This window comes from Pelodiscus sinensis, chromosome 19 (assembly GCF_049634645.1).
Source record: "Pelodiscus sinensis isolate JC-2024 chromosome 19, ASM4963464v1, whole genome shotgun sequence".
Classification (NCBI taxonomy): domain Eukaryota; kingdom Metazoa; phylum Chordata; order Testudines; family Trionychidae; genus Pelodiscus; species Pelodiscus sinensis.
Window position 1 is genome coordinate 25,398,014 of NC_134729.1, and position 122,545 is coordinate 25,520,558.

The window sequence follows — 122,545 nt, forward strand, 5'->3', positions numbered from 1 at the left end:
TGCGGGCGGTTAGGCTGGCCTGCAGGGCATTCCTTCCCCACTTGCAGAACAGAGTGGTGGCGGTCATGTTTTATATCAACAAGCAGGGTGGGGCGCGTTCCTCTCCCCTGTGCCGGGAAGCCCTAGATCTATGGGAACTGTGTGTAGCCCATGGCTTTTGCCTGGAGGCCTCTCACCTCCCGGGAACCAGGAACAGGCTAGCGGACAGGCTCAGCCATTCGATCCAAGCACACGAGTAGGTGCTAAGGTGGGACATACTTCAGGGGGTCTTCCAAAGGTGGGGGTCTCCCCGCCTGGACCTGTTTGCGACACTGAGCAATGCCAAGTGCAGGGAGTACTGTTCTTACATGGGGCACGGTCTGGGTTCTCGGGGCGATGCGCTGCAGATCAGCTGGCCCAGGGGCCTACTCTATGCCTTCCCCCCCGTTCCCTCTGATCCACGACACACTCCTCAGAGTGCAGAGGATCTGGGTCCAGGCCATCCTGATAGCGCCAGTGTGGCCTCGGCAGCACTGGTTCACCACCCTGCTGGATCTGACCTTGGAGGGCCCACTCAGGCTGCCGGATTTAATCACTCAGAGCTGCGAGGCCGGGATAGCACTCCACCCGAGCCGGCCATCTCTGCACCTAGCGGCGTGGCTCCTCAGTGGCTCTCAGTGACGGAGCGAACCTGCTCCAGGGCAGTCCAGGAGGTCCTCCTAGAGAGCAGGAAGCCGTCCACTAGGGCCCTTTACGAGGCTAAATGGAAGAGGTTTACCTCATGGCTAGGGGGCAGAACACTCGCTCCAGGTGAAGGGGCGGTCCCGACTGTCTTGGAATACCTCCTCCACCTGCGGGAACAGGGTCTGGCCACAGCCTCCCTGAGGGTACACCTGGCGGCTATAGCGGCTTTTCACACCCGAGGGGGAACGGGGGGGTCAGAGGTCCATCTTTGCCAATCCCACGGTTAAAAGGTTTCTGAAGGGAATTGACAGGATGATGCCATATGAGAGACCACCGGTCCTGACTTGGGACCTTAACCTGGTCCTGACTGCCCTTATGAAGCCCCCGTTCGAGCCTCTGGCATCGTGCTCTTTGAAGCACTTGTCCTACAAGGTAGCTTTCCTCGTGCCATTACCTTGGCCAGGAGGGTGTCAGAGCTTAGGGCGCTGACTTCAGAACCGCCCTACACAGTGTTCTTTAAAGATAAGGTGAGGTTGCGTCCACACCCGGGGTTCCTGCCCAAGGTTGTCTCGCATTTCCATGTCTCCCAGGATATTTACGTACCAGTGTTTTACCCCAAGCCACACACGTCCCCCAGGGAACAGGCTTTGCACTGCCTGGATGTTAGGAGGGCGTTGGCTTTTTATATAGACAGGGCGCGAGGATTCCGCAAGTCAACTCAATTGTTTATTTCAGTGGCGGAAAGAATGAGTGGGCTGCCAGTCTCGGTGCAGCGTATATCCTCGTGGATTACTTCCTGCATTCGACTATGCTACGAGGGCGCGGGTAGGTCACCACTGCGCATAACGGCACATTCCACGAGAGCCCTGGCAATGTCGGCGGTGTTCCTTGCCCACGTGCCAATATTGGAAATCTGCAGGGCAGCGACCTCGTCATCCGTGCACGCTTTTGCGGAGCATTATGAAATTACGCAACTGGCTAGGGAGTATGCTGCCGTCGGGAGGGCAGTTCTGAGTTCTGCAGAAGGATAATGGGGTAATTAGTCATCTTCCGACCCCGCCTCCGGAGGGGGGACACTGCTAGGGACTCACCTAATCAGAATGGACATGAGCAAGCACTCGAAGAAGAAGAGGTTACTTACCTCGTAACTGTAGTTCTTCGAGATGTGTTGCTCATGTCCATTGTGCATTCCACCCACCTCCCCATGTCGGAAGCCGGCAAGAAGGAACTGAGGGGGTGGAGGGGCCAGCAGGGGTATATAAGCACCGGTATACCGGCGCCACTCCAGGGGGCTCCCTGCTGGCCCTATGGATACTGCTAAGGGAAAAAAAGCTCCGGAATCCATGCACGCGGCACACGTACTCCTGATCACAATGGACATGAGCAACACATCTCGAAGAACTACAGTTACGAGGTAAGTAACCTCTTCTTTCCAACAACTCTTCCTGGACAGCCAGTGTAAACGCTCCTCTTCCTGGCTTTGGCTTTGGCTTCTGTCCTCACCTTATCCCCCGGTGCTGAGACCCTCTGAGAACCATGCCTAGAGTTCAGATTTCGCTGCACACAGCCCAGCACAGTGAGCTAGTTGGCAGGGAGCTCTACAGCTAGAGAGCTATTTTGGAGAGCAATATTCTCAGCTTCAATGACTGCAACTATAAGGGGAAATAGCAGCGAGGCAGGATTGAGTTATGGCCCTGTGCTCGCATCCATGCTCTCGCACGTTCTAGTGTCCTGGGGAAATACACCATGTCATTATAGAAATAAAAACACAACAGCTTTTGCGGTTGTTGTGTTGCTCGTGGAAGAGGCAGAGTGTGCTCAGCGACAAACGCTTGCTGGAAAGAAACCGCTTTCTATGCTCACGTACCCAACCCCCTGTGATTGTAGAGGACTATGAAGACTGTCACAGCCCTGCCTCTGTAAAGCCCCAGAATTTAGACACCTATGTGGCTAGGCCAAAGCTGGAAACTGCCTTCTGGCTAACGGCAGGCAAATCCACGCATCTTCCTCTGCTGCTGAGACCAAAAAGCTACAATTGAAGATGGTCATGCTAATTAGAAAACCAGCCTGCTTTAGATGGGAAGTGATGGTAGCTATTTTAAAAAAAAGGATATAACAAATGGAAGAAAGGGGAAGTTGATTATAAATCAAAGTTAGGAATTGTAAAAATTAAAAAGAAATAGAGAAATCTGTGGCCAGCAGAGTTAAGGTCAAGAAGGAGGAGTTTTTAAAATGTATTCGGAACAAAAAGAAACCTGACAGTGATATTTGGTCCATTAGTAGAGGGAAATGGTAGAATAATGCAGAAATGGCAGACGTTTTAAATTAATATTTGTTCTGTAGGTGGAGGAAAACACGATAAAGTCTCCTCATATGGTGGAAACACTTTCCGTTGCACTACTGTCTCTGGGGGATGTTAAATAGCAGTTACCGATGTTGGATGTTTTTAGATCACCAGGTTTAGACAACTTGCATTCAAGAGTTTTAAAAGAGCTGGCAGAGATGCTCCCTGGACCATTAATGTTTATTTTCTGTAAGTCCTGGTACACTTGGGGATATTCCAGAAGGCTGGAAGAAAGCGAATGTTGTGCCAATGTTTAAAAAAGGTAACCAGGATGGCCTGTTTGTTTGTTTGTTTTTTTATTAATGGTAAGGCAGTAATTCATACCAGGGCCAAAATCTATGCTTCTTGCTTGAGCAGAAAGGCCACAGGGAGCTCTGCTTCGCTAACTATGGCAGAATTTGGCCCTAGAGGTGAATACTTTAAAAAAATCTACCATTAGCATCATGTGGAAACTGGGATTGTCATCATCACGTTCAACAAATTTAAAAATTCAGTCCACCCGCACTGTCTGGCAACATCAAATGTGCAGTTTGTCAGTGTGATAACAAGGCAGCTGGAGTATACTTGTGCAATGAAGTGTGTGTACCGAGTATTCTATTATTGTGAAATCTGCAAACAAGATCCAGATCTTTCTGTACAAGTATGAAAGCTGACATGCTAGCAGTGCATGCAGTCTTATAATTAGAATATCTGTTAGTCTTTTTTCGAGTGTGTTACACACACACAGCATATGTTTGAAAGGAAATTATTCTAGTACTAACAGCAGTACATACACCTGTAAAGTGTTTGCTTATATTAAAAAAATACATAATACATTTACATTCAAAAGGAGAAAATAAGCTGATTCTAACACAGTGGATTGAGAGACTACTTGGAGCTTATAGAAAGGCAGGAATGGCTATTACATTATCTCTGTGGGTTGCAATTTCCACATATTGAACTAATTATCAACATTTGCCAATTTATTCAGCACATCAACGTTCATATGGGAGATTTTGCAAAAGGAGCAGGAGTTTGCGTACAGAGCAGAACCCAAATAGATTAATACCAAAGCCCTTTATTTAGAAAGTGTTTTGAGCAAAAATTAAAGATTCAGAATGAAACAACATCCATGTCCACAAAGATCAGGTTTTCTCTGCCAACATTCATAAGAAACCACTTTCCTTGGATGTGCAAGTTGTTTTAGCTAGTCTCTTGAAAATTACCTACTTAGCCCTTAATTAGTTTCCAAATGAAAACTTGCAACAATTCTGTTTTTCCGAGTGGAAACTTGCAACAATTCTGTTTCTTTTTTAATTTGTCATCTTTTACCAAATCCAAAAATTACCTGATATTAAAAAAGCACAGACTACTGCCAGTAACATCAGCAGTGCTTTTGGAGAAGCAACAGTTGATTAATCATTTATTTTGTCCTCTATGTTGCAGCTGAACTTTTGATAGATTGATTTATAGCAACTCTTTTTTAAAGTTCTGGCTAACAGCTAAGGTCTCTAAGGAACTGCGTGAGCTGAAGGAAAGACGGGGTTGAAGAAGTAATGTAGTGTCCAGAGCTCAAGTGCAATTATAACTTTGCTTTAAAGAAAAATTTATCCCTAGCTATTCCAGCACTCTTCCCACCTTCCTCCACATGCACAGTGTCGCGATAATCACAGGTCCGATGATGCATACCCAAGGGGGGAAGGACAGAACCAGGTGGACCGTTTTATCAAATAAAAAATATTTGACAGTGATGAATTTATAGTATTTATTCTAAGATTTTTAATAGACCGTGTTAATAATAAATTTACAGTATTTATTATATTTATTCTACGATTTCTAGTTAAACGTGTCAGAGATATAAGGATGGGAATGGCAAGGGGAATAGTTTCTATTCTAACAATATCCAGCAACACTAATTAAATAACAGTGATAACTACAAACTCTATGTACTACCCAAAACAACTACAACACTAAGCTTACACAACAAGAAAAAATCAAATCATACATACCAACTTACACAGCACACGGAACATTTCACAGATATCGGTTCGGTTGCGAAGGCCTTGGTTACGCCCGAGAGTCGGGGGAGGTGGCTGGTCGGTTGATCAGGCCGGCAGCACTTTGAAGTATACGAAAAGGCACACGCACAGTGGTACATGTGTTGCGAAGACCTCCTAGAGCGAACTGTGCCATGGGTATTTATCCCCAAATCTGCACATCGCTTTCCCGCGCTTGCATATTACCAATGCAATGGCCCAATGGTCACCAAGTGGGGGTCTGTGTCCCAGGGGTTGGGCCGAAACTGTGCAGGTTTCATGCGACCAGGTAAGCCCCACAGTTCTCACGCCAAGGTGACGGGTGGGAGAGTCTGAGGCTATTTTCCCCTTTTCACACCTTCCCTTTTTCTAAAGGCAATCGTATGCAGGAAGGGTGCGGCCGGTTTCTCCCAAGGAGTACTGCAGCCCACTATAGCAAGAGTGGGCTGGCCAAACTTTTTTACTGAGGGGGCAGTTTCTTTTCTCTAACATACAGTTGGGAGTGATGGGATTTTTGCTGAGCAGACAAAGAAGGGTGATGAACTTTTGACACTCAGGCTAAGTCTAGACTGTTTGGGTTTTTTTGGAAGAGGAAATGCAAAAGAAGTGCTCATTTGCAAATCTCATGCTCATTTGCATATTCTCTTCCCATCCTTTTTCAGGAAGAGATTTTTGTGAAAAAAAATGCAGTGTAGACGGAGCCATTTGTCAGAAAAAACCTTTGTGCAAGATCCTGTAAACCTAATTTTTGAGGAATAAGGAATCTTGTGCAAAAGGGATTTTTTTCCGACAAATAGCCCCATCTACACAGCGTGTTTTTTTTTTGTTTTTTTTTTTTTTTTTTTTGCAAAAACCTCTTCCTCAAAAAGGATTGGAAGAGAATATGCAAATGAGAGTGTGAGATTTGCATTTCCTCTTCTGAAAAAAACAAGCAGTGTAGACGTGGCCTCAGCAAATGAGCCTTTTATCTGGCAGACAGGCCTCCGAGCCTCCCCATCCAGCCCCTGGTTCCAGATCAGGGTTCCCTATAAGCTAGGTGCTTGTGCGGCCACTCAGGAGAGATTCCAATGCTGCCCAGCTAGGTTTGAGTTTGTACTGGTGGTGCACATTTGCACATGCCTTGGTGCACATAACACAATTTTATTCTGCATATGAATGGAAAAGATTGAAGGGAGCATTGGTCTAGATCCCCTGGTCAGTGAGAGCGCCCAGGGTGGGAAAGCCAGAGATTGTTTATTCCTGGAGTTACACTCTACCAGAGTCCCAGGCTTGGTATTGGCATATCTCTGGCCTGTGTGATACTGGAAGTTAGGCCAAGGGTCTAAGGGTCTGGCCTGGCTTGGAAGTGATGACTCCTTGACACCTGAGTGCCCAGGCCTGGAGGCCCTTTAAATCAAGGGTTGGCCTTTAGTCTTCTGCTCTAAAGTCTCTCCCCCCATCTCCCATTATCGGGGGGTGTTTCACCTCGCCCTGTGCCACCAAGGGGGATCTGATGGCCATGGCCCCTGTGGCATAAATGCCTGTGCGCATGACATGGCAGGCCTCCCCTTCCTTGCATCTTGCAGAGGGGCATTCCCTGGCTGCGGTACAGACAGTGGGCTGCTCACACAGAGCTGGAAGCCATGGAGGACTTGATCCAGTAAAGCTGGGGTGAAGCAGAGTCAGGGAGGAATGTCACACGCGGTGAGCCAGAAGGGACTTTTACCACCCTCCGCTCCATGGAGCTGCCATAGAGTTTCACCCAGGCAGGCCCGCAAGCCCCTGTCTTGTGGCTGAGCTAGAGCAGCTCTTTGGAGACGGGTCTAGGTCTCAATGGAGAATTGCCCTGGCTCACACGGTCATAAGTGAACTTTTCTGACATTCCCTGTTCCTAGTCAGATGCATCCAGAGCTCTGAGAGCACCAAGAGCTGCTGGGCACTGCACGGCTCTGTGTGCTCAGAGCCAGGGTTCCAACCCAGCTGGGGACAGGTGGGTGGGGACTGTCAAAGATCTCCACAATGCTGCATATTATTTGGCAGACAAAGTGCTGTGACATCTGGCAAGGGATATAGAGTCAACCAGTTACCTGGTGAGCATCCCCTGTACCTGTACCAGGTGAGCAGTTAATTGGCAGCCTGGCAGGGCTGAGGTCTGGCCTAAAGTGCCATTGCCTGGTCTGGGACACTGACCTGGCATTCCCCAAGAAGGACAACCTTGTGTGTCATAAGAACGGCCACACAGGGTGAGACCAAAGGTCCCTCCAGCCCAGCGTCCTGTCTGCTACAGTGGCCAATGCCAGGTGCCCCGGGGGAGTGTACAGAACCGGGAATCAACAATGCTGTCACCCATTCCCAATCAGTGGCCAATAGCCATTGATGTGCCAAACCTCCATGAATTTATTTAGTTCTTTCTTGAACCCTGTTAAAGTTCTGGTCATCTTGGTGGGAGAATAGGAGAACTAGGTAAGAATCTGAGGTCCAGCAGCCCATGGAGTCAGCTCCCATTCAAGGCGGGCAGTCTGGTGGAAGTAGAGCATTTGACCATGTAATTCTAAAGTGTGCCATAATGCGCACACACACGCGGGCCGAATTATGGTTGAACAGCCAGTCATCGTTTGGCATGTCATCATTTTTGACTTTGCAATCTTAACATTCCTTTTTTATTTTTAAATGTTATTTCTTAATTTTTTTAAAACTTAACATTTGACAAATTTTGGCAAATACAAAAATGCCATCTTGTGGAACCACAGTGACCCCCTTTGAAGCTTAACCTGGTTTTTAAATCGAGTTAGGCTGATTCTGAACAAAATAAACTGACTTTTGCATATGAAAACTTTTTGGGGGGAGATTCTCTGTTTCTAGGCATTCAAGTTACTATCCCCCAGTGATTTACATACAAGCTGTGTCTGCAGTATGGGGGAACATGGTATAGCTACTGAACCACAGCCAAGCTTGTAGTGCCCCTGGTGAACTAGCCAGTCCTTAGGCCAGCTGTAAGAGTGGGCATACACTTCACTTGGATGAAATCCCCCCTCGTCCCCCCCACACTTTCTCCTGCCTGCCAACCAGATTGCGAGCAAAGTGCTCAGCTCCATCTACTGGGAGACAGGGAGCTGCTGCTCTGAAGAGAGGCCAGGGAGGGAGAGATGGACTCTGGGGAAGACCTGCATTGGCAGCAGGGTGATCTGACACTACCTGGCGGATCAAATAGGCAGAACACAGCCTGGCTGCACTGAGAGCTGCAGGCAAAAGCTGCCTCCATGTCCAAGCCTTCCTGAAGTGACATGCTCATCAGAAACCTGACCATTCCTGGGGAGAGGGCAGAGATGAGGAGACAGAGGTCATTACTGTCTTTTACTTGGAGGGTTGTGTACCATGGAAAGGCCCTCGGTAGCTCTGTGGTGAGATGAAAGGGGGGAGGGGATTAGATTAATGGTGAACTCAACAGGATTCTGTGTGTGGCCTGCAAGACGTTTTGTTTACCATTGCTCATGCATAGGTTTGCCAGATTCCTCTGATTTCTGTCCATATCGGTTTTCACACCGGTATTACTAAAACGACACATGTGAAGTGAGGTGTTTATTGACTGCACATTGGCTATGAGAGCCATGTGCTCCCTCTGCATCCAAAGTGCTGCTACTGTTCAGTTAGCAGCCACTGCAAATTCTAGCTATGCATTTGAAGTTAGCAAAACAGTCCTGTCCCGGGAGACCTTCGTGGTTACAACAATCTTGTAGGCTACTGAGATAAGGGAGGGCCACTCATGTGGCTCACTCACTAGCCTAGGTTAGGGATGTGAATGGTTAACCTATTACAGTTAACCAGTGGCCAGGGCTGGAACAGTCTCCTGCCCGCCCCTGTTGAAGTGGTCAACTGGTTAAACATAACATTTAACTACTTATCTCTTTAAATGGGATTTTACATCCTTTTGTCCATTGCTGGACAAAATGAAGTGGCAGGGAGAGAATATGGGGAGGCTTGGTGGGGAAGAAAGTCGTGGATCTGAGTAACTGATAGGTTAGGAGAGCAGAGGAGCTTGGAGTGGGCAGAGCACATTGCAAGTGCTTGAATGTTATATTAAATTCAACTTCCTGCTGGTGGGCTCCTCCCAATAGATTTCAGGGGTATTCAGTTTAACTCATGCCAGCAGGTCTGCTCCCATAAAGCGCTGGCCAGTGGCTTGCACCAGCCCCCAGCTTGCAAAATGAGAACGGGGACTATGAGCAGTGCCTGAATGGGCCCTGGCATGCCACAGCTGTACATGATGTTGTCACATGTGGCAGCTCCAGCTCCCACAGTGCTCAGTGAGCTGAGGGTGGTCGCTGTTTTTCACCCTCTAGCACACCACCCCTCCAAGCTTACCCCCCCTCCCCAGCACGTGCAATGCTGACAGGCAGAATCAAACCTGGAACCACCTTGCTCCTGCATCCCCCTTCCAGATCTCCCTGCCCCCTCCCACCCAACCACACCTCCCACCCTGCTCCTGCATCTTCCTGCCTCCTCCCTGTTGTACCAAATAGAAGCAAGCAGGATCTTATGAGGGGGATAAGGCAAAAAGCCACATTTATTGTAAAAATAATAATAAAAAATAAAGAAAAGATAGGAGCAAACAACGTTGTTTAACTACTTAACCCTTATACATATAAACATTCATTCATTCATTCATTCAGGTTCTGTGTATTTGTTATAGTTACCAGCCTGGAAGTTGCTTGTGACAGAATACTGGCCAGGTATTCTGTACACAAGTGATGGTAGTGGGGAGCGAAGTCCTGATCAGATGCGCATCTGAAGCTCCTGGTAGGCTGGCAGCAGAACCTTGGACTCTAATTCCATAGTCTTTTAGTCCAGTTCTTATAGGAATTTCTTCCCATGCCAGTCTATGAAAATTGCTGCATCATGCTGATGTCTTCAGGGTGGCTGCCAGGTGCTCATCAGTGATCTCATCGGGTGGACCTCCAGTACTTGGTTTTCTCCACTTGACACCTTTTGGTTGCACTGGCACCTGACGCCTTCTTCAGCCCTTTGTTGCTGTATTCTCAGGCTGGCACCTCTCAGAACCATTCACTCATCATCCAAGCACTCTCTCATACATTCCCTAAGTAATGTTTCCCATACAGTATTTTGTATAATAATAAAAGTTGTAGTTACAAAAGTTTCTGGGTGGTATTGCTTAAAACATTCTCTGAGTGCTGAGTAAAGTTACAATGTTTTAAAGAGAACAGGCGTCAATTATGTAACAATGCCCTTAGTCAATTACAGGGCTTGGCTCCCATAGCAGAGTTAGTGACTTGACAATGCATTGTTACAATGTATCTCTGCAATGTCAATTTCAAGCAGCCCCTTGCACAAGCTTGAGCATGCCCTGGGGCACAGAGGGGGGAAGCTATTTCTGGCTACATAGTCCTAATATTATATTCCTAATAAATTATATTTGAGGGGAAATCATTATAAATCTAAACATTTAACAATCTTAACAAATAAAATAATAATAATACTAAATCTAAACACTTTAAGTTGTGGTGAACAAATTATGGGGAGTCACTTCCATTTGGGGGAATCATTTTCAGTACATTAATATGTTATCCCTACATCCCTCCCAACCAGACCGCCCACCCTGCTCCTGCCTCCTCCCTCCCGGACCCAGCAGACCCCACTCCTATGCACCCTTCATTTTTGGCCCCACCCCAGAGCTCCACAAAATCTGCTAGCCCCGCCCCCAGGCTATGGGGTGACTGTATTCCCCGGAGGGCGGGGGGGGCAGGCCGGGGGGGGGGGGTCGCTTGCTCCTCACTCCCGAGGGATTTTCCTGGGGGCCAGTGGTCCGGCCCCTCCCCCAGGGCAGGAGCCAAAGGGCAGCTGGTTCTCGGGGGGGGGGGGGGGCACAGCCAGCAGCTGGGCGGGTCACACACAGCTCCGCCCCCAGGCCTGGTTTGGCTCCTCCCCCGGCACCGCGCAGCCTACCAGGATGCCACGCCCACGCCCAGTCTGGCCGCGCGCGCAGCGCGGCAGCTTCGCCCTGACTCGCGCGCAGAACCGGTGACGTTACCACCCCGCGCAGCCGCAGGGAGTCCCCGTCTCCCAGCGTGCTCCGGGCGCGCGGGCGGTGACGTGCACACAAAGGGGCTACGCGCAGCAAATGGCGGCCGCGGGCACCGAGGGCAGCGGCAAAATGGAGGCGGCGGCGGCGGCGGCGGCGGCCAACGGGGCGGGCAGCGCTGGGGACGGGCCCCCCAAGGGGTGAGGCGCGTCACGGGACACGGCGCGGGGGGGCAGGTCCCGTTTAATTGGCTCGTGGCTCAGCGGGCTGGGGGGGGGCCCCGTTGCGGGGGGGAAGCGGGATGTCGGAACGGGGGGGGCTGAGCGAGTCGCGACCGGGCCGCTGGGGGGAGGGAGGAAGTCGGGGCGCGGGGGGGGGAGGTCGGAGCGCTGTGGGTCCGGGGGGGGGCGGTCGGGGAGGAAGTCGGGGTGCGGTGGGGGGAGGTCGGGGAGGAAGTCGGGGCGCGGGGGGGGGAGGTCGGAGGAGAAGTCGGGGCGCTGGGGGGGGAGGTCGGGGCGCTGTGGGTCGGGGGGGGCGGTCGGGGAGGAAGTCGGGGCGCTGGAGGCCCGGGGACGGGGGAGAGGAAGTCGGGGCGCTGGGGGGGGGAGGTCGGGGCGCTGTGGGTCCGGGGGGGGCGGTCGGGGAGGAAGTCGGGGCGCTGGGGGCCCGGGGACGGGGGAGAGGAAGTCGGGGCCTTGGGGGGAGGTCGGGGCGCTGGGAGTCCGGGGGGGAGGTCGGGGAGGAAGTCGGAGCCTGGGGGGGGCGGTCGGAGAGGAAGTCGGGGCGCTGGGGGGGGGAGGTCGGGGCGCTGTGGGTCGGGGGGGCGGTCGGGGAGGAAGTCGGGGCCGTTGTGGCAGGAGGGGTGCTACAGCCTGTTGCAATAACCGGGGATGCGATGTGAGAGTATTTGGCCTGGGGTTTGTTCTTGCTCCTGGGAACTGCATGTGGCAGTGGTTCTGGGTTTTGGGCTCCCTCCCCCTCCAGTGCTCATTGCAGGTGCTTTTGCTCCCGGTCTTCCTTAGTCTGCAGGGTGGAAAAGGGGCTTGTGGCCCAGCCTTCCTCGAATTTCTTTGACTACAGCGCAAACATACACAATTTATGCCCTGGAGACTGCCTTTCTACCCTCTTGTGTGCCAGTTCCCTTTCCTCCATCCCCATTTCAAGGCTAAACTGGAAAGTCTTCATGGATTAACAAACATGCGGATAAGGGGGATCCAGTAGATATAGTATACTTGGATTTTCAGAAAGCCTTTGACAAGGTCCCTCACCAAAGGCTCTTGTGTAAATTACATGGCCATGGGATAAGAGGGAAGGTCCTTTCTTGGATTGAGAACTGGTTAAAAGACAGGAAACAAAAGGTGGGAATAAATGGTAAATTTTCAGATTGGAGAGGGGTAACTAGTGGTGTCCCCAAGGTCAGTCATGGGACCAATCCTTTTCAACTTATTCATAAATGATCTGGAGAAAGGAGTAAGCAGGGAGGTAGTAAAGTTTGCAGATGATACAAAACTGTTTAGGATAGTCAAGACAGAAGCAGATTGTGAGGGACTCCAAGAAGATCTCACCAAACTGAGTGATTGGGCAACAAAATGGCAAATGAAATTTAATGTGGATAAGTGTAAAGTGTGGGCACATTGGGGAAAAATAACCCCAACTATACGTACAGTATGATGGGGGATAATTTGGCTACGACAAATCAGGAAAGATCTTGGAGTTATCGTGGACAGTTCTCTGAAAACTTCCACGCAGTGTGCAGTGGCGGTCAAAAAGGCAAATAGGATGCTAGGAATTATTAGGAAAGGGATAGAAAATAAGACCCAGAATATCTTACTGCCCCTGTATAAAACTATGGTACACCCACATCTTGAATACTGTGTACAGATATGGTCTCCTCACCTCAAAAAAGATATTTTGGCCTTGGAAAGGGTTCAGAAAAGGGCAGCTAAAATGATTAGGGGTTAAAGTGACTGGGACTTTTCAGTTTAGAAAAGAGGAGACTGGGGGGGGGGATATGATAGAGGTCTATAAAATCATGAGTGGTGTTGAGAGGGCCAATAAAGAAAAGTTATTTATTAGTTCCCTAAATAGAAGAACTAGAGGACACCAAATGAAATTAATGGGTAGCAGGTTTAAAACTAATAAAAGAAAGTTCTTCACACAGTGTGTAGTCAACCTGTGGAACTCCTTGCCAGAGGAGGCTGTGAAGGCTAGGACTATAATAGAGTTTAAAGAGAAGCTAGATAATTTCATGGCGGTTAGGTCCATAAAAGGCTATTAGCCAGGGGATAAAATGGTGTTGTTGGCCTCTGTTTGTCAGAGGCTGGAGAGAGATGGCAGGAGACAAATCTCTTGATCATTGTCTTCGGTCCACCCTCTCTGGGGCACCTGGTGCTGACTACTGTCGGGAGACAGGATACTGGGCTAGAAGGACCTTTGGTCTGACCCAGTACAGCCGTTCTTATGGATGCAGAATAAGGCAGCCCACACAGATGTCATATTTAAATTCCAGGACCAAAAAAATCAGCATGTACCTGGCTCACACTGTTTCTTTAAAGAAAATTCAAAGGCTCTTGTTTGCCAGGCTGAAGCAATTATTCTGAGATGAGTTTCTTTCATATTGTTTTGAGCCTCTCATATTTGCAGTCTGGGACAGACTTGAATTTTTAGAACTATAAAGAAAACCCATAATCTTCATACTTAAAAAAAGAGTAAATCATACCAGAGATCAACGAGCTAGAGTGAAACAGGCACTTACAATTGTCTATCCCCATACACACAAACCCCTCTCTTTATCTCATACCCCCCCCATCAATAAAAATAAATATATAATATGTGACTCTTCGCACTCTATCCACAGCTATTTTGGCTGGCTGTCAGTCTGGCTGGCTGGCCACCCCTGGAGTAGCTTATCAAAATTCCATTGACTACTCAATTAGTTGATTAATCACAATTTAACATCTCTAGGCTGCTGTTGCTGCTCTGTTGCTATCTTTAGTGAACTCTGGTTTTATCAGCTATCATAGATATTTCAAGTTGCAGTTTATACCCCAGGCTGTAGATGTACCCTCAGTGTGAGGGGAAGAGGTGCATTTGTAATCACAGGCACTGGGATTTATATTGGCCAATGAGCCCTTACAGCTGTTAATCTGAAGTACTAGAGTTTTTGTGTGTGTACATTTGTGTGTAATGGGAAGTGAAAGGTACCTGGATAGTATTTGGAGACTGGTTGAGGAGTTGTAGTAGCAAGTTAGTTATGCTATCTAATATTGAGGATTCATGGTGTTAAATTGCAACTGATGTTCCAGCTTGTAGCCAACACAACTTTTCAATACAAAGTAGAAATACTGTGTCCAGTACGTTTTTAAAGAATATTATGTTGAGGCCAAATTGGGATCCTTATAGGTGCCTCCGCTGCCCCCTGAAGTTTTCTTTTGAGAAGTATTTTAGAGAAACACATTTGAAACAACCTAGATAGCTGTAGGAGAGAATGCAGGCAGAAGCCCAGCAGCAGAGTGGGGGGCTATCCTGTTTATTGCACTCAGTGTAGTATGTATGATTACCTGCCCTATGGGCGGGTGGCGTATATGTACATTTGGTGCAAGGAACTCCTGGCCCTTAGAGATGGTGTACAGACTTTGGAGGCTAGGGTGGCTGAACTGGAGGAGCTGAAGTAGGCAGAGAGGTACATAGGTGAGGTTTTCTGGGACACTGTAGAATTGTCCTACCTCTGGTCAGACAGCTCCTGTGCTGTTCAGGAGGATGAAAGGCTTGGAAGGAGAGCAGTCAACAGGAGCAGAGGGAAAACTTCCCATAGTTGGGACCCTCCTTCCAGATGTTGGGGTATCTTCTCACACTGAGGTTACCTCTCCTGGGGAGGGAACTCCAGTCAGTAGGCAAAGGCATTTGTTAGTAATGAGAGATTCGATCATTAGAAATGTAGATAGCTGGGTTTGCGATGACCAGGAGAACCGTGTGGTGACTTGCCTGCCCGCCTGGTGCAAAGGTTGCCGATCTCTCGAGGCATCTAGACAGACTTATGTGTAGTGCTCGGGAGGAGCCAGTGGTTGTGGTACATGTAGGTACCAATGACATAGGGAAGGATAGCAGAGATGTCCTGGAGGCCGAATTTAGGCTGCTAGGAAAGAGACTGAAATCCAGGACCTCTATGGTGGCATTCTCAGAAATGCTTCCAGTTCCATACTCAGGGCCAGATAGTCTCAATGGGTGGATGAGACAATGGTGTAGGAAGGAGGGGTTGAGTTTTATAAGGCACTCGGGAAACTTTGGTTTAGGTGGAGCCCATCCTTCCTGTATAGACTCCCCCTATCCCAAAAGTGGATCCAGACAGTTGACACTTAACATAAAAAGGTTGCAGAGGAGTTTTTAAATTAAGAAATTGGGGACAGCTAATTGGTGCAGAGGAGCATGTGGATTGGACAAAGATGTCTCCTAGAGGAGAGTCTATTGATAGATTCTCTAGGTTTTAGTCAGGAGGAGAGGATGGAAGAGGATAAAGCGTGAGCCAGATCAGACAAACATTCACATAAAAAAGAATGACACATCAGAAAAGGGCAGACAAATAAACAGTGGCAAGTTTTTAAAGTGCAAGAAGTCTAAAAAAGATGATGGGTGAACTAGAGTGCCTCATGTTAAAGGAGGATACTGATATAATAGGCATCACAGAAACCTGGTGGAGTGAGGACAATCAATGGGACACAATCATTCCTGGGTACAAAATATATTGGAAGGACAGAACAGGTCATGTGGGTGGGAGAGTGGCATTATATGTAAAAGAAAATTTAGAATCAAATGAAGTAGAAATCTTAAGTGAATCAACATGTTCCATAAAATCACTATGGATAGTAATTCCCTGCTTTAATAAGAATATAATTGTAGGGATCTTCTATTAACTACCTGACCAGGACAGGAATAGTGACTATGAAATGCTAAGGGAGATTAGAGAGGCTATCAAAATAAAGAACTCAATAATAGTGGAAGATTTCAACTATCCCCATATTGACTGGGTGCATCTAACCTCAGGGCAACATGCAGTGACAAAATTTCTTGGAGCAGCTGATACAGGTGCCCACAAAGGGAGAGGCAATTCTGAGTGGCACGCAGTATCTGGTCCAAGAGGTAACTATAACTGGACCGCTTGGAAATAGTGACCATAATATAATAACACTTAACATTCCTGTGGTGGGAAGAACACCTTAGCAGCCCAACACTGTGGCATTTAATTTAAAAAAGGAGAACTATGCAAAAATGAGGAGGTTAGTGAAACAGAAATTAAAAGGTACAGTGTCAAAAGTAAAATCCCTGCAAGCTGCATGGACACTTTTCAAAGACACCATAATAGAGGCCCAACTTAAATGTATACCCCAAATTAAAAAACATAGTAGAAGAACTGAAAAAGAGCCACCATGGCTTAACAATCATGCAAAAGAAGCAGTGAGAGAGAAAGACATCTTCTAAAAAGTGGAAGTCAAATCCTAGTGAGGGAAATAGAAAGGAGTATAAACATTGCCAAATTAAGTGTAAAAATGTAATAAGAAAAGCCAAAAAGGAGTTTGAAGAACAGCTAGTCAAAAACTCAAAAGGTAATAACAAAATGTTTAAGTACATCAGAAGCAGGAAGCCTGCTAAACAGCCAGTGGGGCCCCTGGACGATTGAGATACAAAAGAAGCACTTAAAGACGATAAAGTCATTGCGGAGAAACTAAATGAATTCTTTGCTTCAGTCTTCACAGATGAGGATGTTAGGGAGATTCCCAAACCTGACCTTTCGTTTGTAGGTGACAAATCTGAGGACTTGTCACAGATTGAAGTGTCTTTAGAGGAGGTTTTGGAATTAATTGATAAACTTAACAGTAACAAGTCACTGGGACCAGATGGCATTCATCCAAGAGTTCTGAAAACTCAAATGTGAAATTGCTGAACTATTAACTATGGTTTGTAACCTATCCTTTAAATCAGCTTCTGTACCCAGTGACTGGAAGATAGCTAACATAACACCAATATTTAAAAAGGGCTCTAGAGGCGATCCCGGCAATTACAGATCATTAAGTCTAACGTCAGTACCGGGCAAATTAGTTGAAACAGTAGTAAAGAATAAAATTGTCAGACACACAGAAGAACATAATTTGTTGGGCAAAAGTCAACATGGTTTCTGTAAAGGAAAATCATGTCTTACTGATCTATTACAGTTCTTTGAAGGGGTCAACAAACGTGGACAAGGGGGATCCAGTAGATATGGTGTATTTAGATTTCCAGAAAGCCTTTGAAAAGGTCTCTCACCAAAGGCTGTTATGTAAATTAAGTTGTCATGGGATAAGAGGGAAGATCCTTTCATGGACTGAGAACTGGTTAAAAGACAGGAAACAAAAGGTAGGAATAAATGGTAAATTTTCAGAATGGAGAAGGGTAACTAGTTGTGTTCCCCAAGGGTCAGTCCTAGGTCCAATCCTATTCAACTTATTAATAAATGATCTGGAGAAAGGGGTAAACAGTGAGGTGGCAAAGTTTGCAGATGACACTAAACTGCTCAAGGTAGTTAAGACTAAAGCAGACTGTGAAGAACTTCAAAAAGATCTCACCAAACTAAGTGACTGGGCAACAAAATGGCAAATGAAATTTAATGTGGATAAATATAAAGTAATGCACGTTGGGGGAAAAATAACCCCAACTATACATACAATCTGATGGGGGGCCAATTTAGCTACAACTAATCAGGAAAGAGATCTTGGAGTCATTGTGGATAGTTTTCTGAAGAGGTCCACACAGTGTGCAGCAGCAATCAAAAAAGCAAACAGGATGTTATGAATCATTAAAAAAGAGATAGAGAATAAGACGGAGAATATCTTATTGCCCTTATATAAATCCATGGTACGCCCACATCTTGAATATTGCATACAGATGCGGTTATCTCATCTCAAAAAAGATATACTGGCATTAGAAAAGGCTCAGAGAAGGGCAACTAAAATGATTAGGGGTTTGGAATGGGTCCCATATGAGGAGAGATTAAAGAGACTGGGACTTTTCAGCTTGGAAAAAAGGAGACTAAGGGGGGATACGATAGAGGTATATAAAATCATGACTGGTGTGGAGAAAGTAAAAAAGGAAGAATTATTTACTTGTTCTCATAAGAACTAGGGGCCACCAAATGAAATGAATGGGCAACAGGTTTAAAACAAATAAAATGAAGTTCTTCTTCACACAGCACATAGTCAGTCTGTGGAACTCCTTGCCTGAGGAGGTTGTTAAGGCCAGGACTATAACAGGGTTTAAAAGAGAACCTCCATGAATGTACAGGCAGTCCCCGGGTTACGTACAACATAGGGACTGTAGGTTTGTTCTTAAGTTGAATCTGTATGTAAGTCGGAAACTGGCGTCCAGATTCAGACACTGCTGAAACTGACCGCCAGTTCTGACTTACATACAGAATCAACTTAAGAACCCCAGGCGTCCCCAAGTCAGCTGCTGCTGAAACTGATCAGCAGCTGATTCCAGGAAGCCCGGGGCAGAGCAACTCTGCCTGGGGCTTCCTGTAGTCAGCGCTGGTCAGTTTCAGCAGAAGCTGACTTGGGGACGCCTGGGGCAGAGCAGCTGGGGTGCTACTGGACCAACCCAGCAGCACCCCATCTGCTCTGCCCCAGACGTCCTGATTCAGCCGCTGCTGAAACTGACCAGCAGCGGCTGAATCAGGACCTGGGGCAGAGCAGCTGGGGTGCTGCTGGGTTGGTCCAGTAGTGCCCACGGGCGCTGCAGGACAAATCGGCAGCGGCCCAGCTGCTCTGCCCCAGAGTCCAAAACAAAAGCCTGGTCTGCTGGGGGGGGGGAGCACACTAGCTGCGCGCCCCTCCCCCCCCCCCAGCAGACCAGGGACACGGGGAGCAGAGCCGCAGCGGCAGCGGGGTGCCGTGCCTCTGAGGCTTTGCTCTGGCAAAGCCTCAGAGGCGAGGGACCCCGCCACAGCTGCGGCTTCAGTCTGGGTGCCTGTGGTCTGCTGGGGACGGTCCCCAGCAGACCACAGGCACCCGGACTGAAGCCGCAGCCGCGGGGGGGTCCCGCGCCTCTGAGGCTTTGCCAGAGCAAAGCCTCAGAGGCGCGGGGAACCGCCGCTGCTGCCGCTTCAGTCAAAGCGGCAGCAGCGGCGGTTCCCCGCGCCTCTGAGGCTTTGCTCTGGCAAAGCCTCAGAGGCACGGGACCCCCCCGCGGCTGCGGCTTCAGTCAGGGTGCCTGTGGTCTGCTGGGGACCGTCCCCAGCAGACCACAGGCACCCAGACTGGAGCGGCAGCAGCGGCGGTGTCCCGCGCCTCTGAGGCTTTGCTCTGGCAAAGCCTCAGAGGCGCGGGACCCCCCGCGGCTGCGGCTTCAGTCCGGGTGCCTGTGGTCTGCTGGGGACCGTCCCCAGCAGACCACAGGCACCGGATCTCAAGGGGCAGCAGCAGCGGTTCCCGCGCTTCTGAGGCTTTGCTCTGGCAAAGCCTCAGAAGCGCGGGAACCCGCCCGGTGCCCCTGGTCTGCTGGAGACGGTCTCCAGCAGACCAGGGGCACCGGAGCAGCTTACGAACGGGGCTTTCTCGCCCCGACTTCCGGGGCGAGAAAGCCCCGTTCGTAAGTGCGGATCCGACGTAAGTCGGGGACTGCCTGTATCTAGTTAAGTCCATAAATGGCTATTAGCCAGTATGGGTAAAGGAATGGTGTCCCTAGCCTTTGTCTGTCAGAGGGTGACAAAAATAGCCATTTTGATGGATGGCAGGAAAGATATCTTGATCATTACCTGTTCAATTCACTCCCTCTGGGACACCTGACATTGGCCACTGTCGGCAGACAGGGTACTGAGCTGGATGGACTTTTGGTCTGACCCAGTCTGGCCTTTTTTATGTTCTAACACTTTAGTCAAGCGCAAACTCTGAGAAAATAGGCAATTCTGTATTTTAATTTCTTCTCATTTCTACAGAGCCCTTGCTTAGTTAGTTATGGAGGATAGATGGTGTGCAGCAAATGAAGAGTCCTGTGTATCTATGCCTGCAAGTGAGACATAGATCCACAGGGCTTTTCATTTGCTGCACACTGTCTACCCTCCATAGCTAAAACATTTTTCTCCATTTATAGTATCTCAACTTACTTCTATATACCAGTGCAACCAAGCAAAAGCATAAAACAGTAGTGTTACAAAATGAATTGCTTTTGTGAGCTGGATTATCTGTTGCGTCATGTATGGTCAATCATGTGAAGATGCTGAATCCAACAGAGCTCTTTTCCCAAATGGCTTGATCAGGTACATATTTAAAATTAGTTTTGAATGAGTAAAAATCATTTCCTCTTTCTGATTCTTCCAATGCCCATGAATTCTCCCAGGGTAAATACAATTTAAAGTTTCAGTATTTTTTTAAATACCATCATTGTGAAGATGTTCCTTACAGACTTTAAAATAGTAGATTGAATAGTAAACTTTTTTCCAGTTTGGAAGCTGAATCAAAAATGTGAAACAAAAATCCAGTTTGATTCAAACAAAAGCAGAGTTTTGTTTTGGTTTTTTTTTCAAGCTTTCATCAACCGAAACATTCATTTTCCATCTGCAAAAATCATCCTGTTTCAGTTTTGCTATTTTCTGGTATTTTTCACCCTTTTTAAAAATATAGAATTTGAAAATGCTGATTTGAAAGTTAGTGTTTCTATAAAGAATAAATAGTTTCAGCCAAAATATTTCAATCTGAGTTTGCCAAATAGAACCCTGTATAAAACGTTTTTGTCAGTTTCTATTTAGTGAAAATCTGCTCTACTAAGACATTGTAAATGGGTTGCAAATGTAAATGGTCTGTGGGGTAGGTCTGCTTTAACTATGTCCTACTTGAGGCAAGAAGGACATTGTCTATCATCTGGCTACATATACTTACCCAGTTTACAATCTTCAGGACCTACTGATATGAGCTGCAGCTGTTTATTACAGCTAAGTCTCCTTATTAACAAGTCATACTTTTATCATGAAACCATGACAGTTCTAGAACTCACACACAACTCTGTTGCTTGAGACCAAAATGTATATGTATGAACTGTTTCCTTATGTATCTAAAGGTATGATCAGATTTCATTTAATGCTGTAATTGCTAATATGATGTCTAAATACTTGTACATTTTTGTTTTCAGTGAAGGTGAACGATCAAGCCAAAATGAAAAAAGGAAAGAGAAAAGTGTCAAAAGAGGGGGAAATCGTTTTGAGCCATATTCCAACCCTTCTAAACGATATCGAGCTTTTATTACAAATATTCCATTTGATGTGAAGTGGCAGTCTCTCAAAGATCTGGTCAAAGAGAAAGGTAATGGATGCTTTGGGTGGCAGAGTGGTGTCTTGTCATCTTAACTGTGGTTGACTTTGTCCTAAAAAACTGTAACTCGTTAATTGATGTTCTGGATAGAATTAGTGACATGAGGTTTTTCGTTTTGTTTTTTTGCAAGGGATCAACATTAAAGCTTTTTTGGTGTTGCATGATATCTGTTCCTAGACAGCTTTCTACACAGGATCGTACCTGTGTAGGTATGTTGGCATGTGGTTAATAGTGCTTCCTCAAAGCTTGAAAGGTGCCTTTGTCTCATGGAAAATGTCAGACTTTACATCAGGATTTGTTTTGAGGTACTACAACATGCTCTGAAGTATGTCATGTTTTGGGGTAAAGTAGGTTGTCCATTTACTGCTGATTTAGTATATGTAGCTGTGTCCTAGAATCAAAATTGAATAGTCTGACTTGTGCTTAGTCAATATCTGTATTGTTGTACAATATTGAGGAGAACTTAAATGTATTTAAGAGTGACCTGCAAAGGAGGAAATATTGGCTTGTGTCTCAGCACTTGCTGTGTTTTGTAAGTAAAGGAAACTTTTTGGAAAAAGTATTCATGATGTTCTTCCCCTTTTCCATCCTCTTCTAAAACATTTTCACATTGAATTACTAATTAGTGTATTTGGGAATTCTCGTAAGGATGGATTCAGCATCCTTACCCTCTCCAAGTCTGACACATTGGAATTATTGTGTACTTCTGCCAATATTCTAAAATGCTTCCATTCAAATGTTTTTTTACTTGTTTGCTTTCACTCATTTTCCAATCATCCTGGGAATATTAATGTCAGGATCTGAATTTCTAATGCAGTATACCAGGAGATCCCCTACTCTACAATTTAAAGGTCTCAGATTCTTTTTAAAATATTTTATAAAAAGCATACAAATTTTCTCTTGTAGGTCACTTCTTAAATACATGGTAAGAGAATGAGACATAAATTGATATGTTTTGCAAATTAGTGACCAATGTTTAATTGTGGCCTAAAAATAGGGAAGGGATATTAGGTAATGTGCTCACAAGTCGTGGCCTAAATGAAAGGGAACACAAATTTCCAAAAGGTTCTTCAATGTGTATCTGGAGGCAAACTGGAATCGAATGCATGCAATTAAATATAAAGGATTGTAGGCCGTATGGAACATTCATAATTAAATGTCTTGACTTGAAATAATATTGGTACCTAATTTAACTGCCTTCCTGTATCATTGGTACATTAATTATGAATGATCCTATGTTTTAGAACTGATGTAACTTTTCTTGGATGTGCAAGAAACATTGGGTTACGGGAGTGTCTCTTGTAGATGTCTTTAAGTACTATGTTGAATTCCATTCCGAGTGTCTTGTGGTTTTTCTCCAGTTCACGTGGATGGAAAAGTCCGATGTGAGATTGTTTCCTGCCTTGCTGTTCAGCTACTCATTCCTGCAAATGCTCCTAGGGGAACAGTGAAACCTCTTCATTCTGTCTGCAGGGCTTGTCATGTTAAAAATCCAGATGTATTTGTTCTTGGTTTTTGGGACTGCTCAAAACTGTGTTTTTTAACAGTTTAGATTTGCTGTGTAGTTGGGATCTATTTTAACTAGTCATTGATTTTATCCAAATTGGTTTTCTTGTGCTGTGCCTGAACTTGCTGAATTGGAATTTCTTGATACAAGGTGTAGTAGTTCCAAGAACCAGGAATGTGATTTTGAAAATTCTGTTAGAACTCTTGGTCAGTATGTGTAAGAATTACAGGCCCAAAATTTAATGTTTTGGGAGCATGTGAAACTGCTTTGAAGATAAAGGATAAATGTAGGTGATGGATTTTACTTCTCCATCACTCTGCATGTAGAAGATTTTAAAGCTATTCACAACAATGGCATATCAGGTTGCTGAACGTAGAAGCAATTCACTTCAATCAGCTGTTTTGTGCCAGTAAGTATGGTTTAGGAGACACGAGCTTGGAGGTCTGCTCATCTCCAAATTGGTTTTCAGATGTGTACATCTGAAATCTTTAAAAAGGTGGCATATCACTCTGAAGAGTGGTGCCTTTTTGTTCAGTCATTTCAGTGTATTGTGTTGGTGAAACTTGGAATTACAGGTGTGCAGTGTCACCATTTTTAATAACTCTTAGATGTTCTTGTTTTAAACTCCCTTGTATTGGTTAATAAACCCTGTTGAGTTAAACTGATGTCAGTAGCATTGTACATTGGTAAAAAGTTTCTGCAAATGAGTGAGGCCATGTATAGCGTTTACTGAAATGGCATTTCAGTATGTATGTGAAATATAAACGTGGAAAAAATTGCATGTCAAATAGTGTACTTTCTCTTTCCTGGCCCCCTAACAAATGAAAAAGAGGTTGGAGAGCTAATGTAGTTTCCCTTTTCATCTGATATTTCAGAGCTCTTAGCAGTTCATGTTACTAGTAGGGCTATTGGTTGATCAGTCAACTGACACAATTAAAAAATCAAGATTAATTGCACTGTTAAACAATAGAACAACAATTGAAATGTGTTAAATATTGTGTCTTTCTACATTTTCAAATTACAATACAAAACAGTTCTGACATCATTTTTGCATCACAAATATTTATAAAAAAACCTTTCAGTTCAGTTTATACAAGTATTGTAATGCAGTCTCTCTTGTGAAAGTGCAAGTCAAACGTAGATTTTGTTACGTAACTGCATTAACAAAACAGTATAAAACAGTGGTGTCTACAACTCCACTGAGTCCTCCTTCTTCACATAATTGCTAAGATAAATGTTTGTTTACATTTCCAGGATATAATGCTGCCTGCTTCTTATTCAGTGTCACATGAAAGTGAGATCAGGTATTTGCATGACATTTCTGTAGCTGGCATTACAAGGTATTTACATGTCAGATACATTAAGCTTTCATGTGCCCCTTCATACTTTAGCCACTGTTCCAGAGGACATGCTACCATGCTGGTTACACACATTTTAAAAAAATCATTAAATTTATCACTGAACCCTTTTGGGGAGAATTATACATTTTCTGCTGTTGTATGCATATTTTACCATATTTCTGGATGCTGACCCAATTTGTCTTGGTGGTCATTTTAAGAACACGTTTCAATGCAAATTTCACAAAATGCAAAGAACTGGTTTGAAATTTCACATAGCTACAGCACTCTATCTAAGGCTTAATAATCTGAAGTGCATTCCAAAATCTGAGAACGACAGTGTCATGCATGCTTCCAGAAGTCTTAAACACGTAGCAGTCTGATGTGGAAACTATAGACTCCAAACCACCAAAAAGGAAAACCAGCCTTCTGCTGGGAGCATCTGACTCAGATGATGGAAAATGAACGTGTGTTTGGTCTGTACTACTTACGATCATTTTAGCACGGTGACTCCCAACCGCCGGTCCGCGGCCTGCTGCTAGTCCGCAACTCGCTGGTTGCCAGGCTGCGGCGGCTGCCAAAACTCAAATCAGCTGTTCAGAGTGGCTCCGCTCAGGCAGCCTGAGGCGGATATGGAGGAGGTAGCGTGCATGCCACACATGGCTGCTCCCCCTTCCTACATGGCTGCTTTTGCTAGTGGCAGTGCTATAGCTGAGGTGACAGCAGAAGAAGGCAGTGCCTCCCTCCTTCTTCCCTCCCTCTCAGTAATAGTGGCCAGCCGGGGCTCCATGCTCGTCTCCCTCCTCCCCCGTGGGGATGTGAGGCACGCTTGGGAAGGCAGGGGCGCAAAGGAGGAGGGAACATGTGCACTGCTAATGCCCGCTCCACCGTCTGCACGGCAGTAACAGCCACACTCCCTGGGTGGGGCAGCCTCACTCTGGGGAGTGTTGGCATGGGGGAGGGCAAAGAGCTGTTGGTGAGAGCATGGTGGGGTTATGGGGCAAAAGTGTGTTGGCATGGGCTACGGGGTTAGAGGCTAAAGAGACATGGGGCATAAGGATAGGGGTCAAATAGTGTTAGGCGCTGCAGAGCAAGGGGCTGGATTGGGTCTAGGTAACATATTTGCATAATGAATATGCAAATAAAATGTTGCCAGTCTGCCAGAAGTTTGTGAATGGGTTTGCCGGTCCCCGATGCAAAAAAGTTTGGGAACCACTAATGTAGCAGAACAAGTCATTAGCAGGGACAAATCCTCTGGAATGGTAGTTAAGCCTGAATCATAGAACACCAGTACTGAAAAGGACCTCGAGACGTCATTGAGTCCAGTCTCCTACCCTCATGTCAGAACCCAGTACTGTCTAGACTATCCCTGATGTCTATCTAATCTGCTCTTAAATATCTCCAGAGATGGAGATTCTACAACCTCCCTGGGCAATTTATTCCAGTGTTTAACCATTCTGACACTTAGGAAGTTTTTCCTAATGTCTAACCTAAACTCCCATGCTGCAATTTAAGTCCATTGCTTCTTGTCCTATCTGCAGAGGCCAAGGACAACAATTTTTCTCCCTCCTCCTTATGACATCCTTTTAGATACCTGAAAACCGCTATCCTGTCCCATCTCAGTCATCTCCTTTCCAAATTAAACAAGCCCAATTCTTTCAATCTTCCTTCATAGGTCATGTTCTCTAGACCTTTAATCATTCTTGTTGCTCTTCTTTGGATCTTCTCCAATTTCTCCACATTTCTTGAAATGTGGTGTCCAGAACTGGACACATGACTCCAATCGAGGCCTAATCAGCTCAGAGTAGAGCGGAAGAATGACTTCTCGTGTCTTGCCCACAACACTCCTGTTAATGCAGCCCAGAATCATGTTTTTTTGGGTTTTTGTTTTTTTTGTAACAGTATCAGACTGATTCATATTTAGTTTGTGGTCCACTATGACCCCTAGATCCCTTTCTGCAGTATTCCTTCCTAGATAGTCGTTTCGCATTCCGTATGTGTGAAACGGATTGTCCCTTCCTAAGTGAAGTACTTTGCATTTGTCCTTATTAAACTTCATCCTGTTTACCTCAGATCTTTTCTCCAGTTTGCCCAAATAATTTTGAATTATGACCCTGTCCTCCAAAGCAGTTGCTACCCCTCCCACCTTGGTATCATCTGCAAACTTAAGTGTACCCTCTATGCCAATATCTAAATCATTGATGAAGATATTGAACAGTATCGGTCCCAAAACAGACCCCTGCGGAATCCCACTTGTTATACCCTTCCAGCAGGATTGTGAACCATTACTAAGTACTCTGAGAACAGTTATCCAGTCAGTTATGCACCCACCTTATATTAGCCCCATCTAAATTGTATTTGCTTAATTTATTGATAAGATCATGAGACCATATCAAATGCCTTACTAAAGTCTAGGTATACCATGTAGACCTCTTCTCCCTTATCTACAAGACTCTTTATCCTATCAAAATAGGATTGGTTTGATATTTATTTACAAATCCATGCTGGCTGTTACCTGTCACCCTGTTATCTTCCAGGTGTTTGCAGATGAATGCCTTAATTACTTGCTCCATTATCTTCCCTGGCACAGAAGTTAAACTGACTGGTCTGTAGTTTCCCGGGTTGTTCTTATTTCCCTTTTTATAGATGGGCACTATATTTGCCCTTTTCCAGTCTTCTGGAATCTCTCCTATCTTCTGTGATTTTTCAAAGATGATAGCTAAAGGCTGATACCTCCTGTGTCAGCTCCTTGAGTATTCTAGGATGCACTTCATCGGACCCTGGTGGCTTGTAGACATCTAATTTTCTAAGTGATTTTAATTTGTTCTTTTATTTTTACCTTCTGAGCCTACCCCATTACCACTAGTATTCACTGTTAGGCATTCCTTCAAGACCGAAACAAAGAAGTCAATCTTCCATTTCCAAATTTTCGGTTACTTTTTCTCCTTCCACACTGAGCAATGGACCTACCCTGTCCTTAGTCTTCCTCTTGCTTCTTATATATTTATAGGAAGTCTTCTTGTTTCCCTTTGTCTGTAGCTAGTTTGAGCTTGTCTTGTGCCTTTGCCTTTCTAATCTTGCCTGTGCATACCTGTATTGTTCACTTATATTCATCCTGTGTAATTTGTCCTTGTTTCCACTTTTTATTACTCCATTTTGATTTTTAGATCATGCAAGATCTGGTTAAGCCAAGGCGGTCTTTTGACATACTTTCTATCTTTCCTACGCAGTGGAATAGCTTGCTTTTGGGCCCTTGGCAATTTTTCAAAGGAACATTACTAACTCTCTTCATTGTTTTTCCCCTTAGTCTTGTTTCCCATGGGACCTTACCTACCAGTTCTCTGAGCTTACCAAAATCTCCCTTCCTGAAAACCATTATCTGTTTTGCTGTTCTCCCTCCATTATTCTAAGGAATGGTAGAACTCTATGATTTCATGATCACTTTCACCCAAGCTGCCTTCCACTTTCAAATTCTCAACCAGCTCCTCCCTATTTAAGATCAAATCTAGAACAGCTGCCTTGCTACTGGCTTTTTCAACCTTCTGAAATAAGTTATCTCCAATGCAGTCCAAGAACTTATTGCATAGTCTGTGCCCCACTGTGTTAGTTTCCTAACAGATGTCTGGATAGTTGAAGTCCCCCATTACCACCAAATCCTGTGGTTTGGATGATTTTGTTAGTTGTTTTAAAAAAACCTCCTCCACCTCTACTACCTGGGTAAAAGGACATATGAATCTTCAGCACTTTCTTGCGACTCTGGCTATAATGGTGCTACATGAATGCCTCTTTCTTTCAAATGATTGTAAACAAGCGGGCAGCATTATTTTTACAGCCATTTAGTCAAACAAGAAGTAAGACTGAGTGGATTTTCTAGGCTCTAAGTGTTACATTGGCATTCAGATATTTTTTGTACATAATTCTACAGTTTTAAGTTCAACTTTCATAATAGATTGTACTACTGTACTTTTGTTAGGTGACTTCAAAATGCAATGTAAATATTTGTAATCAAACATGTTAAGTGAGCACTGCGCATTTGGTTTTCTATTGTTTAACAGAATGATTAACTGCTGTTGCTTGACAGTCCTAGTTACCAACTTTTATCTGTGGTGCAAACACATGCTACACATACTCACTTTTACATGAAGTATTTGATCTGATTCTACTAAAATACTTTACGTTTTCTAATACAGTTTTCTAACTTTGAGAGGAAGCAGTTGGCTAGGACCTGCAGTTGTGCGATGGAGCTGCAATATGTTAATCAGAACTTGAGACTAACTAGCTTTTAGAAGCAAACTGGCAAGAGCTGTAATTGGAACTACCCTCAAGTCATATTAAGACTATGGAAGTTGATGGTTATCATTGACTACATCTGCAGTAACTGTGGCTGCATCCTTTTATCCTAATTGCGAGAAATAATACAAATATGGAAACATTACAACCTGGATTTGTATTCAGAGGTAGAACAGCAATATAAAAAAGGACAGGTGGCTTGCTCATCTACGTGACCTGCAAAAATTTTAAATAATGACCATTTCCTGAAACTTCATTGTTTTAAATGTCTAATCCCTTTCAACTTATTATATTCCTGTTTTTCTCTTCATGATTCAGTTACTGATGTATTTTGTGCCCTGGATTTGTTAGGGTTGTAAGAGTGTAGTTGATTATCCAATTAACTGATAAGCAGAAGCTTATAGGTCAATGCTATAGACTAAACACATTCTCTCCCCCCCCCCCCCCCCCATCAGTAATGTGTTTTTTTTTTTTTTTTTTTTTTTTTTAAGCAGGCTGGCCAGCAGCCCAGCTGCGTCCTGGACCTACCCCTGCTGCAGCTCTGCATTTAAAGTGTATTAGGAGCCAAGCAGGCAGGCAGCCCAGCTCAGTTCTGGCTCATGCCAGGTCCGGGAGCTCAGACTGGCCTCCTCCCCTACCCCCCTCTCCCCCCGGACAGTCTGCTATGGGACTAATAGTCAACTAACCAATAAGAATTCATGAGGTTCATTGACTATTCAATTAACTGATATTTAACATCCCTAGTTTATGATAGGCACTCTGTGGTGCAGCTTCCAATAGTGATTAGGGTTTGTGAGCTATTGAGCTATTGTAATAGAAAAGTTAATGTAAAAAAAGTTGACAAACCCAGAGCACACAACTGAGACAAGAGTACTCAGTCAAGCTGTTAAAGCTGAATCCATGTACACAAATTGTGTGGGGGAGGGATAGCTTAGTGGTTTGAGCATTGGCTTGCTAAACCTTGGGTTGTGAGCTCAATCCTTGAAGGGCCATTTAGGGATTTGGGGCAAATCTGTCAGGGATGTTACTTGGTCCTGCTGAGAAGGTAGGGGACTGGACTTGATGACCTTTCAAGGTCCCTTCCAGTTCTGAGATAGGTATACCTCCATATTATAAGGATGTGAAAGGTTAACCCAGGGGATGGGGAACCTCAGGGATGGGGCTCAGAAGCGGCCCCCACTTGCCTGGATCTAACCTCCAGGCTCAGCATTGGGATTCTCATGCTGGCATTCCAGTCCTCCTGCCACTCATCCATCTGCAGGTCTGGAGCACACAATCTACTAGCCTGGGCTCCCGAGGCTCTAATGTGCATGAGGAATGCGGGGAGTGTCTTTCTGCTTCTTTCTTGTGTGCAGGCCCTGACTGATTTTTTTTTTCTGTGGATCAGCGGCCCTCGACCCAAAACAGATTCCCCACCCACTGGTTTAACCAATTGGCTGCAACTGGTAAGCATCTTCTGTTTAGGGTGATGTTAACTGGTTGGGGCTGGAGCACCTCTCTGTCTGCCATGGGTAGGGGGCTGCTTCAGCTCTTATGGGGCACACAGTAAACAGGGGCTGCTCTCATCTGGAGCAGTCTCTCTCCACTGTGGGCTGGGGACCGTTGGCCCTTGCCTAGATCCTGCTTAGTAGGTTAACTAGCTAAAGTTTGGGACAACCTAACTTTTAACTGATTAACCAGGATCTCTACTATACACAACTTAACCATAATTCTCATTATACTATTAAATATAAAAGTTTGGCATAGGTAGATCCAGGAATTTAAAGTACTTCAGAAAAAATAAAATGCCCTCATAACTTGAGAAATAAGTTTGCATAAGTGTTTCATCACAAACCCTAAAAAAATCAAGGAAATAACTTGAAACAGTTTCATTCAACATAATGCCAATTTTTGTGTATTGCTATCCTGAACGTATTGTGTGCTGCTTTCATACTGTATGTTTTGGTAATACAGATTCTCAGTGAATCTCTTCATGGTAAAACACGTCACCTTACTTTGTCTGATGCTCATAGCTTTTTGTGTGAAATTGGAGGGGAGCATGAAAAACTTTGAGCACCATCTGTCAACAGCTTGAGCAATGTTTGGTCTTTTCTGCTTAGTTACTATCTCAGATATGATCAAACTGATTTGCTTCTGGCTGGTAGCAAAAACTATGATGTAGATTGTGTAGGTTATGGTTTTAAAATCTCTGATTTAACTGGTCATGATATCATGATTGGTTAACAAATTTTCTGGTAAGATCTAGGCTTTCACGTCAAGTTTTCTAAACCTTTATAATCTTTGACTGGAAAATGAACCAAGTATAAGCAAAGTTCTTTTCAGGTTTGCCAAACAACCAATAGGGGTTGAAAGAATTGGATGTCAACCTTTTATAAAAGCCGTGCCTCTGGAATACATAAAGTACAACTTCTCATGTCTGCCTGCTTCAGATCATGAAATTTGGGTAATCCGTTTTAGAAGTAACACATTTCAGCTCTTATTATCCCAGACATGGGCAATATAGTATAAAAAATAATGGGTGAGATCTAGAAGAACTTGCTAGAAGACACCACAAAAGTCAAACATGTCTTAAAAGAACACTTAAAGGCTTTCTCTACAAAAGTTAAATTTTAAACTTCAGAAATCCAAGACACAAATTCAGTGCCAATGTTGGAGACTGCATTCAATCAGTAAGTAAAGTATAATATGATTAGCCCTGCTTTAATTGGAACTCATAATGCAAGCCTAACTATATGGAATTAATCACTGTAGCATATCTCTATCTTAGAAGTATGACAATCCTATTTCTGGCATCTCTTTAAAAAGAGCTTCTATGAAATACCTTAAATCAAGCCATAGTGAAATTAAGGTTGTTTTTATATTGGGACTCATGAGTCAAATATATTGGGAAATGTATAGTAGATTTCCTCAAATTTTGGAGATATAAAGAGTGGTTAAGCTTTTAAAAAGGGGAAAGGAAGTTGAAATGTTGTACAAGAACTGTACCCATTTTGCTCAGAGCAGGCTTTATGCTTAATGGTTACTTTTGAGCCACCATCTTGTGGGAAGGGCCAAATTTTGTGGAAACTTGACAGTCATGCCAATTTTTCTACAGATTTTCAAATAAATCAACACACTTGCTAATCCAATCTCTGACTTGGTCATGTTTATTTTAATACGTCCCTTCTTCTCCAAACAAAATTCAAATGTACAATGGCAGGGAGATGGAACAGATCTAAATTAGGTCTCTTGTTTCATATTTTTAATATTTTCTCCCTTCCTTTCCAAACTCTTATGTTTAAAACTTACAACAAATAAACAAATTTTGATAGTGCCCTAACTTTCATCATTTATATTTTTAAACATATCACATGCTTTTTCAGGTGACTTGATGATGATTGTCTGTTCATTCTTCTCGGAGCTAGTCTCTTTGTAGACAAAACTTGTAATTTCCTATGTGGAAGAATCTTTGCAACTTGGAAACTCATTTACAGTTAAATTCTGCCAAAAATGACAATAGCAAATACCCATGTACTCATTCTACTTATCGCAATACAGAATTTCTTCCCACGTAGTAGGGTTTTTTGTGTGTTTTGCCTTTCCTTTTTTCTCTTCACCCACTGCTTACAACGGAAAGGGAAACTTAGTTCTTGGAGCATGTAATGGTGTGCTGATGTTAGGGGTGTTAATGTTAAGTGTTTATTTAGGCAAATTTGGAACTGCTGAAGATTTCAGTTTAGTGATGTGAATGGTTGACTGGTAAGCCTCATCTTTAATGGGGGATGCTTACTGGTTCTATTTGACGACTAGGGGCTAGAGCAGCTCTCTCCCCACTGTAGGCAGCCCACCTAGCTGGAGTGGCTCCCTCACCTGCTCCCCCCCTTTAATTGGTTAACCATCCGTACATTCCATTTAACTGGTTAGCCAATTAAATGGGATTTTACATCCCTATTAAGAACTGGATTTTTTTGTCATTTTATATCAACCATAGTTTCTAATGTTGCCTGGCCCATACCATGTGACTAAGTGCAGAATCCACTTCTCATATTTCTTCTTTAATCTAGACTTGCTTTCCTGGATGTTGGGCTAGCATGTCATTTGTCACATGGTGTCCCTGTTCTGAAATTTGGCTGCTCCTATGAGGCTCAATAGGTTAAGCATAATTTGAGACAACTTTTTAAAATATGAATGAATAAAATGTACATAGAGCTCGGAGCAAAACTGGTACATAGTTTAAGGCTCTGTGTGAAAGACGTGAAATAGCCACTAGGGAAGAATTCAGAAAATCTTGCGGCTCAAAGGTCAGAACTTTCTTAAGAGGCCATTGGACTGATTACAGGGATAAATGTTAATTCAGTTTTTGTCTGTGGCTTTGTTACATTTGAGCCTACCAAGGAAATAAGCTTGTTTTTGGAGGAGTTTGTGGAGACATTTGTGTATCCATTGCAATGGATTTGATTAGTAGTGTGGCATGCAGAACAATATCGTTTCAATGGATCATTAGTGCTACTGGGAGTATAAAGGTTACTTCTGATTTCTAGTCTTTTGACTTTCGAGAAACGGATTGTCTGTCTCAGGTCATCCGAGAACTGGTTTTTTTTGTCATATCACATTTGCATACTTGTTAAAACACTGGTTGGAGTCTGGCTGCTGCTGTTTAAACGAATGGCTTTCAGAATTTCCTGGTAATGCTGAATATTTATGCCCAAAGTAAGTGGTAACTTTTTTATGGCTGTATTGGCAGGAGTACTCAAGGACTGTACAGTGTGTATACAAAGGAAGTGGAGGCTGCCCTCTCAGTACAGAGTGTAGGTCAGGGAGACATCAGCTCTTGAGTTAAGCTTCTCTTGATCTAAGTGAACTGGCTGTTTGGATCCAATGTTGGCAACTATAGTCTCCAGAAATATTACCTCTCATCTGCAGTATTCGTAATGTAGCTTAGAACCTTGGCTATAAACACACTTGTTTATAAGCTTCTACTAGGTTCATAATAGAATTTTGGAATCTGTTAACATGACATGAGGAAACTCTTTTGCTCTACTTGGCACTGGTGAGACCACAGGACTCTGAGTCCAGTTCTGGGCCCCACACTTCATAGAAGATGTGGACAGACTATACAGTCCAGAAAATAACAAAAATGATAAAAGGTTTAGAAAACCTGACCTCCAAGGAAAGGTTAAACGAACAGGCTGGAGATGTTTAGTCGTGAGATTCTTCAGGGCTCTTACAAAGAAGATGGTGATCAATTGTTCGTGTCCACTGAAATTACAATACCCAATCTGCAGCAAGGAAAATTTAGCTTAAAAGTTAAACCATTTCTAAATTCTGAAGATAGCTGAGAAGTGGAATAGGCTTTTGAGAGGTTGTGGAATCCCCCTCATTGGATAGTTTGAATAATAGGTTAGACAAATAACTGTGAGGAATGATCTAGATATACATGGCTCTGCTTCAGCAATGGGAGGCTGGACTAAATGACCTTTTTGAGGTCCCATCCATCCTTACATATCTGACATTTTCATAGAATCATTAATGGACCAGTATTAATTTTAAAACCTTGTTTTACTTGTCTATTTTGACTACTTGATCCTGTTAGTTTCTGATTTCTCCAAATAAAGGAAAGGGTGTAGTAATACATCTCTCTGGGTCTTAAGGTCTCCTTTCCAGTCATTTGTGGAAAGAAATCTCAACTCTCCATTTTAGTGTTTGAGTAGATACTTCAACATATCTGAAAAGCGATACTCCTTCAGACTTCAATTGTTCAGTGTTACCTTCCTCTGCTAAATAGCAATTCTAAACATAGCCTACAGGTCTTCTAGTTTCCGGAGTAGATCTTCGTGTAAACAGATAAAGCTGAAAATCTACATGGAAGGCCTCTCAATTTTAATGTTAATCTGAGTAGTTTTGGCTAGAAATTTGAAGTTCTGTATAAACAAGCCAGGAAAGCTAGTCTTCAGCTGTACTTCTGTATGCCATTTGCTTCAAACTCAGCAGCCATTTCGGTAGCTTGTATTTTGGACTTATACAGTTTGGTTATAGTGATAATGAATTGGCAATCCTAATCTTTGGTGGAGAAATGTAGGTTTAGTTTTCCTACAAATTAGTCTTTGCTACAGAGTCTAGATATTCACTTAATTTTTATATCCCTTAGGTGTTTAAATTTGAATAACTTCAATTATAACCTAACTTGATTATGAAAGCTGCTGCAATTTTCATTCCCAATACAAATAATTAAGTCTACCTTCCCCTTCAACTTAATTGGAAGGCTAATTATTTTCAAGAAATCACTAGCTGAGTTGCTGACAAATAGTTGGGTACAGTTTTGGTGGGGGTGTGGTGTGGGTTTTTTTAAGACAGCTCTAGCTGTCCCTTGTAGCATTCAGAATGAACTTGTAGCTGCTTAATGTCTGGAATATCAGACAGAAGGCTATGTACTATGTCAGTCTCCAATAGAAATCTGATCCTTGGAAAAATGAAAACTACTCTTGCAGATTTCCCATGGATTTGGATTGCCACAAGTGATTTGAGTATTAAAGGCTGAAGAAACTGATATTGTGGAAATAGCTTGTTTTGAGTGGAGGTTAATCAAGAACCTACTTAATTATCATTTCAAGACTTTACTGCACACCTGTAATGTCCATCTTGGTGGTTTAGAGTATATGGAGTGTTTCTGGGCTTTCTTATAAGGCAGAGGCTCCATACAAGGTTGTTGACTGTTCTAAATTCCCATTGTTTTCTTGGCTTTTCTCCCTTGGTATATGTGTCGTCTGGAATCTGATTTGTAGTTGGTGAGGTAACATACGTGGAGCTGTTAATGGACGCTGAAGGAAAGTCAAGGGTAAGTGATTGAGAGAATTTCTTCTGTGGATTTTACTACATGACTAATGTAATTGTGTGGTGGTGTGGAACCAAATGAAATCAAGAAGGTAGTGTGTATGGATAGTGGCTATGTATCTAGGTACTGCCCAAAACCCTTTGTGGGATGGGGAGGAGATGGGATGGGATGTGCAGAGAGTATCCGTATTGTACTCATTCGGCGTTGGCTGTGAGGTGAATCATGCATGGACCCATAGCAGTATCTCAAGTGGTACATTAATGTAAAACCCGTGTCTTTGAAAATGTCACTTGTAGTTGTTGAATTTTTATAAATTCAGTGTGCAAAAGCAGGTTCTGTAAACATTACACTTCTTATGCCAGTTAATAGAAGGCAAATGTCTAAACTTAAGACGTGTAGCTTTAGCAGGTGTCAAGCTACTTTCTGTGAGGTGAAGGAATGTTTTAGAAAAATCATAGTAGGAGCTCAAAAGTGTATTGAAAGGATATGGATGTAGGATAAAGGAACATGAGGATTTTGACAGGCTACAGGGGAAAGGAAATGTTAAGTGTTTGGTGTTTTCTTGGTCAACTTGGACTTAGTATTGCTTCTTACAACTTCAGAACCTAGTTTTATAATTTTGATAATGTGTAGAAGTTAGTATCTTGTGGAATCCAGGTAACACAGATTACATTGGGTAAGCTTGTATTTTGTTCTTATTATTTTTTAAGATTAAAGTTATAAACCAACTACATTTTAATGCATTTTAAATCTTTTTAAAGTTAACTTTTGTGTTACTTATTTTCCTCTCTCTTTCCCTCCTCCACTCCGTGTTACTCTTCCATGAAATCACCACATCAAGGGATGCGCGTAAGTTTATCAGTTATTACATGAATAGGAAATTTCAAACTACAAGCAAACTACTATATACTAACTCCAGTATTTATCTTTTCTTATCATAGTGTTGTTGAATTTAAGATGGAAGAAAGCATGAAGAAGGCAGCTGAGGTTCTGAACAAGCATAGTCTCAGCGGAAGACCTCTTAAAGTGAAAGAAGTAAGACTTTAAATGTGCTCTGTCCTGGTTTTTAAAGTGTTTTCTTAATCTAATTTAATGCTTGGATAATTGGAATATGAAATCACCAAAAGGGTATGATGTCATAGATAGGGATGTTAGCATGTATTTATATACACGATTAACCAATAAGTGTGGACTTATCGGTTAATTCTAACAGATATACACAACCACCCTTCCCCCCCACCCCCCTTTGCTTCCTCCCGCTGAAATCAGTTCACCAGCTAGAAGCTGGGCTTTCAAAACTTTGTTGTAGGTATATGCTTTACTAAATTTAAGTCTTCATTTGAGGTTGAGATAATAATGAACATGTGCAATTGACTAAACTTAAAGTCTAGGTGTTGAATGTGATGGTTCAGAACTGACTCACAAATAGATACCAAGTAAAAGTGCCCATTGTTGCTAGTACACTTCTGTGTTTTGACTTTACTCCTGGGGACATTCTGTGCTAAAAATAGTTTGGCATACTATTTTAAAATTTTACAAACTTTTATTTGTCAGAATACCACATAATCCAGTTTATTTTAACTCATTTTATAACTTGAAAGCTGCCTTTGAGGAAGGGGAAGGCTGGGGAGTCCAAAGAAAACTGGCTAGACTCACCTTGGGCAGATAACAGAAAGGAGCAGTGGTCTCAAGTTGCAATATGGGAGGTCTAGGTTGGATATTAGCAAAGACTCTTTCACTAGAAGGGTGGTGAAGCACTGAAATGGGTTGCCTAGGAAGGTGGTGGAAGCTACATCCTTAAAGTTATTACAGGCCTGGCTTCAGAAAGCCCTGGCTGGGATGATTTAATTGGGATTGATCCTGCTTCTAAGTATGGGGTTGAACTAGACCTGGGGTGGCCAACCCATTAAACGAAGAGAGCCGAAATAGCGGCAGAAAAAATGCGAAGAGCCTCACCAGAATTGTCCCCCCCCCCCCCCCCCCCAAAAAAAGGATGCCACCCCTTTAAAAACTGCCGGTTAGGCTTTTTGGCCACATCAGGTTCCTGTCAGCTGCCACCATCTTTGCCAGTGCCATTTTGCTGTGCCAGATGGTTCCCCTGCACACTGTGAGCACAGGGGGCTGGGGCTGTTTGTAGGGGCTCATGGGGCTGCTTCGCGAACCGCAGTTTCAGGGTGAAGAGCCGCATGCGGCTCGGCCACCCCTGGACTAGACCTCCTGAGGTCTCTTCCAACATTAATCTTCTCTGACTTCAAAATACCTATCAGCCGATAGGTCTAATAAAACACACAAACAAAAATCTCCCGAGGAGTAGGAAACACCTATGACCCACAATAAATCATGTTTCTCTGCCCTTTTGCTCTCCCTTCGCCCCCTCCCCCAACCTCAAACCCAGATGGGAGGTGGGGGAACTAGACACTCATAACCCCTCCTCCCCAATAGCCAGGCATGGGGTCCCACAGCTCAGATACCTGCAGCCACAACCCGAGAGAGACCAGTCATGTTTTCACCCTAAATTTAGACCACTCTACTTTCTGTCCAGTCTTTTTGACCATTCCAATTTAATTCTCAAGCACAGAGTATTTAGGTGCTTCCCTTAAAAGACCATTCAAAACAGGTTAACTGATATCCTGGCTTGGAAATGGTTTACTGCTGCTCACAAACTTTATGGGATCATGCCGTATAATCTTGGCCCATTCATATTTTCTAATACACTAGTGTAATGCTGCAGTTTTCAGATTACCAGTCAACACAAGGAAATATTTATTGGCATTTTAATCACTCCATAAACCAATAGGTAAATTTTGATTAAGACGTATACTCTATGCCAGTGGTTCCCAAACTTTTCAGCATCACGCCCCTGTTTTGAGAAACCCTCACTCCCACCACTACCACACATGCACATCATAGCAGCAAAACTTGTTGAGCAAAAAAAAAAAAACTGACCAGGGCCGAAAAATAAAATAGCAGCAAAACTTGGGGAGAATTAACAGGGGAGGATGGGTCGCTTCGTCTCCTCCCCTTCCCCTACCCCCGAATTTCTGCACTCCGCCCCCCACAAGTTTGGTAACCCCTGCTCTATGCAAACTAAAACATGGTCCAGAAATGAACATTAGTCCAATAAAAGATTCTCGCCTATTCTTTTTTGTCATCTCATTACATATAGTTTGTCTAGGCAGCTTAGAGACTGAACTACAGGTGGGACCTCCCTGGTCCTAACTGGTCCTGAACCATAGAGTTTGCTAGACATGGGGAGGTCAAGGCCCCCCTCGCTCTGGCTGTCGGGGGAGGGAGAATCCCCTAGACCCCGGGGGAACATCTGGGGAATGCCTGGTCTCCTGGTCCAGCAACAGAGACCTGGATTTTAGAGGTTCAGCCTGTACTCTTGACATGTGAACATGGACAAATCGTTTACTCATTTCTGCCTTAATTTCAAATATGTAAAATGGCTAATACTCATCTGAGGATCTCATGTGAACACTTAGAAGTGTTTCTTCCCTCCTTGAAGTCTGACTTAACAATATTCTCTAATAGGTAGCAAAGTAATCTATGGAGACCGTCTTTTCTATAGTTAACTTTAAAAAAAGACACAGTGCTTCAGTCACCTTTCCCTAATGTTGCCAAAACCACCTGAAACTGTACACACTATATTTGATTTTCATGCTGAACAGGCAAGCTACCTCTTAATTCAGTGTTCCAAAGAGTCATTTTATTAAATTTTCCAATGTGCTTCTGGCTTTGTATCTCACGAACAGATGTATCTATTTTTCTGGAATACTTTACAAGGAGAAGAGCTATTTCAAAACTAGTGAAAAACTGTTTACCACAAATACTAAAGCACAGTTGACTTAGTCACACTAGTGTGCATGCTTTGCAGAGTATGCATGGTTGGCATGATTAGCCATACCTTTTTATTTAGATTCCATGCAAGAAAGGAAGGTCGTTTGGAGAACATGGGATGGGGGTGGCGGGTCTGGGATGCGGAAAACCTCCTTTGAAGCTAGGAAGATGTCTGGGAAACACTGACATTGATCTGTGTCTTCCAAGGTTTGTGGGAAAAGTTGTTACTCTTGAAGACTTTTTTTTTTTTTAAAGCTAAATCTTAACCCAGATTTCAAGTTGTAAGGATTTCAGCTCTTCCAGAAACCCTAGATAGTTGTGATTATCAAACTAGTGCTTGTCTAGAAATTCCAGACTAAAGTGCCAGTTTCAAAAATACCAAGTATTATTAAAAAGCATGGAGACAAATTATCCAAATGAACCTGTTTGTTTCATATTTATTGCATTTTAATTATGTGGGTGGGTGAATCAACGGAGAAATTTGTAATTGTCAGACTTCTGTAGAGGTAGTTATATTCATTTGGGTGACCTTAACTGAGCATTTACACGCCTTTGAATGTTCTTGGTTTTTTTTTTAACTGTTCAATATTTGCTCTCTAACTTTTCCAGTCTCCTAAGCCACTTAATTCTTCTTTGCATGTACAGCATGTTATTTCTCTGGTGTATAGCTTTCTAGAACTTTACCAAGTAACCCATGTGTACACTCGCCATATCCATGTAGGATTACATCTCTCTGCTTTAAACTTGCTGCCTCAGTAATTTTGGGTTACATGTGCACTAGTTCTCTTCTTCCATATTGCATCACAAGCTTTTATCTACAGTTTGCTGTCAATGGTCTCCTGTTGAAATCTTCTAGGCCTTCCCTATGTTAATCCTCTTTTGGATTTTCTTCAGGTAGAAGCTTTCTTTGGCTTGTCAATATAAGGGCTCAGTCATGTACAACAATATTAGTGTGGCTGCTCCAGTGACTAAAACTAGTGTAGACAAGGCCTCTATTCTAGACTGAATCCTAATTTCCTGCCTTTCTGGGTCCCTGTTATCCATTTACATGGGTGCTCACTCTTTCAACTAAGTATTCTTTGCACATGTAGCTAGCTGTCAACCTGGAACATGGGTTCTTTGAGCATTATAATTTGGATCCCAAGTACCTGAGTAGGCTTTCCCTCCCTTGCTGTCTGGAATATGCTGTTTATTGCCTTACATGCTCCTTCAGATAACTTTCAATTAACCTGTTTTCAATTCAGTTTGAATTGTTTCAGGTATGATAGTGACTCCATCACACTGTTCTTTACCTATTTAATTTTTCTCAAAAAGACAAGCAGTAAAGTGGTGCCTGATACAGGCTTTTGAACTTTTTTTATGGATGACTTGATAAAGTCATGGAAGCTTTTGCCATCAACTCCCCATTTATTGCTAGGAATAAAATGTTGGCTCGGTAGTGTCCAAACTGAGGTTAGTGAGTTTTGCCATCTTACTGTGCATGTTACTCTTATTGATTTGTAGGATCCTGATGGTGAACATGCCAGAAGAGCAATGCAGAAGGCCATGGCAGCAGCAGGTGGTATGGGCATTGGCCCAGGACCAGGTGGCCCTGGAATGATCAATATACCACCCAGCATCCTCAATAATCCCAACATACCCAATGAGATTATCCATGCCTTACAGGCTGGCAGACTTGGAAGCACAGTATTCGTTGCAAATGTAAGTACAGTGTGTTGTCTGGGCAGAGGATTTGGGATTTAACTAGATTAGGTCAAATTAAGATCTGTGTGCCAGGGATCAGGCTTGATTACTTATGAGTAATCTGACTTGGTGGTGGTAATGATGGTTCCTTCTGACCTTAAAGTCTGTGAATAGTGTCTTACTCGGTAATTAGTCCTATCATCTTCAGTAGGTCTATTTGCAGAGAAAAAGTACTATGGATAGGCATTGCCTTTTATAGGGCTAGCTTCTGTAAGTGAGAGATGTAAGCTTTCGAGCTTCCATAAAGCTGCCCTTATGGCCTGGGAAACTCAATGTAGCTAAATGCAAGGAGGAACAGATTATTTACAATAAGTAGTTAACACATTTCAAGGTACCATTCAAGATGAAGTGGTCACTTAACACTTCTCCAGTCATAGGGGGGCAGAGGAAGCTGAGGGAGGGTTGTTAGTGGATTACAGGCGGTTATAATAAACCATAAAACCAATGTCTCTTCAGTCCATGATTTTTAGCATCTAGCAAATTTATGAGCTCCTGGGCTCATCTTTTGAAAGGTTGTGCAGGTTGCCTTTGATGTGGTCTAATAGGTCAGATGGAGTGCTCTTTGAAAAGGGCTCACCCATAGGTAACAAAGGTGTGTTTCTTCTTATTTTCCCATGAGAATTTATTGGCGAGCATGGAGAATGGTTTGGTTTCGCCACCCACATATTTGTTCAGATGTTTAGTTCATTTATTGGGGCCAATTCACCTTGAATGATCACTTGGAATAATCTTTTCCTCTTTGTATTTAGCTGTGACAGTAGGTACGTTTCCCAAACCAGAGGAAGAACTTAAGCTTGTCTTCAATAAAAGGTGGTTCAGTAAAAATACTACCTCATCCGTCATGTGTCTCTAATATCCTGGAATCAACAGGGCTGTAACAACCTGGCTATGTACTCAATATGAGTTGGGATGACTGTATCATGCCTCACATGAAATATGATATTCATGTGACACAGCCAGAAGTGCACATTCCACATAGTGATGTCTCAGTACAGCACCAGCACTGACGGTGGACTACTTCACTGCTAGGATAAATTTAAAAATTGTCTAGCTGTGTAAATAAACATCACTTTATTATGCATTACCTTTTGCTGTGCACTTAGTTACTGAATTTTGCTACAGTAATGAGTTAAAAGGTCTGTTGACACACATACTCATCTGTGGGTGAGTTGAGTATCTTACCTTCTCTAGCAGTAAGATACTCAACTTGCTTGTATTTAGAGCCCTACATAGATACATTTTGTATCTGCAAAATTGAGCCACAGATATTCACATCCATATCCATAGATTTGGAGGGCTCTCTACTTGTATTCACTCTGTTCTGGTTTGAAACTTTCATAGCTGACTGTCTTTGAGACACTTCCCACCTTTTTTGCAAAGATTATTGAATTTATTGTCAAATCTATAGTATCCTAGTTCAGGATGCTCTCAGTATATAATATTTGGTACTACTTGTTGAGTGAAACTTTCTGAAATGTTTCTAAGCAATATGTTTGCCTTCAGTTGGATTACAAGGTTGGCTGGAAGAAACTAAAGGAAGTGTTCAGCATGGCTGGTGTGGTGGTTCGAGCTGACATATTAGAAGACAAAGATGGCAAAAGTCGTGGGATTGGCACTGTTACTTTTGAACAGTCTATTGAAGCTGTTCAGGCTATATGTATCCTTTGAAGAAAATCTGCAATAGTGAAGCAAATACACTTAAATAACTTTTCTAGGTACTGGACAAGATTTCTAGTTCACCATGTGCCATCTGATTTCTTGTGTGAAAGAAAATGGCAGGCTATTAGAATTGGCATTAGTTAAACTCTGAAAATATAGTGCACCTCTGTGTCATTGAAATTAAGCCTCATGTCATCCTCTTGCCTCATGGTACACTGTCATATGCACTGAGGAAATGTGAAGAAAACAGGATGTAAAGGGAAAACCTGACTTGCCTATCTTAAATTGTTGATTTGAAGAATACTGTATGTTTTGCCTGGAAATACACAGCTGCCTCTTACATACACCTAATGAGTAAACCTAACCTAGATTTGCTCAACTGACTGACTTTTTAAAATCCTTTTATGGATTACCAGTGAAGGATGTCGGGGGGTGGGGAGAGAGGAGTTTGTGGCATTCCCTGTTTTGATGAAAGTCTGAATCTTTTAATACTCTCCTTCCTTTCGTACTGTGTAAACTCTGGTCCTGTCTACCTTCTGTGACATAGTCCAGCCACACAGCTGCAGGAGGATCATAGAATGCTGCTATGTTAGCCCTAGAACGTTACAGGCCCTCTTTCTTAAAAACAGAGAGGAGTACAGGTAGTCCCCGAGTTACGCGGATCCGACTTATGTCGGATCCGCAGTTATGAACGGGGATTTTCTCGCCCCGGAGGACTCGAGCGGCGGGACGCCTGGTCCCGCCGCCCGCCTCCTCCAGGGCGAAAAAAGCTGCTCCCCGTCTCCCTGGTCTGCTGCGGGAGTCAGCAGACCAGGGAGACGGGGAGCAAAGCGGCGCAGGACCCGGGCCGGACCCGCGGCGCTTCCAGCTGATCTGGAAGCGCCGCGGTCCAGCCCGGGTCCTCCGTCGCTTTGCTCCGCGTCTCCCTGGTCTGCTGGGGGGGGGGGGGAGGGGGCGCAGCTAGTGCCCCCCCCGCCCCCCCCCCCCAGCAGACCAGGGAGATGTGGAGCAAAGCCCGGGGCCTGTGGTAGAGCAGGTGGGGCGCTGCCGGTTGGTCCCGCAGCACTGCTCCTTGGCGCTACTGGACCAACCCGGCAGCACCCCAGCTGCTCAGCCCCAGGAGTCCTGATTCAGCCGCTGCTGATCAGTTTCAGCAGTGGCTGAATCAGGACGCCTGGGGCAGAGCAGCTGGGGTGCTGCTGGGTTGGTCCAGTAGCGCCGAGGAGCGGCCGCGCTACTGGACCAAGCCAGCAGCACCCGAGCTGCTCTACCCCAGGCGTCCCCAAGTTAGCCGCTGCTGAAACTGACCAGCGGCTGACTACAGGAAGCCCGAGGCAGAGTTGCTCTGCCCCAGGCTTCCTGGAATCAGCTGCTGATCAGTTTCAGCAGCAGCTGACTTGGAAGCCTGGGGTTCTTAAGTTGAATCTGTATGTAAGTCAGAACTGGTGTCCAGATTCAGCGGCTGAATCTGGATGCCAGTTCCGACTTACATACAGATTCAACTTAAGAACAAACCTACAGTCCCTATGTTGTATGCAACCTGGGGACTGCCTGTACTTCAAGTCAATTAAGAACTTCTGAATCCAATTAAGAGCTGCATGAGGTCTTTAAAAACCTCTCCTCAGGAGAGAAGTGGGGAGAGATTAGTTACTGCCAGGCTAGTGGCATTTGTTTCCTTCTGTGGCTGGAGAAAATTAATTGCCACTGAAGTAGGCAGCACAGGATTAAACCACCCTGCAGGAGGTAGCCAGTTGAGGGCCTTGACTGCTCTGACATGTGGCCATGATGCCTAAGGACGAGCTGTCATCTTCTGTAGGTAACAATGGAAGCTCTTTTAGTGACATACTATCTTACCTTTGAGAGAGTGGCTCTGTGAGGCCTGGCCCAGCACCAGTAGACTAGTATCTTTGCCCTTTTTCTATGTTCTGAGCCTCCCTAGGATGAGGCGATGGAAACTGCTACAGACTACCCCCAGTTAAAGGCCCAGGTCCTGTCAGAGTCTGGGCTGTTGACCGGTATAAGGGCCCAGAAGTTCCATGAGTGGACTTACCAGGACAGCAGTGTGCTGAGGGTCCCAGCTGTTTGACCTGATCAGTGTGAGTCGGAAGTAGCTGTACCCTGGGATACACACAGGCTAGATAAGATTATGGACATAGTGTTGGACAGAGATCCGCTGTCAGCACTGGACTTGAGCAATTTTCTATAGTGTGCAAACTTTGCCACTTCACTATTTACCCCCTTTTCCAGGTCATGTATGAATGTTTTGAATGACATTGGTCTCAGTACAGATGCTTGTGGGGAGGGCAGTATTTATCTCCTCTGTGGAAACTGAGTGAGTATTCCTACCTGTCTCTTAGCCAGTTAGTGAAACATGAGTTATCAGTTACTTATTCCTTGACTTTGCTTTAGCACTTCCCTGCCATAGGAGTGGGGTTGATAAACTGCTAGACATTTGAAATTATGTACCTGTGAACTTAAACTTGTCCTTTTTAGCAGTAAAATTTCTTTTGGACTAACATTTTGAAAAATCATCCTTAACTTAAGCCTTAGCAATGTTCAATGGGCAGCTGCTTTTTGACAGACCAATGCATGTAAAAATGGTAAGCCTGTTCATAGCCCTCTTACTGTGTAATACAATACCCAATGTGAAAACTGGTATTTCATGGCTGTGGCATTCAAGCTGTGACCCATGGAACACTCACAAGTTGAGTACCAAGCTATTGGTTAATCTGGCATGGTTTGTAGGATGAAATGAGGGCTGGGAGACTGGTTAGGCACTTAGAGCTCTTCACCACGCTGCTGCTGCTTCAACCCCAGCCCAAGCATATAGGAGACACAACCATCTGCCATATAATGGTGGAGTGGCAGCATAACTTAAACAAAGGATTAAATGAATCTGGATCTTGACCTGGCTTCATCAGTCAAACCTGGAGTAAGACTTTGTGTACTGATAAATCTTTCCCATGGATAGGATCTCTGTAGAGCACACTTGAGGACAGCTACAATTGCTTCAACACCAGGGTGGGTGAGATACGGTTAGCAGGGCAGATCTGTCCTGGCTTGCTGAGACCCGAAGGCAGACTCTGCCTGCTGTAGCCCAAGGCTGCTTGAAATGGCTGTCAGCTCCCTGTAAGCACCACATGCTTCTGGGAGGGGTGGGGAGACTTCACTGCTGCTACTGCCCCCAGGCCAATCATCGCATCAGCCTGGGAGCCAGGAGTGTGCCTTGCTGAGTGGCATGTGGAGGGAGCCTCTGGCTGTTTTGAGCATGCTTCATGGTCACTGTTGGCTACTGGCCAGGAGCCGCCTAAGGCAAGTAACTCCTGGCCAGAACCTGCTTTTAGAACCCCATCCCCTTCTGCTTTCCAACTCGCTGCCCTAGGTCACCACCCAAACCTTTCGCATTCCTCCTCCTCCAGGTAACAACTCTCGCCAGACTCTGCACCCCTTTGCCAGGTCAAAATCCACTCCTGCATCTCAATCCCCTGCCTTAAGTCACAACTTCCTCCTTCACTCAACTCACTTGTAGACCCCACAACCTCTTCTCCACCCAACCTCAGTCCCAGATCTTGCATTCCATCCATAGAAAAGAGGAAGATAGTCAAGCAAAATCTGGAGTACCCCAATCCAAATTTTTTGCCCACCTCTACTGTAACAGTAAAAATAAAATTTTTTAGTGCAAGTAAAAATAATTCTTACACCATCAGAAAGCACCTAAATGACTTGTATTCATAGTTTGTATAGCTAAACTCAGATTTCCAAGTTTTTCCTAATGCTATTTCACAAGCTGCTTTGAGGAGGCCAAAGTAACAGTCTCTGGAACTGAAGGTAGTGCTGGTGCCTAGACAAAGGATTTTCTTCTACAGTAATCCCCAAAACATAACTTCAGGAAGTGGCCATATTTATGAACTACCTATTTGGCAGTAAGTCCATAGTACATCTATGGATGATGTTTGTCAGGAATTGCCACTGTTTTCAAAATGCTTTTTCTACCATGAAAAGATGCTGCCAGAAATCTTGTGTGTATGGTTTTAACGCTATTGTTTAATTGTCAGGATGAACGAGCTTTTCCAAAGGGAGACTTCTTCCCTCCAGAACGACCTCAACAGCTTCCTCGTAAGTTTCTTCAAAATCAACATCTTGAATTTTTAGCTTGAAGGAGCTCAGTTTGCTGTACTGCAGGAATGGCTGAGGAGGCTATCGCATACAAAATGTCATAAAACTGATGTTGCTAGGTGGGCTGGGAAAGGGTACTCAAGGCACTAGGACTTGCCTACTTCTGTGGTTTGGGGATCCCTCATACGTTTTGGGACTACAGAAAATCCAGGGGGTATCTGGGAAATCCGGTGCCTCTTAAAAGAAGGATGGCTTTGTGCTTTGGACTCTCTAGCATTTAATTATCTGCAGGGATGGATCTGCAGTAAGTGCATCTCTGGGGGAAGGAAGTTGGCTGTTTCCTTACCTTGTCTGTTGAATGATCAAGGAGAGTACTCTGAAAAAGATAAGGAAAAGACAGGAAACAAAGGGTAGGAATAAATGGTAGGTTTTCAGAGTGGTGAAGTAACTAGTGGGGTCCCCCAGGAGTCTGTCCTGGGACCAATACTATTCGACTTATTTATAGGTAGTCTGGAGAAGGAGGTAAACAGTGAGATGGTAACTATCTTGAGCAGTTTAACATCTGCAAATGTTAAGACCAGAGCAGACTGTGAAGAGCTTCAAGGAGATCTCACAAAACTAAGTGACTGGGCAACAAAATGGCAAATGAAATGTTGATAAACGCAAAGTAGTGCATGTTGTGTGTGTGTGTGGGGGGGGGGGGTGGAATCCCAACTATACATACAATATGGTGGGGACTAATTTAGCTACAACTACTTTAGAGATTTTTTTGGAGTCATTGTGGATAGTTCCCTGAAAACATCCACTCAGTGTATAAAAAAGCAAATAGAATGTTAGGAATCATTAAATATGGGATAGAGAATAAGACAGAAAATATCGTATTGCCTCTATGTAAAATGATGGTATGCTCATGTCTTGAATACTGCATACAAATATGGTAACCTCTTCTACAAAAGATCTTATTGGCATTAGAAAAGGTTCAGAAAAAGGCAACAAAAATTAAGGGTTTGGAACAGGCCTCATCTGAAAAGATTAAAAAGACTTGAACTTGTCATCTTAGAAAAGAGAAGACTAAGGGGGGGATCAGACAGAGGTCTATAAAATCATGAGTGATGTGGAAAAAGTGAATAAGGAAAAGTTATTTACTTGTTCCCACAATATAAGAGCTAGGAATCACCAAATGAAATTAATAGGCAGTAGGTTTAAAACAAACAAAAGGAAATTTGTCTTCACTAAGCACATAGTCAGCCTGTGGAACTCCTTGCCAGAGGATGTGGTGAAGACTAGGACTTTAACAGGGTTCAGAAAAGCTAGATAGATTCATGGAGGTGAGGTCCATCGATGGCTATTAGCCGGGATGGATAGAAATGGTGTCCCTAGCCTCTGTTTGTCTGGAAATGGGTGACAGGAGAAGGATCACATGAGGATTACCTGTTGTGTTCCCTCCCTTTGGTGCAGCTGACATTGGCCACTGTTGGCAGACAGGATACTGGGCTAGATGGACCTTTGGTCTGACCCAGTATGGCCCTTCTTATGTTCTTATAAGGTGTGACCCATGGATCTCAAATTGAGGGGGTATTAACTTTTATATTTACTAATTATCCTTGATCATCCAAAAGTAAGTTCTTATTCTCTTTTCCATTTTGCTGTTCAGAAAATCTTCAGCTCTTGCATCAGAATTAACCGTGGAAAATACCTTGGATTTGAGGGGTGGAGAGGAATAGATAGGTAGTGTGACATCCCTATCTCTGTTTCAGATCCAGCTTGAGAGCTTTGAGAGTTCCCATTTAAGAGCTAGAAATACAAATCCACTTAAGAGCTAGAAGTGGGAATCTGAGCTCTTGGAACAAAATAGAAATTTTGTCTCAAGCAAAGCTTGCTATTTCCTCTGCCAAAAAAATAAATAACTGTTTTCTCTAGATGGGCTTGGTGGTATCGGCATGGGATTAGGACCAGGAGGTCAGCCTATTGATGCAAATCATCTAAATAAAGGCATGGGAATGCCCAACATGGGACCTGGAGGTAGGAAAATAACACCTGTGCTCTGTGCGCGCTTACTTCATTAAGTCTTTCCTGGCTTTTTGTATAACCTAGGATTGCTATCGTCCACCCAAAACATACTTCAGTGAAAGCAGATGACTAAAATAAGGGTTGTCGTCTTGATGATCTGAACTAAAGTGGTCTAATACAGTGATTCCCAAATGTTGTTTCATGTACTGCCTTAAATTCTCAATGGGTAGATGGAACATCAAGCTCACATATCAGACTATTTTAGGAACCCCGTGTCTAGTACATATCTCACATTCTGTTTCTTGTGCATTAGAAGCAAATACTATAAGGGGATAGTCTCCTATTGAGTTTAGAATGCTTTTTGATTTCAAAAATCTATTTTTGGAGTTCTGACTACTTATGCAGTACTCTCTCTTTCCATGATAATATTCTGAGGTGGGATTGTTCTTGGGGTAGGCTTTCTTTTCTTATCCCATAGGGAAGTGGCACTTCATTGAGGGTGAAATGAACTATAGTTTGTTTCTTGTGAGAACAGAACACAGGTTCCAAGTCGATGCTTGAAGGTGTTGCATTTTGAAGTTTCGTTATAGTTCCTAACTGATTTGTCTTCCTACTAGATACCAGACATCAGTAACTGGTCATTTGACTTCCAATTTTCAGACAATTTAGAATTATGGATTCTAAATTAATACTTGATTGAACATATGCTACTGTTAAATATGCAACTTGTCAATTAGTGGTTCTAACAATTCTCCCCTAAAGAGCTCTTAATTATTAGATCCACTTCACTATCTTTCTCAGTATAAGCTCTTAAACAGTACCTTGAAGCTCAAACATCAGACTGGTATGCATGTATAATTCCATCTGTAAATAAAGCTTTCTTTTTTATTTTGAGGAATGGGAATGGAAGGCATGGGCTTTGGAATGAATAAAATGGGAGGTAAGCTGTAAGCCTATGTTTCGCTCACATTTTGAATACTGTGTGCAGATGTGGTTGCCTCATCTCAAAAAAAAATATTGGCATTGGAAAAAGAACAGAAAGGGCAACAAATTATTAGACTTTTGGAATGAATGCCATATGAGGAGAGAGTAATAAAATTGGGATTTTTTATTCTTAGAAAAGGAGACTAAGGGAGCATATGATAAAAGTCTATAAAATCATGACTGGTGTAGAGAAAGTACATAAAGAACAGTTATTTACTTGCTCCATACACAAGAACTAGGGGTCACCAAAAGAAATTAGTAGGTAGCATATTTGTGGCATCTGGCATTGTATACTGTCAGGATACTGGTCTAGATGGATCTTTGGTCTGACTCAGACTGGCTGTTCTAATGTACATGCAGCTTTGAAGAGCAAACAACTAAAATTTATATAGTCTGATATTTACCTGGAAATATCTTAAGTTAGGCAAAAATAATGTAAGATGAGCATTTGTTAACTTGGAAACTGTCACTGACTACTGAGTGGCTCTTGGTTTTTAAAACCATGATAAATTGCCATGAATTGTGCTAATGGATGTTGTGGCCCTGGAGGAGTGAGATCTTCAGATGGAATATAAACCAAAATTATGAATTGAGACTCTTAGATTGCTGCTGGATATGTATAAGAATTAGGGCATGGGCTTGTGGCCATACTCCATTTTGAGACTAAAATTCAACAGTTCACTAATGAGGAATTTCTTAATTAAGGGTAGATTTAATTTTGTAAACATTCACTTTTGCCTCCACAATGCACCATTTTGGGGTGGCATTTTACGTTTGACTGCTCTTCCTAGACTTTTCCTACTCATTTACACACTAGTAATACTGATAGAATAACACATGCTGATCCAGTGTGGTGGCTTATTTGAAATGTTCTTTAATGTTTATAGTATCTCTAAGGTAAAGGTATTTATTTCAGGGATGGAGGGTCCTTTTGGTGGCATGGACAATCTGGGTCGTTTTCCATCTGGAATGAATATGGGCAGAATGAGCGGTGAGGCACTAATTCTTACATTACAGATCCCCAGTGCAGTAAATGTTATGGAACTCATTGAATTAATGTTTGGAGTCCTATTGGAGCATAGTATGCTTTAAGGCTAGCTTCAAAAGAAACACAGATTTCCTTTACACATCATAAAGACCACCTGAAAGCTTTTTGCTTGTTTTTTGCTACAGGCTGTAACAGTCCTGTTGGTGTGTGTGGTGTTTTGCTTTTGTTTTTGTTTTCGGTCCTAGGAAAACCCATAGCAAGAGTTTTCAGTTCTTCTCTTGTAGGAATGAGAGCAATGCATCTTCAACAAAGATCTCATTTTCTACTTGTTAAACGTTTAAGCAAATATGAGCACAATCAATCTTTCTCTTGCAAATTCACATTTAAAAAACTGTTTTATATTCCATAAGAACAAACAAATCTAAACTCTGAAGAGTTTATTCCTGACCACTTTCTAACACTGGTATTTAAACCCTAACTGAGGAAATCTTGTTTAGCTCTTGGGAGGGCCTGGATGGAGTATTACAGTTGTACCCTATAAAATTTGGCTTCCTCATTATGAATAGGATGACTGTTGCTCTGCTATAGGACAGAGCAGAGCTTGAGTTAGTCCTAAGTAACCCATAGATACAGGTTCTCCATACACTTTGCCAAGAGCCACTAAGTAAAGAAATATGAGAATCTGAAATTTCAGAGAGAATAAAAAACACACACCTCCTACACACATGAAGTACTGTAAATTAACATATATAACCCGCACTCGTTCAGGCAAAACCACAGGCTATGCATGTGTGTGTGGTGTGTTTAAAAAAAAAATTTTTTTTAGATAACCCGCAGACATGTATAACCCACAGGTTATATACGCTGCTTTAAGGTAATTGCACGTACCAGGATAAACTGCGGGGGGAACGTAGAGTGCAGCGCAGGCAGGCTGGCCGGCCTGCGGGAGGGGAGCCACACTCGCGCCCAGGCTTCATGCAGCTGCAGCCAGGCACAACCCATCCTCCTCTTGGCGGGGGGGACGGAGTGGTCAGCGCAGGCGAGTAAAAATAAACTGGTATACCCCTTGGACATGTATACCCCGTGGGAGGGTGGCTTGTAAAAAGTTTATAACCCGTGCGTGTTATATGCTAAATGACAGTAGGTCTGTAGCTGTGAAAAGCAGTACATAGCAAAGTCACTTTCATAGTTCACCTGCTAAAATATTACAAGAGACTCCTTCTTTTCAAGATGTCTAAGTTGTCCTGGAAATATACTAAATATTTTCTGCAGAGATGGATCGTGCAATGGGTGGAGGATTTGACAGAGACTTTGGAAGAAATGAGATGGGGATGACTCGTAGTTTTGGAGAAACCTTGGACAGGGGAATAGGTAAGCAAATAAAGGCTGCATTTGTGCTCTGTTATGAATCTGAATTGTGCATACAAGTAACGTTTGGAATAATCTCTTCTGTTGTGGTATAAGAATCGACTTACAACTTTGACTAAAATTTAGTATACTCCCTAAAATGTATTTAAAACCATGCCTTTTGAGAGCTTTAATGAGCTGTATGAATATTCCTAAACTGAATGATTCTTCAAGTGATTGAGTGTATTCCATACAGAATCAGGAATTTTTTTCCTTGGTGGTATCTGTTGGGTTGGCTCAAGTGCCGTATGCTGCTGCACACCGCTGTTATGGTATAAAGCACCACTGTAACTCCTTACCAGCCAAGTCAGCTCTTGTTACCTGTTCACTGCACTACTGTTGGGCTGTCAGCAGCTCCTTGCATTGTCACAAAAGGTATGACAACAGTAGCTGCTTTCCTGAAGAGGTTATGAGCCCAAGGTCACCAATAGCTGGATGACTGGCTAGTCTGGGCTCAGGCACTGTCCGCACTCTGGCTTTGCTGATACATTTAGAAAAAGCTTCTTTGCCTAGATCTGAGGATAGAGCTCATACGAGCAATGCTGGACTCTGCTGAGGCCAGACCTTTCCTTTCTGACATGAGGCTCCAAACGATTCAAATTCAGTGCTTGCCCACAACAGCTCAAAACTGTATGATAGGGCTACTCAACTTTGGAAGCCCCAGGGGCCACAGTGATACTCACGGCACATGCCTAGGGCCGCAACTTAAGTGTGGTTGCATATACTTGCAAATATATATACAAATAGCTTCTTTCATACTGATGGGCTTGGAGACAAAGATTGTCAAGACTATGCAACACGTAGGCCCCATTTAAGTTAGTTCTGCTTATATTAATAAAATGCAATATGTACCTGATTTCTACCCATATGACAGCACTTTTAATGATCAATGACAGTCCAGGAATTTAACTACTAAAACACATATCAACAGAAGATCATTATATTGACTCCTTTTTTGTTTTGGCTGTGGGCTGCATGTTGAGTAGCCTGTATGTGGCTCTGGGGCATGTAGCCTTGTGCATGAATTATAATCCTGTTCTCCAAAACACTTGCATACCCTCCCAGCTTGGGATCATCTGCAAACTTTACAAGGGTGCTCTCTCTACCAGTGTTCCCTCTAACATTTTCCATCTTTGGGTGAGTTGAAATTTATTGTGTGTAATACGAATATTGAGGTTGTGTGTGGATGTACAACACCATTACAAACACCTAGATATAAATATATATTTTAAACGATAGATATGGAAGAAAAATTAAAACAAGAGATAACTAACAAGGAGCAATGCTTAAGATGTTTATTTAAAAATCGGATAAAAAGAAAATTAAAACTACCCTTGGAGTACAGGTGGTATCTTTTCTAACAACTCAAGCTAATAAACACACCAAAATGGGGAATACTGAAAACAGATATATAAATCAACATGGCCATTAAGTAAAAGCATAAAAAACATGCACCAGATATCCACAACACTCCAAAAAAATTCTGTTAAAAGAATCCTTTTCTTTACCACAAGCCATTAACACCTATGTAAACTTCGTTTGAAATAGCAACAAGAAATCCTGTGGCACCTTATAGACTAACAGTTTTATTGGCGCATAAGCTTTTGTAGGCAAAGACCTACTTCGTCAGATGCATGGAATTTCCACTACATGCATCTGACGATATGGGTCTTTGCCCACAAAAGCTTATGCGCCAATAAATCTGTTAGTCTGAATCTGCAAGAACGAGAAGTCCTTAGCATCAACAACCAACTATTTACAGTTTCAAAAAGGTAAGGTAAACAAATGAAATCAACACTGCAGCACAATCAAGCAAATACTGGTATGTTAATTGATTGTCTACTCATCTTCAAAGTCCTCGAATTCGCTTTTGTTAGAATCTTCCTCAAACAGTCGAGCAATATCTTCTGGGGTATAGCCCTAGACATCTTCATCCAGGAATAATTGCCATGTCTGTTTTGTCCTTCTGAAGCCTTTTCTTGACAGATGGCATATGATGACACCGAAATGCATCCAAAACTATTAGAGACCGCTTTCTCATAAGTCCACCCGGCCGCTTCGCCCAAACCGTCTGTAGCCAATCAAGCATTAAAGCTTCATCAGTCCAGCCTTTAGGGTGAACATGCACTTGAACGATGTTTGGGAAGATTATGTTCCTTGGCATTCTTGCGCTTGAACACAATATAAGGAGGCAGCTTCATTCCGTCGGCCATGCAAGCATTACGGTAAACCTAGACTTTTCATGGCCTGTGGTAGCAATGGAAACGGTCTTGGCACCTTTCAGTTCAAGCATTTTGTCGTAGGGATTATCAAAGTTTAATGGTGTCTGATCTGTGTTACCAGTTAATGAAAGGTTTTAGCAGTGCTGCTTCTGTAGCTTTATGATAAACTTTTGGAACTGCAGTAACTTGGTGTCTAAGTCCATGGGTAGCTTCTGTGCGATTGTTGTTCTGCATTGGACCGATCGGTTCATGAATCGCCATAGCCTATCGCACCAGCCATACGAAGCTTTAAACCCAGCTGTTTTAACACACATTTTGGCAATGGTCAAAGCCTTCATTCTAACCTCCACAATGCTAACACCACCGCCTTGCTGTCTGTGCTCAGCAATCCACTCAGCCAGTTTGGCCTCCAACTCAGGATATGCAACGCTTTTACCTCACTCAGCCATCTTCATCCTAGGCAGCGCTTGCCCGTGCTCTTTCTACCATCTCCAAAGCCAAATGTTAGACTCTGCCATGTCATCAAATTCACGGCTGGCAGCTCTGTTGCCATGAGCCTCAGCATAGCTAACAACTTTCAGTTTTTCAGCGGTCGTGTAAGATTGCCAACAACTCATGGCATCCCAAAGAGAGCATGGAACGCCGCGCGCTATATACTTGTGCGCTCATGCGTGATTACCCGGCAATGCAAAAAGGCAAGACAAAATACAGCAAAGTCAGAGTGCGCGCTATAGATAAGAGTTCAGTTTAGTCCGTGATTGTGACGTTTAAAAAGTAGGTGCGCATTATACTCAGTATTTATGGTAGATCATAAAGTTAAGGGCAGCTTTATTGTTCAATATGCTTGATCCCTTTGGGGAAAAAACATTATTTCAAGTGATGCACATCTTATATCTCATGTATGTGATGGATGTCTAAATGATTCAGGGAAAATCATTCCCTGGCATGTTGTGCAATCTGTATCCGTCATGCTTTAGGCCAGGAAAGACATTCCAGACCCTTTTTAGAGTTAGGGTGTTACTTTTACAAATAAACCTGACACTCTTCAGAACAGATATTCCAGGCATAACTTACAGATGACAACTAGAACTCTGTTGCAACCCTAATATACACTTGGCAGATGTACAGAAATTTAAAAAGTAAATTATCTATAAATTTGACTGAGATCCTGTATTCCAAATTGTATAGAAAGGCCCTCTGGTTATTGTATTGGGCAAAAGTTCTGTAGCTGATTTAGGAACGTTCTGAAATGGAGTACATGCAAATGAGACAAGTATATGAAAACTAAAGAAATAATGTAGATATATTTGTTTGTTTCTCTCCACATTAAAACGTTAAATATACTGCCGGCTGATGCTTTGGCAGTGAATACATGCTCTGAGGATATTGCATGGAATGTGTTGATTTTGGCACCCAGGAAAATGTGTGAAAGTTTATCTCTTCTGGCTGGCAAGGGCAAAGTCTATTCCAGTCTTTTAGGAAGAAGGGTTTTGGAACTCCTTTCACTCCCCAGCAACTAGCTACTTCACTGCCCAATCCCAATATCTGCCAGTGCATGAGTGGACTAATATTTTGACAGCTGAAATGAGGCTTAAATAGTTGATGTGAACTGTGAACACAAATTCATTTGTTCTCTTGAATTTGCAAATGGCTTCAAACTCTGCATCTCTTTTGTTACCTTTTGAAAGCTTTGTGTAAAGGCTAGTCTTATTAATCTATAATAAAGTACCTAGGTTCTCAAGCACAAGTCTGCCTCAGCATCTGCAACTTCAGCTTTCAGAATACGTAGGATGTTAAACTGTACTGTTTCATACGTCAGAAAAATGCAAATGTATCCAACTTAATACCTGATTGCAAATAATGAGGTCTCAATGTATTGTGTTCTAGGTGGAAGTGCCAGCATTCCCGGAATTGAGAGGATGGCACCTGGCATTGATCGTCTGGGTGCAGGAATAGAAAGAATACCTTCTGGGATGGGGCATGGGATGGAGAGAGTCGGGTCTGAAATAGATAGAATGGGTCTTGTGTTAGATCGCATGGGTTCTAATGTAGAGCGAATGGCCCCGGGCATTGAGCGAATGGCCCCGGGCATTGAGCGAATGGCCCCTCTAGGCATAGACCATATGGCTTCCAGCATTGACAGAATGGGCCCCGCCATTGAGCGAATGGGTTCTGGAATAGGCTTTCCTATTGATAGGATGGGTGCTGCTATTGACCGTGTTAGTACGACTATGGACAGAATGGGGTCAGGAGTGGATCGCATGGGCTCTGGCATGGATAGGATGGGTCTAGGGATGGATCGCATGGTACCTGCTGGAATGGGAACCGGAATGGGTCAAGTTATAGATAGAATGCCAGCTGGACTAGATCGCATGGGGGCAACTGGTATGGAAAGAATAGGGTTAGATCGCATGGGTGCCACTAGTATGGAGAGAATGGGTTTGGATCGCATGGGGGCCGCTCCCATGGAAAGAATGGGGCCTACCATGGGGCAGGGAATAGGGGCAGGTATAGATCGGATGGGACTTGCAATGGGAAGCAGTTTTGAAAGAACGATGGACATGGATCGTGGAAACTTTGCAGGAAATTTTGCAGGCACTCTTGGAGGAGCTGGAGGACCTGCAGCTGGGGTGGCCAGAAAAGCCTGCCAGATATTTGTGAGAAATGTGAGTAACGCATTCATAATCTAGTTCAGTGGTCACCAGCCAGTAGATCGGGATCTACTGGTAGGTCTTGGAGCCTTTGACAGGCGATCCTGACAGGTTTGGCTGGGAGGCTATCAAGTGCCGGCACTTCATCTGTCCCTCTACACACTGCCATGTTGCTCCTGCTCTCTGCCTTGGAGCTGTCTCCCAGTCCCGAAGCATCTTGCTCGCTGTGCAGGTCACAGGAAGAAGCGGTGATGCTGATTTCAGGGTGCCCCTCTCTCCACCCTGTACCCCATCTCCACAGAGGTGGGGCAGGGATGGAGAGAGTTTGCTAGCGGCTTTTTGGAGTGGTAGAGGGCCAGAGTAGGGGTGAACCTGTCTTAGTCCCCTGCACCACCACCTAGAAGCCACCTGTGGTAAGTGGTGCCCAGCTGGAGCCTGCATTCCAAACCCCGGCCCCAGTCCCGAGTCCCTCCTGCACCCCAAACCACTGCCCTAGCCCTGAGTCCCTCTGCATTCAAACTCCTTCCCAGAGCCTGCACCCTGAACCCCCTCCTGCACAACTCCCTTCCCCAGGGTCAGCTGAGAACCCTTCCCACACTCCAAATCCTTTAGCCCAAGATCAGAGTCTGCATCCCTTCCCCCACGCCCTAAGCCGCTGCCCCCAGCCTGATAAAAGTGAGTGAGGATGGGGGAGGGAAGGAGGATGGAGTGAGCAGGGGCAGGGCCTTGGAGAAGGGGCAAGAGTTTGGGTTTGAGGTGGATCCTGAATTGCATTTAAATTCAACAAGTGATCTCCAGCTTAAAAAGGCTGGAGACCACTGATCTAGTTCAGTTGCATAGAACTCTACAGTTGGTGCTTAGAGGGATGAAGAAATACTAGTACTGAGTTCTTTGCTGCGCATTGTGATGGCTTCAGTTAGATTATCTTAAGTATTTGTGTGGTGTCCATCAAATGTACTAAAGACTCACGGGGGCCAGTTATTTAGGGTCTGAGTAGAAAAATCTTTAATACGAACTGGACACAACTCTGCACCTGTAAGTGCGGACTGTGCAAAGCTGTATGTTCATGTGTGTTACTTTGTTGCTAACTGCTGTTATGTTGAAAAACCATGGAACAGATTCTCAGTGCCTGCTTTCTTTCTCCAGCTTCCTTTTGATTTCACATGGAAAATGCTGAAGGACAAATTTAATGAGTGTGGTAAGTTACTTGATTCTGCTGAAGAACCTCTAAAACAACTTACTGTAACATCAAAAATTCTCTTCCTAAATCCTAACTCAGTGGTCCCCAACACAGTGCCCGCTGGGGCATTTATGTGTGCCCGCCTAGTGACCAGGGCCTGCCCGAGCCATTCTTGCGGCCACTGTGCCCGGCCGGCATCCCCAAAAGGCTGTGGACCACTGTCCTAACTTAGCTCCGTAGGTATGAACTGTTTTGGTTATTAGCAATAACTTCTATTCTGAATACATGATTGTTACGTAGTTATCAACTGTCAATTTTTATCCTCTGTATAATTCTGCCTTTTAGTGGCATACTTTCCACTAGAGATGTCCACTATCTGATAAGCAAATGCTAGTCAACTAGGTGTCGTTTCCCCTCCCTCCCCGCTGTCTCTATCACAGGCAGCACGGGGAGGGAGAGGAGAGTGTGCTTCAAAGTGGTAGTGCTACATGCAGCCCAGGGTCAGCTGGGGACTCCATGCGGCACTGCCGCTTTGAAATGCTGTGTGGAGCCTGAGTCCCCTCCTGGCTTGTGCTTCCCACGGCGCTTTTGCCTTTGAAATTTAGCAACAACAACCCTGGGGCTGATGCTTCGCTTCAAAGGCGGAGGCGCCCTAATCGAATAGTCTATCCAAATTGCGTTGACTATTCGATTAGCCAGTTAACTGAATTTTTACACCCCTACTCGCCACCAAAAGTAACATGCAATAATTATACATATTTCTTGCCACAGTGAAACAACCTTGGGTACTAGGATTGCCAGCTTAATTGCTCAAAACTCAGCACTCCTGCCCTGCTCCTTCTCTGAGTCATCCCCTCCCTGCATCACTCATCCACTCTGCCCTTGCTCACCTGGTTATTTTTATTGGGCTGCAGTGTTGGCAGGAGATGAAGGTTCTGGCTGGGGATGCAAGCTCCAGGGTTGACTCAAATTAAGGGTTCAGAGTGTGGGAGCGAATTCCTGGCTGGGGCAGAAGATTGGAGTGGGCCACAAATTTGAGGTGTAGAAAGATGTTCTAGGCTGCAAGGGGAGCTGAGGGGTTTCGAATGTGGGAAGGGACTGTAGGCTGAGGCAGGAGGTCAGGGTTTAAGAGGGGGTACAAGTTCTGGACTGGGACCAGAAATGAGGGGTTCAAAGTATAGGAGAGGGTTCAGGGTTGTGGCAGGGGTGCAGTGTGGGATGCAGACTTGGAGGGATTTTGGATGGTGATTCCAAGCTGGGGTGGAAGTTTGGGGGGGGACGGGACTGTTCAGGAGCAGCAATATGTCCCTCTCCTCTTAGGTGTAGGGTAAGTGCAGGTAATTCTGCACAGTGTGTACTATGCCCACACAGAGTTTGCCGCTTCCAGGACCTTCATGGAGCCTTCCAGGCCCACCAACTGGACTTACGAGGCCTGGTCAGCCAGGAAAACTGGATACCTGCCAATCCTATTGGCTTACTAGTAATCCCAACCTTATCTTAACTGTAGATAGTTTCATAGTTCAGACCATTCTAAGTCTTCCTGTAACTGAAAACTTTAGTGTAAATGTGCCCCAAATCTAGTCATACTAAAATAGACCATGTTCTGTAACATTGGGCCCTGAAGCCAGAATTCCAATATTGCAGGCCTCCTCTTCACTTTCAAACTCAAGTCCTGTATCTTACCTAGGGATGTTACAATTAATCAGCTAATCGAATAGTCGATGGAATTTCCACTGTGGATACGATTAGTCGATAAGGGCACTTCTGCTTTGAAATGTAGCAAGAACCCACCCGGCTGATACAATTCAAAGGCGGAAGTGCTGTGCGGCATTCCGCCTTTGAAATGTACAAAATCCCCAACAGGGACTCCTGTGCATTTCAAAGATTGAAACACTGCGGGGAGTCCCCTGCCGGCCCTGGGCTCCATACATTGTTTGCCTTGGAACGCTGCTGCTGTGCCCCCCACTCTCCCATGGAGCTGAGGGGGAACCAGCTTTAAAGCCAGCTCCCCACAGCACCCCCTTCCCCTCCTCTTGCTGCCTCTTTCTGATAGAGGTAGCAAGGTGGGGGGGAGCGACTGGTTGACTATCCAATAAGCTTTTGCTTATCAGATAGTCAATTAGTCGCTTACATCCCTAGTCTTACCAGGTTCTGCCAAGTTGTAGCCTTTGCTACAAAATAGAGGAGCATTTGTGGACTCTTCCTATTAACCCCTTAAAAAGGAGGGCAGGTCTTATCTGATGCTGAGAACTGAGTCAAGTGGCATCTTCCCTAAAAATGCTTGAATGAACAAACAGATTCCAGTCAAGTATCTTAAGTGAGGCAAATGTTTAATTTTGAAAAAGTCCTTTACATAAAAGTGGAGTCACTAACACATGAAATGTTCCTGCTGCATTTGACTCCAAAAGGTGTTCTACATGTGTACACCTTTTGTCACTAACTGGAATGCCCTATTGGAGACCTTCCAGGGCAGCTTGCAGCCCCAGAACCATGTGTGGCTCACGAGACATTGTTTACCATTGCCCACATGCTGGGTTACCAGGTTCTGTTGGTTTTCATCTTGTGGTTTTTTTAACTGGTGTTACAGAAGTGACCCTCTTAAATCAAAGGCTTGTGAAGGGAGGTGCGTGCTCGTTGCACCCAACATTGAGCCATGTGCTCCCTCTGTATCCAGTCACAGTGCTGTTGCAGTTCAGTCTGCACACACAGCAAATTCTAGGTACACAAGCGTTCATTAGCATAACTACCCTATCCTGGGAGAGTGTCTTGGTTACAACAATCTTGAGGCCCACTGAGATGGAGGGCCACTCTTGCTAGGGAAGTAAGCGACTAGTCAACCACCACGTAAGCATGGACTTATCAGGTAGTGGAGTCACTATTCAACCAGTTGCTTTCTCCCCCTCCATTGCTGCTGCTGTGGGGGTCAGGAAGGCCAAGGCGCAACGGAGATACTGCTCCAGCAGAGAGTCAAGCAGTCCCTGCTCACATTGGGCTCCAACTGCTGTGTGTCTGCCTTTGAAATGTAGCAAAAGCCCCACATGAGGCTCTTACTTCATTTAACAGGCACAGCTGGGAGAGCGAGCGCCCCACCCTCCTCAACTAATTCAGTAGTTGATGGAAATTTATCAACTACTCAATTAGCTGGTAAATCAAAATTTTAACATCCTTGTAGCCATTCACTAGTGTAGGTTTCCCCTCATTGTTTCAGTCTTTTAATCAAAATCATTTTGTGTAGGAACCTGGTTAGATACTGAGCCTTATACAGTGATTTCATTATACTAAACCCAAACCCTTTTTTTTCAGGCCATGTGTTGTACGCAGACATCAAGATGGAGAACGGGAAATCCAAAGGCTGTGGTGTCGTTAGATTTGAGTCCCCAGAAGTAGCTGAGAGAGCTTGCCGAATGATGAATGGGATACAGCTTCGTGGCAGGGAAATTGATGTACGAATTGATAGAAATGCTTAAATTAGTTGCCTTTAAACATGGATACCAGATCTTCTGAATTTGTATTTTTCTTGTTAACCATTTTAATTTGACTGGATGTAAAGACATTACAACAATTCACTTGCTTTCTGGAGTAATTTTAAGTACTTTTTTTAACAAATGGATTTCCATTTTACTGTTTTGCATTGAAATGGCAATGTGCACAATCTTTTTTGTAGTTGTGGCATCTTGTTGACATTACAGATGTATACGGTATGACTTTGATAATAAACGCCAGTTACGGAAAGCTTTCAATCCTTGATGCATCAATTACTGGCAGCAAATCTTATGCTTACAAAAGTCTTGGGTATAAAGAGAGCAAGTAATTCAGAAATCTAAAGTGTCTGTGCTCCTCTTAAATATTTCCAAGGTGCTTCCAGACATGGGGTATAACTTAAACCAGCTTTCAAAGCTATTTCAACAGTGACTCTCACTGCATGGTGGCCTTCACTATAAAATAGAGGAGCATCTATGAATCCTTTTACAACAATCCTGGTTCTGGCACAATAGAATCATAAAACACTAGAACTGGAAGGAACCTTGAGAGATCAAATACAGTCTCCTAGGATCAACCACCATCTAGACCATCCCTGATATAAAATACAGGACTATGTAGCACTTTAAAGACTAACAAGATGGTTTATTAGATGATGAGCTTTCGTGGGCCAGACCCACTTCCTCAGATCAAATAATGGAAGAAAATAGTCACAACCATATATACCAAAGGATACAATTTAAAAAAAAGAACACACATGAAAAGGACAAATCACATTACAGAACAGAAGGTTGATGTGGGGGGGGGGGGCCCTATCTCTATCATCCCTGATATGTCTGCCTAACATGCTCTTCAATATCTCCAGTGATGGAGATGCCACAACCTCCCTAAGCAATTTATTCCACTGTTTAACCACCATGACAGGAAGTTTTTCCTAATTTCCAACCTAAAACTCCCTTGCTGCAATTTAAGCCTATGGCTTCTTGTCCTATCATCAGGCCAAGAAGAACAATTATTCTCCCTCCTCCTTGTTAACACCCTTTTAGATGCTTGAAAACCACTATCATGTCCCCTCTCAGTCTTCTCTTTTCTAAATTAAACCAGCCCAGTTCTTTCAGTCATCCGTCATAGATCACGTTCTCTAGACCTTCAATCATTTTTTTGCTCTTCTCTGGACCATCTCCAATTTCTGCACATTTTGAAATGTGGTGCCCAGAACTGGACACAATACTCCCAACTAAAGCCTTGTCAGTGCAGAGTGGGAAAATGACTTATCTAGTTTTGCTCACACTCGTGTTAATGCATTCCAGAATCATGTTTGCTTTTTTTTGCAATAGCGTCACACTGTTGACTCATATTTAGCTTGTGGTCCATTATGACTTCTAGATCCTTTTCTGCAGTACTCCTTCCTAGATTGTCACTTCCCATGCTGTATGTGACACTGTTCCTTCCTAAGTGGAGTATTTTGAATTTGTCCTTATTAAATTTCATCCTGTTAATCTCAGACCATTTCTCCAGTTTGTCCAGATCATTTTGAATTATGACCCTATCCTATAAAGCACTTGCAGCCCTGCTGGGCTTGGTATCATCTGCAAACTTAATAAGTGTACTCTCTGCGCCACATCTAAATCATTGAAGATATTGAACAGAACCGAACACAAGACCCCTGCGGAATCCCACTTGTTATGCCCTTCCAGCAGGATTGGGAGCCATTAATAACTACTCTCTGAGAACGGTTATCCACCCAGTTATGCACCCACCTTATAGTAGCCCCATCTAGGTTGTATTTCCCTAGCTTATTGATAAGGTCATGTGAGACCGTATCAAATGCTTTATTAAAGTCTCAGTATACCACATCCACCGTTTCTCTCTTATCCAGCAGACTCCTTATCCTATCAAAGAAAACTATCAGATTGGTTTGACATGATTTGTTCTTTACAAATCTATGCTGGCTGTTACCTGTCTCATTATCTTCCAGGTGTTTGCAGATGAATTCCTTAATTACTTGCTCCATTATCTTCCCTAGAACAGAAGTCAAACTGACTGGTCTGTAGTTTCCTGGGTTATTTCCCTTTTTATAGGTGGGCCCTTTTCCAGTCTTCTGGAATCTCTCCCGACTTCCATGATTTTTCAAAGCTTATAGCTAAAGGCTCAGATACCACCTCTATCAGCTCCTGAGGTGTTCTAGGATGCACTTCATCGGACCCTGGTGACATGAAGACATGTAACTTTTTTAAGTAATTTTTAACTTGTTCTTTTCTCTTTGTACGTTAAAACTTTTTCCTGTGGGACAAGAGTGAAGTCATCACCTCACTCTGCAACCTGCCTGCCTCTTCCTCTCCCACCCCCCAGTTCAAGCCCGACCTCGCTGCTTCCCCTTGCCACTTAGCATTGCTATTTTAATCCAAGTCCCTACTCCCCTTCCTTCACCCCCACCACTCAGGGCTTTCAACAAGAAAAATGGCACAGTAGCCAGCAGACCCCACATCGCAGCCAGAACAGCCCAGGGATGGTGGGAGTACGGTGCTCAAGGTAGGCGCTAGGAGTAAGGCTCCCAGCCAGGCTTAGGTGCCAGCAGCAGGCTCTTGAGGAACCACAGTGTGATGCCCGGAGTCCGGCTGCCCCCATGGAGACACCCACCCTCCCTGGTGGCTGCATTTACTGCAGCTGCTTGAGGAACCCTGAGCTGCCCCACCAACCTTCTGGTCCTTCCCTTTCATTCCTGGTGGGCGGACAGGCAGCCCTGGGCTCTGTGGGCAGGGCTGGGGCAGTGAGCAGCACAAGGGAGAGGATGGGACAGCAGCCCCACATGTTGCTGCTTTCCCCACCTCAGCAGGTTGCAGTGCCCTGGAGTGCTGTGTGCACATAGCACTACCTGTGCCTCACTGCACCCCATGTGGGATGGGCAGGCATCCCCACGCCCCTCTGGCCATCGGAGTTTGAGCTGGGGGTGGGGAAAGGATAGGGAAGGAGGGAGAAGGGTCCCAGACTGGCATGGCCACAGTCCAGCCCTCCCCTGCAGCCAGGGGGAGAGCCAGGGTTGCCTACCCTCCGAGTGGTGGGTTGGCAAGCGCAGGGGGCACCCCCCCTAGTTTTGTTAACTTTTAAACCTCCGTTTTCACTGGCATCTCATCACCATCAATCTTCTTGACATAAACCAAAACAGAGTCGTCGTTAAGCACCTCTGCCATTTCCAAGTTTCCCGTTGTTTCTCCCGCTTCACTGAGCAAAGGGCCTACCCTGCCCTTGGGCTTCCTCTTACTTCTAATATATTTGCAGAATGTTGTCTTGTTACCTTTTATGTTTCTAGCTGGATTGAGCTAGTTTTGTGCCTTTGCCTTCCTAATCTTGCCCCTGTGTAGTTGTTTGCTTATATTCATCCTTTGTAACTATCTAGTTTCCACTTTTATACAACTCCTTTTTGATTTTTAGATCATGTAAGATCTCCTGGTTAAGCCAAAGTGGTCTCTCGCCCTACTTTCTATTGTTCCTATGCAGTGGAATAGTTTGCTTTTGGGCCCTTAATGTTCCTTTGGAAAATCGACCACTCCTTTTTGCTGTTTTTCCTCTTAGTCTTGCTTCCCATGTAGCTCTCTGCCTTCCTGAAATCCATCCTCTGTTTTGCTGTTCTCCCTTCTACCATTCCTTAGAGTCATGAATTCTATGATTTCATGGTCACTTCCACCCAAGCTGTCTTCCACTTTCAAATTCGGAACCAGTTCCTCCCTATTTGTTAAATAAACTGAAATCTAGAACAGCTTCCCCCCCCGCCCCCCCAGCAGCTTTTTCAGCCTTCTAAAATAAAAAAGTTCTGCAATGCAGTCCAAGAACTTATTGGATAACCTGTGTTCTGCTGTGTTAGTTTCCCAACAGATGTCTGGATAATTGAATTCCCCCATCACCACCGAATCCTGCGCTTTGGAGGATTTTGTTTTAAAAAAGCCTCATGCACCTTTTCCGCCTGGGTAGGTGGTCTGTAGTAGACCCCTTTTTAGCATGACATCACCCTTGGTTTTTTATCTCTTTTGACCTAATCCAGAGACTCTTAATATGTCTGTCTACCTCCACCTCCACCTCAGTCAAAGTGTAAACATTTTTAAATTCAGCCTTTTGGCTAAGATTGTGAGGCAACACCTCCTCCCTTTTTTCCCTGCCTATCCTTCCTGAGCAAGCTGTACCCTTCTAGACCAATATTCCAATTGTATGTATTCTCCCACCAAGTGTCTGTGATACCAACATAAACATAGTTGTGTTTTATTTATTAGTACTTCAATAATAGCTTCTTTCCCATTTCCCAGTAGAATCAATATCTGAATGTCTTTGGAGAATGGTTGGTTCAACCTCAGTGGATTTCACCCTGTTAGGCTTTGGCTAAACCAATGTTTCTCAACCAGTGGTACGAGTACACTCAGGGCTATTCGAGAGAAGTCAGGGAGTGAGGAGGTACGTCAACATGCTGTAATTTGAAGAAAAACAAAATTCAGTTTTTACAGTATTTTATTTTTGTACTATTTACACCCAAAAATTTCATCACCTGCTCAGCTACAATTAAGTTGTTTAAACATATATTGCAATGGTAGAAAAAAATTGTCTGAAAAGTGTAGGTACTGGGGGTACTTTATTTAAAAAAAAAAAAAAGTTGAGAAACACTGGATTAGGCCATAAAGTTGTGTTGTCAAAACCTGCCTTGGGAGACTTGTTGGAAAAAACACTTTCACACAATGTCTGCCCCCAGGAAGGATGTTTCTCCTCCCTTTATTGTGGGATCCAGTGTAGACGGTTTGTCCTGTTGACAGAGCCAGTTTCCACAGATATCCCACAATCCCTACAGATCAATAGCTCTGCTCAGTTTTGTTCTCTGATGCCCTGCAGGCATACCCCCCCCCCCAGGCCCCTTTGAAAGCTCTAGGAAGTGTTGCTTTGGAGAACAAAGAACAAATCATTGGAGTGCTTCTGTTCTGCCCTGCACTAGGAACACAGAGGCAGCCAGACTGCTGCAGGGCGAGGGACAGGCACTCTGCTGCTTTGATATTCCTTAGCATAGATCACAGAGTTACTCATGATGCCACTTCAGGCAGTTGAAGAGGCTGTAGGAAAACTGAGGGTGAATTCCAAGATGTACAGGGGTCAGTTCTGCCTTCCCACAATACGGCACTGTGGGATACAGACCCACAATGCATTGCTCACCCTGTTGATGGTGTTGTACCTCGGTGTTCTGTACCTCGGTACCTTTGGTGGTCTGAACTGTCATGTCTGCATCATCTGGTCTGGATTGTCCTGGCACGCTCCTGACAGGACCTCTACTCCCTTGGTGGTGGTAAACTTTCGGCTGAGTGCGTAACAATCGGTACTCCCTTTATCTAGAGTGTTAGACCCTGTGCACTTGGGTCAACACAGGAGATCTCCCCGGAAACGACAGATGCAGGCAAGGTTTGAAATCAATCTAGTAGGTTTATTGGTGAATGCGAAGTTCTACCAGTTGGTGGTAGAGATCAGTCCAATGTTACACCACTGGGCACTATGGCCCGCGTTGACAAGGTACCAACACTGGGCAGGCCTATTGCCATATCAGATATTAACAGCAGTTAGTCAGTTAAGCTACTGTGCATTCTGTAAGTTTAGGCAATGACACCTGCCGTTCAGGTGCCTAGTACACCCCCCCCCCTTCCCCAGGTTGGCTGGAGAGCACCCTCTGTGGTGTCCTTTTATAGACAGGTACAAACAACTTACATCACTTCTTTACATACCAGGTTGCCACCCTCTGTTGCCTAGTTATCACCCCTCACCTTATGGAAGGGGGGCTTACTTACTATCCTTCATGCTGTCAATCTTGACCTGGTCCTGAACGTAGGTCGGTATGTGCATTAGTTTTTGGGGAGTCTTTGTTCCAAGACACTTCTTATTAAGATGTTCCCAGTGTGGACATGATAGAGGGAGCAAGTGTGAACCTCCTCTGACGATTTGTTTTGTTGACATAAGTTTTGTCCACAACTCGGTAGTGTAGACATACCCTGAGTTTCATGCTGGAAACAGGAACCCAAGTGGAAATAACCATCATTTAAAGAAATGTCTTATACCAGGGTGATCTGTTCCAGAACTGCATTGTAGGGAACATGGTTCCTTGCCATTTCCTAAGTTTGCTTAAGAGTTCAGACCCTGTTGCAGAAAGCTATTATCCCAACTCTCCCCAGAGCAGAAAGGAAACCATTGCTTATTTCTTTCTAAGATATTAACTAAGTACTGAGAATGACAGTAGCACAGCTAAAGCTAGGAAGTACTTCTACATTTAGGTGCCAGACCTAGATTTACACACCAGCAGCTGCCTAAATTTAGCATCTAAATTCCTGCCTTTGCGCACTGCTGCTTTACTTGGTGCCCAAGTGCCTGTCTCATGCATAATTGCCAATGTCATCCACACATGGGGGAAAGAGGCAAAGGAATGCATATCTTCCCGATAGTACCCAATTAGAGGCGCACACAGAGCATGCCTCCTGGTTCAGCCCATGCTCAAAATTTAGCTGGAGGTATAGTGTTGCCTCCTGTAACTCAGTTCAGTAGTCAGAGCTCTCGCCTGGTAAGCGGGAGACATGGGGTCTAGTTCCCTGTTCCAGTGACCACACTTCTACAATGTGGAACAGCTTCAACTGGGAGACACCATCAAAGTCCCATAGCCTAGTGGTTAGGGCACTCAGAGTTAGATTTGAGCAGGGCTCTTGCCTCTCCCTGTTAGAGGGGAAAACTCACCCAGGATGTAGTGACCCAAATTCAATTGGCATAAGTTTGAGAGGTAGGCACTACCTCCAGCACAAACTCCTTAGATACCCAACCCACCTGACTCCAGGGCTGTGTTCTCTTGGCCTCTAACAGAGGTGTAATAGTGATTTTTAGGCCTTACAGTGCCCAAGGTGGAAGTCAGAGCTCTAGAGCAGTGGTGACCAACCTACCACTTGCAAGCCGCATGCGGCTCCCGAAGAAAAAAATTGCAACTCCTGACGGAACTGGGACGGAACCTGGAACTGCTCAGGTCAGCCACTCTTATGGCTGGGCCACTCTGAGCCACATGCTTGCTCAAAGCCCGCGCCATTCTGCTCATGGCCCCCAGCACATGTGCAGGCCAGGTTGCACTCAGCATCCCAGCCTACATGTGCTAGCAGTTGGCCACTGAGCGCAGGTAGCAGCTCTGGCTCCAGAACCTGGTCATAAGGTTTGAGGAGGAAGGGGGGATTGGGTGGGGGGGGGGGGGGAAGGGAAGGATGTACATGGCGGTAGCAGCAGCTCAGGCTCTGGGACCCAGGCATAAGGTTGGGGGAGAGAGGGATTAGGTGAGAGTGGGGAGGTGCCTGGTTCTGGGGGAGGGGAGGATTGGGTTGGGGGGCGTGCCTGGGTCTGAGGAAGGGGGATGGGGTTAAGAGGTGGGGCAGGAGGCCTGGGTCTGAGGGAGGGGAGGGGATGGGGATTGGGTTAAAGCGGGGGGAGGGGAGGGAGTAGGAATCCCAGCTCCAACTTCTCAGGAAGCACGTGGCTGTTGTAGGGAGCAGAGGAAGAGCATGCACACACCCCCCCCACCAGCACAGTTGGGGCCACATTAGTGAGGCCTGGGTTTTTTTGCATCTCACTTGTGTGACCCCCAACTGCCTCTTCTGTGGGTCAAAACAAGTTCCCCACCCCTCTAATAAATAAAGAATGCTGAAACATGTTGTTTGACATTTTATGTAAAAATGAAGCCGGTCCAAGCCCCCATCTGGCCGCAGCATCATAACACTCCTGCACCCCCCCCCCCGCTGAGTATCATACACTGGAACCCCCTGTCCTAAGCCTCTCACATCCTCAAACTCCTGCACCCCCCATCCCCAGTCTTCTGCCACAGCGCTCCTGCACCATCCACACCCTGCAGATCTGTGTCCTGAGCCCCTCACGCACCCGGCTCAAACTCCCGCACTTGCAGCCACAAGCCTGCAGCTTACTCAGCACCCCAGCGCCCCCCCCGACCCCAACCCTCCCCACCCCAGCGCCCCCCCCGACCCCAACCCTCCCCACCCCAGCGCCCCCCCGACCCCAACCCTCCCCACCCCAGCGCCCCCCCCGACCCCAACCCTCCCCACTCCAGCGCCCCCCCCCGACCCCAACCCTCCCCACCCCAGCGCCCCCCCCGACCCCAACCCTCCCCACTCCAGCGCCCCCCCCCGACCCCAACCCTCCCCACTCCAGCGCCCCCCCCTCCAACTCCCGCGCTCTCCAGCCTGGACCCCCCCGGGACGTGCCGGCACCTACTTTTCCCCGGCGCGGCTGTTTTTCCTTTGCTCAACAATGCCCCCCCCCCGGGCGTGGCTCTCCCCAGACAGCCCGACAGCCGGGCAGCTGCCCGGACACCGACACGCGGCTGCTGCATTCGGCCCCTGCGGTCTTGAGCCGGGAGCCGGGGCCTGCGGAACGCACCGCCACAGGACGCGCCCAGGCTCCGCCCCCCGCCCTCGCGTGCAGCTCCAGGCGCTGCCGCGGCGCGAGCGCGTGACGCCATCGCGGGGCGCCGCGGGCAGGTCACACGCTGCGCTCCCAAGATGGCGGCGGCCTGGGGTTGCCGGGTGAGCTGTCTCGCTCCGGCCGCTTTCCTGCCTCGGGCCAGGCCGGGGAGGCGGCGGCGCCGGGAGCGGCTGTAACGCGCCAAGCCGGGGGCCGTTACCGCCCGGGATCCCCCCACCCGCGCTGCCCCCCCCCGTCCGCCGGCCCCTCCTCCCCCCGCGCTGCCCGCCTCGGCCCCCCCCCGTCCGCCGGCCCCTCCTCCCCCCGCGCTGCCCGCCCCGGCCCCCCCCCCCGTCCGCCGGCCCCTCCTCCCCCCGCGCTGCCGGCCCCTCCTCCCCCCGCGCTGCCGGCCCCTCCTCCCCCCGCGCTGCCCGCCTCGGCCCCCCCCCGTCCGCCGGCCCCTCCTCCCCCCGCGCTGCCGGCCCCTCCTCCCCCCGCGCTGCCCGCCTCGGCCCCCCCCCCGTCCGCCGGCCCCTCCTCCCCCCGCGCTGCCCGCCCCGGCCCCCCCCCGTCCGCCGGCCCCTCCTCCCCCCGCGCTGCCCGCTCCGGCCCCCCCATCGCGGCGCCTGCCTCCCTGAGCCCCCGCGGGCAGAACAGCCCGTTTCCCGGCGCGAGGCGGGTCTCACGAGTGGTATTTGCAGGCGCTGCCTCCCCTGCTCGGCCGGACACAGATGCCGAGTGTCTGGGTCACGTTGCCCGGGAGAGCTTGAAATCGCATCGAGGAGACTCGTGGCCTTGGGTGACCTCAGGCACTACGAGGTGGTTGGGCTTTTGGGCTTTTCAGTTGACCCCCGTGGATCATCTGGTGCCGTAGGCAGCCTGTCTCCGGGTTTGTCTCTACTTGAAATGCCCCCGTGGCACGGCTGTATCTCTGGATATACCCTCCCTTTGCCAGCTGGAGGGGTTTTCTGTTGGTTTAAGTCATCCACCTCCTTCAGGGGCAGTAACGAGGCCTAGTGAAGAATGCTTCTGTCAGCCTAGTGCTGTCTACTACAGATGTACAATCCGGGTTAATCAGCGAATTGGTTAAGCTCCTCTGGGTGCAGGGCTGCTGCTCCTGGCCTCTTGGTACATGAGCAGCTGCCCCTGCAGGCTGCTCCTGGGTACCAGATGAGCATCACCTGGTAAGGGTGGTGATTATTGGTTAACTGTATCAGAGGGGTAGCCGTGTTAGTCTGAATCTGCAAAAGCGACGAGGAGTCCTGTGGCACCTTATCATCTTCAGTTAGTCTATAAGGTGCCACAGGACTCCTCGTTGCTATTGGTTAACTGGTTACTGTTCACATCCCTGCTGTCTACATTGATTAGGTTGTCTTAACTACTCTGCTCAGGGATATGGATTATTTACACCCCTGCAACATATATCATAGGACTTAATTTTCTAGTGTTGAGCAAGTCTTAGACAGATTCCAGTACTATCTGCATCACAGGAAAGTTCAAACAGCTGCAGGATAGGTACCCATCCAGAGAGAGTTGTGTTTTTTCTTCAAGCATTTAGTGAGTGGTTTGTTCCCTGAAGAATGAAGTTTTATATCTCCTATTTCATGTAACTGTGAATGTTTTCATTATCTGTATAAACCCTTTTAAAACCCTGGTGAGTTTTTTCAGTGATATCGTGTGGCAGTGAGTTAGGCAGAGGGCATGGGAAAATATTTCATTTTATTAGGTTTAAATTTATTATTAGTTTCTGTATCACGAAACTAATAGCTGTAGCTGTCGTCTTGAACTGGTATAGAAAAGGTAAATAGCAGGGGGAAATGATGTCTCATTGTAAATATGGAAACTAATTGTCAGTCACCCAGTTACAAGGGTCTATATCAGATATTTTTGGGAAGTTATGGAGTCACCCTTCCTCAGGAATAAATCTTGCCTTCAGCTAGTGGTATTTGGAAGGAGGCTCCTTTTGGAAGTTTCTCTTAGGACAATGAAAATATAGACAAGGTATACAGTATGTCCAGTATCAACCCTTCGACTATCTAAAAGGGTGTTACAAGGAGGAGGGGAGGAAATTGTTCTCCTTGGACTCTAGTGATAGGACAAGAAGCAGTGGACTTAAATTGCAGCAAGGGAGGTTTAGTTTGGACATCAGGAAAAACTTCCCAACTGTCAGGTTGGTTACACATTGGAATAAATTGCCCAGGGAAGTTGTGTATCCAAACTGCTCCAGTGATGGAGATGTCACATCTGTGAGGGATGAGCTAGATTAGGACTAGTCAACACACTTGGTCCGTCCCCCATGGCCCTGTAAACAGGCTGCTGTGAGGAAGGCACCTTTTGCCCCCTCCTTCTCTACAGTTGGCTGCTCTGGCCCATTAGCTGGCTGCTGTCACTTCTGGTGCCACATCAGCCCTTGATGGGCAAAAGGTGTAATTGCAATGTGACCCCTTTGGTGGTTTCCTTTCACCTCCCTGTGAGAATCAGTTATTCTGTGGTGGCACAGTGGCACTCAGGAGTAGGGGGTGTAGGATTGAAGCTGCAAGCCGTGATGAGATGTCCCACTGCATTTCAGCCAAGACAGTTTTTCTTTAAAAAATTATTTTCAGCCCTTTGAATTGCAAAGAAATACTCCAAATGTAATGTTGAAGCCTTTTAAATCTGCTCTTGAAAGGGAATCCTCTGAACTGTCATTCATGCTAAAATTCGACACTCTTACGCATGGGTCTCAACAAAGACCCCAGTTATCTTACCCATTACAAAGATGACTTCCCCAATTATCACCTCTAATACCATTAGCTCACAGACATTTACCTTCCCCCCTCTCCCCCCGCATCCCCCTTCTGTTCTGAAATTTGATTTGTCTTTTTCATATGTGTTCTTTTTTTTAAATTGTATCCTTTGGTATATATGGTTGTGACTATTTTCTTCCACTATTTGATCTGAGGAAATGGGTCTGGCCCACGAAAGCGCGTCATCTAATAAACCATCTTGTTAGTCTTTAAAGTGCTACGTAGTCCTGTATTTTGTTCCAAATGTAACTGCATTTGCAAGTAGAAACAGTTATTCTCAGGTGTGATCTTCCCCGTTTATGCCTTTTGGATATTCACTCTGAAGATTGCAGTTGGCACATTGAATTGCACCATGAGCTTTGAACTGCAAATTGTATCTAGCTACTCTGGAAAGGAGATGGCCCTGGGTAAGAGCAATATCAGGTCCACCTCCCCAAAATAAGGACAAATGGGCCCACCTGTTTTGGGATGTAGCATGCAGTGTGACCTTCCTGTACTAGTGAGTGTAAGGGATGCAGCAATGCTTTGTTAATTCGTAAAAGTGTTGTGATGTACTGTTGGTTTGTTCTGTGGAGCCAAACTCTGGTGAAGGAGCATTTCCAGTGTAACTCCTTGCTTCTGCTCCCCAAAGCTTAGCCAGTAAAGTTCTTTACTTGCCTTATTCCACTGGCTCTCTGAGCACTGAGTGTAGCTCCTGCAGGTTTAATTATTTCTTTATTCGGTGGTAACAAAATTTTGTTTCCATTTGCAGAAATGCCTTGTAAGTGGCACGAGGCTTATATCTGGAAGATACCCGGCTCCAGTACTCCCTGGTGGCATTGTGTATAGAATGGGCAGGCCTGTTTTAGAGCTACATCAGGTATGTTAATGGGCAGGGCTTTATGCGTGCATTAAACTGAAAGTGTGTTTCAGTCATGCTCCGAGTACTGTCTCCTAAGAATTGATATGCTTCTGACAAGTAGCCACTCTAGGATATAGACTTCCAAGTGGCTTTCAAAGATGTAACAATTTTTTGTTTTTCCCTCCATATGGGTGATTGCCAGCAGTGAGTCCAGATGAGAAAATCCAGCAGTTTGTGCAGTCACCAAAAGCAGAAATCCTCAACAGCAGAAATTGGCTGGTTATTAAAATTGATAACTTATTAAAAGCTGTCAGCATAGTCAAAGTAGGGATGTGAATGGGTAACTGGTTACCCGGTACCTGAGATCAGCTCCCTGCCCATGGCCATCTCTGTCAGCCCATGGGGGGCCAGAAGAGGCTGGAACGGCCCTCCGCCCGCCTTCCCTTTAATCAATTAATCGGTTAAACACTACACTTAACTGGTTAACCAATTAAATGGGATTTTACATCTCTAAATTAGAGCAGTGTGGCTGTTTTGCTTTTAGGGCTGGTTTTTTTTCCCCTTTGCTGTACATTTCTTTTGCACTTTGTAGTGTTGTGTATGAATTCTGATTGCTATTCTGAAGGCAGAAGGCTCCTTTGCTAAGGTATTTTGGACATCCTTAAGATGCCTTTTGCATGGCAGGCATGAATATAGCTCCACCTGGTTATGATACTTAATGTCTCTTTCGATTGTACAGAGACTAGTAATTTATTTTCTTTTTAGTCTAGATATTATTCTTCTGGAGGCAGAAAAGGCTTTATATCAGGGTTTGTGGACAACATCAAACAGGAATTAGCAAAAAATAAAGAGATGAAAGAAAGTATTAAAAAATTCCGGGATGAAGCTAAAAAGCTAGAAGAATCTGATGCTCTCCAGGAAGCAAGGAGAAAATATGTAAGTCTTCCCCATAAATTCTATCATTGTCTAACACTTTCATTGGCCAGTCTACTGCAGTTGAGTCCATCCTACCAAAGAGATTAAAAGTGTCAGGTTCTCTGTGTTCAGGGAAGGTCTGGGCTGACTAATGGAAACAGCAGTAGATGCAGTGAGCTGGTGTACAGAGTTAAATATTTCTGCAGTTTATGGTGGAATTTTTTCCACCAAACATTGTAATAGAACTCACAAACAATAAGCAGGTTTAAAAAGTCATGAATCTGTAGACATGGAGATAAAATTAAGCTTGGCTTTCATTGCATTGATTGGATATCACATTCTTAATGGGTTATAAAACAGTTTACTCGAGAGAAAATGCTTTCATTGCACCAACTGATGTCTGTTACCACAGCATAGAATCACAGAACACTAGAACTGGAAGGTCGAGAGGGTATCAAGTCCAGTCCCCTTCCTTCACAGCTGGACCAAGTGACATCAGATCACCTCTGACAGGTGTCTGTCTAACCTGCTCATAAATATCTCCAATGATGGAGATTCTGTAACCTCCCGACTGCACATTCTATGAGCGACCAGTTCAATAAAGGAAGCAGAGAAAGGTGAAAGTGGAAATTAGTAACCATTTTTAACTGGTTTTCATTTGTATTGTATTTTAACATTTTTCTTTTTCAAGTGATGGTCCCTTTATGTGTTCTGGATACGGGTTTATATGCCGTGCATCCTCCTGTGCTTCCAGCCGATGTTTTTATAGGCCATGTGGGTTGATGCCTCCAGTTCCATCTTCCTGCTGCTGTTACTTTGTGTTCTTAGTCTTTTAGCTAAATGTGACCTGTTTCACTGGTGTATGGTTCTTGTTTGTTGTTCCTTCCTTCCCCTTCCCACCAGTCTGCCCTTTGTTCCCAGGTTTAAAAACCGTTTCTTGCCTGTGTTCATTCTCTGTGAGCAGTGAGTACTAGGGATGTCAACGTGTAATCAATTACACGATTAACCAATAAGTCTGTGCTTATCAGTTCCACTACCCACAGTTCCATTGTGCACACTTCCCTCCTCCCCTTGTTGCTTCTGTATCAGAGGCAGCAAAAGGGGGGAGCAGGCTTTCAAGCTGGCTCTCTGTGCATGCTGGCTCCATGGAGCCACTTCTCCTCCTCCTCCCCCCACCCCTGCTTCCCACAGAGGCAGCAGTATGAGGGTGGGAGGCAGGAGGGAGCCAGTGCTCAGGAGGAACCGGCTTTTAAGATGTGGGTGTACCATAGATTTATATAGACACAATAAGATATTCTCTGTCTTATTTTCTATCCCTTTTTAATGATTCCTGACATTCTGTCTGTTTGGGGTTTTTTTGACTGCTGCTGCACATTGGGTGGATGTTTTCAAAGAACTATCCACAATGACTCAAGATCTCTCTTGAGTGGTAGCAGCTAATTTAGTCCCCATCATTTAGTACATATAGTCGGGATTATGTTTTTCAATGGACATTATTTTGCATTTATTACCATTAAAATTCACTTGCCATTTTGTTGTCCAGTCGCCTAGTTTTGTGAGATCCTTTTGAAGCTCTTCATAGTCTGCTTTGGTCTTAACTATCCTGAGCAGTTTAGTATTATCTGCAAATTTTGCTGTCTCGCTGTGTACCCTTTTCTCCAGACCATTTGAGTATGTTGAATAGAATTGGTCCTAATACAGAACCCTGCAGGACACCACTGTTTACCTCTATCCATTCTGAAAATCGACCATTTATTCTTACCCGTTTTTCCTGTCTTTTAACCAGTTATCTTTCCATGAGAGGACCCATAACAGATTACTTTAGTAAAAAGCCTTTGGTGAGGGATCTTGTCAAAGGCTTTCTGGAAATCTAAGTACACTATATCCACTGGCTCCCCCTTGTCCACATGCTTGTTGACCCCCTCAGAGAATCCTAGTCGATTAGTGAGGCATGATATCCCTTTGCAGAAACCATGTTGACTTTCCCTATGCAGCTCTTTGTGTCACTAACAGAGAAGATGAAAGGTCTACTCATTCTGGATCCCCACCTGTGTTCAATATACTACAAGCAGGTGGGCGCTCCGTCTCCTGCCATCTTGACTGCTCATTCAGTGAGATCACAGGCATTGTCAGCAGTGTTTCTGGCCCAGGAAGCAATCCAAGACATCTGCAGAGCTGCAACCTGGCCGTCAGTGCATTCCTTCTCTGCCCACTCTGCCATCACTGAGCAGGCTAGAGACCATGAGTTCAGAAGAGCAGTGTTGCAGTCCTCATGTCCATGAACTCCAAGCTCACCTCCTTGGGTCCTGCTCGTGAGTCACCTACCATGGAATGGCTATGAGCAATCACTCAAAGGAAAAGGGTTATTTTCCATAGCTGTTCTTTGAGAGGTGTCTTTCATGTCCATTCCATGATCCACTCTCCTGCCCCCGATGTAATAAGCTGGCAAGAAGGAACTGAGAAGGTGCAGGGCTGCTTGCCCCATTTATACCAGCAATGAGCGTGTGACAACATAGAGTGCTAGTGCCAGCCTGACTAATACCACAAAGGCAAAAAATTCCAGTGATGATTCCTGCAGCAGGTGCACACACTTAATGTGGGATGAACATGAGCAACACGTCTTGAAGAGCAACAATTACAGCAAGGTTTTTCCATGTGGTGACACTCGCATCTATTATCCCCTCGCTTCCACTGCTGGTTGGGCTTGTGGCTCTCAACGTGAAGCATGCTTATTTCTAGGGCTTGACAAACTCGGCGAGAGCTACTCGTCAGCCCTGCACATGCGCAAAGCACCGGTGAATGGGGCTCACGGAGCGACCGGCTGAAATCTACTCGCCACGGGCAAGTAGATTCAGCGGTTTGTCGAGCCCTGCTTATTTCCACATCAGCATTCACCCAGCCCATTGGAACGGTCTCCATTTCCAGGTGGGGCAGCACCATTGCCTAGTCAGAGTCTCCCTTTCAGCATCACCACAGCTCAGCTGTCTTCAGGAAGGCCTTTGTTGTGGTGGCAGCACAAGTGCACCATCTCAGCTGCTTGGTATGCCCCTACTTGGATGACTAGCTGCTTTCCTAACAAGAGCTTACGTCTGCCGATCTGACCCGTGGGGCTCTCCTGACTCATCTGGGTGTGTGTGCTGTTGAGGAGAAATCGGTGCTTGTATCTAGGCAGACAGTCAAGTTAATTAGGGCTAGCTTGACTCCGTTGCAGAGCAGTTCTTCCTTCTGGCAGACCACTTCACCATGCTGTCAACCATATGGCCTGCCATTGCCTCTCCCTTCTGAATCTAGTGGGTATATGAGACCTCAGGAGCTTTCAGGTTACTTGTGACTGATTGACATATGGTTAGGTCTTTCTCCTCTTCAGTTTGAAGCCATTACACCACTTACCCTGTTTGCCTCCTTCATTATCTCTCCCATATTTAAGGCAGCTATTGGTTTGCACTGCATTGATATGGGCACCCATTGTGAATATCTATAAATGCAACCGTCTCTTTTTCCATGTGACTGGTTCCCATGTCTGTTCCTTTCACTTCATGTGTTTAGACACTTACCTGGATCTTAGGAAGGACAGAGTTGAGCGGGGGCTGTTCTTTTGTGCCACAGGAGTGTTATGTCTGCCAGTGTGCAGTGCTGCAAAATCCTCATGTAGTTACAGTTCTGATTGGTGCGTTGGTTCCTGTTAACATCAGATCTGTGTTTGTATTGCAGAAAACCATTGAATCAGAAACAGTTAAGACCTCTGAAGTGATTAAAAAGAAGCTGGAAGAAATAACAGGATCAGTCAAAGAGGTACAGTCTAAGCTGGCAAAAGTCCAAGTCGGTTTACTGGTGATTTGCGCTTTATTCTTTAGCTCTGTTCTAGCTGAAGGAGGGTTCTGCCGCCCTTGTAGGCCAGGGCCACTGAAGAGACCTGCAATGCTAGCTGCTGGAGAAGTCTGTGGTATGACGAGAGTGACAGCAGATGTGCAGGCAGTATCAGCACCTCCTGTTCCCTCCTTGCTGCAGGGCAGAAGAGGCTGCACGTGGGGTTCTGACAATTAGTAGCTGCAGAAGAGAAAAGACCTCAGTCTTTTTCTTCACTGGGCCACTTGCAACTCAGATACAAACTCCCAGGTGGAAGAGCTGGCTAGAAACAATGTGCTGCTTAAACTGTACACATGCATAGCTGCACTTAACCTCCATCCCAGACTAGGGATGTTACATTTTGATTAATCAGCTAATCAAGTAGTCACTGTACAGCAGCCCATGGCTCCTGTACATTTCAAAGGAAGAGAGGCAGCGGGAGCCTACACCAATGGGGACGGCTCTTGTACATTTGAAAGGGAGAGGAGCAGCAGCTGAACGGGCATGAGTGAGGCTGTTTCCCTGCTGCCCTCTGCCTCCCCTACTCCCTGCAGAGACGGTGCTGGGGGAAGCTGGCTTTTAAGTCCCCCGCCCCCATCCCAGCACCGGCTCGTGTGTCCACCCCACCCCCGCTGCCTCTCTCTGATGGGGGGAACAACTTGTCGAGTTCCTACTTAACTAGTCGCTTACATCCCTATCCTAGACCCCCATGACCATTTACCAAAAACTTGGAGTGCCCCTCCCCCCATCAAAAATGATTGCTCATCCCTGCTATATGTGTAGCACCCCATGGTGCATGCGGGCACTCATGCACAAGCTTGGCATTCTTGGGTTATGTGAAGGTGTTTTGTAGGAGCGGAAGAAAGACTATTTGGAACTTCTTTCCTGGTGGATCAAAAATGAGTAGTGCACGAGCCCTCTCCGCCAGAACTGCACTGGCCTAGACCCCGTTTCCTTCTGTCTTTAGAGGATTAACAAGCACGTGGGTATTTCAAGGGAAGGGTATTTGAACTACAGGACGGCAAAAAACCACGTCAGTATGTTTACTGCAGTGTGAAGGGCCCTGTGGCTGGGGACACCGACTGCACGTAAGGCAACACAGGCTGTGGAGTGGGAGGGGAAGCTGTGGGCAAGGCAGCAGCTCAGGGCAGAGAGCCTGAAGGCTGGGGTTCTCCATGGGGAGCAAGGACTCTGTGGCCCCTCAGAGCTGAACTGCACTGCCCAGGGTCTGGCCTGCCCTTGTACCAACAGCCCTGGGCTCATTGAGTCTGAGCACGTCTGTCCCATAACCCCACGTTCGACATGTTGGCAACTTCCGAACCGTAGCAACTTTGTTGGGACGGAGAAGTTCCCGTTAAGCAGCAGCCTCAGTATATCAATAATTGCTAGTTCAGCACATGTAATTCTGTATGCAGCCAAAAACCTCTTCATCACTAATGATCACAGCACACATCTCGTATTACTGCTACTGCTGCAACATGTTAGGCTCCCTGTGACCTGAGACGGCTTAAGAGAAATCAAGTATTGGTCCTACAGACCCTGACCATGGTACTAACTTGTGGATGTTCCCAGTGGTGACTTGGAACGTTTCTACAGGCCAAAAAGAGGAATCTCTTCCAAATCCAGGTGAATGATCCATGTTTTTCACATTGCTTTCCTTCTGTATTATTGCAGAGTTTGGATGAAGTAAGTAGAAGTGATATTGGTCGGAAGATAAAAGAAGGTGTGGAAGAAGCTGCCAAAACAGCAAAGCAGTCTGCAGAATCAGTGACCAAAGGAGGGGAGAAACTGGGCAAGACGGCAGCATTCAAAGCAATCTCTCAGGTACACTTGCAGATAACATGTCCCCTTTGGTGCCCTGCTATGCCGGAGCCATGTTAAGTCTTTCTGCTGCACTCTTCAGCCTTGTGCTGCTGTTTTCACATTCAAGTGAATGTAGTTCCATGAGCAAAGATCTTCCAGCTTACAGGCTGCTGGTTAGTCTGGGAACTAGCTTTTCCCAGAGCTTGTTGGGAAACTAGGGTTGGACCTGCTGCCTTTTCCTGCCCTGGCTGCTCATCTGCAGCCCTTGTATCTCCTCCGAACCTCTGTCGATGGGCCTCAGCCTAGAGTCTGTTCAGGCCTGAGCTCCCCTAGCTCACCCTGCTTTCCTCCAGCATTGCCCTGTCCAAGGCACCCCTGCTAGTTAGGGATGCTAATGAGTGTTTTTGTAAATGTGTAACTGCTTTTTTTCAGTGGCTATACCTTTACGTGGGAGGGAGGGGGGAGGCAGGCAGGAGCTGGCTTAAAAGCCAGCTCCTCCCCATCGGCTCCCGTCTATCTCCCCATCCTCCCATGCTGCTGCGCCTCTCTATCAGAGGCAGCGTGGGGGGCAGACAACTCCATGGGAATCAGCACGTGCGGGGAGCCGGCTTAAAAACTGGCTCCCCATGGGAACTGTCTGATACAGAGGCAGCAATGTGTGCGTGTAGCCATTAACAGATGAGCTTATTGGTTAATTGTGTAACTGGGCACACACTAACATCCCTGCTGCTAGCAGGCAGCTAGGTCCATCTCACTCCAAAGAAGGAATGAGACTGAGCTCCTCCTGTCCAGGAACCCTTCTAATAGGACCTAGCTGGGCCCTAATTGTCTCCCAGGGCTGTATAACCCCTTGTATACTAGTGAGGGGGCAGTTGCCCCACACAGGGCGGTGCTTAGGTGCTGGTATAAATAGCTCTTTAACTTATCAGTAAGTCACCAGGACTGCATGGTGTGCATCAGAGAGCCCGGAACAAACTTTGCATCAAGTGACTGAGCTGTTGTTAGAAAGGCAATCTCTTGATTAACTGTTGTGTTGGGAATTACCTGCTGTCCTGGATCAGCAAGGTCCATACTATGTCCCACCTTTTACAGGGGCTCTGGGAAGAACCCCTCAGTAATGAAGGCCCCCGAGGAGCTCACTCTTCCTTCAGCGTAGGCCAGACAGCCTCACTGGCTTCAAAATGGAGCCTGTGGGCTTAGGTACTCCCTCTTCCCGCTGTGAGATGGAATCTCATGCTGTGCTGCTCATAATAATATTATATCAGATCATATGTTTCTGGAAGGAATATAAATATTCGTGTCAGCATAAATGTAAGCGATGGAGTCTCTGTAACTGGAAGTATTTCCGTTAGGGATGTCAGTGTATAGTTAACTGTACGATTAACCAATAAACCTGGGCTTATTGGTTATTTTTGTCGACTCCACTGTTGGAAGAACCCCTCAGTAATGAAAGCCTCCGAGGAGCTCACTCTTCCTTCAGCAAGGTGGGGAGAAAGTGGGAGCTGGTGCCCCTGAAGAGCCGTCTTTAAGCAGGCTACCCATGAGCACCGGATCTGCCTGTCCCCCTGCCCACTCCTGTGCTGCTGCCTCTTTTGACTTGGCTTTATTGTCTATATTCAAAATGCAGAATAGTTTTTTGCTTTAGAACAGCAAATTGTCTCTTGCACAAAACAGACATTTTTCAGCCTTACTTTGATCTGCCTTTTCCTTTCAGAGTAAACAGGCTTGGCTGCTCTATTGCTCTATTGTTCCTGAGGAATCTGAAGTATTGTTCTGGTCATTGCATGCTGTCTCATCTCTCTTTTCTCGTCGCTGAGAGATCTGCACACAACTCATGATGGAATAGTAACCTTTCAAAGTGTAGCTCCTACTTCAGATCGCAATCTATGACTCCAATTTTGTAAACGTGTATAACTTTACTCAAGGGAGCAGTTCCATTAATTTCATTGGCACTGTTCACCTGGCCTGTTTTATAAAATGTCATGGGAATTTGACTTACTGCCAGTGTTCCCTTTGTCAGCCACCCTGGAGAGATTCAGATGCCATCCAACTGTTTAGCAGAGCCTCCAAAGCCGGCAGCCTGTGTTTTTATTGGTGGCACACATCCTCACATGTGATGTGCACATAACATTTATTTCACATATGGATGGAAAACTTAGAGGGAACATTGCTTATCACTAGGGATGTCAATGTGTAGATGACTACACAATTAACCGATAAGCCTAGGCTTATCGGTTAATTCTGTCAACTACATGCATTTCCCCTCCCCCCCCTTTGCTGCCTCTGTATCAGAGGCAGCAAGGGAGTGGGGGAGATGGGAGCCAGTGCTCATGGGGAACTAGCTTTTAAGCTAGCTACCCACGAGCACTGGATCTGCCTCCCCATGCTGCTGCTCACGGACAGAGGCTGCTCCCCCCGTCTGCAGGAGGACCATAGTAGCACACCCTTTTTTTGGGTCTGATTTAATTCTTGTGTTGGACTTATTTTTTATAACATTTATTATCTAAAACAACTTAATCATTTTATGGTTAGTTTTCAACCAGGCAAAAAGTTATGTAATTGTGACATTTTACGAACTTGCCTAGTGTTTTATGTTTCAGCTTATAATGGGATACATTTTAAGCTCTAATATTATAACAGATTAATCATCATAACAGAGGCTGTCCAAAGATTACTTGTGTCACAGTCCAGGAAGGCCCTTCCTGTCCACCATTTCTTCCTTGGGCTTAGCTCCACTAGTATGACTTCTCCACACACCCCTTCTGGTCCAGCAGCAGGACTTGCCTTCAGTCCCAGAAGCTGTTTTGTATTGAATAATTTTGGCTGCCTCTGTTTTTGGCTTTCAGGTGCATGTTTCCGGTGACCCACAGCTTTTCCTCTTGCGAGGGTCTGGGACTGAGAACTGGATTTGGTTGACCTTGAAAAATGTTCTCCTATCATTTTGGCTGCCTCTCCCTGTCCTGAATATTATATACATTTGTCTCTTCAAAAACGAGCAGTCCTGTGGCACTGTAGAGACTACTAAAAATATAGAGAGAGTGTCATGAGCTTTTGTAGGCAAAACCCCCTTCTTATCTCATCTGAGGAAGTGGGTTTGCCCATGAAAACTCCTGATACTCTCTCTATATTTGTTAGTCTCTAAGGTGCCACAGGATTGCTTGTTGTTTTTAAAGTTATAGACTGACACGGCTCCCCCTCTGAGACATTGTCCCTTTAGTCCTTCCTTCATTTTCTTGGTCTAGTAGCTCCTTTCTCCCTAACTGGAATCAGCATTTAGGACTTAGGGACTAATTCTTCCTTAAAGATAGGGCAAGTCAATAGGGCTTCTCACCTGAGTTACCAGAGTTTCCATTTCTCCTTTCTGTGGACACTTCTTTACCAAGTGTCTGTCAGTTTGATTGTCTCCCCAGATTTCTTTCCACTGTTTTATTCTAAATCTGATCAAGGCAGCTGTTTTATTCTGTGTCTGCTGTTTACTTTCCAAATACAGGGCTACATTTGACCTTGTAAGCATGTGCATCTCCACAGAATGTGGCCCTTAGACTCCACCTTCTTTCCTACTGAGGTGATAGATTTCTGCAACAAGTTCCACTCTAACAGGAATGTTTTTCCTTTCAGGGAGTAGAAACTGTGAAGAAGGAAATAGATGAAAGTGTTCTAGGGCAGACGGGTCCCTACAGACGCCCCGAGCGACTCAGGAAAAGAATGGAGTTTGCTGGAGAGAATGTCAGAGAGAGAGTATTTGAAGCTAACGAGTAGGTATTGAATAAAGAGAGAGTGCTGCCATATGCGATCTGCCGAATGTTATGTGACGGATCTTTTCTGACTTGGGCTACAGGCTAAGAGGTGGAGTCTGGAGCTACAGGCTTGTGGGGTCGTTTATGGTAGTCATCTGCTCTGAGTGTTGGGTTGAAGAAGTAGGGCATTCCATTTCTGTCGGGAGAGCGATGATGCAGTTACTGTAGGTAGCTCCTCCCTCATCATCAAGATAGCAGCCAGTCCTATTTGTCCTGTTATTTCTTTGGTGTGACCTGAAGATTGGCAAGTTTCTTCTGAAGGCAAAATACAGTATTGCTGCAAAGTTGGAAGAAAATGCATCAGACATTTGTGTTATTGGCCATTGACAAAGAATAACAAGATCTGGCTTGAAATTTTGTTTCATGTATTCCAGTATTTTTGTCTTTCTCACCTCAGACATTTGAGCAAGTCTCTCTGATGTCCTGGATGTCTCATTGTCAGCATGATCTTAATGGGACCAAACTTGACCTCCTGATTTTTCCTCGCAACCACTTTCCACTCTGTCCATTGCTCAGACTCATGCATTGTGTGTTCCAGGCCTCAGCTGCAGTCTGCTCAGGGTGCTGCTCAGTGAATAGCCATCCGTATCTTTGTTCTTGTCTTCAGCCTTGTGAAGGGCTCAGCTGTCGATTCATGAGGTGTTTGTCTTTTGCCGTTCCCTAGGGAGGCCATGGGTGTGGTGGTGCACAAAGATTCCAAATGGTATCAGCAGTGGAAAGATTTCAAGGACAACAATGTGGTCTTCAATAGTAAGTGTTGCCAGCTTCCTTTCCCGTTACCTCTGCTCTCTTACCATCTGGGTTCTGATGCCACCGGTGCAACTAGTCTCAACATAATGCAGACAATGGCCATTTCTGTCACTGCTGTTACTGTGTGGTAGTGTGAGATGGAAGGTAGGCGTAGCTGCTGACTCGAGTTATTCCAGGCTGCGCCATCTGTGTTGGGACACCCCCCCACAATCCTCAGCAGAAAGAGATTTTTCCTCATTCCCTGTTCTTGAAATCTGAATTCCCCTCTGCAGGTTTCCCTCTTGTGGATGGATGTCGGACAGCCATCAGAGAACTGAACTCCGAGCACTGCCTTCTAGTCACACGCCACCTGGCAGTGAGGAGAGGCCAGAGCACTATGTACTAGGGATGTTAAATATCAGTTATTTGAATAGTCGAGTAACCTCATGAATTTTTATCGGTTAGTTGACTATTCTATAGTCCCCGGGGCGAGACTGGCAGCCAGTGTGCTCCATCCCCACTGTATCAGAGGCAGCAGCATGGGGTGCCAGGCGGGAGCTGATCCACAAAGGGAGCCATTTTAAAAAACAGTTCCCCTCACGGACTGTTGAGACTAGTTGCACAGCATGGGATGGCAGCAGCCCCTGTCCGGGGGGAGAGGGGCAGGCCTGAGCTCCCAGACTCCACGCTAGCCGGAACTGAGCTGGGCTGCCTACCTTCCTGGCTCCTAATACAGAGCCACAGCAGGGATAGGTCCTGGACTTGGAGCAAGCCAGGACTTAGGCTGCTGGCCAGCCTCTAAAAAATTTACTGGCATGGGGGGGGATGTGTGCAGTCTATAGCATTAACCGATAAGCTAATAGACTACACTATTACATCCTTACTATGTACAAGCCTGTGACTCATGGAATCAGAGCACGGGCAGACTCTATGCTTCTTTCTGGCTCCAAATATATGCCCCAGCGTCTTGCCTGCAGCACGCCAGCTTCTTTGGATTGGGTCCATCTGTGGGATTGTGGGCGTTTCACCTCCTTTTTACGGACCGTTTAGAATTGCGGTTTCCCACCAGTACCATTAGCTGTCTGGACTGCATCTCACGTTTATTGGGCAAGACATGATAAGCAGCGTGACTAAAAGAGTAAGAGAGTGTGTTGAAAACAGTATTTGAATGAATTGGAAATAACCAGACCAAAAAGGCTGCTTGGGGTTCGGCCTACTCCTGGGTTCTCCAGATTAAGTCACAAAATCCTTCAACCTCCATTGCTCTGAAGAATTATTTTTCCTGCAATTTAGCCTGAATATTTCCTTATCTTTTTGCCCACTTGCTCCTTGTCTCACCCTCTCGTCAGATAGGGTTCCCTTAAAAGTATTCAGAGATTGCCCTGAGGTGCCCCAGAATAATCTCTGATAGACAATACGTTGAGCTCCTTTACACTTGCCTCATGTTGCCCAGATTGGGCAGAGTTTGGAAATGAATTACTCCTTTAGAATTGTAGATTCAGAAGTGACTGCAAGGGGCATCTTGTCCAACTCACCCCAAGGTGCAGGGTTGTCCTTTTCTCTAGTTTTTCTGTGCCCTTCATGAATGGTGGGACCCAGAACTGCACACAGATTGCAGGAGGGGTTGTACCAAGACCCCAAAGAGCAGAACTAATTGTTGCTCACTTTGTATACAAGGTTTGGTGTATGTGGAAATATCCAGAGATAGTAAAACTATATTTTATAAGGAGTAATATTCAGTGCATAAACCCACCACTGCTTTGGGAGGAAACTTGCACTGTGGACGGGTGTTCCCTTAACTACTTAATGCGGCTTCTTCTGGTACTGGCTGCTGTCAGAAAGAATATTGGACTCTTGGATCAGGGAACTGCTGAAAGGGGGTGGCCTATTGCTAGTACCCTGCACTGCCACGGACCTAGCTTTGGATTGCATTCCAGGGCACTTGCTTTCTGGGAGCAAGGTGTGTGCTGTGGGGAGGGATGTAAAGCCTCATGGCAGTGTTGTTGCCTCCTGGGATGTTTGAGGAGCACTACTTGTTGAGTTGTCTGTTCTAGGCCAGAAGAATGCCAGCAAGGGTAGCTGTAGGACGTCCATGCAGAGGAGAAACCAATCTGGAAAAGTTGTGGCAGAGATTAACCATTTAAAAATTATCCTTAATTGTGGAGAAATGACTGATCTCCTGCCCCTTTTGCCTCTGAAGTATTGAAATGGATTAAATCATAGGACCCACCTTGCAAAGGGTTTCATAGGCAACATTCAACCCTCTAGTCAGGCATTGCTGGTCTTTCACTTGAACATGCTAATTCCAGTTTAAGCTGCACAGAAGAGTGAAATGGTACGACAGTGCTGTTGATCTCTCCCCTTCTTTCAGGGTTCTTTGAAATGAAGATGAAATATGATGAAAGCGATAACGCCTTGATTCGGGCCTCCAGAGCTGTCACAGACAAAGTCACCGATTTAATAGGTATTGTTGTGAAGAAGGGCTCTAGAGGTTTCTGTGACATGTAGCTGAGACTCGGGATTGACAATTGGCCATGTCAGTGCTGCTGCCTGACTAGCCTTTGGGCAGGAATTTGGGGTTTCCTGATATTTGCTTGTTTGTAACATGTGTCTTGTGGCCCATTAGGTAGCAGCCACTCCTTGGATCAGGAATGAGCAGTAATGACAATTGGGGATAAAACTCCAAACAGTATTTAGCTCTGTCCTGGCAGAACTGACGTATCTGAGAAATATGTGAAGGTCGTCTCTCTTCTCCTTTGGCAACGCTTGTGCCAACAAAAGCTCATTGAATTGAATTGCCTCGTCAGGTGGGCTGTTCTCGAAGACAGAAATGTCAGAGGTTTTGACAGAGATCCTCAAAGTGGACCCAGCTTTTGACAAGGATCGGTTTCTAAAGCAATGTGAGAGTGACATAATTCCTAATGTCCTGGAGGTGAGTTAGAGGGGCAGGGACATGATGCACTTATTTCAGCAAGTGTGAAAAATCAGCATGGGGGCAGGGACTAGCAGGCGCCTCTACAAGAGAAAACCCAGAGTATCAGGCTTGTTGTCTGTTTCACAGAAGGCTTCCAACTCAGACTGTTCTGATTTTGCTAAAGATAAAAATCAGAGCTGGGTGGCTGACTTTTTGCTCCCCAGTCTCAGGTTTCTAGCCCAGGTTAACTAACTGGAAGAAATGAGCTGGGGCAAAAAGTGATGGATCTTTGGTCAGGAGAATCATTCTACCCTTTTAGGCCCTGACCAGATTGGAAAACAAGCTGCCTCTCCCTCTGAGTGACATCAGTTAGGAGCTCAAGAGGGATCTAAGGCAGTTAGGTGAATGGGCAGCAATATTGTATGCAGTATTGTTGTAGCTGTGTTAGTCCCAGGTGTGGCGAGTTTGGATTTTGGAGATCTTGAGACAGTCACCTGATGGACTGACCATATCACTGAGCCTGCCTGCCTCCCCTCTGGGTCAATCCACCAGCCTGTTCTGCTGAGCCAGAACCTCTGGTCTCCCCCAGCAAAGGCTCAGAGTTGGGGGTCACAGTCCACAGTAGAGCAACACAGACACTGCAGCTCAGCTGTGGGAAGGCTCAGTCACAGGGGCTTATCAGCATCCAGTTGCACAAACCCAATGGGATCAAAACCCCAGATACATTTGTCTTACTCTGTATAAAAGTTTTACACAGAGCAAGCTTATAAAATGTTGTCCCCTTTGTCAATGAAAGCCAGAGATGTGCAACTGTTGTCTCCCCAGGTAACAATTATTTACCCAGGGTTTAATAATAAACAAAAGTGATTTTATTAAATATAAAAAGTACGATGTAAGTGGTTGCAAGTGGTAACAGGCAGATCAGAGTAAGTTACTAAGCTAAAATAAAACAAACCCCACCGGCTAAGCTTTATACTCCAAGAAACTTGAGAGAGGCAATTTCTTACCCAGTTTTAATTATCTTTTCTCATAAGTTAGGCAGCCTCCTATAGGAAAGTCACATGAGATTAGACTGTCTGTTATCCTGCTTCTAACAGTGCTAAATGCTTCAAGGAAGGTGCAGAATCCCTTAGATGAACACTCATACCATAGACTGCCCATGGGGATGGGCCTTTTTAACCCCAGGCAGTAAGTTCACTTCTGACTTGAAGCTTGAGGATTTTTATTTTGTTTATTACATTGAAAGTTCTCCTGCCTAATGGAACTCTGGATGTTATCCATATACATGTCCAGTTTTCTCTTTATAGCTATAGAAGTAGGTGCCACAAGTTAATTATGCAATACTTTTTCAAATTGCCTTATTTGAAAATGTATTATTAAACTGAAAGGTAAGTGAATGTCCCACTGTTGACCTTTTGCCATGTTGAAAATTGACCATTTTGTTCTTGCTGTTTGCGCCTGCTTCTGTGTTCCTGCTAAAATACATCTCCCAAAACTTTGATTGCTAGGAGATATTAACACAGTTTGGCACATCTTATTTACATAATCCTAAGAGCTGTGGCCATCTCAAGTAGTCTGTATTTATAGGTACTGCTCATCACTGTAATGTCTGAAATTTCAGCTCACTCCATGTTGGAATGTTTTAGGAGTAAAATGTTATGGCATAGAATCCTAGGGCTGGAAGAGTGAAACCTCGGGAGGTCATCGAGTCCAGACCTCTCTCCAAAGCAGGACCAACCCCAACTAAATCATCCCAGCCAGGGCTTTGTCAAACCTCTAGGGATGGAGATTCCCCCCCCCCCCCCCCAAGTAACCCATTCCAGTGCTTCACCACCCTCCTAGTGAAATAGTTTTTCCTAATATCCAACCTAGACCTCCTCCACTGTAACTTGAGCCCATTGCTCCTTGTTCTGCCATCCGGCACTACTGAGAACAGCATCTCTCCATCCTCTTTGGAACCTCCTTTCAGGAAGTTGAAGGCTGCTATCAAATCCCCCCTCACTCTTTTCTTCTGTAGACTAAATAAGCCCAAATCCCTCAGCCACTCCTCGTAGGTACGATTTAAGGATTCATACTGTAGGATTTAAAGAAGGTGACTTTTCCAGATAGGACACCTGCTCTAGGACAGATGTTTTAAAAAAATCCCTTCTTTGTATTGCTTATTTTATTACTTCCTTTTTTAGGCCATGATATCTGGAGACCTGGATATCCTCAAAGATTGGTGCTATGAAGCAGTAAGTATAACTATTAATAATGGGTTTTAAAAGTCTGGGATGCCCTCTGGAGCCATCTAAGTGTTAATTTTGGGCCTGAAATGTTCCAAGATTAGGTTCAACATGCCTGAATTACTGAGAGAATCTAGGGCATCGTGATGGGAGGTCTCAAATGCAATTTTAAGAACCCCTATTTGTAGCAAACTAGCACCATGTGCCTGCTGTGTTATAAAGCAATGGAAATAGCCATCCTTGGTGATGTTCTCAAACTCTGCGGTATAACAGGAAGAGAACAATTTACTCCCTCTAAAATTTTTCTGACTCTACCTTGTATGTTGTGCTAATGGATTCATTCTGGGTGAAAGTCCAGAATAATAATCAATTTGAGACTTTTGTGTGTATAATCACTCTAATAAACAACTGGCCAATGGTCAGATAAGGTCTGAGAATAACTTAATACCATCCTCTAGTTCTTGGGGTTCAGTTCTTGGTTCAGTAAAATTTCCCTTCGGAATCCTCTGCTTTGACCCCCTTAGTTTAACCTCCTTACCATTAAGTTTCAGCAGGATATTTGCACTTTTAGGATTTGCCATAAATATTAGAAGCTTTTCAGGCTATGCCTTCCACTTTGTTTGACCTAGACCTAGTATATTGCTGGAAGCAAATAGCAATTCAACATCCAGGACAACAGCTTTTGATGCATAAATAATAATGAAGTGTGTGCATCTAAAAAGGAGCCAGGAAAAACTGGGATAATCTCCAAGTTCTGGGTACTGGGGAAATGGCTAGAAAGTTCACTTGCTCTCCAGATTGTTTCCCTGTTTACTGTCAGATCAGAACTGTAAATACTTTGGCTAGCAGGTGCTCTCAATATGTATCTTCTGTGTCATGAATTATGTCCAGCTGCATGCCAGCGTGAGTCAGGGCTGGATCGTGAGAACCCCTAGAGCATTTAATGAAACCAGCTGATATTTTCATGAGCATGGTAAACAGCACATTTGCAAGGAACTGAGATTTTGGTGTGTTCATTGTGGTCCGTTTCTTTACAAATGTAACCTGGAAGGAATCCTCCCTTTTCCTTTCCTTTGTTCCTGATCTCCTAGGATATGAACCATTCAAACACATAACCAATTATATTGCTTTCTTTAGACTTACAGCCAGCTTGCTCATCCAATCCAACAAGCCAAAGCTACAGGGCTCCAGTTCCACTCAAGAATTCTGGACATTGACAATATTGATGTAAGTTTCCCATTTTCTGTTCCTCCACAGGGCGTTGGTTGAATCTTGAGCTTCAACCCAGGCTTTACTTCTCAGAGAGGCAGGCTCTTATTAAAAAGTATTACAGCAGCATGGAGAGCAGTAGTGGGCAACCTGAGGCCCAGTGGGGTTCTGCTTGCCGCCCATGCACCTCCGCTCTTCCCCACGCACCTCTCATGCACTGGAGCCCTGCACTTCCTACTCCTCTCCCTCCCTCCCAGCACTTTGGAGCACCATAAATCGCCTGACTGGTGCTCTGACCCTGCTCCTCCCCCTCCCTGCCAGAATTGGATTTGCTGTAAATCAGCTGTTTGCAACTGTTCAAGCTTTGAGAAAGGGGCTGGGGGGCATGGACAGAGTGCAAATTGGGAGATTAGCGGTGCTTTAAGTGCTGGGAGGGAGCGCAGTAGGAAGTGCAGGTCCCCAGTGCATGAGCTGCAGGTGGACCACTGAGATGAAGGAAGGCCACTCATGCAGCTCACTTACTAATCGGGGTTACCCATCGCTGATGTAGAGGCCCCAGCAGAGAGCAGGTTGGGCGCTGTGCTAGGTACTGTACGTACATATTGCGAGAGACAGTTCCTACCAGAAGGGCTTTCAGTCTGAATTGACATGAAGGTCAAAAAGGGAGGGAAGAGAAACAGAGGCACAGAAAGGGGAAGTGTGGCTTGCCCAAGGTCACACTGCAAAGCAGTGGCAGAGCTGGGACTGTGCCTCCAGAGTCCTGCACAACAGTACCTCTCATGAACCTCATTAGTAGCTTGTGCGTGGAAGTATCTCAGAATATGGTTCTGTATCATTGCTTTACAGTTCATTAAATTGCCTAGAAAAAGGTTTATTCATGTGGCTCCCTTTGGTACAACTCTGGTGTCTGAGGATGGTTTCAGGCTGCTGGGATTATGCTGAGTTTTACAGCACTGTTGTTTTATTGCTCTTTGGGTTTCCATTTCAGAAAATGCTGTATGCAGGAGAATTGCTGCAGCTTTATGTACATCTAAAACCTGTTTTATAATGCATGGATATTTGTGATTCCCTGGATGCTTGGAAAGGGGATTCTGCATCTCTTCAAGTGTTTCACATGTGGTATTATCTCGTCCTTCTGAGGCTGCCCTAGTATTTGCCACTAACCTTGCCAACATCCTGATGCAGAATCAGGGAGAAGTATAGCAACCAACAGAGGCCACGGGAGAGGATCAGTGTCCTGCTCTGTTACCAGTTCTGTGTTGTTCTAGCTGTTCCTGTTTATGAAACAGATCTCAGAAGGAGCTTTGTTCTTTGACATTTGTTTTTCTGCTTCACCTCTGGCCCAGTGGGACAGAATTGTAGGAGTATTTCCCTGTTTTGTGATCAGCCCTGATTCCAGACTGCAGGAGTCCCTTTTCCATACCTGCAAAGGCCCCTTGGTGTACATCTGTACCCAGGCAACTTAGAAAGCCTAATGATAAACACAGGTACCACTGACCCTGTGCATGTGTGCAGATGGCTGTGTTGGTGCTTGCCCTGGATGATAATTCTTGGTGAACATTTCAGAGGGATTGGTTCATGCAGTGCAGGAAAATGTGAGAGCACTGACTCTTGTTGGGGAGGGAGGTTAGGGTTATGAGTCAAGCTGTTATGTTACTAGAAGCTGTTGTTTTTACCAGATCTTACCACATCTATCGCTTGCCCCTTGCGCGTAAGTGGGAAGCGATAGATGTGGTATATCTAGACTTCAGTAAAGCATTTGATAGTTTCACATGGCTGTTTCATTAATGAATTTGGGAAATCCAACCTAGATGTGGCAAGTATAATATGGGTGCAAACTGGTTGGATAGCCATTCCCAGAGAGTAAATATCAATGGTTCACAGTCATGCTGGAAGGGCATAACAAGTTGGTTTCTGCAGAGGTCAGTTTGGGGACCAGTCCCATTTATTATCTTCATCGATTATTTAAATAATGGCATAGAGAGTACGTTTATAAAGTTTGCAGATGATCTCAAGCAGAGAGGGATAGCTGGTGGCTATTCCAGTATTTAGATTTACCAAACCAGCACAGAAGAGCCTCTATAACACCTTCCTAGTTATTCAGAAGCCAGCGACACAGTCCCCTTAAGCAACCTAGCATGAGGCTACCACCCCGACACCTAAGTCAAATGTGAAGAGGGTCACTGAAGATCTTACTCCATCACATAAGATCAGGCACATTACCTCTCAGGTTAACGACAGTCTCACATCTTACCCCAAATACATGCTTGCCAGCAATTAGAAAATTTACCCAGCATTGCTCAGGTCCTTTACTCAAGGGGCTGGGGAGGAGAGGTTCAGTATGCAGGATGCCCTGGGGAGAAAGCACAACCCCAGCCCTCTCTCACCACAACAGCATCACATTTTCCCCGTGGCGCATTCAAGCAGAGAGATCATGAAGGATCAGGTCCAAGATCTCTTAAGCTGTCAAGAGAATTGGATTTGTATAAAGTTAAGTGAACAGTAGGTGATCCTGGAGACTTATTTCCCAAGCATTGTGGGTGCTTGGCTATGTGGATTAGCATAAGACGATTACTTTACTGTCATTAACAGGTGATTAGCTTTATACTTCAAAGAGCATTCGTTCCAGTGTCACGACTCTATTTACAGTTTATTTAAATGTTCATCTCTCCTTTTGAACTCTGACAGAATATACCAGGGATCATTTGATTATACCGGTATATCTAAAAATCCACAGAATACATTGACTACCAAAATGCCTCAAAGGACTGTATTTAGGTCATTTTATTTTACAGGATGCTTAACCCTTTACAGACCATTGGCCATACTGCCGTATCTAACCCGTTGGTTACTGGGAGGCAAGTCCAGGGAAGTTTTCTCTCAAAGACTTCCCAGTATGACGTGGGTCTCATTCTCAACAGAGGCAAGCCAGCATCACTCCCCTCTCAACGCATCAGATTTGTTGGGGCCTTAATTCCTGTGAGTTTGAGAGCCCATGTACTGACAAAAGCGACGAGGAGTCCTGTGGCACCTTATAGACTAACTGAAGTGTAGGAGCATAAGCTTTCGTGGGCAAAGACCCACTTCGTCAGTTGCATGTAGTGGAAATTTCCAGAGGCAGGAATAAATATGCAGGCCAGGATCAGGCTGGAGATGACGAGGTGGATCCAATCAAAGAGGATGAGGCCCACTTCTAGCAGCTGATCTGGAGGTGTGAATTCCAAGAGAGCAGAAGCTGCTTTTGTAGTACAAATAAGTGATGGTCATATCAATACCACCCTATACCGAAAACCTACCGACCGCTATACTTACCTGCATGCCTCCAGTTTCCATCCCGGACACACCACACAATCCATTGTTTACAGCCAAGCACTGAGGTACAACCGCATATGCTCCAACCCCTCAGACAGAGACCTACACCTACAAGATCTTCAACAAGCCTTCTGTAAACTGCGATACCCACACGAGGAAGTGAGGAGACAGATCAACAGAGCCAGACGTGTACCCAGAAGCCTCCTGCTACGGGACAAGCCCAAGAAAGAAACCAACAGAACACCACTGGCCATCACCTACAGTCCCCAGCTAAAACCTCTCCAACGCATCATTAGTGATCTACAACCCATCCTGGACAATGATCCCTCGCTTTCACAGGCCTTGGGAGGTAGGCCGGTCCTTGCCCACAGACAACCCGCCAACCTGAAGCATATTCTCACCAGCAACTACACAACGCACCATAATAACTCGAACTCAGGAACCAATCCTTGCAACAAACCTCGGTGCCAACTCTGTCCACATATATACACCAGCAACACCATCACAGGACCTAACCAGATCAGCCATACTGTCACTGGTACATTCTCCTGCACATCTACCAACGTAATATATGCCATCATGTGCCAACAATGCCCCACTGCTATATACATCGGCCAAACTGGACAGTCCCTACGTAAAAGAATCAATGGACACAAATCTGATATTAGGAATGGCAACATACAAAAACCTGTAGGGGAACACTTCAGTCTTCCTGGACACACAATTGCAGATCTAAAAGTAGCCATCCTGCAGCAAAAAAACTTCAGGACCAGACTTCAAAGAGAAACTGCTGAGCTACAGTTCATCTTTAAGTTTGACACAATCAACTCTGGATTAAACAAAGACTGTGAATGGCTCGCTAACTACAAAAGCAGCTTCTGCTCTCTTGGAATTCACACCTCCAGATCAGCTGCTAGAAGTGGGCCTCATCCTCCTTGATTGGATCCACCTCGTCATCTCCAGCCTGATCCTGGCCTGAATATTTATACCTGCCTCTGGAAATTTCCACTACATGCATCTGACGAAGTGGGTCTTTGCCCACGAAAGCTTATGCTCCTACACTTCAGTTAGTCTATAAGGTGCCACAGGACTCCTCGTCGCTTTTGCAGATTCAGACTAACACGGCTACCCCTCTGATACATGTGCTGACAGGCATTTTCCATCAGCTGAGCCCCCGCCTGCAGCTTGAGTAGGACTAAGGCTGTTGGGTCACATGGCTGCTTGCACACCAGTGGCCCAATTTGCCAGGTTCTTCTCCGAGTGATTACTCATGTCAGTTCCAAGCAGGTGTGCGCACACCACGGGCACCGTCATCGGAAGGTTTTCCCCTGCCATACCCATCAGTAGGCGGTGGAGCTCCCTGGAGCAGCAGCGCCATGGTGCTATATATATTCCCCTGTTGACCCTCCCCCAGCTCAGTTCTTCCCTACTGCCAGTGACGGTCCTTGGAGCTTTCCTTCTCTTGCCTCGGGCAAGTGCTCTCCCCAGCTCTTAGCTTACTGTCTTTAAATAGTCGGTTAGTAGTTCAGTATTAGTGTTGTTTAGTGGGGAACGGTCCTGTCCTCCCTCCCCTGGGAATCGTGGTGTGCCTCAGTGCTTCGTGGCAGAAGTCTGTGCCTGCAGGTGACCCCCCACAACACTTGTTGCAAGTGCATGGGGGAAGCACATCAAACAGACAAGTGTAAAATCTGTGAAGGTTTCTGCACTTGGACAAAAAGAGACTTTGCAGCTCCTTCTGATGGAGTCACCCTGTGTCCTCAGCCAGGCCTGGCTCTGTAACCGGAGCACTGAGCCGCCAACGGACTCTGTTTCGAAGGCTCCCCAGCACCAACACTCTCCAGCGCCAGGGCAGCAGGAGCAACCTCTTGGCACCGTTTGCATTGCCCGGTACCGCATAAAAGAGAGAAGCAGCCGGAGAAGAGAAGTTCACCTACGACCAAGGCTGAGGGAGTGCCCTGTGTGGGGCCTAGAGAGCAGCTGTCACAGTCAACTCCTGCACTGCGGGAAGAGCCATTGAGTCCAGTGCCTGTGGACTGCCCAGCGTGGGAGAGCCGGAGCGGGAACTTGGACATGCCATCCACCCCAAATGCTTTCCTAGTGTCCAGGGGCCATACTGAGGGGCACCTGGCATTGGCCACTGTCAGATGACAGGATACTGGGCTAGATGGACCTTTGGTCTGACCCATTGTGGCCATTCTTATGCAGGCTGGATCCATTCCGTGGGCCATTTTTTTCCCACCCTGAGCTACAGCCATGAGGTACAAGTGCTGCCTCCCTATGGGTGCTGGTAGGCAAAATTTCCAACTCGTGTGCTTGGGAGTGCCCACTCATGTGGCATATTGGCCTGCATCACAGCTCAAAGGCCCACTGTGACAATTCTTACCTATGCATAGGGCATTATGAGATCAATGCTGGAACTGCAGTTGGTTCTAGCGTGTGTGCTGTAAAAGTGTATTAAAAATTGGAAGGGGTGCAGGAAAAAACAGAACTGATTTGAGGTCCAGGAGAACTTGCCTTCCCGGGAAAGTCAGATCTCTGCTCCTTTAGCATACTGCAAAGGAGATGGAGACGTGGCTTATACAGTGTGTAAGTACCTAAACAGGGAGGAAATACCAGCTACTGAATGGCCATTTAACATAATGGGGAAAGGTGAAACATGAACCACTGGCTGGAAGCTGAAACCACACACTTTGGCATTAGAAACTGGCTACAAATGCTTAACACTGAGGATGGTGTAAAATGGTGGCTACTCCATCTCCTGATGCCTTTGTGAAGTTACCTCAGTACCGAAGCAGCTGGGTGAAGTTCTTCTGTTGTTCTAACTGCTGCTTCTCAGAGGGGTGGATTATATACACTGATGGGAAAGCCCCTCTGTTCATGTAGGAACCATCCACACTACAAGTTCTCTAGTCATGACTGGGTGGGCTGCTCTAATACTTGTAGGGTAGGCAGCCTGAGAGTTATGAGACAACTTCAGCTATGGAGAGCTAGTAGCAGGTAACTGAATGTGCAGCATCTTTGACAGTACAAAGCCTTAAGAAGACTAACATTTTAAAAGTCATTTTGAAAGATTGTCTATACTGGGGGCTAGGGCAGTCTAGCTATGTTGCTTGGGGTGTAAAGTTTTTCACAGCCCTGAGCAGCAGATCTCAGTGTAGATTAGGACTGCAGCTCTTTTCAGTCCTGTGTGAGATGTGAAGTGAGAGATACCACAGATGTAGCCTGAGAATCTTCAAGCAAATCGGTTTCCCTGGCAACAGAGGACCTGGCAAAAGGAACTTGGTACTTTCCCCCAGTTTCCAGATCACTAAGCTGTTGCGCAGTGTGAGACAGCCAGAAACCTCTGGAGGAGGACTATGGTGGGAGTGGCCATGGGGCTACAAGGCTTGAGGCTCATGGGAATTGAGATGTGCGGGATTCCAGGACTGGAATAGCAGGAGGAGATTGAAGTTCATTGGCCGAGCTGCATGTAGGAAACTATCAACCCTCATAATACTGCAGTTACGCAAACTGCCAGTGTGCCATGTTCCTTTTCAGAACACGAAGCTGTGGAGCTCATGTTGCCCTTTGCTAGTGCTCGTCATGCCGTTGGTTGCAGTCCTAGAGAGTGCCGTAGTATTGCATGGCAGATTGGGTTGCACACCAGTTGTGCTTTGAAAGAATGTTTGGGTTCCTCTAACTTGATTTCAGATGAGTGTGGCAGTTCTTCTAAAAGTTCTGTTCCAGCCCTCTCCTCAGGCATGCGTTGCCATAGCAATCGGAAGGCCTCCTGGGATACTGGACTGTGCCTGTCCTTTACACAAGCTCCTCTGAAATAATAGGAAACCTTTCTTGCCCTTTTTGTAATGTGAGGACTTAAATGAATGCCAAGCGAGCAGGAATCTGCCCATTACAGCTGCAATTATCTTGATTATCTCTAGCAGTGAATAACAAGGCATTCTAATCAAATTAACTGTATTGGAGTAATAAGCGTTACCACTTTATTCTAAACATTTAATGTAATTTAGCAACATCCAGTATTAAGTCTGTGTCCACAAGACATGACCTTATGGGGTATGGATTAATAACTCCAAGATGTCCATTTGAAATTTCTTCCCCCTTTTGGTTGCTACATAACACAGTGTCAGGGTAGCAGGACTGGAGTTCCAGCTGACGAGGGTCTTTGTTCATCTTTTTTCAGCCATTTGCAACTTCCTTGAAAGTTTAGCCTGGGTTTGTCTTTGCTTGTTCTTAGCCCAAAGGTGAATGGGCACAATTCTCCTGTGACCTTTGAGCTACAAGATATTGTCAGATATTGTTCTGTTGCTTTGTTGCTGTTTGTGAAAACAGACCATTCCTGAACTTGCACAGTTCCTAAATCCACATTAGGCACCTAAACAAGGTCTTAATTTGAGAGATACTGAGCACCAAAATACTCCCACTGCAGTCACAGGAAGCTTTGGAAAATTAAAAAGTTTTTCTAGGTATCTCAATTTATTTAGACATCTCTGAAAGGGTTAAGGAGTCCTGTGGCACCTTATAGACTCACAGATGTTTTGGAGCATAAGCTTTTGTGGGCAGAGACCCACTTCGTCAGATGCATGTAGGGTTGATCTTCAGTTCCACTCTTCTTGTGTAGGTGGGAGTTGCCTATTTAAATACATGATTACTTCACTATGCACATATAAAACACTATCTAGAGAATCACTGCACACAACAGGTCAGTTGTGCAAGTGACATGCTGCACAGTTTGATCTTGTCATTCTACATGCTCTTTCCCAACTGTAGCAAGATGCTATGCCAGATGTTTACTTATCGTGGGGGTGGCCAAGTTTCCTGCGGTCCCATAAAGTTTGTTTGCAGCCACCAGTCCTTGCTCTCAGTGTCCGGTGCTGTAATTTAGCTCTAATTTATGCCTAAATGTCTTCTAAGCACATTTGAACATTTGACCTTGTATCAGAGCATGGTGATTGCACCTCAACTTTGTATTCTTACTAGAGCAACATTAACATTGCATTATCTTTTGCGTTTAATTTCCTAGGTTTGTGGAGTGGTAAAACATGTGCAATAAAGAGGACATGAAAAGAGAGGGGGAGCATTGGCATTCATCGCCTCTGTTCCCCTTACAGCAAGTTGTCCCGTGGCACTTGAAAGACTAACCCTAATACACTTGTATTAGAGCAGGGGTGGAGAACATCCAGCCTGCAGGCAGATCCAGCCTGCCAAACAATTTATTCCAGTCCTCAGGGCGGGGGCGGGGGGGGGGGGAATCCAGCAGCTGTGAAATGTTGCAGGGGGTGCTTGGGGCTGCTTTAAAACCTTTCCCAGCCTCCCCTGTAGCGTGGGCCAGACACTTCCAGTTCCTCTTTTGCATGTGGGAGAGGCGCACAGGAGACCTGGCCGGAGAGGGAAAGCTCCAGTGCTGGAGCTCCTGTTTCTGTGCTTACTGCCGTCCCCCCCCACCAGGCAGCTGCAAAGGGCTGGAGCTGTTAAGGAGGCATTCAGGGACCGGGGAGGGAAGGGGGAAACCCATCCCTGGAGTGTGAAGGAAGGGAACCCCCGAGTCCCTTCACTGCTTCTCACTTTTGCCTGGCCCCTGATTGAGATCTCGGTGAGTTAGCAGCCCCCGACCCTGTATTAGAGTATCAGCTTTTGTGAGCGACAACAAACTGCTTTACCCAGTACGTTGGGATTTTTCTCATTAGGGGCTGTTCATTGGCTACGTGTGTTGCATAAAAGGCTCCGCCCGAGCTATTACTTGATTTTACACATGGATTTTCTGGAAATACATTAAACTGTAAGGTCCTGCCAACACATGATTTAGAGACGGACAAAAACCTGCTGACTGCATTATTAGGGCGGGAGTAGTTGTCTTCTAAATCACTTAATTACTGATGATTTGTAAATGATTCTCTGAAGCTGCATTGCCTTTTAAACTCTGCAACTCCTTGTCATCTTTGTTAAACCTCGCAACTTTGTAACTCTCAGCAACTTTGCTTTAAATTCAGAAACTGACTGTAAACTTGGTGATTGTTGAGCTTTGCAACCTTGTCATCTTTGTAACTTCCATCCACTCTGCTTGTAACTTTCTCTAAACTGCATTCTCCCCTGAGATAGGGGTGTGTGTGTGTGTGTGTAGACTATTGAGTGTTTGGGATTAGAAACTGCAAGGCTGAGCACGTGGAGCTAGGTGATGAATTATCAGACCAATCAAGGAGACCTTGCTGCTCTGCTGGATCAAGGGAAGTCTGGGCATGCTCCCTGGTGATGAATGTGGATGAGTCACAGGAGTTGTATAGAGGCAGTAAAAGGAGAGAGCATGTGGCAGAAACCCTTTTTCTGAGAAGTTCCTCTTCCTGCAGCCAGAAGCTCTTTGTTTCTTGACCAGCTTCCCAGCCATGATCAGCAGACAGACCCTCCAGAACCAACATGCCTTGGCTCCTTCTGCAACCCATATGCCTGTGTAAGTGTGTGAGTGCCTGAGGGCAGGAATGAATGTGTGTGAATGAATGAAGGGGTATGTGTGAGAGAGAGGGTGAGAGTGAGAAATGGCTGGTTCCCCTTTAGTTTAAACCTTTAGTGGTAGTTCTGTCCCCTTTAGTTTCACCATATAGTGGAGTGTTAATTCCTCAATCAAATAAATCAATACTAGTGTAATCGTGGGTGGTCTCCAGTGGGAGTTTTTGAGGTAACAAAATGAGAAGTGTCAAAGATGCATCTGGATTTGAGTCATTTCCCTGTAAAAGGTGCACTGCAGTTTTTAAGAGCAGGACTTTATCATCCCCTAATAGTTCAGAAATGGCTGAATAGATCTTGTTCACATATTCTAAAATAGTCAGCCCTCAGGCAAACAAGAATGATGATTTTTTTCCCCAAGGATGTAGTATAAGTGTTTAAAAGCGATGGTTATAATGACGAAATGTTTTGCACCATTAACTTGAACAATTGTACTGGCGCTACTGGTATAATTCATTATAGTAGACAGTTGGCTTTGAAAGGGATTACAGGCTAGTGATTTACTGTACAAAGTCATAGTGGTCGCATTAAATTCTCCTGATGCAGAAAGTTATCTCCGCTTTCTAATTTTTTTTTCTTTTGTTGCAGCTTGCTATGGGGAAGATGATGGAGCAGGGACCTGTATTAATTATCACTTTCCAGGCTCAACTTGTTATGGTGATTAAAAATCAGAAGGGAGAAGTAGTAGAAGGAGATACGGTGAGTGATGCCATGTAGTGGGAGAAAAACAAATTCTTTGCACTCAGTGCTAGTGAGGTGTTATGTGCATTTAATTTCAATCCAATGATCTGCCATGGCACCAGACTCATCTGCCATGGCACCAGACTCATCTGCCATGGCACCAGACTCATTTACATTTCACTAATCCATACTTCCATAATTCACCCACACAAGCGCATGCCATCTCTGCTTCTGAGTAGGGTTGTGAAGGATTAGTCGACTATCCAGTAAGCAAATGCTTATCCGATAGTCTACACTTTAGTCAACTAGTCGCTCCCTCCCTCCACCCTTCTCCCCCTGTGCCTTGCTGCCACTATCAGAAAGAGGCAGTGGGGGGGTGGGAAGAAAGGGGTGCTTCAAAGTAGCAGTACTGCGTGGAGCCTGAGGTCTGCCACTTTGAAACGCCTCCTGCAGCCCAGGGTCAGTGACCCGGGGCTCCGTGCAGCGCTGCTGCTTTGAAACGCCGTGAGGGGCGTGGGGCCGGTGGGGGACTGCTAGAGTCCCCCCTGGCCCCGTGGTCCCCTCAGCGATTTCGCCTTTGAAGTGTAACAGCAGCCCTGGGGCTGTTGCTGTGTTTCAAAGGGGGAGGTGCCCTTATTGACTAATCGAATAGTTGATGCAAATCACATCGACTATTCAGTTAGCCAATTAATCTAAATTTAACATCCCTACTTCTGAGCAAAGGTGAACTAGTGCTTTGAGTTACTGAGCCCTCATTACATCAGTTTGTTTGCTAGAACATCATTAATTAAAACTAAACTTGTCAAATAAGTGAGCGAGTACATTTTGTGACTCAGAACCGGGCTTTTTTTAGGATGATCACTCAGCAATAGGTGGAAGTTCAGTCCTTCACAGTCGGTCTTTCAGCGGGAAGTAACAAGATCCTGCACTCAAATCAAACATGCAAATTTTGCCCTGTAAGCAAGTCTAGACTTTGTGCGGTCTGACTGCGGATGGGGGTGCAGGGCCCAGTGACTCCCCCACACTCCGAGACATCCTGTCCCAGGCGAGAGCATGGAACCAGAGAGTGAAAGGCAGAGCATTTGGATGTGTGTAGCACTTGCTCCCTTCCTGTGCCTGGCCTGGCCCAGCCACTTCTACCCTTGTCAGATGCAGGGAGGGGCAGGTACGTTGCCTGGCTTGTTGGAAATGCCAGAGGAACCTGGCAGCAGAGGGGAGTGGCAGAAGGTGGGATTAGGGTTTAGCGAAGGGTGTGAATCACTCTGCGTGCAGCTCACTTGCACTGCTTTCAAAGCTGGTAACAGAGACACAGGGGATTTAGTGGCGATGGGGAAGACCCAGCTGCGGCTCAAGCCAACTTGGAAACAAGCAGGGCTGTTCCCATCTATCCAGGAAGAAGAGCTGCTGCTGGGATGATCATCTTGGTGTGGGGTTTGAACAAACAGCGTCACTATCACAGAAGCTGGCAAAATACGGGCTGGGCGCTGGATCTGGCCCGCAGGAGCCTCAGCCAGGCTCTCTGCCTGTCCCACTCCCACACGCTGTTCAGAGCAGCTCTCTGAATGCTGCGAGTGGGAGGAAGAGGCTTCACATGCTGCCTCTGCCCCAGCACTATCTCTCAGCTCCCACTGGCCGGTTTCCTGCACTCCTACCCCAGGTCACAACCCCCTCCCAGACCCTGCACCCTTCCACCAGATCAGAATCCTCCCCTGCACCAGATCCCACACCCCCTCCTGCATCTTGTCCCTTACCCCAACTGTCTTCTGCAACCAACCTCCATCCCAGATCCCACACCCCCCTTCCATATCATGGAAGCGTGTGGCCCTTGGCCACTTTCCAAATTCTTGGGAGTGCCCCCTCCACCAAAAATTATTGCTCCCCTTGCTCTACCATCACATTCATTCCGGCACTTTGTGGTTGAAAATGTAGGACCTTTCTGAGCAAGAAAATGTTTGCATATTCAGAACCTTTTGGAAGAACAGCAGCAATAGATGTACAAACAGCAACCTCTCCCCACCTCCATCCCAAGCTAGAGGGTCAGCCGTACTCCACATGCCTCAGTTACTAATCGCTTCCTAATGTGGCTGCTTTTACATAACTATCAGAACTTCATACGGTTTTCTGTTCTTCATGCACTTGCCTTGGGTGTGCTCCTGGGTTGGCCTGGGTCAGGTGTATCTGGCATTTCTGGACTGCATGGAAGTGTCTGATGATCTCCTGTGGAAAAGAGTAGTTATGAATAACAGCATGTTGGTGGGTCCTGTAGGGCCATCTGAAAGGAGCAGTGAAAGCCCATTCGTTAGGTTGGACAGCAGTTCCCAACTGCCAATACTGGGGACTAGCACTGGCGGAGTATGGGGGGGGTTGGATGCAGTGGGGCTCTGGAAATGGGAGGTTGGCACTGGGGGGGTCTGGTGGGGGAGGCTTTAAGGGGCAGGGGGCTGGCACTGAGGCATTTGGGATGGGGGCTCTGAGGGTGGGAGGCTGGCATGGAAGGGTTGTGTGCAGTTGACTCTGGGGTCAGTGGCTGACCCTGGGGGATAGTGGAGGAGTGCGGGGGGCTCTAGGTTTGCTCTGGGGACCAGAGCTTTTGATGGACTGGTAACATTGCGAATATGCAAATAAAATGTTACCAGTCAGCCAAAAGTTTGTGAATGGGTTTGTTGGTCCCCAGTATAAAAAAGGTTGGGAACCACCGAGGTGGGAGAATGGTGCCAGCTGACAGGTGCTGTGAGCACATAGGAGGAGGAGAAATGAAAAGTGAGAGGCAGGATGATGGTAGCCATTCTGACTGCTGCTCTATGTACCTGCTCTCCACTGCCTGTGCCAGCGGCTCTGTACTGTCACTAAGTAATAGCTGAAACAAAATACAGGACAATGTAGCACTTTAAAGACTAACAAGATGGTTTATTAGATGATGAGCTTTCGTGGGCCAGACCCACTTCCTCAGATCAAATAGTGGAAGAAAATAGTCACAACCATATATACCAAAGGATACAATTACAAAAAATGAACACATATGAAAAGGACAAATCACATTTCAGAACAGAAGGGGGATGCGGGGTGGGGGGGGGGGAAGGAAGGTGAATGCCTGTGAGTTAATGATATTAGAGGTGGGGAAGGGTAGATGTCTGAGAGTTAATAGTATTAGAGGTGACTAACACGGCTACATTTCTATCACTAAGTAATAGCTAGCACTCATCATTATGTCTGAGTGCTTTGCAAGGGTGTCAGTATCAATCATTATCCCCATTTTAAAGATGAAGAAACTGAGGCACAGAGGAGGAGGCAGATCAGGACACACTAGGGCCTTCATTTCCCACCGGCTGTCAGCTGGCTTATATTTGTTTGTAGTGTTTTGGATGCACACTTTCTTGCCTTTCTGTGTCCTTGATGAGAGGGCTTGGGCATGAGGAGCCCATAAGAACTGGACGCTTGGGCAGAAATTAGCAAAATGGAATTGAAGTGGGAGAAAGGACAAAAATTGCAAGAGGAGAGGGGAATAATCTCAAAGCAGATGAGTTTGGGGTCTGGATCCACCGTAATCATACCAAGGTTCTGGCTCAGACCAGCTAAGCAGTGTCTAGCGCAAGGCGTGACCCGGAGGAGAACCGCCTTGACTGACCCTGCTCTGTCCTAGAACCTGCCTGCGAATCACTTCCTGCAGGGGTTTCATTTGTCCATACAATCTGTAGAAAGCATCACTGCCATTCACCTAAGTGCTGGCTGCAGATAAGTTCTGCCAAGCTGGTCCTGGCCATGAATGATACAAGGGTTTAGGAGCTTGTGACATTTTCTGGACATGGCTGAGTGGCTGGCTTTCCAGCCGGCTCTCGCTGTGCCAGATGATGGTTAAGTAGTTTAATGATCAGGCAAGGCTGGGAGGAATCTGGAGCTGGCAGTTTCCAAGGGACTTCCATTAAAACTAACGTGCATTTAATAACGACTGGCTTTTCCCAGCCTTTCTCCTGAGCCTAGTCTGTAGGGTTACAGGCAAACAGATTAATTTTAATGATGGGCCCTACAGGACTGATTTGCAGCCTGTCATTGACTGCAGGAGGAGGAGAGGTCTACTTAGTGATTTCTCACATTAAATTAGCCCATTTGTGAAAGATGAGTATTGATGGGATAATTATTAAAGGGGATATCCAGGCCTGTGTGTTGTCTGCTTCCTTGAGGACAGCAATAAATCAGGGAGACACATTAAAATGCTATAAAGGAAATTAAACTTTAGCTATAATCCAGTGTTGGCTGCTTGCTGGCTGGTAGCCATGATTCAGTATTGTTGCTGCACTTCTGCCTGCCTGCCTTGGAGCAAGTCATCGTCTAGGTAAAAGGGAACCTCATTGTAAACTCTCTGACTAGAAGTCATGTGCTTGTCCCTGCTGCAGTATTGCCGCCTTTGCATTCGTTTTAGATCCCACTACAGTGTTGCAAACTTACCCTCCAAGGAATGCCTGGGAGGGCTAGGAGCATATGAAATGATTGTCAGATGTTCCAGGAGCAGCAGCATCAAAAAAGGAGCAGCTGAGTTTTGCACAGTTGATCTTGGGAAATAGGCATTTAACTGTCCAGAAAAGCACTTTTGAAAGGTCCAGGAATTCTCATTAAAATTAATCCTGAGTTTATAGAACAGGATGCTGTGCCTGTCGCTGCATCCCACAAGTTTTAATCTTAAATGCAGAAGTACAGCTTAAAAATCCACTTTGGGGTGTCCACAGCTGTTTGCAGTGCCAGTTTCTTTGAATATAAGCAGTAACATGTACTGTATATCCACGATTGGGATGTATCTCTGTTAATAAAAATGCATGATCAGTCACGCAGAACTCCCACAATGCAGGTGATGTGCTGTTTTCTTTATTCTGTGATGTCTCGTTCCCCAGCAAGAAAGCCATCTTCCCTGGTCAGTCCTGTACTTTGATGTCATAAAATCCCTGTCATCTGTGTCACTTCCAGTAGAACACCCTACTTTTCACGTCCCTAAATCTCTCCAGCTAGATCACAGATTTGGTGCCAATTTTCTCCTTTCATGATTTGCCTCTTTCATTACAGAATGTAATTAACTGGTGCTTGAAAGTCACAAATACCGAGAAAATGCAAATAATGTTTTCAGTGAAATTAACTCGGCCCCTTTACCTGTCTTATATGTTTATATGCTTAATGGCATGGACATCTTCAGTAGAACCCCCATGTTATGAGCCTCAGCATTACAACCACACCAGTTAACCACATGCCTCATTTGGAGCCAGAAGTATGCTATCAGGCAACAGCAGAGATGAAAAAAAGCAAATAAAGTACAGTACTGTGTTAAGTGTAAACTACTAACAAGGAAAGTAGCATTTTTCTTCTGCATAATAAAGTTTAAAAGCTGTTTTAAGTCAATGTTCAGTTGTAACTTTTGAAAGAACAACCAGAGCATTTTGTTCTCCAAGTGCTTTCTTATGTCCATTCCACAAGAAGTGCACATGCTTGCCACGTGTCCCGGTGCTGGAAGTTTTCCGCTGGCAGTACCCCCAGGAGACCACCTCTAACGGCTTTTGGAGCAGTACAAAGGGTGCTGCGCACTCCTCCGATCCTTAGTTCCTTCTTGCTTCCAGGGATGGTGTATCAGAACAGCTCTGCTCCAGCCTTGGCTGTTGGCTTTTCCCCATTGTCAGTCTTTGTAGTTAGTTTACCCATAGTATAGTTAAACTAGCTGGTCCCCTTAGGGACTTCATGCCTGATCCTTGGCATTTAAGCCTTGTGATGTGTGCAAATGATCTGTGCCGCTCAGTGACCCGCATAGGAGCTTTCTGCGTTGTTCAGTGAAACTCTCAGTGACAGTTGCAAAATTTGCAAGTTCTTTAAGCCTAGGACTAAGGAGAGATGGAAGGGCAGGGCAAGGGAGAAGTGAGTAAAAGAGAAAAAGCTAAAAATGACAGCAGAGCTGTGCAGACATGCTTCCCAAAGAGCACCAAGCAGCCCGAGGCCGTTGGTGATAGTACACTTAGGTGTTTGTATGCACACAAGGCCACATTCAGATACTCTCAGCTTCAGGTGGCTGTCAGACCAGGAAAAGGGGCGTGTTTTCTGATTGCCATGTAACTCAAATAACTGCCTGGCTCAAATTTTCAAGCATCACAACAAATTTTCCTTCTAATCTTTTCCTTCATGTGCAGAATAATTTTATGTGAACGGAGGCATGTATGAATGTGCACCACCAGCAGAAACAAAAAACCTAACTGTGGGTCCTCTGCTAATCAGCTGGGCGGCTTTTTAATCTCTCCTGAGTGGCCGTACAAGTGCTCAGCTTACAGGGAGCGCTGATCACAACTCTATGGCTATGTCTACACTGGCGCATTCTCATGCAAAAACTCTTTTGCAGAAGAGTTCTTCTGCAAAAACTCTTCCAGAAGAGAGCATCTACACTGGCATGTACAGATCATGCCAGCGTAGACACAGCCTAGGAGTCAAAAGTTAAACAGGGAAAATTCAGCCTGTGTGTTTTTCCTAGTTCAGTACTGGTTGTGTTGTTGCATGTGTGACAGATTCTTAACCTGGCAGCAGTGGCATCGTCTCTGGGGAGGGCTCATAGTTGGCAGGACTGCCATGTTCACTGTGAGGAGCAGGGCGGGGCAGGGAAGTGACTAGTTCACAGCGGTGCTGTGTGCTCTCTGAGGGCTGGGGAGGGGGAGCAACTAGAGCAAAGCGGTGCCGTGTTCTCGGAGGGAGGGCAGGGCACAGCAGTGCCCTGTGCTCTGGGGCCGCGGGGCACAGCAGTGCTGTGTGCTCTGGGGGGGTCGGGGCACAGCGGTGCCCTGTGCTCTGGGGGGGGAGGGAACAGCGGTACCGTGTGCTCCTGGAGGGGAGGGGCAGAGCAGTGCCATGTGCTCTGGGGGGACGGGGCACAGCGGTGCCCTGTGCTCTGGGGCCGCGGGGCACAGCAGTGCTGTGTGCTCTGGGGGGGTTGGGGCACAGCGGTGCCCTGTGCTCTGGGGCCGTGGGGCACAGCAGTGCTGTGTGCTCTGGGGGGGTCGGGGCACAGTGGTGCCCTGTGCTCTGGGGCCGCGGGGCACAGCAGTGCTGTGTGCTCTGGGGGGGACGGGGCACAGCGGTGCCCTGTGCTCTGGGGCCGCGGGGCACAGCAGTGCCATGTGCTCTGGGGGGGTTGGGGCACAGCGGTGCCCTGTGCTCTGGGGCCGCGGGGCACAGCAGTGCTGTGTGCTCTGGGGGGGACGGGGCACAGCGGTGCCCTGTGCTCTGGGGCCGCGGGGCACAGCAGTGCTGTGTGCTCTGGGGGGGGTTGGGGCACAGCGGTGCCCTGTGCTCTGGGGCCGCGGGGCACAGCAGTGCTGTGTGCTCTGGGGGGGTCGGGGCACAGCGGTGCCCTGTGCTCTGGGGGGGGAGGGAACAGCGGTACCGTGTGCTCCTGGAGGGGAGGGGCAGAGCAGTGCTGTGTGCTCTGTGGGGGGTGGGGCACAGCGGTACCGTGCGCTTGGGGGGGCGGGGCATAGCAGTGCCATGTGCTCTGGGAGGGCAGGGCACAGTGGTGCCGTGTGCTCTGCAATATGCAGTTTCAGTTCTAATGGGTGATTTCCATTCCAGGACAAAGTTCTGCGGATGCTGTACGTATGGGCGCTCTGCAGAGACCAGGATGAACTCAACCCCTATGCAGCCTGGAGGTTATTGGACATTTCTGCTTCAAGCACAGAGCAGATCCTCTAAGAATTCCATCCAAGAGCTCCTGTGCCTCTCACTTGCCCCCGTGCCATGGCTGAACCCGCCCCACCCTGCAGTGCGATGCGGGAGCTGTGAGGACACTCTGTGATGGCTCCTTCTCAGATGTGCTGCCACTGCCAGTCTTTGACGTGACCTGCCCGTGGCTGCCCTGGGCAGAGCCTGGCTGTATGCCGAGGCGCCTGCAGTAGGTGTAAGTGTGACCAATTTTAAGACACTAGCAGCTGCTGTTGGTTCCTTTTGAAATCTTGGTTGGAGGAGGCTGGCCTCTTACCTCCCTGTTCCCTCGTGCTTCCTGGCAGAGACCCAGGTGGGCAAGCAGAGGTGCCTGCATCTGTAGTAAGCCAAAGGCTGCCTCCCCTCTTCCCTGCAAGGCACGCAGGGCTCAGCTGCTCTCTTACTAGGTAGCCCCAATAAGCTCCTGCTGATGCAGTGTCATGCACTTTACCAAACCAAATGCAACCAGACTTGCACCTTCCACAGAGCCCTGCAAGGCTGGGCCATATCAGCCCCAGCCAGGAAGGTTTGCAGATCTGGCTGCAGCAGAGGCAAGCTTCCCGTGGTGGTACACACGGTGCCCCTGCTGCTTTGCAGGGGGAGTCTTGGTGTTTGAATCCCCCGAGAGCCGGGCATGTCACATGAGCTGTACTCAGCGGGGCAGAGGAGTTGGCTGTGGGGGCAGAGCTGTAGAATACTGAGCAGGGACAAGAGGGATGGGCAGAAGCAGTTGGCATTACCTCCTGTAGGCCCAGCAAAGAGCCAGCAAGGTGCAGAATCAGCATAGCCACCCCGGGTCATTTACTGCTAAAAGTGAGTGCAGAGGGTGTGATTCACCTGCCTGCTTTGTATGACTAAAGGGCTGCACACCTGGCCTCTCATCGGGGCGGCAGCTGCAGAGCTTGGAGGTGGGTTGCTGGCACCGAATCCAAACTGGTGCTTGATAAATGGAGGTTCAGCGGAGATGTTCTCATGTGACTCCATCCTTCTGTGGCCTCCTTCAATAAAGAGTGCTGAGTCTTGCAAGGCTGTGACTTGTGTGGGCCGAGGATCGCTTCCCAGGAGCAATCAAAGGGGCATTGTGCCCTGGGTTTTCTAGTTCTCCTCCCTCCCCAAGCAGCAGAGCCTTTTGCTGCTTCGTAATGAAAGCGGCTTGTTCTGCCTCTTCCTCTCGAGTGTCTCTTTGGTGAGCTAAATGGAGCCCAGTGTCTGGCCCAGGCGTCATTATCGTTCCAATAGCGGACAGGGCCCCTCGTCCTAGGCCTCCCAGCTGTGCCCTGCCGGGGTCTCCCGCACTCCACCCAGGGAATGTGCGCACTTGACTGGCTGGGGGGTGCACCCAGTCCAGCCAGTTCCACCCCAGGGCTCTGACCAGTGGAGTCCTTTTTGTTTTTTAAAATGGACTCTGCCTAGCAGAGGGACACAACCAGTCCCACGCTGCCCAGGCCAGTAATGGAATGGGGAGTCCCTCTGTCTCGCTGGCTCCAGCACTGAGGACAGGTGGACTTGGATGGTGTTGCTGTGGAATCACCCCCATCGGCAACGGGTTGTGCTCACTCGCATCTCAGCCCTTCCCTCTCCCGGCTAGCAGCTGCCAGCAAGTTCTTGCACCACAAATGAGCCCCTAGCCTCAACCCACTATTGGTTAGTTCTGGCTTTGCCCAAAATGCAGGCTGAGCTGGGCAGGGGCACGAGAGGCAGCAGCTCAGCAGGGGGCACCGAGGCGTGTGGCCCTGGGCAGGGATTGTTCACGGGGGGTATGTCCATCCAGCAGCTAGATCTACTGGCCGGTTCCAGCTCACGGAGCTGGGTCTGCAGGGGGGTGGGGTTGCTGGGTAGACAGAGCCTGAGCCCCATGAGCAAGCCTGCTGATGGGGGATGGGGCATAGGGCGCAATTGCCCAGGGGCCCAGGTGATTTAAAACGGCCTGTGGACCCCAGCTGCTGCAGTGCAGCAGGGCTACGGCAGGCTTCCCCCACCCTCACTCTGTGCTGCTCCCAGAAACAGCTGGCACCACATCCCTGCTGCCCTTGGGGCGGGGAGGTGGTCTCCGTGCACTGCTCCTGCCCTGAGCACCAGCCCTGCAGCTCCCATTGGCTGGGAAAGGCCCTGGAGTTTGCGCAATTACTGGGTGGGTGGGGCATATGGAAGCCGTGGCTGTGCCAGAAGAATATGCCCAGCGGTGCAGCCAGCAGCTCATGGACACCAGCCCAGATACCAGGGGAAACGTGGCTTGTGCATGGGGACCCATTGACTGTTTGTCCTGGGGCCTGGAGTTGCTGTCTGGCCTGGCCCGAGCCCAAGTTAGCTGGCCCAGGCTGATGCCGTGTATCTAGTTGCTGTGTAGATATGCCCTAGGGCTATGTCTACACTCATGGCTTCTTGCGCAAGAACATCTTGCATGAAGTCTTGCGCAAGAAAACGTTCACGCTGCCATGTGCGAGCTGTGCAAATAACCTGGACCATCCCTCACAGGTTTTGTCCAACTTGCTTTCAAAAAATCTCCGGTTAACAGGATTCCACAACCTGTCCTGAGGGCTTGTCTACACTAGACACTGGATCGACGCCACAGTAATCGATCCACCAGCGGTTGATTTATGATGTCTACTGAGACGTGATAAATCGACCTCCAAGCACTCTCCCTGACTGCGATACTCCACCAGGATGAGAAGAGTCGCCAGAGTGGGTGGATCAGAATATGCACAGAGAGGCCACTGACTCAGGAACTGCTCTCACGGTCCTTGCAGAAGAGATTTAAAATCATTGTCAATTCCTCCCACAGCTGACGCCACCGTACACAGGTCCAACGAGCCTTGGAGGGCCAGTCACAGAGCTGCATGGGCCAGTTCACCACAGAAACACGATGCCAAGGCCAAAGCTTTGCATTCAGCGTGCATGTGATCGATGCCGACACTGAAACGTTTCAGTTCAGTTCAGTTCTAGGGCACATAATCCAGGAAACCCAAAAGGGATCAAAACCACAAATAAATCCATCTTTCTCCATGTAAAAGTTGTACACGGGGAAAGCTTAGGAGGATGTTCACCCCCGGTATCAATGAAAGAGACACACACACTGGTCGCTTCCCCCAGCTAACAATTATTTACACCGGGCCTGATAGTAACCAACAATAAGTACAAACAGTGGGATTTAAGTGGTGACAAGTGAAATCTTCCTGCTTTTGGGAGGCTGTTCTCAGATTCCGTTTTGACCTTCCTAATGATCCTTTTACACTTCACTGGGCAGAGTTATGCTCCTTTCTATTTTCCTCACTGGGATTTAACTTCCACTTTTTAAATGATGCCGTTTTATCTCTAGCTGCTTCTTTGACTTGGTTGTTCAGCCACAGTGGCACATTTCTGGTTCTCTTACTGTGTTTTTTAATTTAGGGTACAAATGGCCCCTTGATTGGTCCTGGTCAGAGCAAGGCCTGTCTTTGGGCTTGGTTATTCAGGGTGCAGTAGCTTAGTTATTCAGGGTGCTGCCTGACCATTTAGGATTTTACTCCCTTGCCCTTGAGCACACCTACAGGGGTTGCGAGAGCCTCCATCTCTGCTGCCAAGACCACCGCCAGCACCGGTTCCCTCCTAGAAAACGGGCAGCACTGTACTGGCGCCCTTGCACAGTGCACTCAGAGGGCGGGCTGACAGCGGTCGGGAGCTGAGCCGCAGTCTCATGCTGATGGACCCTCTGGGTTGCACAGTCTTGTAGTTTTGATGTTTTTCTGAAAGCCCCAGCTCCTGAGTGTGTGAAAATCTCAGGGTTCATTTCAACTGGAAGTTCCAAGCCCCGGTGGTTTCTGGGAAACACGAGCTGTAAATGGCTTTCCGTAAACCGGTGAGTGGCTCAGCTTAATGTGTTTCAACCTGGCTTCTAACCCAGCATGTTGGGGTCCAGCCTCAGGCTTGCAGCTATGGAAGTAAGTTGATTTCTATGCCAGCCCATCTTCTATGTGCATGCGAGTGCTGTGTATCAAGCCGTGGGCAGGGAGAGAAGGACACATCTCTGTCCCTCTGGTGGCACATGGCTTGGGGAAAGGCCCGGTGCACCCGCCCAGCAAACCACATGCTAGATTTGAGTTCAGACTGTCATCTCTCTTCCGAGTGAGTCAGAAGGCGGCAGCTTCTCCAGAGGGAGGGAGTCACCTTCACAGGGCCAGTTTCAGCAGGGAGAGCTGATCAACTTGTCTGCCTGTTTGGGGAGCAGCCAGTTTTGTGTCTCTCTGGTCTCTCTTGGGCACTATCGTGCTGTATTCTAATAATAAAGTGTTAACAGATGCAATCTGCCAGCAACAATATGCTCCTGTCTCCATCTGCTAGAGGTGCCCCAGCCAGCTAGAGATGCTGAGCCCGGAAGCTCTCACAGCCCTGGGCACTGATGGCAGCCTGGCACAATCAGAACTGTAACTTTTTGCCTGGCTCCTTGTCCATCCGTCTGATTGGGCTGCTGGCTTTTTGGGGCAGGGGCTATCTCCGATTCACCCCAGTGGGAGTGTCAGCAGGAGGTCTGAGCTGCTGCATCACAAGCTCACAGGCGTAAAGCCTATAGCAGACTCATAACCCCTGTTGTCCACCCAGGCGATGGGACAGAACTGCCTGGAATTAGGGGGGGTTGCCACTGCTGCCAGCCAGGTCGATAGTGTAAAATCCTCTGCCCAGTGCAGGGCAGAGGCTGCTAATCACTTCTCAATTGGGTTTAGACTCTAGGATGCTGCAGGGGCAAAGAAAATAATTTTCTTACCCTCCTACTGCTGTGTTCTGGGAGTGCCCTGTTACGAACAGATGGAGACGGGAGCATTCTGTTGCTGGAGAGTTGCACAAGGTAATACTTTATTTCTTAGAACCCAGCGTGTCAACCCCAGGTCCCCAAAGCAGGCATCTCCCTGAAACAGTCAGACAAGTTGTTTTTGCAGCATTCGAGTGAAGGGTCAGTTGCTGTGATGTTGTTACTCCTAGATTCTGGGCAGAGAGAACTCTGCACTGGCTTCTTGAGGCGGAATTAGTCCCTAAAAAGCAGAAGTGTTGGGCTGAGAAAAGGGCCAGTCCTCCGTGCCATGCCACAGCCTCTGCTCCAGGACTTGAGTGTGTGTGTAAATAAGGCAAGTTACACTTTGAATGTCACCACTGAGGCAGAGTCTCACACCCGCCTGGCATGATCTAGACTTTCTATCCCTCCCCTGCCAGCTGGTTACTCGTTGACCCATTCATTGCCAAGGCCCCAATTCATTCCCTGTCCTCCACGCATTCTAGTCCACACCACTTCTCGCACCTCCCATTGGCCGGGAACAGCGGTCCATGGCCAACGAGAGCTACAGTCGCAGCAGGTAAATAAAGCGTGTCTCAGCCAGCTGGGCGCTTGCCCTTGCAAATTCCCACCCGAGTTTGAAAACCCCTGGCCCTGCTGCGAGGGCAGGGATGGGACTCGAGGCCTCTCACGGGCCCTTCCAGTGCTAGTGCTCTAGGATTCCGTTGCTGTGATTCACGTGTGGGTTGCTAGTAATATGATCAACATTATTTAAACTTCGCTAGTGAATTGTGGTAAGTGATTTGTGCTTTGAAATCCTGAGGTCAGGGAAAGTGCAGTTTAACTCTCAATAGGTCTGCAGCGTTACAGCTTGTAAGTACATTATTTCCATGTACCTGGAAAAATAGTCTATGGCAATCAGGTAGTGATGTCCTCTGAGTCTGCATAAAGCTGCAACTAGTCTCTGCCGAGGTCTGTCCAGAAGAGAGATTACCAGTTCGTTGTGCGCTGCTGGGCTCTTCGTTCTGCAAGGGCCCATGCAGGAGCTCTGTTTGACTCTATTTTTGACATCCTTGCTGATGCCCGGCCATTGCGCTGACTGGCCATGGCATTTAGTTCATCTCTAGCCTCCTGCATGGATAAGGTTCAGAGTTTCTCCTCTCCTGTTGGTCGGCATTACAATGCAATTGTCTTTTAATCATGAGTCCTTAGACTTGCCTGCAGTTGTCTCCTGTCACTTCCTATGGGAATGTCCACACTGCAGTGTTATTCTGAAATAACAAAGCGCACGTCTGCACAGCCAGCCATTATTTTGAAATACTGGCGAGCTGGAGGACTTCTTACTCTGACTCCTGTAACCTCATTTCATGAGGAGTAAGGGAAGTCGGAGGAAGAGTGCTCTTCCTGCAGCGTAGACAGCACCAAAAGCAAAATTAAGCGCTTTCGACCTCAGCTACGCAATTGACCTAGCTGAAGTTGTGTAGCTTAATTCGACGTGTGCCCTGCTGTGTAGACATGTCCTTTAGATACATGGACCAGCTGCCTCTCGTGGACCAAAACTTCCTGAACTTGTGGGACACCACACGGTTGTTTGTAGCTGGGGTAGTCTCTTTTCTGACACTGGTTTGTATATACAAATAATATGCAGTTGGCTCAGAGATTCTCGAGATTAAGCCAATTTGCTGTCATTTTTTTAACTCAGTTTTTGCTTTCTGAAGCAATCCTGTGAGATGCATGTACTCTCTGAGGTTACAGTATTGGGTTTGCTTTCCAAAGGCAACTATCACAGCTATTTCATTGAGGTTTTCTACCTTTCTCACGAGGCCAGGGTGGGCAATAAAACCGTGACGGGTCACCAAGGTTAGCTCCTGGCAGGCCGCCGCTGCTGCACCTTCAGTTGCTCACCATTCTCAGCCAATGGGAGCTACGGGAAGTGGCGCAGACCGGGACTCAACTTCCCACAGCTCCGACTGGCTGGGAATGGTGATCTGCAGCTAACAGGAGCGGCAGCAGCCAGGGGCTAACCTGGATCTGACATGCAGACTGGCATTTGCCCACCCTGTGCGGGGCCATGATGGCTGCGATGCTGTGGCTGAAAAGGCCGTGGTCTGTGCTCCTCCGCTCACGTGCACTCTGAATGCAAAGCCTTTGCCTGTGTAGCTGTTTTGGTGGTGAACTGGCCCATTCCAGGGCCTGCCAGGGTGTTGGGGAGCGGTTGAAGGTGACTGTAAATTCCTGCCATGGGCTCGTCACAGAGTGGCCATGCCAGAGGGATGCTGGAGCAGCCCTTCCTGCAGCAGCCTGACACATGGGCTAAAGAACTCCCTTGCCCCTCAGGGGCTAGCTCCCGGCTGGAGAAGGGGTTGAGGCTTGTTTTGATGTGGGAGGATGGGATTTGGGCAGCGCCGACAAGCCGTCCTTCGACAAACGTGGAAGGAGGGGGTCATACGCTGGCGTGGGGTAACGCACTCGCCTGCAGCTGCACCTAGGAGAGCAGCCAGAAACCAGGGCAATGTGCATTTCCCAGAGAAGCCTGGCAGGCCAACCCAGAGCCAGCGGCAGCTCGTTTTAGCCCTTCCATTGCTCGGAAGATGGAATCTAACACGAGTGTTGAGAGTTGCGGAGAGCAGGAAACGAAAGGGAAGCCGAGTGCTCTGCCCTGGTTGGTCAGTGTCAGCAGGACTGACACCTTTACTGACTGGCTGGCTAAGTGGGAGATGGTATTTAATGAACCTAAGTGCAGGAGGCACCTTGTCAGGGCAAAAGGTACGGGTTGAAGACTGCCGATTGCTGAGAAATCTCAACCTGGGATCCAGAAAACATTCATGTCAGTGCAGCTCCAGGGAAAGGCAGGGAGTGGAGCCAGCGTACGGTTCGGGTCTTTAGCGGGGTGAAGGGACTGTCCTATCAGAACCCCTCCCCGTGGGGGGTCAGAGAGGGAGGGTTGCAACAGGATGACACCTGTAAGAAATGTGAGTGTGGGGGGCTCAGGGTATGGAGTTGGGGGTAGGGGATGGGGAGTAAGGGGAAACTGAGGGCAAGGAGGGGGGATGCAGGAGTCAGGGCAGGGGTGGGATGTGTAGGGGGTGTCTGGGTAGGGGGAGCTGAGAACAGGGAGCTGGGAGGTGGGGGGCAGGAGTCAATGTGGGGAGCTCAGGGGCGGTGTGTATGTGAAGGTGCAGGAGTCAGGGCAGGGGACTGGGTGTGTGTGTGTGTGGGGAGGCGGGTGAGCTCAGGGCTGTTAATATGGCCACCTGGCTGCCAGATCCGTGGGGCAGCAGGGACTGTGCAGTCCAGCTGCCTGAGCAGCAGGGTTGGAGCCTGTGTGTGCTGGGGCCGCGCAGCCCAGGCTGCTGGCAGGTCTCAGAGCTGGGCCCCCAGCCGGTCAGTCTCTTACTGGTGCGCCGCACCTCGGCAAGGCTGGGCACGGGGTGAGCTGGGCTTCTGCCTGCCCCCCTGACCTCAGTGTCCCGACCAGTGCGTGTGAGCCGCGGGATACGCAGCTATTCAGATGCCCCAGGGAAGGGACCCTTTGCTAGGGGGTGCTGTGAGTTGTAGCTACACCTGCACTGCTGACCCCATCCTTGTGTGGTCTGAGGAATAAATGGGTGAAAGAAAGGAGGATGTTACAGGCACGGGTGTGCGCACCAGTCCCTCTTTGCCTGTCATAGTAACTAAAGGGGTTGGAAAGAAGGCTGTTGGTGAGGGCCATTACGGCCATGGGGGGGGACGGATTTACCCCCATTGCATATTTTATGGGGCCATGACAGCAGCAGAGGGAACAGAGCCCAGAGCCAAGAGCAGAGAAAGTAGCAAACTGGTAAAGATCAAACTGTCACCATCCCCTGGACTTCCTGGGGTCCGGCCCTGCTTCTGGGGTGGGGGGCGGCACCTGGCAGCTGTTCTGTGTGTCAGCGATTTACAGCACTTCATCGTAAGCTCTGCGCACCCTTGGAACGGCCTCTCCTGCACAGGGACCTCTGGCTGGACAGACATCATGTCTTGGGCTATGACTCTCCCACCTGTGCGTGTAGGTGGGAATTTGTTCCTCTTAGTCGGGGAGGAACACCGTCCCCTGGACTCTGGGGGTTTGTGTAATCACACAGCACTCATGCTACATCTGTTAACAGCTTCTAAGCTGGTGTCTCCCCCCCCCCCCCAAGTTTGTGACAGTTTTCGAAGTTTTGCTATTTCACCAATTCAGATTGTTTTGCTAGTTGAATAATTGAGACTAGGGTTAAATTTTTCTTCAGTATAGTGTCTGCAAAAGGGTTTTATCTGTGAATCCTAATAGCCAGCCTGTTTCTGATATTGTCGTGTCTTGCAGTCTAAACTTGCAGGACTCAGCTAATACATGCAGAGCGCTTATAAATCATTCAGCGGTTTCCCTTAGTTCCTGAATACTTTCCTGGAAGACGGCTCTTTTTATAAGCCACATTTCTGAGGTATCACGTATGCATCAGCCATACTCAGGACCCCTTTCCTAGCCAGCTTTGTGACTCTTCCATACAGTCAAAGGATTTACAGGCTTGCCTGGATCCAGTGCCCGAGGCTCAGGCTGGCACTCCACCTCCCTCCCCACTGCTCGCCCGCAGGGTTGGAGCACACAGCAACTACTAGGCTGGGCCCCCTAGGCTTCATCTATACGGCACCGCTCTTCCACAGAAGCTTCTGAACATGAAGCGTGGATTAGCATATTGCCACACTTCATTTGCATAACTAATTAGGGGCCACTTCTGCACAGAAAGGAGCTGTGTAGACAGCTCCTCTTTGTGCAAAACTCCTCTCTTGTGCAAGAGCTGTTCTTCCTGAAAAAATGAGGCAGAGCTCTTCATTTGCTCTTGTGCAAGAGGGTTTTTTGTACAAAAAGGAGCCCCGCATTAATTATGCAAATGGGGCGCAGCAATATGCTAATCTGCACTTCATTTGCATAAGCTTTGCAGAAGAGAGGTGCTGTATAGACGTAGCCCATGGGTCTGGTGTGTGCGGGGAATGTGGGCTCCTCAGTCAGGTGCCATGTCAGTGAGGATTTGGGGGTTTCTTTGGTTCTCACTTGTGGCCCCCGACCGATTTTTCTGAGTCAGCGACCCCGGCCCCGATTTCAAGAGAGGCTCTGCTTGCTGCCCCGCAGCATCACTTACAGAAGACGTCGAAATGTGCCCGTTCCCTTGGTGACGTTTGCGTTCCACTTGAAATCTTGCACAATGCCTCCCTCCGGTGGGCCCATCGTGAAGGTTTGTCACAATGGAAGGTCTTGGGGATGTCGCTGAGATCCTCCAACCTTTGTGGTTTTGTCCCCTCTGTCTTTGTTCCTGGTTTCCTCCTGACACCAGTTCATGTCCCTGTACCAGATATGGGCTGGCTGTGGTAGCTATTGCTTAGATACACCACAGCCGTTAATTTGAGATCCTTTAATGGTCTGGCAGAGAGTAGAAGGGAAGTAGTTTATCCCTAGCACCAGCGTGTGCCGAGCAGGTGGCTTCGTGCTCTGTTACAGAGCTGGTGAGCTGCTCTTCCATTGAGATTTCCTCTTTCTAGCACGGATCTGGAGGTGCCAAAGCTTGCTGGAGATGGGAAGCCAGAGCGGCTGCACTGGCTGCCCCTGGAGAGTCTCCAGAAGGTGCTGGCTGCAGAGCGGCACAGAAAACACAGTCCCTGCGGAAAGGCAGGCACGGCAAGGCTGGAGAGGTGGCTACAAGTCATAAAGAACCAGCCCAGAGCTGCCCTAGAGTCACAGGTGACGCTAGCAGGGACGGGCTGAGGCTGGCACAATCGGGATCTTTGAGGAGTCCAGTCAAAACACATGTGGGAAGAGACCAGGCCGCAAGCTGCTGCTGAAAGTGCCCCTAGAGCCTGGAGGAGGGGCAAGACCAGCAGCTCAGGGCACTGACAGCCAAGAACAAGACCCCAGCAACCCTACCGGAGCTCCTAGAGCAGAGAGCAACCCAGGAACCAGCTCGTGTCCCCAGTGGAAGGATCAACCACTGGCCGCCTGTGTCGTTCTCCAGCCATGTCACGCAGGACAGTGTCACCACAGCTGGGCCATGGGCAACCCTCCCTTCCCCCGCTCCACCTTTCCTCCAAACCTCACCCCTGTTCCGCTGCTGGGCCCAGAACTGCATCTTTGGGCAGCATGCTGCAGTGGGGGAAGGGAGGGGATGAACCCAGCTGGAACCTACTGAGTCTCTCTCACACAACCAGAGAGAGCCTGGAGGCACAGCCTGCCAATGGTTGCTGGGGGGCTGGAAGAAAGGATATTCTATTGGGGATAGGATATTGTCAAGGCAGTTCCCCACTCCGGCGCTCTGAGTGCAGTAGCGGGGTGAACACTTGAAATCACCCCCAGGGTACCCCAGGCTCTTTTGCCCCAAAAGAGCTTGAAAAAGAAAAGAGAAAAACAAGCGGCAGTCTCTGGTAGCTGGCCCCTCCGTCAGAGGCCTGCCGATACCCACAGACAGACCTGCCAGGACACAAGAATCAAATCACCACTGAAAAGAAGTGATTTGTATCACAAAACCAGAAGATAAACTCAGTAAAGCAGACTTGGTTGTTAGATGTGCAGAGCAGCTAAGGAAAGCAACTTAAAAGCCAAAGAGAAAAGTCTCGGCACGTTGCTTGAATGGGAAGGGGAGGCAGAGATTCGCACGGAGTCGTTCAAACACACCACAAACTAAAGAAAAATTACCCTGAGCGTGACTGGACTCGTATTTCTACTCACGTCTCATTTTTTCTGTTTAGTCCACTCCCCTGCTCTGAATTCCATGGCGGGGAGGGGGGAGTCCTACCTGGATTAAATCATGTTGTGTGTCAACCCCTGGTGTTACTATATAGGGAATCTATACAGGGCCGGACGGAGGCATGGGTGAGCCGGGCAGCTGCCCAGGGTGCCCGATGGCAGCTGTAAGGGGCGTGCGGTGTCCCTTACAGCTGTCATCAGGGGCCGCGCGCATGGCTCCTGCAGTGCCAGCCAGCAGCGCCCTTTCCCCCACGGCCGCGGGGCCTTACACGGCCCAGCGCGCGCGTGCCAGCAGTGACGGCAGGCCTGCACTGGGCTGTGCTTGCGCCGTGAGCCCTAGGGGCGGGCCCCAGGCTGCGTGCCAGTGGCTGTAGTTGGGCCACGCATGTGCCGTGTGCCCCGGGGCTGGGCCCCGGCTGCGCGCCAGTGGCCGTAGTTGGGCTACGCACGTGCCGTATGCCCCGGGGGTGAGCCTGCACACCCTAGGGGCGCAGGCCTGCTTCCCACGGGCGGGCCCCCGCATGCACCGTGTACCCATGGGCAGTGCCGTGCGCCCGTGCCCGGGGCACCAGAATACCTCAGGCCGGCCCTGAATCTATATCCAATTCAAATTCGAAGCCTCTAACTCATTTGGCTCTCCCTGCCCTCTGGTTGACACCTTTGCTAGGTACCTGAGTTAACACCTTAGTCACCGGGTGCAGGTCAGCACTCCTCTTGTTCATGCCAGATACCAAACCGTCTGACTAAGGGGGAAGTGGTGGACGTGGTATACCTAGACTTCAGTAAGGCATTTGATACAGTCTCGCATGACCTTCTTATCAATAAACTAGGGAAATACAACCTAGCTGGGGCTACTGTAAGGTGGGCACAGAAGTGGCTGGATAACTGTTCTCAGAGAGTACTTTAAAGACCATCTGAAGAAGTGGACTGTGCCCAAGAAAGCATGAGACCATCTACATGTTTTGTTAGGCTTGAAAGTGCTACCAGACCATTTGTTGTTTTTTAAGTTCTCAGAGCGTAGTTATTAACGGTTCACAGTCATGTTGGAAGGCCATAAGTGGGGTTCCTCAGGGGTCCGTTTTGGGACCAATTCTGTTCAGTGCCTTCATCAACGATTTAGATAATGGCACAGAGAGTACACTTACTAAGTTAGCAGGTGATACCAAGCTGGGAGAGGTTGCAAGTGCTTTGGAGGACAGGGTCATAATTCAAAATGAGCTGGTCCAACTGGAGAAATGGTCTGAGGTAAATAGGATGAAGTTTAATAAGGACAAATGCAAAGTACCCCAAAGGAACAGTCAGTTTCACACACACACAATGGGAAGTGGCAATTTAGGAAGGAGTACGGCAGAAAGGAATCTAGGGGTGATAGTGGACCACAAGCTAAGTATGAGTCAGCAGTGTGATGCTGTTGCAAAAAAACCCAAACATGGTTCTGGGATGCATTAACAGGAGTGTTGTGAGCAAGACACATGGGCTGTGTCTAGACTGGTCACTTTTTCCGGAAAATCAGCCGCTTTTCCGGAAAAATTTGCCAGCTGTCTACACTGGCCGCTTGATTTTCTGCAAAAGCACTGACTTTCTACTGTCCAAAATCAGTGCTTTTTCCGGAAAAGCTTTGCCACTTCTGTTCGGGCAAAAGTCCTTTTTGCGAAAAACTGTTGCGCAAAAGGGCCAGTGTGGACAGCTAGCTAAGACTTCTGCGCAAAAGCAGGATAAACGGAAAAAAGCGGTTTGGACGCCTGGAG

At 46.4% G+C, this 122,545-nt stretch overlaps 3 protein-coding genes and 1 long non-coding RNA gene across 6 annotated transcripts; 3 read left to right on the top strand and 1 right to left on the bottom strand.

The window, feature by feature from the left end:
- Nucleotides 1-11,015: 11,015 nt before the first annotated feature.
- LOC142819034 (heterogeneous nuclear ribonucleoprotein M-like) lies at nt 11,016-35,734 on the top strand. 2 transcript variants are annotated; one of them, XM_075903141.1, is made up of 3 exons: nt 11,016-11,238; nt 21,191-21,360; nt 22,731-31,672. In XM_075903141.1, the coding sequence occupies exons 1-3, from the start codon at nt 11,138-11,140 to the stop codon at nt 22,919-22,921; spliced, it is 462 nt and encodes a 153-aa protein (XP_075759256.1). In that variant the 5' UTR covers nt 11,016-11,137; the 3' UTR covers nt 22,922-31,672. The 2 variants fall into 2 exon arrangements, with proteins under 2 accessions (XP_075759256.1, XP_075759257.1); XM_075903142.1 differs by lacking the exon at nt 22,731-31,672 and adding an exon at nt 35,265-35,734 and having other exon boundaries at nt 11,062-11,238.
- A 150-nt stretch (nt 35,735-35,884) lies between these two features.
- Nucleotides 35,885-61,854, top strand: HNRNPM (heterogeneous nuclear ribonucleoprotein M). The gene is made up of 13 exons (XM_006125525.4): nt 35,885-36,163; nt 36,256-36,349; nt 40,658-40,855; nt 42,401-42,554; nt 45,107-45,156; nt 46,612-46,672; nt 48,593-48,694; nt 49,578-49,622; nt 50,583-50,657; nt 51,927-52,025; nt 56,171-56,949; nt 58,081-58,132; nt 61,418-61,854. The coding sequence occupies exons 2-13, from the start codon at nt 36,272-36,274 to the stop codon at nt 61,579-61,581; spliced, it is 1,857 nt and encodes a 618-aa protein (XP_006125587.3). The 5' UTR covers nt 35,885-36,163; nt 36,256-36,271; the 3' UTR covers nt 61,582-61,854.
- LOC142819035 (uncharacterized) lies at nt 61,784-70,163 on the bottom strand. Its single transcript, XR_012896725.1, has 2 exons — nt 69,866-70,163; nt 61,784-66,050 (listed from the first exon to the last, which is right to left on the bottom strand). It is a non-coding gene; the product is annotated as an uncharacterized LOC142819035 (long non-coding RNA).
- Nucleotides 70,033-110,346, top strand: TIMM44 (translocase of inner mitochondrial membrane 44). 2 transcript variants are annotated; one of them, XM_075903139.1, is made up of 13 exons: nt 70,033-70,176; nt 73,592-73,699; nt 74,447-74,617; nt 78,308-78,388; nt 80,117-80,266; nt 83,864-84,000; nt 84,707-84,792; nt 87,143-87,235; nt 87,579-87,703; nt 89,869-89,919; nt 91,048-91,137; nt 101,515-101,625; nt 109,192-110,346. In XM_075903139.1, the coding sequence occupies exons 1-13, from the start codon at nt 70,153-70,155 to the stop codon at nt 109,309-109,311; spliced, it is 1,347 nt and encodes a 448-aa protein (XP_075759254.1). In that variant the 5' UTR covers nt 70,033-70,152; the 3' UTR covers nt 109,312-110,346. The 2 variants fall into 2 exon arrangements, with proteins under 2 accessions (XP_075759254.1, XP_075759255.1); XM_075903140.1 differs by lacking the exon at nt 70,033-70,176 and adding an exon at nt 70,728-71,238.
- The last annotated feature ends 12,199 nt before the right edge of the window (nt 110,347-122,545 follow it).

Bases quoted from the DNA above. Each gene is read 5' to 3' on its own strand.
- LOC142819034 (XM_075903141.1), top strand. From the start codon at position 11,138: ATGGCGGCCGCGGGCACCGAGGGCAGCGGCAAAATGGAGGCGGCGGCG. The intron at 11,239-21,190 runs GTGAGGCGCGTC...TTTTGTTTTCAG, and splicing joins GGGGACGGGCCCCCCAAGGG to TGAAGGTGAACGATCAAGCC. The intron at 21,361-22,730 runs GTAATGGATGCT...GTTTTTCTCCAG, and splicing joins AGATCTGGTCAAAGAGAAAG to TTCACGTGGATGGAAAAGTC.
- HNRNPM (XM_006125525.4), top strand. From the start codon at position 36,272: ATGGAAGAAAGCATGAAGAAGGCAGCTGAGGTTCTGAACAAGCATAGT. The intron at 40,856-42,400 runs GTAAGTACAGTG...GTTTGCCTTCAG, and splicing joins GCACAGTATTCGTTGCAAAT to TTGGATTACAAGGTTGGCTG. The intron at 50,658-51,926 runs GTGAGGCACTAA...TATTTTCTGCAG, and splicing joins GAATATGGGCAGAATGAGCG to AGATGGATCGTGCAATGGGT.
- TIMM44 (XM_075903139.1), top strand. From the start codon at position 70,153: ATGGCGGCGGCCTGGGGTTGCCGG. The intron at 70,177-73,591 runs GTGAGCTGTCTC...TTCCATTTGCAG, and splicing joins CGGCGGCCTGGGGTTGCCGG to AAATGCCTTGTAAGTGGCAC. The intron at 74,618-78,307 runs GTAAGTCTTCCC...TTTGTATTGCAG, and splicing joins AGGAAGCAAGGAGAAAATAT to AAAACCATTGAATCAGAAAC.